Raw genomic sequence first — 144,179 nt, 5'->3', positions numbered from 1 at the left:
TGCAGTGGTAGCTAAATTGGAGCCCTGCTGCAAAAAAAAGGGACAGAGCAAAAAAGGAAGCAGCAAAGTGGAGAAAATGCACAGTGAAGGCAGGATGCTGGTGAAAGAACAGAGTAGTCAGCATTACGTGCACTGGCACCAAACAGCACAGCAGTGTGTCCCACCCACTGAAACCAGAGGGTTGCAGCACCTCCAGATGCCAGTGCATGCTAAAGTGGCAGCTACAGCCCATGGGCAAAACCTACAGGGTCAGGTATCCTACAAAAAGGACCTTGAGGTTCAAAAAGTGGGTAGAAACTCACACAACCACTTCTTACAACTCCCAATTCACAGTCTGGAACAATGCCTCGTGTCCACTTGTGTTTGTCCTCTACAAGTGAGCTTGGTCCCTGCCCCAAGGACAGCCTGAGGATGCCCAAGATGATGCAGATTCTCTGGGACACCACCTCAAATAATCACAATGGAAACACAAAGGTGCAGCTCATTTGAACAGAATTCCATACAGACAGTACTTGAAACTCCCCTCTGGCAATTGCTCCGGTTATTTACTTCAAAAGAGAAAAATCTCTGAGAATGCACAAGTCAGATCTGAGATGTTTCAAGAAAGAGTGATGATCATATCATGACCAATGAGATATAAAACCAATACAGTTAAATGGATAGCTGCTGCTTTTTTAAAAATTATTATTACTCCCTTTTTATTATAACCTTGTTTTCAATTTTAGGTGCTGTTAAATTCATTCTTATTGTGCATTAATTTATTTGAAATTTAAGAATAATTTATCAGAGGTATATTTATCTGACTTAACATAAGATTATCATAACAGCGTAAGATTTCCTATCCAATGATGACTAAAAATACTGTGATTATCACTTTGCTGTAAGTATAGTACCATTTAATTTGAAAGCTGGAATTACCTAGGAGAAATGACTGCAGCTTGAAGACATCAATAAACTCCCAGAAATAAAACATAAGATATAAGAGGCCAATAAAATAATGATGTTCAAACTTTTCTTATTACTGACTGGGATGATGATGATGATGAAGCCTGTGCTGGCCATTGCAGAATGCCTTCATCAGGAAGAAAGTTGTCCACAAGGACAGCTAAAATTTTATGGACTATGAGTTTAAATTAGCACACTCAGTTCACTCAATCTCACCAATCATTTAAAAATCCCAGTTCAGGTTCAGCTGATGCCTTCAGATGAAATCAGAACAAATTTTGGCAGCAGTGGCAATCTGAGGCAGAATAAAAAAAGGGTAAAATCCAAAGATGCAGAGAGCTTGTTTCAGAGCATGTGCAATGCTAACCTGGGATGGGAGGGTGTGCAACATTTTGTTTTAAGATAATGGGAGGCTGGACAAGACTAGCAAAATCTTGACTGCAAGCATTGGATGATAAGAATATTCCCCATACCAGAAAAAGATGTTTTAAAAGTTTATTAAAAGCTATCAAGAAACTGTTTTGTCGGCCTGTGTTCAGCACATTTCCAAAATGTTAGATGCTTTTGAGGAAGAAAGGTGAAGGTTCTTTCTTGTCTTCCTGCTTTTTCTTTGAGGAAAGTTCTTCTTCTTTCTAATCTTCATGACAAAGATGTCCTATATTTGTTTTTTATTCAGTTTTCCTCTTTGCCATGTTCTTCTCTCAGCAAAATATGACATTTTGAAGTTTTCTGGGCTGGAGAAGTAAAATTGCTTTTTGCCAGTGATTCTTCATCTAAAGAAATTTCTCAGCTTTTTGACAAACAAAACTATTGCGCACTATCCAGGACAAACCATGTTTCCCAACAGAAGTAAGCCAAAGCTGTAAGATTAAATAATTTGGTATCTTGCTTTTGTTGAGGATGTCACCTGTATGCTTTCTGTGGCTTCCTGATGGATGGACAGAAACACAGGCAAGGAGGCAAGAAAGCAGCTTTAAAGTTCATATTGTGTTAATATGAATGGGGGTGGTTCACCAGAAGAGTGCTCTCATTGTGAGGGATTTTGCACTCTAAGGCACAGGATGACTTCCAAGAAAGATTTTCTTTCCTATCTTGTATACATTATACCTGGGATATTTGTGGTGTATTGTGTGAGATGTGGGGAAAAAATGAGAATGGAAACTTTCCCATTGAAGATAATAGGAATTTTGACTGGGGCTTAGATTCTGGCCAGAGGATTTATAGTTTGGTATTTATCTAGGAGTCAGAGAATCTGGATTCAGCTCCTCAGTGGAATATTGATTTCTGGATAGATGTTAGTATGTCACTTAAAACCTAATTTTTAAGGCAGCTGGTTCTCAATAAGTTTAAATAGCCCTGCCACTTCCTTCAGGTCCCAAAGAGAGAATTTACAATCTTGGAAAATTTAGCCATTAATCTCTGCCCTCTACTGCTGTATCTTTCTCAACTCTTCTGAATCCCACACTTTAAGTGGTCCATCTCTTCAAATTATAGTTTGGGGTTTTTTTGGTATTGGACCTTATTAGGATGCAAGAACAGTATTAAACATTTTTCCAGCACCTGACTCTATCAGGCCCAGGCTTTGTGCTATTAGACCTAAAAGCAACACAAATAGAAAATAATGACATAGTTTGTATTGAATTTTATTCAGGCCAGTGAACAAAGCAGCTGTCACATACTTAGGGTAAGTGCAGAAGTGAGTGAGTGTAACTGCTAAAAATGAAGATGCAATACCCAAAAGAGAGTCCTGCAGCAAAATCAGAGGTGAGAACAAAGACAGTCCAAGGAACTTTCCCAGACACTAATCAAACAGGAATGCACATATCTATGTCTGTGTGGGTGTACTGGGTTTGCATGGCAAGCTTTTGGTAGCAGAGGATCTACAGAGGTGGTTTCTGTGAGAATCTGCCAGAAGCTTCCCCCCATGTCTGACAGAGCCAATGCCAGCTGGCTCCCAGAGTGACCTGCCACTGAGCAAGCTGTGGGGATAAAATGCCAAAGAAAAAATAATAAATGCTGAACAGCAGCCAGAGGAGAGGAGTGAGAATATGGGCCAGGAACAGCCCCACAGACACCAAGGTCAGGGCAGAAGGAGGGGCAGGAGGTGCTCCAAGCACCAGAGCTGAGATCCCTCTGCAGCCCCTGGTGCAGCCCATGGGGAGGCAGCTGTGCCCCTGCAGCCCATGGAGGTCCATGGTGGAGCAGAGATCCACCTGCAGCCACTGGAGGATCCCATGCCTGAGCAGGGGGATGCCTGAAGGAGGCTGTGACCCCATGGGAAGTTCATACTGAAGCAGGGACCCACACTGAGCAGTTCATGAAGAACTGTGTCCCATGGGAAAGACTCAAGTTGGAAAAGTTTGTGGAGGATTTCCTCCCATGAGAAGGACCCCACACTGGAGCAGGGGAAGGGTGTGAGGAATCCTGTCCTTGAAGAGAAAGGAGTGGCAGAGACATGATGATGAAGAAGAGTGTGATGAACTGGCTGCAGCCCCCATTCCCCATCTCCCTGTGCCACTCTGGGGGAGGAAGTAGAGAAATCAGGAGTGAAGTTGACCCTGGGAAGGAGGGAGAGATACAGAGAAGGTTTTTAAAGCTCTTTTTTCTCATTATCCTTCTCTTTTACTAACTAAATTAAACTAATTGTCCCATGTCCAGTCTATTTTGGATGCAATGCTAGTTGAGGAGTCATCTTCCTGTCCATATCTTTAACAGTGATTCTATGAATGGACAGGATTTTAGAAGATGGGATCCAATCATAGACAGGGATTGTAACCAGTAGTAACCAGCCAAGTTCTAAACCAGCTGCCACTGCTCTGGGAGTGCTGATACTTTGTTCCACAATTTACACCTATGTTCTGATCATGGGAGGGCCAAAGTGGGCTGGGCTATGATCAGATAGTCCAGCTGATACTGATACTGATACTGATACTGATACTGACTGATACTGATACTGATACTGTCCTTCCTACTCCAGGTGCAGCCCTCTGCACTCTTCTATCAGCCCCTGTCAGCCACTCAGCTCTTCACATACCTACAAGGACAGTGTAAGGTGCCCTTTCCTTTGACTACATCCTTTAAATGCTACTGCTGTATAAATGTCACCAGTTCCAGTGCTGCCCACAGTACTACCCACTGCAGAGCCTTGTGCTGCTTTTTTACTCTGTGGCTCTTTTCCTTTTTTTCTGCTCTCCTGGCTCTGGACCAATTCCTTCTTTAAAATTCCTTTTGAAAGGTTCAGCTTGAGAACACTTCATTTAAGTACTGACAGTAGGTTCATACTTTCAGAAGTTCTGCTGCAGAGCACAGGAACTCACCAACTTCCCTTGATGAAATGCCTCATAGGTTTTTTTTAATGACTCAAGGAAAAAAACTGTCTTGGCTCCTTTCCTCTCTCCTCAATGATTCAGCCACCCAAACACGTAGCAAGATGTGTGAAAAGCCATTCTGTAAACAAAATTATTTAAGCAAAATGAATCCTATTGCATTGGTTTTGTACAAGTCCTATGTCAATCCTGTTGGACAGGTTGAATTTAACCCTGGCTTAAGTTTGCATAAATTAAGACAATTCTTATTTGCTATTTGAGATGCTGTCACAAATTCTTCTTCCAGTACATGAACTTCCATTCTTCCAAAATGTTACCCCTGAATGTGCAACGTGGTCTGGCACACAGCATTTATCACCAACAGAAAATCTTTCAGAGAAAGATGGACAGGAGCTGGAGGGAGGCAAGCATCTGTTCAAACTATTCAAGGATTAAATTGATTGCCTCTAAATTAATTGGGCCAGAGAAAGAAGATAACAGGTTGGCAACTGAACACTGCTCAGAGGGATGTAAATTTCATAAAAAGGTTGGAGTACAGCGCAAGATAATTTATAACAGTGAGGCAACCTATTCCATTGGGCTACAGAATTGAAAGAGCTGAAGAAAAAAGTCTGCAAACATAATGCAGGGAATTCTTGGTCGCTCAGAAAGGTTGATAATAAAATAAAGGATCCAGCACCTCTTTCTGGTAAAGAAAACACATGTATTCTTATAACTTTCTCTCTAAAAAATCCTTATTTGCAAATATTGCTAGCATGGGTCTAAGTCAAAGCTGCGTGAGGAAGGGTGGGAAGGATTTTGGATGTATTTTTTGACATCTCTTTTCAGGGGATGATTGATTCATGTCTGGTGTCGTACCCAGTATGACTCAGCTGTAAGGAGCAAAAACCATTCTGTGATAATTTCCTGTAAGTTTTTCCTTCTCTTATCCCTTTAAGTAGCAGCATAAAGTAACTCAATATAAAATCAAAGCAAAGGTACCACATCCTTGTTGCAGAGTGTATTTAGGCTGGTAATTCTTGTTCCACTCCAACAGGAAGATCTCTCCTGTTTCACATTCCCATATATAAAATTTAAAACTAGCCCCAGCATCTGGCTGACTGATTGCAATGTCATCTCCTCTGGGAGGAGTTTCTCCTGGTGAAAAGGAGTGTGGTGGGTTGACCCTGACTGTACACCAGGTGCCCATCAAAGCTACTGTCACTGCCCTCCTCAGCTGGACAGGGGAGAGAAAATACAGTGAAAGGTTCGTGGGCTGAGATAAGGACAGACAACAACAAATCTTGAAAACACCTTTCCCCCATCCCTTCCTCCTTCCCATGCTTAACTTTAATCCCTATTCTCTACCTCGTCCCTGACAGCAGTGCAGGGACTGCAAATGGGGGCTCTGGTCAGTTCATCACACCTTGTTTTTGCCACTGCTTCCTCCTCATGGGGAAAAGTCCTTCCCCTGCTCCAATGTGGGTCCCTCCCATTGGCAACAGTCCTCCACAAACTTCCCCAATGTGAGTCCTGCCCATTGGCTGCAGCTCTTCACAAACTGCTCCAGCATGGGTCCCTTCATGGGCTGCACTCCTTCAGGAACAGGCTGCTCCAGCATGGATCCCCCATAGTATCACAAGTCCTGCCAGCAAACCTGCTCCAGTGCGAGCTTCTCTCTCCTAAGTCCCACAGGTCCTGCCAGGACCCTGCTCCAGTGTGGGCTTCCCATGGAGTCATACCTTCCTTTGGGCATCCCCCTGCTCTGGAATGGGATCCTCCATGGGCTGCAGGTGGATATCTGTTCCACCATGGGCTGCACCAGGGACTGCAGGGGAATCTCAGCTCCAGTGCCTGGAGCATGTCCTGCCCCTCCTTCTGCACTGACCTTGGTGTCTGCAGGGCTGTTCCTCTCACATGTTCTCACTCCTCTCCTTTGGCTGTTTCTGACTCTTTCTCTGGCCACAATCACTCCTGCACAATGTGTTTTTCCCCTCTTCTTGAATACAGTATCCCAGAAGCACTACCACTGTTTCCCTTGGGCTTGTCCTTGGCCAGCAGTTGGCCTCTCTTGGAGCCTGCTGACATTGGCTCTGTTGCATGTGGGGGAAGCTTCCAGCAGCTTCTCAGAGAAGCCACCCCTGTAGATCCCCTGCTACCAAAAGCTTGCCAAGCAAACCCACTACAAGGGACCAATGTGAGAAATCTGATTTGGAATAATTCAAAGTTTCAGGAATGGAGACAGTTGCTGTTTCTGGGGTTGTTCCTCTCTCAAAAGGTAGGTAAGTGTACCAGAATATTGGCATGAGTCAATGGCCTCTACACTGGATGGCTAGAGAAGCTTGCACTGCTGACTGTTCATTAACAGTAATGGAGGGCCCTTTCATCAGTGATTGCAGATTTTTTGCTAGAGGGAGAAGCAATTAAAGTTCTTTAAAATTGCCTATTCCTGAAGTATTTTTCATTATAAAGGACTGCAGAGGGAATTACAAATCTTATTTTTTCACCATGCGAGCACAAAATGAAACAGTTCCTTAATGCATTAATGTGATACTTGCAAATAAATGTGAGATAAGTTTTGGGACAAAACCAATGTTGTTTGAAAATCTGTGACACTATAATGAGCACATTAATAAAAAAACAATAATTTGGTTCAAATACCAGAGATAGGCCAACATGATTTTTATTCCTATTTCTTTTTCCTTCTTCCACCCTCTAGGGAATAGTTTATCCATTATAAAATGGGGGTTTGCCATGACCAGGTGTTATTAAGTAAAAATCCCTCATGTCTGATTATGTTTTACTCATCAAGGTATTACATAAAAGGTTGATAGTGCAAATACTGCTCTAACCTTCCTGAAAGGGAGGAGATGGTGTACTATCCATAATTAAAGGGTTGGTGGTTGCTTAGACCTAGAAACATTACAGGATACATTCAGTCTCCCTAAAATACACTGATACATTCAAGAAACCTGATATTCAAGGTGTAAGTGGGATTGCAAACACATTTTTCTTCTCTGCATTGTCTGTCCCTCAGCTCTGTAAATTCACCCCAGAGCCAGAGATGCTCAGTGGTTAGGAGACACTGCAAATCAGTCTCTGAAACTCTGATAGAGGTTTCAAAGCTACTTTTCTACCAGGTTATAGAGCTATTCAATGTAAGAGAGCATGGGCTAAACTACTTTATTTTTAGGGTAGTATAGACTGATTTTGCTTTAAATCTTCTCTGTTCTCTAGGTAAGAACACTGCTTCCCACCTGTGCTTGGGCCCAGCCTGGCTCTCAGAATGATCCAGTTCATCAGTTCCTGTTGAATTTAGCAATGGCTACTGGGGCACAACTCTGGCATCAGCACAATTTTTAATTCAGTCTTAGGAGGAAACTTCAAATAGTAGCAGCATGCCTTCAGCTGGCTATTCAAAAATCAGTGACCATTAACAGTACTGATTGCATGAGAAGGTGTTTTTAAAAGGTTTGCTAATCGCTCCCTGTTCCTGAAACTCGGATCACTGCAGGTCCCCTCACTGATGCCACTTTGCCAGCAGCCAGCAGCTGCTGACAGACATGAGTTGCTGAAGATGAACTGAAATACCTCTTGCTTTTTCGCAGTACAGTACTCCTTACCCAGAGATTTTCATTTGTCTTCAACACCTGTCTGTGTTTTCTTTGTCTGAAGTCAGGTAATAAATTATTAATGTAACTTCAGATGCAAAATGCAGTGCCCACCCAACACGGTTTGACAGAGACTGGACAGTTTGATGGTTGCCTCAAGTTATGCCTAAGGGTTTTGTCCACCCTCTGAAAAGCAAAGTGATAGGGATAGCTTACCCAGGAAAGCTGCAAGTCAGCAGGCACACAGGCCCATGAAAACACAGAGCAAAGCAGAGTTAGCCCTGTGCTGTGCTGGAGTTAGCATCTCCCCACAACAGTTTATCATCCTCATAAGTCCGAGTTTTAGTAACACAGGCTTGCCAACAATACCAGCTTCATAGTCAGCATGGACCAACTGAGGGAGTCTGCTTGCAGCCTCTGGCTTGCTGACATTCTTTGGAAGGGGCCAAGGAGCTTCTGAACCTGTCAGAGGTCCATCTGCCTCCAGCAGATCTATCTCCAGATTTACAAGAACAAAAAAAAAGAAGCCAACAACTTGATCTCACTAAAGAATTACAGAGAAGCAGAAATGGAAGAAAGAAACTCCCTCTTCCTCAATATTTGCCAATGTGGACTGTGTCTCTCCTAAATGTTACCCAAAGTCTCCTATGAAGTGCCAGTGATCCTCTTAAGACAAGTCAGTGAAACTGAGCTTTGCACTTAATGGAAAAGCCATTTTGACTGAACAAGTGCATTTCCATTAAAAAAAAATCTATTACAGAAATTGATTGCAATGCTTATACTGGGGCATATGAGAAGAGGAGACAGAGAATCTAAGCCATTCATCATTTCTTTACAGATGCATGCTCCCCAGAGGCTTAATTGTGGTTTGATTATATGCAGTAGTAGCTCATTTACACTAGCCCTGGCAGAAGGCAGTGATGACTAGCAATGCTTTAACAAAATGTCACACACAGCTTTTCCTTCAAACCATGCTAGGGCCTGCTGAAGTCAGGGTGATGAAGTTCACCTTACCTATATCTAGATTTCCAGCCAGATGTCTTTTACATCATGTTTCCTCAAGCCTCTTTTGGTCATCAGCTCTAGCTCGAGATGCGTGGCTCCAGCTGGCAGGACCCATTCCTGTCTGTGGCATACAGAGGCACTGTCCTGTGACCAGCCAGACGTGGTCAACGTGTTCCTTAGTCAAATGTGTTCCACTCAGTCTTTGCATTGGCTCAGTGGGTTCTGGCTGAGAGGTCAGCAATGCATTCTGGTGAGGTTAAACAGTTTTGGAGACTTCAGTCCTGAAAGTACATATTGCATCACAGTATGTCACCCTTGAAATAAGCAGTGTCCTGTAGTCAAGCCACAGGAAGACATTTCCTCTTTGTTACACTCCCCGCAATAGTATAAAATACACTGCTAGTTTCTACATGTTATATTTTTCCTGAACTTTCACTTTTCTTTTGGTTTTTTCTCATATCACTTCACCTGCTCATCTTTCTCTCTTTTCATCTACATTTTTCAGTCTTATCTTCCTTGCCATCCTGTATTCTATTTTTCCTTTTTACTGCTTTTATATAATGTCATTATTTATTGGTTTTTATCAACAAATCATCTCTTCAATACACCTCTTACACTTATACTTTCCAAAAACTTTGGAAGAGAAAATAAATTCCATTCTGCTGCTTCTGCAAAACATCTGTTTAGTGTGTTAATACACGTTGTATTTCTAAATAGTGTAATACATGAGTGTAAAAACAAAAGAAAAAAATTTACATTCAGACTATTTTCACGTAAATGTAAAATCTTTCCGAAGACTACACACATTTATAGGATAATAAATTATTACCCTGTATCACTTCTATCACTTAACTTCTATTTCCTTAGTCATGTTCACACTTTCCTCAATTATTTTTGTGATACAGCTCAGCTCAGTCACTCAAAGCTCTCAGAAATCACGCCCACCATGTTTAGTCTCTATCCTGCATAAGGAACAGGAATTCAACGGAAGAAGCAGCCTCAAAAATTGCTTTTCAATCTTCAGAACCATGCATATCAGCCCTAAATACAACCAATAGAAGTCCATCTGGCATGTTAATTGCTGCTTACCTCTTATCTGTGCTTGCAAACCAGCTGCAAGACCATAGAATTTGGAAATATGTTTCATCTACAGTGGGGTTAAAAGCAATGCTTAGGTTTCTGTATGCAGTATAGAATGCAGGACAAGATTGCTCCTGGCTAATTAAAGCTAGGGACTGGGACATTAGGATGCTGGGGAGCTCTCCACATCCTACACTGCAAAAGACCCCTAAGCAAATTTCAGGAAGGTGTGTGAACAAGTCAGCAGAGCTCTTCTGCTTCTGGGAGAAATGCACACACTGGGTTTTTCCATGAAGATACAGGAGCTCACTCAGTGCCAGCTCAGGTCTCTCTAACCAGCCCTCAGGCTCTTTCCTTTGCACTAATGTGAAGACAGGCTGAGAGAGCTGGAGCTGTTCAGCCTGGAGATGAGAAAGCTCTGGGGAGGCATTCTAGGAGCCTTCCAGCCAGTTCCTAAAGGGTCCTACAACAAAGCTGGAGAGGAACTTTTTACAAGGGTGTGTAGTGATAGTTCAAGGGTGAATGGCTTTTAACTGAAAGAGGGCAGGGTTAGATTAGATTAGATGTGAGGAAGAAATTCTTTACCAGGAAGGCAGTGAGGCATAGGAACGGGTTACCCAGAGAAGCTGTGAATGCTCCATCTCTGGAATTGCTCAAGGCCAAGATGGACAGGGCTTGGAGCAACCTGTGGAAGGTGTCCCTGTCCATGGCAGGGGGTTGTAACTAGATGATCTTTAAGGTCCCTTCCAACCCTAACAATTCTATGTTTTTATATGTAGCAGAAGTAGCATTGTGGCACAGCGGTGATTTCATACGTCCCTCATTCAGTCTGGCAGCCACAACCTTGGCTTCTTCTGAAAACTTTCCAGAGCAATAAATAAAAGGGTTTTTGCTTGCAATCCCCGCTGCTGTACTCTGGGACTTCCAGCAGCAGATGGCCCTTCCACATCTTCAGAGTTACTTGGTGGACCTTTGATCTTTCTGTAGTTGCTTCAATAAGCCAGCTGAGTCTGAATCAGAAAAAAATCTAAGGCTCATGAAGAAGTTTAATCCCTCCTAATAACCCAATCTTATGACATTTACAATCCTCCTGTTGTTTTTATATTCATTAACAAGGTAGAAATCTTCTGCAACTTCATAACTGCTTGCAAGGCTTTTCTAGGAGCATCAGAACCATTTTCCAAGTGCTGCAAAGGACCAGAATTTGAAGCGTGCTGGAGCTACTCTTCTCTCCCATGCCTGCAATGTGTGTTCCTGGGCGCTGGTGTAATTGGTGTGGTTCCACAAAACCATTGCTGACTTTTCTCAGACTGCTGCCTCCCACTGAGCTAGTCCTCTATTCCACAGAGGAAACATTGAGCTGTTTTTGAAGATAGTCATCTTTGAGTCAGTGAAAACAGCCTAAAACATGCATGCAGCACCTGTTTACCTCCCTTGCTTGCCAAATAAACAAGTGGTGGAAGACTTCTGGAGGGTATGCAGGATTATTCCTGCATACAAGGAACATTCCTTAGTACAAGGGCACGGTAACAACAGGGAATGAAACTGTTGACTGGCTCTTCTGATTTGACTGCCCTTCCACATTGTTATCTCAGTACAAAGGTCTTGGAATCACAAATTTAAATGCACTCGATTATTCATTTTTATAGAGAGTAATTAAATGTTCCTTTCCAACTCATCATGAAGGCCTTCAGTCCAAGGCATGTACATCTGTATCACTCAAAGCATTTGGCTATTGCATAAAAAGCTTTGCAATGTGAGCTGCATATACTTGCCAGCTTTCCCTGTCTCCCATCAGCATTGTTTAAAAGGGAAACTTTAGGGGGATAGTGCTCCCCTCAGAGCTGCTGAAGCACACAGATTCATCCAGTTAGTCGAGCAAAGGTAGAGCATTTACATAAACTATTCTCTGTCAGGACTGTGGTCTAGAAATTCCCACAGATGTTTCTCACTTTAGTACAGTGCAAAGTGCAATTCCTTTTGTCTGATTTTGTGCATATTCCTACAGTTGTCCACCCTGAAAAGAAAGTCACCTCCGCAGATGGGCTTACCAGGGGTTTCATGATTTGCTTTGACAACATTGACAACAAAGGGAGATGACTGATTTATTTTTCTATGTCTGCCATTGTATGAAGTGAAAATAGCCCATAAGTGGCTTCCCTTTCCTTTGCCACAGCTCCCACATTGCCAGCCTTCATTGAACACACCTCAAATGTCTTTTCCTTGTGATTATCCCAGTCTTCTGCACCCCCTTGTTCCATGGAACATCCCTTTCATGTCCTGAACTGTGGAGAAAGCTGAAGATATACATGCTGTGTCAGCTGGGAGGTTTTCTCACACTGCTTCTACTACATGGGCAATGTCACTTAAGAGCAGGAATGATGTTTACCTTGAAAAGGGTGGGCACTTGCAATCTACTTTTACTAACGATGGACTAAAGGAAATCACATATCTGAAATTCTGCTCAAATATTAATGTCTGATCTGTGTATTTTTCCATTTTTCTACAAATTGAATGTTACATTTCACAAGGGAAAAATCAGGATGCATTGATCAGAGAACTGTTAACACCAGAGACTTATTAATAGTAACTACAGTACAAAAGCAGCTGTTTCCAGCTTTTATACAGCATTACATTTACTTGATGCAGATAAAGAGAAATTACTCATGAGGCAATGGAAAGAAAGGTGTAGGAGGGTGAATCATGTTGGAAGAATAGGAAAAAATTAAAGTGGGGGCAAATTTTTTTAAGCATGCTGTGTCATCCCCAGTAAAAAGTAATTTGCTATATCAGTGGAATGTTATTAACTCCTGCTTGGTTGGGCATAATGCATGGTGGAGGAGGGAATATTTCAGTCAAAATGAATGACAGTAATTTTGGGGGAAAGAGAATGACTCTCATTGCTTTTTTTTTTCTAGAAGGAAAGTCATTGGCATCTTCACATCTAATTCTGATTTGCAGGCAATTAGTGCACAGTTGCACAACTGGAGCCAAACTGTTGCTATTAGCAGGGCACAGCACAATTGTCTAAGGCTGAAAATAAGTGTACACAAAAAAGATTTCAGGTTTTCTTGAGGACAGGGTGACAAACATTTAGTGAAAACATGGTTTATCTGTTAAAATTGCAGTTAATTTTAGGTATGTTTCTTCTTTTGCTCCAATGACCTCCATCATATTATCGAGATTACTCTTTGAAACAGGACTAAGGAATGCTCTGGAGCAATCTCTACTTCATGGATAATAGGCTATGTCAAATTAGAATTAACTAATCACTATAATATGCATATTACACAGGATTGACTGTCACATTGGATTTTTATGCAAGTTTATAACAAGAAACACTGCATGTGCCACTCTGACTGCTTTTTTTCAGGATGACATCTTCTATTTCCTCTGCCAAGGGAGACCTTTTATTCCATAAGCAGAGATTGGAAAACAAAGATAGTCATGTCAAAGTCAGACAAAAAAATACATTTAATATTGTGCCATAGAAGCCAAAATTAAGGGCTTAACCCAGACACAAAAAGTGACATGACTTACAGGCACACTCTAATTTTCATGTGCAGTTTGTTTCCCCTTTGTGCTGCCAATATCTCTGCCACTTCCTGGCGTCCAAAGAGCTGTTCCCAGCAGAGGGCAATGATCTGGGCTGTCAGGGCTCCTTCATATTAACTCCTCCACCATTCCTCACTGAAACCTTTTCTAGCAGCCAGTCTGAGTCCATCTACAAAATGAGGTGGCATGTTGCAAAATTTATTATCATCCCATGAAACCTTTCACTATTTCTTTTCCATTTGTGGGGCACAAAACAGTCATGTGGCATATCTAAGGGGGGAAAAAATCCCCAATTGTCCTGTTTTCTCAGTGTTAAGCAGTTTTGGGGTACATAACCCATGCCTATGTTGCAATTCAGGAATGTAAAACAGGCAGGGCACCCCAGGCCCATTTCCCTTGGCACCAGGCTGGATCTCCAAGAGCAGTGCTGAGGGAAGCCCCAGCCTGGGTGCCTCCATCACAAGGCCAGAACTACGTTCCTGCATCTTGTTTCCCCTCCTGAATTCCCCTCCTGCTCAGAGCAGTAATTCCGCAGCAGATCACGTCACCATTTCATTGCAGCAATCCAAAGGACATCCAAATCCTCTGCACAAATATTGGGAGGAGCTTATTGGGGAAAATATTACTCACAAACTCTTTACACTGTCCAGCATGTGCCCTTCATTCTCTTCACTTACACTACAGAGATCAGTATGCCCAGCTCACTCCAACTCTCTGACCTGCTGCCAAGTCATCTGCTTCTTTGAGTTTTTCTCTGCTCTTACTCTTCTCCCACTGCCTCTAGGGTTGTCTCAAAGTGCCACATCCATCCCAGGCTGTGCTTTGCGACACAGATGGAATCTTTGCTCTGCCAGGAACACGTGCTGCCTGTGAGGAAGTTGTTCTCAATTTAGGCTCAAGATTGTGACTCCTAAGATTCTGCCACTGACTGCCCCTTGAAAGCACCACAGACCTCACTGTACTTCACCATGCCTTCTGACAGGTCTGGAGAGATTTGCTGAGGTGTCAATACCAAGTATGCAGTATTTCATGCAGGATAACACTGAAGATATTTTATGCACAAATACCTTTGCAATGACAAGAAGGTTTCAGTGAGGAGAAAGGTGTAGGCAGTACTGGAAGGAGTGGGTCTGATCAGCTTCTTGTTTCTCCCTGCTGCAGTGAATATCACACTTGAGAGTGAGACCAAAAGACTCCAGCTGGAAGGGATCTAAAGAGGAGGAACAGGAAATGATTAATTACTTTAGTTAAAAGAAACAATATTACTTGGCCACAAGCCCCCAGGTAATAAAGAATTACTTTTTCTTAGCTAATGAGAAATTACACCTCTACAATATCTGAACAAAAATGCAGTCCACTGAAAGTAATTCTTCAAGAAAGGATGTCAGAAAAGACTAGGAAATACACAAAACATTTGCACACCACTGCAAAAGGGCAGTTTTGCTGTGAAATCATTAGAACTGGACTTAGAGTAATCCAAACTCATCCCAGAAATGGTCATGGAAGGTGCTTTATGTATCCAATGTAGCTTTTTCAGTGGCAAGACAGGGCTTTATTATTACTTTTAAAATTTTTTTGTTTGTTTGTTTTTATTTGTTTTGCTTTGTTTTGTTTTTAATAACTAGCTATTATTCCAAGACCTATCTATAGCTACATTTATTAAATGTAGGATGGGAGGATCCAAATCTGTGTTATTTTTGAAAGACTTCAAGGGGCACTTCACTCCATAAAGGCAGTGTAACCAAGTTTCCCACCTGCATCACAAAGTGGTATAAGAATCAGGTCCACACAAAACAAGCAAATTAGGAGCACTTTCTCTAAACAATAGCCCTTTTCTTGAAGAACCTGATGATGCCTTGAAATGATGAGAGAAAATTCTGGCAGTGATAAACTTCGAATTTTAAGGGTCTAGAAAACAAGAGGAAAAAAAAAAAGGAAGAAATAAAAAAGAAATTAGGAAAAATAAAGAGGGAATGCTTATAACAGCCTTTGTGGGTTTTTAGGAGAACTCTGTTCTTTTGCAAAGTGGTAGAGGGCAGACTGGGGAACTTGTGCATGTGTACCAGGGCCTTGCCCTGACTGCATGCCAGGTGCCCACCAAAGCTGCTCTATCACTCCCCTCAGCTGGCCAGGGGAGAGAAAATACAGCAAAAGGCTCATGAGTTGAGATAAGGGCAAGGAGAGATCACTCACCAGTTACCATCCTGGGCAAAACAGGCTTGCCTTGAGGAAAATAGTTTAATTTATTGCAAATCAAATCAGAGTGGGATAATGAGAAATAAGAACAAAACTGAAAACACATGTTCCTCCCTTCTTGGGCTCTGCTTCAGTGGTGATTTCTCTGCCTCATCTCCCACAGTGGCACAGGGGGATGGGGAATGGTGGCTGCAGTCAGCTCATCACACACTGTCTTTGCTGCTCCTTCCTCCTCACACTCCTCAGGACTCCTCACACTCTTTTATCCCTCCAGAAGGCTCTCTGCAGTTTTGGGAGTGGATATTTCGTATTCCTTCTCAGGATCTTGCAATGGCTGGCACACGTCATGGCACCCTGTGTCTTTTTTCCTGTATTCAGATCACAGATCACTGACACATTCAGAGATGACAGGTCAGAATTCATGCAGATAAGAGCTCATATTTAAAATATTTAAAATTCCCTTATGTAAACATTAATTTTATTAAGATCTATTAAAAAACCCCTCCCAAATATTGAGAGCAAATGGGAAACATTCACAATTTACTAGATACTTCAATTATAATTTGACTTGAGACTCGATTTTTTTGAAAATTTTCCTACTATAAAATTATCTGTGGAGTATGAACACCATTTTTAAAGTTCTACACTGTATCATTACCCATCTTCCCTAGAGTTCTCTTTTTGAGATACCTACTGTTAATACCTGCATTTTTACAGGATACTTCACACCTCTAAATTCCAGATAATTTAATCCAGTATTCCTAAATCCTTATTTTCCCAATGGATTTCCCAAAACACCAAAACTTGCTACTTTATGCCTCAAGGATAACCAAGAGCTTCTCCAGACTGGCAGATGACCTCTGAACCTAGCAAATTTAAGCCAAATATTGCTCTTTTAGAGTCTCTAGTTCCATTTTTTATGTTTCTTTATATTTTAGTAGTTAGATTTGGATGTCAGGGACCCAAACCACCTCACACTGGATCTTTAACATTGAGTAGTTTTTATTTCCAGGGCTACTTTTTCTCCCTTTCCTTCTCCTCCACAATTTGTCCCTAGTTTTCCTTTTCTTCTCCCACCCCCAACATCTCTGTCTTTGCCTGACTCCTCTCAGAGTAGGGCATTCAACTGCATTAACACACAATCTTCTTTTTCTTCTGCATCATTACTGAAGGAGTTACTTGACAACAGTAATTACAAAGATCCCTGGTTTGCCACCTCACTCTGCCAAAAATATTACCCTTAGTGCTAACCTTATATGTTCTTAATTTCATTGTCAGTCCCAGGAGAGCTTGTATTCAGGCTCATCTGAATTCTTTCTGAGTGTGAGTTTTTCAACCACTGCAGTTCCTGCTCACTGCTTAAGGAAATGATGTGTTCTAATCCAAAAGCATAATAAACTAGATCAACTGCTTTGCTTTCAGTGACTGTCTTAGCTATTCCATGAAAAAAAATCTGGCAAGATTTATTCTATATAGACATAGTAATTTCTTTTCCTCATGCTTCTGAAGACCAAATCCTTTTCACCAGTAGGCTGGTTATCTATCTCTCTGCTAAGCTGGAAAAACTCCATAAAAGTAAATAACATTATGCCTGCTTCATACTAGGCTTTTTATCAGAGTTTATTTCTCTTCTTTAGAGGCACGGAGTTCTGGATACTGACCTTAACTAAAATTTTCAAAAAGATCATATAGACTTTTTCTTGGTTTGGAGCTGCCTGCTCATTTTGAGACTTCTTGGATCCCATTTGAAATCGCACAGACACCTTTGTTTGTTAGACACCCAGAAGTATTAGCAAATTTAAAACCACTAACATTTCTCCATTCCCACTGTCCATGAAATGCAAGAGATAGTTTCTCTATCTTGCAGGCATATTATGAGGAAAAATATGTCACTGTAACCTAAGATCTCAGATACTGTGAGCAAATAAGGAGAACAGCAAATAATGAAGCAAATACAGGTAAACAGCTCCATAGACATGAACTAATTCTTTCTTCCTTCTCCTTACATTATTGAAAAGTTCTACACTTCAGCTGTGGTTATATTACTTGTACTAACAGATAAATAGCATTTTTTATCCTTCTTTACTTTGTCCTTCACAGACTCAGGATGAGTTGTTGTCCCAGGGGAAATCACTGAAATGAGGAACGTGAGCAAGATCAGGTTTCTGCAATACAAAGCTGACCCGAAACATGAAATACACTTTGGTGCCATGTAGGTCATGTAGAAGGGTAAAATGTATCCAGTAATAGATGTGATTGTTAGTTTATACTCAATGGGATCAGAAGTTGATATCATATCTGGTGCTTTTTCTTCCATTTCAACCAGCCATCACAGGTCTTCTGAATTCTCCTCCTCAATTGTGAATGGCTCTTAGACTTCAAAACTACAAAGAAGTCTTCCAAACTCAAATCAAATCAAATACAGTGTGTCCCCTGTGTAAGTATGTTCCTCCATGAAGAATAAATCTAATGAATCACACAGATCTCTGCTTAATGATGCTTAGAGCCTCTTGTTTCCTTTTCTTCTGTAGCAAAACTCCCCATCCATCTCCCAGGAACTGAAGGGCTAAAAGCTGGAGCAAGCTGTGGTTGCTTGCAAGGGTTGGGAGTGCTGCTGCTGGAGCAGCAGCTCCATGAGTAAGTGTGATAATCAGAGGAGCTGACAGCTCCACAGGGTTCATTTGAATGCATTTCCCCAAGTCACAGTTTTGAGAAAACTTTAAAGAGTATCTTTGACAACATTTTCAAGGTGATATCTATGCCCTCTGCCAGACTAGTGAATAGCTCTGAATGTGTCAAAGTCATTAAAAGGTGATATGACAGGCAAAGATCCTAATATGCAACTACATAATTCGCTGCCTTGGCATATCAGGCTAAAAATCTCAAATTTCCCAGAACAAAATATTACCAAGGAGAAAACAGTGAGATCCGTATGCAATCTGCTTTGCAGGGAGAGAACAGAAACTTGACATGTTTTTCTACCAAAGAGAAAATGAAGTGATAATTCAGGTATGATTGTTTCACACCTCCTTGAGGAGTGGCTGAAAAGGATTCCCTCTGTGATAGAGAAATGCCATAAAAAGGCACAAAGATTGTAGACTAAATCCAGGTCTATAAGACTGGAAACAAAACGCTGTTTTTAAGAGGTGAGGAGCAACTTAAAACGAGCAACTGATGCAGCAATCAGAGTAGATGAGGTGCTGAGGAGGTGAAGTCCCCAAATAAGCTTTGAAACAATAATAAGTACTGTTACAAAGATACTTTTCTGGTAGCAGTATTGCCAAGTGACACTGCCCCAGGCTGTCTCCCACCAGCATCTTCACATGCACCCCAAAGATCTCCTGGCCTGGACCTTCAGAGCTCACTGCCTTGTCAGCTTGAAAATGTTTTAGCTGTTGGAGCTGAGACCAATGAGATAAATGCAAGACCTGACACTGTTTAACATTTTCATCAATGAACTAGGAGTACATATAAAATCCCTTCATATGTTTTGTAGAGCTGATGATGTAAAAAAGAGTGGAGAGAAAAATAGTACCAGAGACCGAACATTATTAAGAGCTGGCTGGTGTTGAGGAAATTATTTCATCGAAATAAGTGAAAATTCATATTCCTGGGGAAAAGAAATCCAGTATTTATGTATCAAGGGATTTTATCAACAGTAAAATAAGGGTTATCTTGGGCAGTGAGCACACACTGGAGAACTGTCAGGAAAGAGTAGAAAAAGATGACGAAAGATTATTTTTCAGTGACAGAATTGAGTTGAATTAGTTTTCAAAGATAATCAGTTATGTCATTCAAATGCGGGAATACTTTTACGGGAGAAAACACAGTGTTCTATGTCTTGAATCGGGCTCTAATCTGGTGGGGAATAAAACCAAAAAATTCAACAAGATGTCTAGAAGCAAAAAGGAAATCTAAATTGGAAACTACAGACAAAATTCTAGCCGTGAGAGAGACTAAACTGAGCAAAACACCAGAGAAAATGTTGGATTTTCAGCCTCTTCATGTTGCATAATGACCTGATGACTTTTTGGGTCAGGGCTGAGATTCCGCATGCAAAGTAACTGTCTGTAATGCATTTGACTCAGGTTTGGTGATCTCCTGATGCTCTTTTTTCATTTGTAAAATCTATGAATATATGTAAATATTGACTTTGCACTTCCACAGCTGTTCCATTTTTTTGTTTCAGTTTCTAGCCAAATTGAGAAGGAATATAAAATCTTTTGCTTAGCCTAACTAGAATCAGTCCATGTTTTATTAATACATATCCATTTTTGTTCCAACAGCTGGAAGAGGAGAGGAAGCTGAAGAAGGCCTAACTCCCAGACTTATACTCCTGGGCTATACATGTTTTCATATTTTTTTTCCAAATGCCAGTTAAGCACTGTGAAGTATGAAGTGAAACCAGCAATGTAGAAGTATTTTTTGTGTATTTATACAGCATTTTGCAAAATATATTCTGCTAGTTTCTTCTTCTGTTGCCTGTGAGGCTTTTCAGCAGCATGTCATTATCCCAAATGGCATGATTTCTTGTAGATATTTGTCTCTATATATATTATAGGTCCAATAAAAATCGATTGAATAGGAAAAAAAATTAAATTCTCAGATTTGTGAGCTTTAGGCAATGCAGTTATTACAGGAAAGTTGGAACTCATTTACCTTTATCAGGGTCTAATTAAAACACCATTTAAAAGGCACATGATAACTGCAGTGTTCAGTGAAGCTGCAGGAGATTCACAAGATCAGAAGGAGCAAAGAAAGTTCAGCTCAAAAGAGAAATATATTTCCAATGAACAATTAACCACCCTTAATCAGGATCTGCTGGCAGAAAGAGGTATTGGACTGGGTAACAACTCCCAAGCCTGGAGAAGAGAAGGCTCCAGGGAGACCTCATAGCACCTTCCAGTACCTAAGGGGGACCCATAGGTTGAGGACAAACTTTTTTTAGCAGGGTCAAGTGATAGAACAAGGGGGGATGGCTTTAACCAGAAACAGGACACTGTTCACTATGAGGGTGGTGAGGCACTGGTGGCACAGGCTGCCCAGAGAGGCTGTGGATCCAGTATCTTGGGAGCAGAGCTGTGAAGATCTTGTTGGAGGCACTTGATGATGTAGGGAAAAGCGTAAAGGTGTTTGTGGCTTGCCAGGAGCAACCTCATGGAAAGCCAGCCTTTGAGAACCTGGTGGGTGCATTTACACAGGTATTACTCATAGATAACTGCAAAATAAATGAAAATTAAACTCACCCCAAGGTAATAAATTTACCTTCCTCAAAATTAATAGCCAGGAAGACCATAAATATTTATGAGAAAGGAGGAAGAAAATATTTTTAAAAGTCAGAAGTCATAATTTGTTCCTTTGTGTGTTGAATAGACACTACAACTGACTGTGAAATTTAGTCTTTTCTATCATTAAATCTCACCTTTCAGCTTCAGAGTCTTATCCTCATGTCTCTCCAGAACAGAAAGACCAAGAAATGAGACATTACAAAGTCTACATTTTAAAGTGTTTCAGCATTTGGCCAGTACATCAGGGTCTGGAATGTCCTGCAATGTGCGAAAGGAGAAATTCTTTAAATTAAAATGTTTTGAAGCCTGTGTCATATAAAGATGGTACCTACTTCTTCATCTACCCATAGCCAGAAACAAATAGATACCTTCTTCTATTATCTCCATTCAGTGCAATACAATAAGAATGAAAATTCTGAGACTCATAGCTGGGTTATAAAGAGCAACAGAGCCATTGGAATGGGATATTTGAGAGAAGCAAGCATGAGGTGACGGCTCCTCAAGATGCTCTGGCAGCAAGATCTGTTTCCTAATGCATGTATGTGTGCCTGCCATGCTATTTTGGCACGGAAGGAAGAGGAAATGGCAGGACAAGAGCTGTAGGTGTTTGTCCAACAGAGCTGAGGGCTGTGCACGGAGCCCTTTTTGTTGCATGGCACTGGTTTCGCTGCACAAGCTGAAGCATTCTTAGAAATCTCAAATCAGTTAATCCCAGCTCCTCACATGGCTGCAGGGAGTAGGAATTATTCATTAATTCAGCAAAGGAAGAGTGAAACTACACTTGTAGATGATATAGAAAAAGAGACAGAGAGGTTTGAGATGCACACTGTTCTTTGCTAGTTATAAATCCTCCAGATTCCTAATGGCAGTCACCCCATATTAGTAACAGAGTTTAGGAAAAAATTAGGAGAATCTTAACAAAAGTTTCTATGATGTAATTTTCTAATAAAAGAGCCAAACCAAAATAAACAAACAAACCAAAACAACAACCAAAACAAAAACCAAACCAAAATAAACAAACAAAACCTACAAACAACTGAAGATAAAAATAAATGCTAGGGAGAGGTGCTTCATAATGCAGAGAAATGACATTTGCTCATGACATGGATCAGTCAAAAATAAAATCCTGTTTTGTGCCAAACTTTGATGGAGGTAATTGAACATGAGATGACAATACCCTCATAACTTCTTATATATATATACTATAGGGGAGCATGTGTTGCATGGGTAAGGCAGCAGCTAATAAATACCTGTAACTTTCAGCAAATATTGCCCAAAGTGAACCACCCATATCCATATCTGTGTTCTGTGCAGAGCACTGAACATCTGCCATAACTCCCTGATGTCCCTTCCTAAGTATGAATTATATAAACCAAGATTCTCTGAAGTAGCTATCAGACATGGGAATCTCACCTGCATGCCTGACTTGAGATATTGCAAAAAAATAACTTGTATTGCAGACAGTTCAGGGTAACTGCCCCTCCATTTCTAATCTTTTGATAGGAATACATTGTATTATTGCTCTTTGAAGTGTCATCCTTCAGCAGCAAAGAGGGGAAAGAAGAATGAAAACGGGAAAACAGGTATCAGTTATTCTCACCTGCTTAACTACCATGGTGAGCTAAACCCTTGCTGATGCTGATACAAATCTGACTGGTTTCCTCAAAGCACAGCACCCTGGAGATTATTTTACAGAGACGCTTCTGAGGCAATTCACAGTGAGCTAGAGCTGTCTGAAAGTCAGAACACTGCAGACTTTATGGCAGGTACTTTCTTGAGGGAAACAGATTTATTTGCTATGTTTGCTTGTCAAGCCCAGCACCCTGTCTTCAGTGCTAGTAAGAACTTTACTTTCTGTTTGATATCAGAATACTGTGATGCTTTATGCATTTCTCTCTTTTGATTCATACTTTTTTTGTTGAACATCACTACTGCTTTTGCCATATCACTTCAGCTAACTCTAAAATAACATGGAAAGGGAGAGATAAACCATACAGTCCCAACAAAAAAAAAATTAAATCCCCCCAATTTCTCCCACAAATACAGAGATGTGAGAGTAAGGGCTGAAAAATGGCAGCCAACAATCACTGCAAAGCCAGAAGTTACACAATTTAAAGTAAAGTCTCCAGGCAAGCCAGAGACTTGTTTGCTGCCACAGGGTAGCTGACCTCACTGCAGGACAAACTGCACATTTCTTCCCCTAAGCCCCAAAAGAAACAAACTACACTGGGAAAATAATGTTGTTGCAGCAATTTTTGCTGGCATTGCAGTGTCTGTAAGGGATCATTTGTCATTGAATTGAACAACATGACTGTTGTAGGAGAATTGTGATGCCAGCCTGGCCTCTGGCAGTCACAAGATCCATAGCCCTGATCTATATAAAAAGAGAGCATTATAATTTAGGACATTGAGAAGGGTCACTCTGCTCCATTTTAATTAGAAATGTAGCACTTACGATTTAACAAAGGAAAAAAGTTCTCTTACAAAATATTTGACAAGCTTCTTATGAACTCTAGCTTTGCCTCCAGAAGAAGATGCCAACCTTTACAGGACAAAACCACAGAAACTGTGATAACAACTGGCACTGCATGTGACAGTGCTAGGCAAGGCATGTTACTGAAATAAAATGTAACATGGCAGAAATGTGATTGCAAAGAGGAGAGATGATCAGCTGAGCTGGCTGAATCTGATGGAAACAGAAACTGTCTGATGAATAGAGGGGGAAGGAAATATCTGGAAGAACAAAGCTTGACTGGTGCAGACTTTTGAGAACAAAGCACACCCTCAGTGAGGCTGTAGAAGATAGGCAGGACTGATGATGAGTCCCAAAGTCACATATAAAGGCCTGAGGAAAGAGCTGAGGCCACTGCTTGCTGCTGGTGGTTTTCCCAACAGTGGATCAGGTCTTGTTAGCTACCATCTCCCTGGGTTGTTCCCATGCACATGGACTATATCCAGAAGGGTCCCCCAGCTTCCAGCCTGGATCTTCATCTCAGCTTTTTCAGCTGCATTTCTGCTCAGACATGGTCCTCACCAGTGCTGCTCTCATCCCACCACCACAGCCCAAATGGTGTGTTTGCCCCAAGAGAGCCAAGGCCCACCCTGGCCAGGTCCTTGAACTGCGGGACTGGAGACTGGAGGGCACCTCTGGATATTTGAGATACAGCCCGAGTGCCCCGAGTGAGCAACCTCTGGAGCTTACCTGAGGGTCTGTGCTGCAGTCACAAGACCATGGCTATTTTAAGGAGATTTTATCGAGGGCAGACCTGAGAGGCTTCTTTCATGGAGTTGAATTGAATTGAATATATCTCATTTTGTTTCTTGGATAACTCCACTGGACAGAGGCACATTTGCTTATTAGAATCATTGTCAACTGAATCCTTGAACTTCCCATATTCTCACCTTTTAAAATCAGCTGTGACACCTGGGTTCAATAAAACAAGCAGAAATTTGAGATTCACAAGAAATATAATTCAGATATGCACTTATGATATACAGATGTTTTGAATGAACAAGTCAGAGCATAAACAACAGCTCACAGCACGATGATGAGCAGCATGACTTTGTCTAAAATTGAGAGCCAGGGACAGGGCTAGCCTTGCATTCTGAGCCAGGAAAGATCATTGGATGCAAGGCATAGCAGTGACTTCCACAAAAACGGCTTAGGTAGGAAGAGAATAGGTAATTTTAATAAACATGTATATGAAATGGATTTATTTTTGCATATAAAAAGATCCTTTCAACCAAGCAATTTAAATAGAAATATAGAACTTAAAATGGCAGAGAATTCACTAAAAAATAGAAAAGTAAGGAATCCCCCAGTGACAGATAGGGTGAAACATCAGGTTGGGAAGACACAAAATTATCCATGGACTGATGAGACTCAGGAGAGAGAGCACTCAGATGTAATAACCCTGCAGAGGTAGCATATGCACCATGGATTCTAACAGAAACTTGAAACAGCAGAGTTGCCAAGTGAGGGGAAAGCAAGGAGATGAATCTGATTCAACTATCCATGCAAATAGTCTCAGCAAAGTTTTGGAGATTAAAGTAGTACCTATGTTTAAAAGCTGTGTACTCTGTGAAGGGTAGCTTGTAAGGCTGACCAGGTAAAAGAGTTAAGTTCCCATTGACAGACTTATTCCTGTATATAGTTGGGTCATATTTAGTAATAATAAGTTTGCTGAGCCTTAGGCTGACACCCTCTGGAGCCTACCCAGCAGTAGGAACAAATGGATTCTCTACCTTGTGGGCAAGAATTGCTCCAATAATTTATTATTCAATATGAATCCATTAACAGTAACAATGTCATCAGCTTTGGAGGAGATGCTGTAGCACAAATTATGCTGAAAGACTAACAAATCCTCACAATGATTTAACTAACCTTGGGGAAGTATGAAATAAGACCACTGGGCTTGGTTTCCCAGGACTTTGGTCTCTGGGCTGGCAACTGAAACCAAGAAAAAAAATGTTGTGTTCTACAAAGAGATTATATTAGATATGAAGATGGTCCAAAAAATCAATAAACTCTGAAACTTCCAATGGCATTTATATGTCAACATTTAGAGGGCTGGATACATTAAAGGTTATTTAAATTTTGGAAAGTTGCTGAAAACAAAAATATAGAACAATCAATTCTCCCTAAGTATCTAAGATACAAATGGAAATGCCTCCAAAATAAAACTTTGTTTCTGAGTGCATTTGTAACAACAAAACTCAAAGGACTTCACTGGCTTCAGTAGTTTGAGTTCACTCATCCAAAGTCAAATAAATCCATCAGGTCAAGAGACAAATACTGTACAGCATAAATTGTCCAGAGACATCATGAAAAACACCTCACAAAATGCCACATCCACAAATTCTAAGAAGCAATTGAGCTGTTTAAAAACCACTAAAGAAACTATTACCTTAGGAAAAGGAGTGCTGGGGGGGCACATGTACCTTTTACCTGCAGGATGACAGAAAGCCCAAAGCTCAGCAGTACGAGGCAATGCTGCTGAGCCCCAGAGAAACCAGTTTTTCCAGGAAATACGAGGTGGGGGGTGTGTTGGAGCTGCCAAAGCTGGTAGAAGGAAGGGAGTGAAGTTGCCACAGCTCCATGTTCAGCACACAGTGAGGCTGAGCACATAATCCTGATAAGCACATGAACATGTGTATACACACCTCAAGCAGGTGTGAGCCAGGTAAGGGAAGAGGCCAATAAGAAGTGGATCCAACAAGGTGGGATAAGGCTTTTTATCATGCCAATGTTCTCTCTTACACAACTGGCTCAAGTGTGGAAACTGCCCTACCATTGAATCACAAAGTGCAGAAAGGATCCCCTTGCTTTCCAAACTCCTTTTCAAAGAGAGGAGCCCAGGCACAGCTGGATTCAGTCCTATTTTAGTGAGAAGGCAAGAGAGACTGCACTGGTCAGGCACAGGGCATGGACAGACTGACACCTGTATTGACCATTCCCCGCTCACATGGGATTGACTGGACCCTTTTATCTCTACATTCACAGAATCTTAAAATTCCATTTTTCCCAATACACTTTGATTCATCACTTCTCCCACTTTTGGTTGCTACTCCAAATTTCCATTACAAGTCCTGTACATGCCCAAAATACACTTCCCATAGGTCCTACAGGGTGTTCCCTTGCCCCTTTAAGCAGTAACGCTCTCAGTTTTAGTACCTGAGAGATGCTCCCCAGTCAACCTCTTTGATGATTTTCTAACCTGGACCATGGACTGATTGCTGTGCTGTGAAAACCCTAGAAGAAACCAGGTTAGGGCTCCATTTCTCTGATGAGGATATTTTGGTTCCCTCATTTCTTTGCATTGACAGAGATTGGTCTTTAGGCACATCAGTGGCCCCTCTTCCCTTTCTTCTGTGCTACAAGACAAGCTCCTAATCATTTGGTGCAACCTGTGAAACTTGCTCTTTTGAAACCAACTCTTATTCTGTAAGACAAGAAAACAAGGTGAATTTATTTGAAGTGGGGTTCATCCACTCACAGTTGAGCCTCTGTGCTTCTTTGTGTTATGTTGCAAAGCACCCAGATGAGTGCTTTGTGACATAACCTTGCAGATTCTTTTTCTGTAATTTGAGAGGCACCTCCTTTTGGATGCAGAGAAACTTTTGCTCAACTCAATCTGAATGTCTACTTAGATGCTGCTTTCTACACCCCAGCCACTGCCTGCCTGGAGTGAATCTATGGAACTGTAAATTGGGATCAATTTGTAATTGTTAATAAAAACATTTTAAGAAAAAACAAATTAAACCAAGAGTAAAAAAAAAAATACTGCTATCAGATGCTACTCATCCAAGCATTCTAGAACTTGGAGATGAAACCACTGAGCTACTAATATTGAGTACAAACTAATATTTAGACCAGTCTCAGTATATACATCCAAGCATTTAGTCAGCTCACAGACCTACATTACACTAATCAGAAGAACTGTGTAGGAGTCTGGAGGATAACTCGGCTAACTGTGGGCAAGATTCAGACTTCTCATGTCATGTAGGTCCAGGATGACCAAAACATCTGTGGATAACACACAAAATCATGGAGAAGGTTCTCTTCCCTTCCTGAAACCCCACCAAAATGTTGCAATCGTTTCTCCCATGGACAGCATGTGAAAAATGAACTTCAACTGGTGTTGAAGCTGTATTGATTGTTTTCTGCTAGAGAACACTTTGTCACTTGAGAAATCAGAATTATTAATTTGAGAAATCAGCAGCAGAAATACTGATTAATCCTTACAGAACCAAATAAATTAGAGCAGAAGAATGGGACGTCTGACAATACATTCCTATACACTCATAATACATTCCTGCAATTACAGAATGGTAGTGAGTGATGTATACAGCTTCTCTAGTCCTTCATCAGGAAATATTTTAATATATAATTAATAAAATAATCACTTTTCTATTGTGTCCCTCTTGCCTTTTACTCTCCCTGAGATGAACTGAGTGCAATCTCTTAGGTTGTCCATCAACTAATCTCATTCCTCACTTCTAGTCAAGAGTTTTCCAAGTTAACACTTTTCCTTCTCTGTCAACATGTTGAGACAGCACTCCATCCTTACAGATAAGGCCAAGTCCACAGCAAATCTATAGGCTTGTCCCATTTTAAAATGGCTGGATTTTTCTTTGTGGTTTTCTAAACAAGAACTGGAATTTCAGTGGGAACACCTGCATCTCTTTTTACATTTAAAAATTAACTTCCTACAGCACCTCTAAAAAGATGCAGAAGCCTAACTTTAACTGTGCCCTCATGAAAACCCTTGGAGTGAGGGTGGAATTTTTCATGACTGCCTATGTGACATTAAAATGAGATTTGTTATCAATGAAAAATCAGTTCTAGAGCTTGTACGTGAGTCTCACGTCAGTCTCCATTCCTTGGACAACTTCAAAGGTAAATTCTGCAGTAGGACAGGCTATTTCTTCTAGTGATCCAGTAGTGGAAACAGGCAGGATAACACTGAGTTTGCAGGGTAATTTGTAGTTTTATTGATACAGAAGATTAAAGTTTTACAGAACATCAGGCAAACCCATCCTCTTATTTGCCCAATACTTGAGGATGAACAGTTACAGACAAGAAAATTATCCAGTTACCTGTAGTGCAGCTAATGATTAAATTACATTAAACTGTTAACAATATTATATTGTAAAATATAAGTTCATATACAGTATATAAATACAAAGGCTTTCTGCTCCCTGTCAGGAACATAAGCTAATCACACATTTTGCAGTTTAATTTAGCTTGTGCTAAAGTACATTTCCGTCTTAAATATATACCTTAATGTAAACCATACCTATGAAATCTCTCAGTTTCATTCCCCGCCTCTTAACTTGCAACTAATATTACAGCACTTTAAAAGTTGAATGTACACTCTTATTCAGAAGAGGTTTCTGTCAGAATTTCCTCTCTCTTAAATCTTTGGCAATGCTTTACAGGACACTCTCATTAGTCAGACTTAGTTTTTTACCACATGACATTTTAATCTTATCCAAAGCAGGACACTCTGGTTCCTGACTCCTTCTGTCTGAAAGAGCAGGCCATGCAAATGTATGAGTGTTAAAATTATAAAAATCCTACACTGTAGGAGAAAATTGACATTGTGCAAAATACATTAATAAACATTTTAAAGATTCAAAAGATATAACATTGTTAGACTTGGCTACACTGGCCAACTGCATAAAAGCACTACTTCATACCTGGTCAGTCGGTGGCCATTCACTGCTCTGGAAACCTGTGCCTTGACAGGCTGCACTGCAGTCAGAGCAGGAAGATGTGCATGGCTTTGTATTTGGGCCAGCCTTTCCAAGGTCTGATGGCTAAGATCAGAACCCTCAAACCCATCAAGTATCTGAACAAGTTATGTGAGTTTCACAAGGATATGTTACATTCACTGGGTATCAGGGTCACCTCTGTAGGCTGTAAGTATCCAGCTCAGCAAATATTCATTGATAGAAGCATGGCAGTATTCACTTGCACCTGACAAAATCACCACCAAACTCTGAACTGGACCAGTCCTTCTGCACCCTGGTAGAAGCACCTTCTCAGAGCTGCTCACCAGGACACAACTGAAGTAGAACAGATATGAATGGACTTCAAAGCCCTTTATTCTCCCAGTACACAAGTAGAAAGATGAAAAACCAAGAGGAAAAGTAACTTGCATTTAAATCCTCTCAGTCCTACTAAAGATGTTTCTTGCAGAAGTATTTCATGTCAAGTAAAATATGCCGCACAGAAATATATTCTATAGGTGTATGGGTCAGGTAAGTAACAGATTCACTATGAAACAGACGGAAACACTGAGATTTAATGTCTTTTAAAACAGCTTAAAGACTAAAAATCCTTCAAGATGAAAAGCTGAAGTTACCTTTTTCTTCTCTACTAACTACCTGCATTTGCTCTGCTGTGGCACTTCCATAAGAAAGGTTAATCTGTGGTATCACACAGGCAGACTCATCCCTTCCAAGTGCCTGCCAAGTATCTGATTTTGTCCATGCTAAAATCAAAATTAGAGGATTACTCAGAACTATTGCTTGAACAAATACATGCAGTTTAAACTACATGCTGTAACAAATCCCTATCAGAAATGCCCTCATCCACATGGAGATAAAAGTGCACATTACAGTCACCAGCTGGAAGATGACAGTGGAAATATTCTTCAGAGAAAATATAAATATAGATATATTTAGTAGTATATTACTCTAGCACTGTAATGCCAAATGGTAGATTACTAAATGGTAAATTTCTGAGGAATATACTGAAGGCAGGCAAAATATTACATATATTTCTATCTTAATTTGTATGACTACAGTGGAGAGGTTTTGGCATAACATATTTCTTGGGGGAATGTTATGATTAAAAATATTCTGTAGAAAAAATTGTTTCTTCATAACAGGAATGAGTATGATAAATAGTTATGTTATTGCACAAACGATAGGGTTTTTAGAAAATAAGACCAAAAATAGTGCTTCAACATTTGGAGTGAAAGTCATCTATGAAGTGTGAGACAGAAAGTCAAATATGAACCCTGAAAATCAGGATTTTTCATAGGAACTCAGCCAGCAGGCTTGCTAAACAAAACTAACTTCCAGCCAGATACCAACTTATGAACTTACTATTTTTTTTTCCAAAAAAGACAAAAGAAGCAAAAATACGTAAAGAGCATGTTAGATACTACTTAAGGCAGAACATAAAAATGCAAAAATAATTATTATATGTTCCAATAGAAATATAGATACGTAGTCTACAGACTTCAAGCCACAGGCAATAAAAAATACAGCATTTCATACTTTTGTATAGTTGAAATAAAGGATAAAGAAATTGTGTAAAAAATGGGTCAGGGTAACAGTTACCAAAATGTACAAAAATAAACTGCTTATCATGTGTGATGTTGAATGTTTTTGCATGAAAGTAATATTGCTTTGATAAACAAAACAAAATCTTGTAACTTTTCATTCAAAGTCCAGAAGAGATATATAATTACTTTCTAAAAAAATAATGTATTTTCACATGTATATCCTACATCTTACAAACTGTACCTCTTTACACAGTACCAGTAGTTGAAAGCAGGTCCTGAGTCAAGAATTTCTTGTTAAGGATTGAAATAGTTCACAGTGCCTGGTTAATTACTTTAACCCAACCACCAAATCTGTAGCATTTACATCTTCAGGAAAGCTCCCTGTTGCATTAGCAAGAACTGTGGATGCTGGATAAATGATTTCTTCAACCGTTACGTATGTCCCTGTTAAAAATCCAACAAATCCAACCACAGCTATAAAAACATCTTTAAATATTGTCAATAAACTTAGGTTTTCCTTGTAGAAAGTGAGGATTTCAACCAGAGGTGGCAGAATCAGTCCCAGAGTGCTGCTGCTGACGGCTCCGACGAAAGAAATCACCAAGTCTAGGCGAGGGATCAGAACTGCTACAGCACCTAAAGCACAACAGGAGAAATGGTGGCTTCAGATTCAATGTCCTCATGAGAAACAGAACTGTAACAAACACATCATCAAGTGGTTCAGGCTTTTTACAAAGTTCCATCATTCTGTATTTTTCCAGCTCCTACGTAGCACTATATAGTGTGTGTATGTGAACTATAGATTAATGCACATATTTGTCAGTAACCCACATCTTCATGCTCATCTGAGAGACCCAGCTTCAATTCTGAATTTCTGCATGAGCTGGCAGAGCATCAAGTTAAAGTATTCTTGTACTTACAGGGTAAAGAGATTTGGCCTGCAAATCACAGAGAAATGAATGATATGAAATTGCAAGGAAATGTTTTAGTTTTTGGTTGTCAATAGATTTTTAGGATGAAGGAAAAAAAGCTGAGGAAGAGTAGAAGGGGCTGTTGCATGCTGCTCAGGAGACAGGAGGCAAAAATATATTACTGTCTATTAATTTGTATAATTAATAATCTAAAAATCACATAAAATTATTCAAAGTGAACAAACCTGTGTGGCTTGGCAGTCACACAGTCATTTAAGTGACTTTTACCTACACACTTGAACAATCTTGGTTTGTACAACTGCTTTCAGTCTGTAAAACGTCGCTGTAATAGTTGCCTAGTTAACTAAATGAGAACTTGAGGAGTCTGAACACAAGGCCCAGTAATCCTTTTAAGCTTGGCCAGTGTCACCTCCTGAAACTACAACAGTTACAGAAACAGAATCCTTCATGTTGGACCAGAAACACTTCTGGTTTTAACTGCTTTGGCTGGCAAGGTCCCCTAGTATTAACTCAGATATATCAGCTGTGTCATGTTTTCAGTCCTGGATGAGAAAACAGCTTTCAAAAGCCTCTATATGACCCCTGTATGTGGCAGAAATGTCTTTTTTCCCTTCCATGAATATACTGCCTTTTAACTATCAGACATTAGTGTAAAGAGCATCAGACTGTTTGCATCCTTCCACCACATCTCATCAAGACAAAGAAGCAATCATAAAGAAAAGGGAAGTGGAAAAGAGGTGTAAATGCCACCAGCATTAATACCATGCATTAACACACACAAAAATACCATGTAATATGTTTTGGTTTTTCCCTAACTCCCTTCTTCACTCTGAAGCCAAAATAAAAGCATGTTTGGTTTTAGAGCAATTTCACTGACCATATGTTATTCAGTGTTTATGTTAATGAACAAATGGAACAGGCAGGAAGGAGATCTCCACAAAATATGTGAGGATGAAAACCAAAAGGTGTGTATTAGCTTTATAATGCATAACCATGAAGTTGTGCTTTCTATTTGTAGAGTGTCTTTGCTGTGGGCTGAATGGCACCAGCTGCATCAATTCTGACACACTGTGATTATGAAAGGCAGCATACTCAAATGATGTTCCTGTTGATGCTCTCCATTGAGGATAACTTTGGGAAAACTGCACTGGAAAATACACTCAAAATTCACTTAAGGAACGTAAGAGTTGTCCACTGCTGCCTGGCAACTTTGCTACACATCTTAATGAAACTTGTACCTATAGAGTTCTCACATAAAAAGGAGCTAAGACTAAAATGTATAAAACTGCAGAGGGAGAGTGGATTCACTAGCTCATCCTATTTGAAAGGAACATATCATGCACAGATCTACCGGAAAAAAAAATCTATTAACTTGTTCCTGCTTGAGATGACTGTAGTTTATTAACACTTTGGGATTCTACAGAGATATGAGAGGCACTGTTTAGTCAAAGAAAAACTGGGCAGAGACAGAAGTGGAAACCTTAAAAACACCCTGGCACTCAAAAATAGGTAAGACAGTTTTTTTTATCCCACCGTTAGGATGGACCTACTCAATGCCAAACAGTTTCTTCCATTACATGATGTGACATTTGAAGACTGGAAATGTCACATGTTTATGCATTATCCAGGACAAAGCTGAATGAAAGGCAAAAGGAATTATGCCAAAGTTCATAAAAGTCACTAAATACCCACCACTGTAACTTCTGCAGCCATAAATGTTCAAGCCACAAGAGTACGCACCATAAACGTACAAACAATACAAGATGAGCACTCAGACCAGATTGCTATGTGTGATACTTACACAGCCATACAGAGTCCAAAAGTAACTGAAAAGTGCAGCTGAAGTGTATTGCAGTGTCTGGTAAAACTCCCAGCTAATGACTATGTTGAATGTGTTGTTCTAAAGTAAAAGAGAGGGCTGCACACTTTATTATCTTGCCAATTCAATAGATGTAGTGGGTGTATTCATTAAATATAGATTTTCAACTTCTATAATAGACCTCTTTCAGTTCCACATGTGTCCAGAGTTTAGAAGGCACTCATTAATTTATAGTTCGTAGTTTTGATTCCAACACTTATTAAAATAATGAGACTATGTTTCATATTTTTTAATTGGAAAAAAATCCAACTCTAGTTTGTAATTGCTTCAAGTTACAGAAAAACAAAATGCAGTGTGTTGATTTGAATCTCATCAAACGTTTGTCTGACTCATACAAATTTGTATGAATCTGGATATTGCTGTGGGAGGAAGTTTAGAAAAGTGTTTCAAGGTTTTAATTAGTGTCTTATTTATTCCCTAACAAGCCAAGAGAAATACAATGCATGTTTATTACCTACCAAAGAATGTATTCAAGAGTTAAGAAAGGGCTCCTTTTTCCAGAAGCAAATAAGGGGCATTCCTACAGTAGGAAGCCTGATTTTCCCAGCCATTTGTAGGTTTCAAAAATACAATGTAAAGAAGAAATTCTGATCCTTCATCAGCAGTTATGAAACCTTCTGGTTTGGAAGCTCAGCTGAAGAAGTAAGTTCTGTATTAGTAATAAGAGACTTTTTTTTGGTCAACAGTTAAATTGTCTTTAGGCTTGAATAACAGAGTGTGGGCCATATGAACAAAACATTCTGCAGAGATAACAAAAGGTATAATCATATTGCTTCTAAAACTCTGCAGTCTAATCTCAAAAACTACAACTCATGGTTTCTCCAGCCTCTCTCAGCTATGTGGTTCCACATTTGGGTCAGCTGAGACTTTTTAAGGGGAGGAATGCTATAGTGCAATGTTTAGATTCTCTTAAGGGACATAACACCCCAGTGGGATGATACTCTTAATTTTATTATCTTTATTTTGTAGTACTGCTTCTTTTACAACTTTTTGTTACAGAATCAGTGTATTAGTTGCCAAACTTGCTTCTTGGGAGACAATTCCAGTGAGATTGCTGGGGAGGAACAAAGTTTTGCCATTTCCACCCAACCTAAATGCATTATACCTGCTGATGAAGTCAAATAGGTGATTACCATATTCCAATACTTCCACCAGTAATCAAATATTGAGCTCCCTTACTTATATCAGAAAGTAATGCATATGCCATGCTAAATCTGTAAACAGGATGGGCACAGCTGTAATCAAGATCCATGGATGTAAGTAAAGATTGAATATAACTTTGGTCCTATCCATAGATAGTTCAAAAGCAAAGCATATTATGACTTCATCAGGACACTTTAATCCCAGAATTCACTTAAAAAGCCTTTATTCCCATACTTCTAGTAGGACTTAATTAATTTATAAGCATCTTTAGGACCCCAGAAACCAATTTTGAAATTTAAAATGCTAATAATAATAATTTCGACTGTATTTTCCTTTTCCTCAATAATAAAGCTATTTAATACTTCTTCACTAAAATTATTAAAAGAAATTATTTTTCTGATAATACCAGATTTTAGATTTTATCTAGGTATTCAAACATAATTCTGACAAAGAAAACCAGGTTAGTGGTATTCAAATGTTGCATCTGAAAAAAAGAAGTAGTACATACACTACCAGATCAGTAGTATGGCACAAAAAAAATTGTCCTAACAGTAGGTTTTATAAATAGGCATAGTCAAAAAGACTGGGGGCTTCTTAAGTACAAAAAATGTTGGCTATTACTAGGGAGTGGTAAGTTCATACAATTGAAAAGTAAAGTAATTGTCTCAAGTGATATACAACCAGTTCTCTTCAAAGGGAAGTGACAGCGTTGGGGAGGCCCCTGACCTGCAGGAAGCCAGCATACACCAAACTTTCTATTTGTACCACTTTTCCGGGACCAGAGAGCAGACTACAACACTGATGGGTGTCTGACATCCATATGACCTCCAAAAAACACAAAACAAAATTGTATTCTTAGCATACAGATGTCTATGATATGGTAAGGAAAGGATCCCTTCCATGAGTTAAAATTGCCAAGAATTCTGCCTGTAGGTAAAACAGCAATTCAAAATTTCAGCCTGAATGCTCTCTCCTATCTAATATCCCAGGCTGCCCCCTCTGTCCATCTTCCTTTACTGCAGTAGTGCTCAGCCACTCAATCTAGCATCCTTTTCTTCCCTCCCCCTACTGCAGTGCTTCCTGGATCCCCTTCCTTAATGCAGTACCTGCATATTTCCTTCCAACTCCCTCCTCCTTTTCTGCAACATTTCCCTCCACATTGCCCAAGGTTTTTTTCCTTTATCTTTTGTGAGAATGGAAGAACATTTCTCTGATATGGACTGCCCCAGAAGGCTCAGCCAGTTTGGCTGCAAGGAGCATACACGTGCAGGCTGGACAACTGGCAAGTCAAGATAACATCATCTTCTCAAGTCCTACATCACAATTAAAACTATTCACCTTTTAAAAATAAATGTCAAAGTCTAACAAATTCTAATGTTTCCATGAGAAGTTGCTCATGTAAATTAATAAAAAAGAATGCCTTCCACAGCAGACACCAAACTGTTTTGATACATGTGTACAAAGGAATATGAGATCAAGTAAAAACTGTTATCTATCTGCAGATAAACCTATGCAAATAATAACTTAAGAACATTTGTAAATAATTTACATGTTGATACCTGCAGTTTAAAAAAAGGATTTTAGTTAAAATTCTGGCATAATTTTACTTTATTTTTTGTTAAAAATGATAATTAACATAGGGTTTTAGGTGGTGTTTGTCTCAGCAGTTGAGACATTAAGACTTTAAGATACATATAGAAGGTAATTTCTTAAAAATATATTTAGATTGTCTTCACAAAAAGTAATTTTCTTAATCCAATTTTCTAAAAGGCATACTTTTAAATTTGCTCAATCTCAAAACCAAAACTAAATGGGAAAAGGAACAAAGCAGAAGACATGTTGCAGTTATATATGAGGTCACAAATTCTACTTGCACATTGGAGAGAAAGAGGGACAGCTTGCACACAGGACAACCACACACATCATCTAGTTTGGCTTTGTTCCCTTTGGAATGAAAAACTCCTTCATCATTATCTTCCTGCAACACACAGTATGAGAGACAGAAACATAAAGTACTTCACATCACTTGCCCTCACACTACACCACCACATTTTTGATTGCTTTGTCCTGTGCTAGTAGGAAAGACCAGACTCACACAGGAGAAGATGGTTTCAATATCCTAATCCTTCACAAGGAGAGGTGATAAAGGACACTGCCCTGACACACAGCAGGGAATGGGCAGATCCATTCCTTCCCCAGAGCCCCCCACTCTTCTCAAACATGTAAATAAATTCAGGTTTTACAGCACTTTGCATCCAAGATGTCAAAACTGTTATCAGAAGGGTTTTTATTATTTTTATTCCTTAAGCAGAAAGACACATGAAGAATGACACCAGACCAAAGAGCAATTTAACAGCAGCATTGAGTCCAGTCTTCTTACCAGGCTACTTAAAATACCTACAGCCAGGGCAAAGGACTGGCACACACCACTGCTATGAGACACCTGTTCAAAGGCAGCATTCCCCCCTTGCTCCACTAATAAAATCACTCCCCTTAAGCTGTCTGTGCTCTATATAACCCCAAAATTCAGGCAGCGCAGTTAGTTCAGATTTCAGCTTCCACAACCTGCACCCATTTTAAGCAAAATCCAGTGTCACAATAATCCAGTGCAGAAGGAGGCTGTGTGAGCAGGTGTGGCTTCACAGGGACAGGGATGAAGCAGCAGTGACACAGCTACAATGCAATTGTTCCCCCTATTCTCCTCCTTGGGACCACCCAGACTGACTTCTCTCTCTGAGCCAAATGCCCAAGTGGCAGTCAGTGGTAGCTTGGCCTCTTCATCCTGTTCTGCCTGTCCCCATCAGATCTTCAGAATTAATGTATTTTTACTAAGCACCCCCCTTAGATGGCAACACACCAAGAAAACCAGACTGTGAGAGGCCAAGGAACATCCTCATGCTGTAGTTTGTCCAGAGCTGCAGTACCAAGTGGTCTTCACAAAACCAGCAAGCAGACATGCTTGGCACAGCACACACCAGATTAGGTGTACATGTATTTGACCATTTAGTTAAGTACAATCCATGTGGTCAGAAATGGCACCTGTTTCAGGCTGTCAGATCTGAAGCATTTTATTTATTAATTTGTCTCTGCAGTAAATTTATTTGAGCTTTGCTGCTGATACTTTATCATAAAAATTTTTTTTAAGACATGCTCCAGTGATATAATGAGCCAGCTGTTAACATGCATTTCTGGATTCAAGGAATGAATGTAAAGCATACAGCAAAACTCAGAAATACTAAGCGCCAAATGGATGATCCTAGACCATAAAAGTACTGGCACTTCCCACTGGCAGTCTCCTGATTCTACAGGCTCACCAGAAATGAGTCCACAATTGAACTTTTGTCCTCTTTGTCTCACTCTCTCAAAATAATTTGTGGCTCTGAGACAGCTGAAAGGTTTTGAACCACGCAAGCAAAATTAATGTTTGCTTATCCAAGGACAAGACTGTTTTTGCTACAGAGAGCAGAGGTGAAGAAAAGAGTCAGGAGGAGTGGCTAAGCCTTGAAGAGCCAGGCATACTGCTTCCAATGATGCTAAAGAATGGTACTTTCCAATATTCACCATCATCACTCCATACTCCCCAATCTTTCTCTTGGATGCACTGTATATATCAAGCTATCCCACAGGAAAGTAAGCAGGGATACATGGCTGCTACTTAGCAGTTTCATAACAAAAGCAATAATAAATTCAAATAATTTTGTATTAAAATTTTATATTAAAAAGTTTGTCTTGCCATTACCCTTGAAAATAAAATTTTCATTATATGCCTTTTGATTACTACATAAAGCAAGAAATAATGTGGTGAAGATGAAATTGAACATACTTAATCTCAAGCTAATATACTTTGCTCCATAAACACATAAATATGAAGGAGAAACATCAACAAAGACACCTTTAGGAATAGTAAAAATTACTTATCTTTATCCTTCAGGCTTCTTTTCCTGTTTCATAATAAAATTTTACATTTCTTTAATAAAGATAATTGAAGAAACAGATGATTAAGATGACAAGAAGCATCTGTTATTTTGGAATCCTTTTGTAGTAATAGAGTCCATCAGGGTGCCATAAATTGTAACAATCATGTCAGGTAAATTATCTTCTCTAATCACCATCTAAGGACTAAACAATATATTAAGTAATAGAGTAAGTTAGCCCTCTCTCCTCTCATCAAGTATTAAAAAAATCAACATAACAAGGAGATTATGCTCTAAATAGCCTTTAAGAAACTTCTAAGTCTCTAACCCATGTTTTTGGGGAGCAGGGATTGTTTATACGTGCTACAGCTTCCACCAGCAGGAACACATTAATTTGCAGAATTTCCAAAGAAGGAAGTGTGCCAGACCAGTTTGATTAATCAGAGAATTCATCACAGAGCTCTGTACCAAGAAAAACCACAAAGAGGAGATTTAAGCGAGGACATACCATAAAAGAGAAATTTAGAAAAATCACATGGAGAAGTCTGGATGTTCAGAAAATTCTACTAAACAGACACATTTAAGGGATGTTACAGGCAATAAGAACAGCTTTTACAACCACACTGACAACAAAAGGCTGGAAGTAGGAAAGTGAGCCTGCTCCTGGATGGAGTGTGGGATTTAGGGAGAGCACACCCAGCAAAGGCTGAGGTATCCAGTGCTGCCTTGGCCTCAGTCAGCCTCCCAGTCCCTGGTGTCAGCGCAAGAACTGAATAAGAAGAATTTCCTTTGGGAGATGAAGATTGAATCAGGGATTATTTGAGACAACTCAAACCACAACAATATACGGAACATGAAGAGTTGAATTTAAGAATGTTGAAGAGAACTGGCCAATGTCCTTCTAACACTACTCTGTATTGTCTTTTACAAGTCATAGAATCTGGGGGAAATCCCTGGTGACAAGGGAAATTAAATGTTGTCAAGAAAGGCCAAAAGAATAACAGAGGGAAATACAGGCATATTTACTTTGGTCCTTGGAAAAATCATGGAGCAAAGTCATCTTGGAGCATATTGCAGGGCTCATGAAGGAGAAAAGGGTATCTGGGAACAGAAAATTAATGGATTTATGTAGGAGAAATCATGTCTGACCATCCTGATAGCCTTCTTTGATACAATGTGTGGATTTATGGATGAGGAGAGCAGTAGATGTTATTTACCTCAATTTGAGGTCTTTGACACTGTCTGCCACAATATTCTTGTGTCTGAATGGAGGGAAAACAGAGAAGCAAAGAACCTTAATGGATCAAACAATAGCTGTTAATGGGTTGTGCTCTACCTGGAGGCTGGCAGAAATCCTGCAGCTAGCAGGGAAAGTAAAAACTTCCTGTAACTTATAAAAACACTAAATGATCACTTAAGCTGACATAAATTATGTTCTTTAAACCTAGAAAATAATAATGCGCTCACCATAACACTAATATCTAAATATGTCCCTCTATCACAAAGTACCAGTGTTGAAAGTGAGCTAACATCACATTTAAGTGATTAATTTACATTAATTTACATCATTAATTTTTAATCCTGATTCAAAACTGGATCAAATTTGATATTTTAACAGTGATATTTCAGAGTACTTTTATGAAAATGGCTTAAAAACATATTAATTCCTGCTTATTGATAACTTCAGATTACACATCATATTATTTAAGTAACAGCAGTGCTAAGTACTTTACTACACAAAATGGTTTATTTCACAGAGAAATTTTAGCCATTTTCAAATCAGAAGCCACACTCTGATTTCACACAATATTAAAAGTTTTTCATAAAAAGCAAATACGTGGATTCTCATGTTGTTTTTAAGTATCTGAATTGGCCTAATTATTTTGGGCTGTGAAAAACAGAGGTATTGGGTATGATTAGTAGCTATAGCATGTGGCATGTACTCTATTATTACTGACATGGTAATAAATAACTTGCGAACTTGCTGCAACGTATCAAAAGTAAATTAAAAAATAATTCCCTTAGAAAGATAACAATCACTAACAACCAGACTGCAGTGGGATGACCAGTGCATTTCCAAAACAATGCTTTGCAACAGCTGGTGTCAGAGGCACGGGCTAGTTAAAGCCTGCTGTGGTGATTAATGATATAGAAACAAGAAGCTGCCAAGAGCCTTGGCTTCCTGGGGAGGATCATGTGGTTGAGGTTCAGCTCCTTGTGTTGACAGTACTGAATTATGGCCTGCAGTCCAAATCCATCAAAAAATGCAGTCATCTGCAGATGTTTTTTTAGTCTTAATTTGTGGGTATTTCACCTCACAAAATCAAGTTCAAAGAGAGCAGCTTGCTTCATCACATGGGTGAACTCATCTCCAGCTCAGCACAGGGAAATTCAGGCACAGCTCCTGTCCTCTCCCAGCATCCCATCAGCCGAGCAGGGATCACACTTTGCCACTGTCTGGGAACACTCACTGCATGCCAGGCACACCCAAGGGAAGAGGCTCCCTCCTAGGCATTCTTTCTTAGTTTTTTGTGACCCAAGTAGAACAATACCCAACAAAAATACATGATTGCATATCAGAAGCCTGTACCAACTCATATTATCCTGTATCTGTAATTTTCAAAGAGCTCACCATCATCTTTTCACCTTGATGGGAAAAGAGAAAAAATGACCTAGTGCTTACAGCAGTTACACAGGAATAGGGGAACTCAGGTTGGACATGTTCCTCAAAGGACTGAGGCTTAAGTCCCAAATACTGGGTTTTCACCTGCAAAATTACCATTCAATTATTTTTTTCTAAATAAGGAACTGGGCTTGTCTTGTGTGAGCAGAAACTTTTTTTCTGGTTATCTTCAAATGCTTTGCATTCTATTTTAGGGGTGGGTTTTTTTTTTTCCCCATACCAGCTCTATCTTTGGTAATGCTTTTAAGTGGAGAGTGAAATGATTATATGTGAATATATTTTATAAAGCAGTGTGAACTCCTGCAGAATAAAAGGCAATACTAAATATCAAGCATAAGATACTACTTTGTAATAATGTAATTTTTTAACTAGCAGACATTACAGCCACCATATCAACTAATAAAGCCAACCAAAAAAAACAATCACAGTGTGTAATACTACCTCCATACTTTGATACAAATACTGGCCTTAATTAAAATTTATTGGAACATTCTTGTGGAAATTATTATGTATATTTGCTGTCTGTGGTCCTCATATTACTAAAAATTATTTGCAATTAGTTGCAAACCAGTTTAAAAAAATTACTTGTAAACTAGCAAAGAAAAAAGGTAAATTCCAGTATGTTTGAACTTCATCAAACCCCTAACTTTTTACTGTCCAAAAAATTCCTATAATGATTTCATTGTTAGCTCTGGACCACACTGTTATTCATAATGTAATATCCAAATCTAGAGTAATTTTGTAAAACAAAATTCACCTTGAAGGTTAAGTATAGGCAAGATCTTACATTACTTTGGTGTTCCCAAAACACTGATCTGAATGTTGGAGCAATATTTTACTCTCAACCTAAAGAGACCTGAACCTAAACCACTTTATTCATTGCTAAGAGCTTTGTAAATATTGATTTAAGGATGTGATTATAACCATGGAGTTAGAATATTGATCTACCCATTTTCAATGTAAGAATCAATTTAGAAAACAAGTGAAACACAAAACTGCCACGAGTTTTTTCAATTAGAAGAGATAATACTGCTGTTTATAAATCAGATGAGCAAGAATTTAATTAGTTTCCCTCTGGGAAAAAAATTGATGAAAGAAACAAGAAAAGGGAACAATGAAAATACTCACAAGAGAATGGTATCATCAAATGGTATCAGAATGGACTGGGAGGATTTCCAACATAAATAAAAGGACAAAAAACTATAGTAGATCTGCATTTAAGTAAAAGGGGGCTTATGATAAGATAGCTAAGTACTGACTCTTGGTTTCTGGGCATAAACAAAACCTGATGGCTGGATCATCTTGAATGTAAACACCAAGTCACAGAAAGCAACTCTATTTTATGGGTTAGGCATAGCTAAACACCATGGAGAATCTGGAGAACTGTTAACATGGTCAGACAACACAGCAGGTCAAAATTTTGCTATCAGTGTCATGAACGAATATCCATACCTGGTGGTAATGCTCTGTATTTGTTTTAATGCAAGTTTAGTGTTATACCCCATGGACGGAAATACTCAGCATGTTTACTGGGTAATTATACTTAATTAGCAAAATAATTTTTAATAGTTTAATTTTATAAAATGTGGCTATGTATTTGCATGCATTACATAATATTGATTACAGTTCATTATAAAAATAATACTTCAGATACTGTATGAAAAACCAAAAGGTAAAGGAAGAAATTCTGTATTTAACAGCACCAAATGTTGACAGATTAGGAAGAGGTCTGAGATCCCTTCCCAAAGACCTTGAAGGATCTACTACAAACTAAATGAAAAACAGTTTTTGTGCTAAGGAACATTCTGATTTTATCCCCTGCCTTTGTTATCACAAGGTATTTCATACACTGTCAAGAAAAGGGATTCTTTTTTGATAACACAAATCACTCAATAATTACAGTGTAAAAAAGAAAGTCCTTCAACAAGAAGAAAGAGAAAATGACAAGGTTTTATCCATCCCTCCTTTTCATGGCATGAGTTTACAACTATATCCTACAAGCAGGTCATACAGCCATTTCTAAGCATCCTCCTCTTTGGAGTGAGTTGCTGTATTTCAGTAAGCCAGGGAAAGGAAAAACACATAAAAAACCAAAATAAAGCAATAATGCCAAAACCATAATACTACAAGGATTTAATTAATTTAAATGTGCTATAAATTTTTCCTTATTTTTGCTCTAACACTTTAAAGCTGCCTTTATTCTGACAAGCAATCTTTGAAGTACTAGCTCTGCAGTCTGGTGCAGTCATTATAATCAATCCACAGAGGACTTAATTCTCATATAGTTCCATTGGTTCCTCAAGACTAGGAGTTTGCTGCTTATTACACATGGTAAGGGTGGATGAAACAAAACAAAGATTAAAAAATTGCTAATTTTGACCGAATGCAGTTCAGAAAGCACAACAAGCTGCTACCACTCATAAACCTCTTTCCAATCCTTTAAAAACAAGGCAAAAATTTGAAAACCTTTGTGAGATCAGCAACAAATCATGAGTAACACTCAGGCATCATTAATATTCTAGCTTTTATGCTTATTTGAAGCACTAGCAAAGAAAATGCCTGGAGTGACTAATTCCAGCTATGAAGTAATTTTTAAGAGACAATTGAAAGCAAAGCAATGTTTCACCCTTATTGAAAAGAAAAAGAGGCACTAGGATGCAGATATACAAACCAGCACAAAAGTTATACTTTGATGGCCCTGAGTTTTTGATTTATTTCTGATTTCAATATGCAGTGGAAACCTCTCAAACATTTTCAAGGAATACTTTCGCTACTTGGCAATTTTCAAAACGCTTACTTGCAACCTGCTTATCATTTGTGGTATCTTGAAAAACCCCGTACATTTGGCTCTCTGCAAAGCAATCTATCTATGCTTGAGGAAAAATGCATTTCCTCATCAATAAACTAGGAAAGTATTTTGAAAATAAGTTGTAACCCAACTTTGCAGCAGTGTTCTGCCAGATCTCATTTTAACAGACTTACAATCAATTTTTGATTTTCTTTTTCACTCAGTGAACATTAAATGTGGTATTTATCTATTCAAATTTTAAATGCTCTCTCATCCTAATCTAGAAATGCAAATGGGTAAGATCAGTTTTCTCATCTTTTACATGAGCTTATACGTTTTGTGTGATGTTGACTGCACTTCCCCTGCCTCCCCTGAGGAAGCAAAGGTTGCTCTTCAACAAGTGCTGCTACAGAAACGTAATCAGTCTTCCTGTCACTCTTAAATTTACATAAAATCCTACCTAAACGCCCTCTGTCAGTTGAGTGATCTCCAGAATGCCATAAACATAGCACACAGAAGTACGTGTCAGTTCTCCAGTGAATTCTCCACATGGACAGAGTCCTTAGCAAGGAATTCACAGTTTGTCACTAGAGCCAGTATCTTGCTGGTCTACTTAGAGGCATTAAAATAATTACCACAAGAAAATCAAAACAAAATGTCTGCAATGTGTAAATGTAAAATGGACCTGGAAATGTTTAGATGAATTATTTCCTTCTTGCTCAGCAGTCAAATCTTTCTGTGTGCTGCATTTGTGGCTAAAACATGAAGGTGTGCACATCATTGCTTTAAACAGGTCCCTGATCAGTTAGCTGAACTAGTTGGACCATTTTCTTCTACCAGCTTATTATAAGCACAGCATTTCCAAAGAGAAATGGAATCCCATAGGCCACGGCTGAGCCAGGGTTCTTGTCTGGTTTTCTTGTTTGAGTTACGAAGTCATACTCTAAGGGAGAAATAGCTTCTGTGTCTAAGTTGCAAAGACTGGTAACAACCTGATTGGTAACAACCTCTCTTAGCATTTTGCTCCATATTTTACATATGTTCCTGAAGGGAATTTGACAATAACTTTCATCTTCCTTTTCCCATAGAATTACCTAGCTCCCCAATCATATTCCCTCCTTTGCTCAGTAGAATGTTTGATAGGTCTTAATTGTAGCGTGTATCTGAGAATGGCTTGGAATTGTATCTAAATGACTTTCAAAAGTATTCTAAGATTTTAAGTCTCCCCATTAAGTACTCAGACTTCACTGTCAATCAGTCAGAGGAATATCATTGAGCAAATAGTGCTTAGCTGGTTTTGCTCAACATTTTTGTATCTATTCTTCCGCAAAGCTGCACCACTCCCTAACTAAATATTTACTGAGCTGGCTCCTCTGGAGAGGACAGTGTTCAGCATCTCCCAACTTACTAATGAGCCTGCTTATCTTTACTGGCAACATAAATACCCTGTCTGCAAAGAGCAAAATCAATAAAGGTATTAACTGACTATCCCATTCTTCTTTTAAGCCACAGCCACAGGGAAGACCACTTGACCAAACACACATCACTCTGGGCTCATTGATACCACTAAAGATACAGACAGAGCTTTATAAGAAAGGGAAAACAATTTGTGCTAAACAATAAAATAAGGCAGTTGTATGAACATTTGCCTATATATAATGCCTTTCCTTAACCCATACTTGTAAGAAATAAAGATCAATTCAGCAACACAACCATGGGACAGAGTAAAGATTACAAGATATGACTGCCTGAGACAGAGTTCTAATGCCTAAAATTCCCGAGATTTTATTGAGTAAATTCTTCAGACTTCATTTTCTGCTATGCAGAGAAATATAAAGAAATAAATATAAACTTCAGAACTGTATGTTTTCTTTAATGAAATGGCTCACATAAGTAAGCTTATTTATTCAATGCTGTAAACCAGAGAAGTCATCCCCTGGGTAATGGACCCATTTGTTCTTTTGCTCTAAAGTGGCTTCCACAAAAAGATAGGCACATTCTGTGAAAATCTGTTTTGAGCTACAGAATCACAAAATATGTCAAGTTGGAAAGGATCCATATGGATCACCAAGTCCCAACTTCCTGCTCTTCATAGAAGCCATCAAATCTGGTTTTCAAATGTTAGGGAGACTTCATTTCCCTTGGCTATCAGACACTGCCTGCATAACACTTTCAGAAGTTTGTTTTCTCTTTGCTGACTCACCCCTGCCCTGAAAGTAGCTCAGTTTCATTTTTATGTTACTAATTCACTGTTGATTAGAGTTTATCCTGGGCTGTGTAGGCTAGGATTAAGCTAGAAAAGCAAGAGATCAGGAAGAGTAAATGATTTTTAAAGAATTTATGAAGTGCAAGCTGCAACCTACCACTGAAAGGACAATGAAATACCAATACGTTGAGAATTAGAAACAATGCAAACCCATACCCAACCTACAGGAGGGCTTTGGCTATGACAAAAGCAATAATTTCAGCTGGCTGCTCCAGTAAGAGACTACTAAAAGATCATTATGCAAATTATGCTACAACTGTGATAGCCTTATCTTTAGAAAACAGTTCTTTTATTCTTTCATAGGTTTTACCTCTGTTGTTATGGTCATTTTATACTTAATTCTAGTTCAAACATGTTAGTTCAATTTGCATCAAAACCTTTCCATCAGAAAACTGAAGTTTTTTCCTCTTTAACTTAATACCAAAATCAGTTCAGCACAACTTATTCCTGAGCTTTGTGCTTTAGCTCTGCTAAACACCACAAAAAAAGTTTTGTCGCAGAATATATGTCTTTAATATTTGCTACAATGTTTTCCTTAATTGATGACGACATTGACGAAGGGATTGAACACATACTCAGGAAGTCTACAGATGACACCAAGCTGAGCAGTACAGCTGATGCTCCTGAAGGATGGGATGCCATCCAGAGGGACCTGGAAAAGCTCAAGAAATGGGTCCATGGGAATCTCAGGAGGTCTTGTTAAGGGTGCTGCACCTGGCTTGGGGCAATCTCTGGTACCAACACAGGCTGGGGGATGAACAGATCAGAGCAGCCCTGCTGAGAAGGACTTGGGAATGCTGGTGGGTGAGAAGCTGGACATGGCCCAGCCATGGGCACTCCCAGCCCAGAAAGCCACACGTGTCCTGGGCTGCATCCAAAGCAGCGTGGGCAGCAGGGCCAGGGAGGGGAATCTGCCCTCTGCTCTGCTCTGCTGAGACCCCACCTGCAGTGCTGTGTCCAGCTCTGGAACCTCCAACACAAGAAGGATGTGAGCCTATTTGAACAAGTCTAAGAAAAGGCCACAGAGATGATCAGAAGGATGGAACACCTCTCCTACGATGAAAAGCCAAGACACTGGTGAGAGAGTTGGGGTTATTCAGCCTGGAGAAGAAAAGGCTCTGAGGCGACCTTCTAGCACCTTCCAGTACCTAAAAGGGGCTTACAAAAGAGCTGGAGAGGGACTTTTCACAATGGCATGTAATGAACAAGGACAAGAACAAGGAGTAATGGTTTTAAATGGAATGAGTGTGGGCTTACATTAGATGCCAAGAATAAATTCTTTAATGTGAGACTGGCACAGGTTCCACCCCTGGAGTGTTCAAGGCCAGGCTGGATGGGGCTCTGAGCAACCTGTTCTAGTGGAAGGTGTCCCTGCCCATGGCAGGGGATTGAAACTAGATGGTCTTTAAGGTCCCTTCCAACCCAAACCATTCAAGTGTGTGTACCCAGATGGACGCCATCAAGAGCACTGGATCATATAGTCCTACTGCAGTTTAAATGGCTTCCTGAGAGAAACATGGCACACTTTTTGATCTCAACAGACACTTTCATTACTGGCAGGCTCGTCACTTTCAATTCAATGAGTGTCAAACAGTTACAAAGCTGCATCAGGATGAGTAGTTGAAAACAGCACATCAGCTGATTCAGTTGTTGCCATACTAATGCTCTTCTGAAAACCCTGAATTAGCTACACTAAAAGAAATGGAGATGGAAAGAGGTAAAACAAAAGGAAAAGTAATGATTCTCAAGGAAGGAAAATGCCAGAGTGATGATAAATGTAATAAGGTAAGATACTGTGACGGTAAATATTTGGACATCTACAATATAGCTGTGGAAAGAGTTTATTATGATAAATGCCAAAAAAAAACCTTTCAATTTTATTTCACACAGGTCTATTTCCTTACAGAAAATTTCTCATGCCTTCAGTGAACAAAAATCTCACTTTTAACTTCAGACAATTTTTTTGTAACTAGGTATCAACAGAGAAACATGGAAATACTGTGAGTAGGACATAATTTTAATTTTAATTCTACCATGTAATAAAATTGACGCAGAATTGTGTTATTTTGCATAGGTTCCTTTATACCTGGAAGTCTCTGCCATGCAGAATTTATAATCAAATAAAAAGCTACATATAAGAGGCAGTAGTTGCACATCAAGACAAAAATGGCTACCTACTTCAACATGAACTGTTTTTATAGTACAAGTCTAAGAAAATATAGTGTCAGAAATAAAAAGGCAGCCTACTCTACATTACTGTTCAACTGCCTGTAAAACTGTACACTAAAAATGAAGCCTTTCAAAAATGATATTGAAAAGGATCCAAAATTATTTCATCTCTCCATTCAAGAAAACAAAATTCAATTTAAAGAAAGGCTTTTCCTGTATAATAATATTGTTTAAAATTGTATAAAATAGAAACTTCTGAAATCTAGTGATGTTGCTGGAAACCCATACTTTTAGAAAACATCTACTTCAATAGAGAGGAGCAGCCTGCAATGCTTGACAAGCTACAATCAACTTTGTAGCACTGCTTAGTTGAGGCTTGACTATGCAATGTGTGATGTAGCAGCTGCAGAACTCTCACAGTCAAACACTCTCCAAATAAACACACTTCTTACATCCTAAGTGTTGACACAGTAACTCTTTATAAAACTAGTGGAATAGAACTTGGAAGTTCTGGTCATCTTTCAAGCTTTTACCATGTTAAAGACAGAAAAAAAGGTAAAGCTCAACGAGGTTGTTTAATTTTCTTCCAAAATCCAATTCAATATTTAGGTATCAGCTTGAGAATTACTTTAGGGATGAGACTGATCCTGCTTTTTCTGTTCCCTTATAGATCACACTAAATTTCAACTCAAGTAACTATCTAGTCTGTACCTTAAAGAAGTCTGTCTAAGCACAACTGCCAATAGCCCTAATGCTGTCACACACATCCAACAGAGAAGTCTTTCTGCACATTAAGAGACACAATTCGTTTGTTTTCTCAACAGGTTCATATTCAAAAGTTATAAAAGCTTTGTAGTTGTTTTTATCAAATACTTGCACCTATTTCAAATAAACAAATAAAAATAATTCAAATAAACTTAGAGGCCGTGGCCCTTCATAATCATGTATATTCATTATGCTCTATGGATGTTCTGTAATTAACCAAATACTTTATGGTACTGGATATTAAATAGTCTAAACCTTACCTAGTTTCATGTTACCACATTACTGTGCAGATTGGAATATTTATGGTTGAACTTATTCAGTTTTGCTAACCAAAAACCCCAGAGTGTGGAACAAAATCAAAAGCATTAGAGTATGACCTTAGAACACAGCAGTTTGCACTGATAATTGTTTTAACGGATCATTTAAATAAAAAAAATTGAAATTCTAGGAACTTCCAAAGAAATTAGATTAAAGTTACTTCACAGTTGGCCCAGATGTGTCCTCAACTGCAGAAAGACTGAAATCAGTGCAAAACAATTTTATCCAACTGATTTGCTGTGGCCAAATTTTTCCAACACAGGTCTTCAAAAATAGTCAGTATTAAACCTCCCCAATATTGTATCTGGGTGTTATAGCATCTAAATGATCTGACTTCTTTCCTCACAGCCTGACCACCTGCAGTTGTATAGGACAAACTAATGAGATAAGCCTTGCTGGCATGCTGCACCAAAGTATCAGGCTGTAAAATCTGAACATCCCTATGTTTTCATACAGTCAAAGCTAAATACTCCATAGGCACCTCATCAAACCCTAAATTGCTTCCTATGGATAAACTGAAATTAAAGATGACTTACATGTATCAGCACAAGGATAATTCACGACAAGTGTCTGAATGACAGCATTTAACATAAGTGTCAGACACACAGCAACGTGACTTGAAGAACAAAAATAAATCCTCCAAGATCTGCAATATCCAAGGATAGCAAGAGAAAAGCACTAGAAAAAAACCTGTCTCATACACATCTAAACTTTCTCAATTGTATGTTTAATATTTGAAATTTTTATATTCGGCCTACTTATGGAGATCAAATTCAAAGGTATATTTTCCCAATTCTAGAGAGTTGAATCTTTGGCTGAGTAGACAAATGAAGGAACTGGAACACTTCATTCAGCAGTAATGAAGTCAAAACTTGAAATGCTGAAGTAGAGAGATAGTGAACATTTAAACAACGGAGTTAATTAACATGCAGATCAGACAGGTGATGAGAACATTATGAAAAGTGATTAGTCTGCACTGTGAGAAAAGAAAATGTAGAAATACAGTTAGATTTTCTGGAGGATGATGTTTCAAAAATTCAGTGACTAAAATCCTGACAGAATTGGGCAGGAAATGAAAAATAAAGCTTGATAAGCCTATTTATTTTGGCTTATAAGCATTTGCTTAAAATGAAAGAATATTGCTTCTTACTCCAATAGACTTTTGTGATTTTGACTTGGGTTAAGGTATTAGTCCCATTCCATGAAAGGTATTTCAATAAATATGCAATACTGTTATAGGAAGACACACCCCACCTTCCTATGTTAGCTGTAACAGGGACAGATGAAAGGACTCCAAACTGCAGAAGTTCAAAATAAAGTAAGGAATGCATTATGCATCCTCATTGTATAGATGAATGTTAAAGGGCCTGCTCTTGAAATCATAATATGAACAAACTCATGCTTTTCACTGCCTTTGTGATCTATTTGTGAGAGTGGGAGCTCTTATGTTAAATCTTTAATGTAAGTGCTTTTCACAAATCTTTGACAACCAGTAGAGTATGTAGGCAATATATATATTTGTATATATAGAATATCATTTGCTCTTTTGATAGCAGGAAGGGCAAGACTGTACAGACAATCTTGGTTTCATGATTTCATAATGTCAAAGCTTCATAGCAAAACTACAGAATACAAAATAACACAATTTGAGACCAGACTTGAATACAAAACTGCATGCTGCATTTTGAATGTGCTTGACTGTTTTCAAATAATACCAAATTTTCCAGGTCAAAATCCATGCAATTTTTCAGCATTCACACGAGCATATTGACAAAAATGTATTTAATCAACAGGAATAAAAGGCTGGAAGAAACACTAAGAAAAATCATGATTCCTAAGTTTTATTTGAGGGCGATTTGGTAAATGCTCATTTTCTAGCTGCAGGATTTGATTAAAATGTAAAACACTGAAGTGTAGCATATTTATCATTTTCCTTCCCCTATGCTTCAATCAAAAAAAACTAAAATCTCATGCCCCATTTCCAACTTGAGTAAGCATCTATACTGACAGCTCCCATCATCACACTACTCACACAAGCTTTAAATACCTTCTTTATCAAGCTTAGAAAGTTTAGTCCTTCACAGGTATTTGCACTAAGTTCTGTTTTCCATAGGTACCTTAAAAAGACAGTGCCATGGGCTATCATGGATTTCCTTCCCATCTGAGTATAAGAATGAAGTTTCCACCACATGTTCCAATGTTAATGGAAGCCTCCCGAATAACTCAATTTAAATCAATGCCGTGATAATTAAAACGCAAATGATACAGTTCTGGGATTTTCTCTCAACAGGAATGTGATGGCTACTAAATACTAAATCTATTTCTGTTTATTATTAAGTTTTTTTACCAAAGCAACTCAAGAAACATCTCTGCTTTTAGAAGCACTATAGTTAGTAAGAACTGGCATAGATACATATCACCTGTTTCTCTCTCATCCCTTTATTTGCTCATTTCATCTACCAAGACGCAGAACTTCACAGAATCAGTTTTTTAGCTCCTCTGGAATAGGATAAGGTAGGAAAATTATTTTGTTTTGATTATAGTTTATTTTTTTTTTTTTGTGCAGGAAAGATCTGTCTATGATTATTTCAATGTCCAAGGTATCCTTTATCAGCTAAAGTAGATATGCTTAGAAATCATGATTGATTATGTGTAAGAAATCCCTGGGAAGGTTTTCAGTTTCATTTATTGGTTTAAAAAGCCTGAATTAAAAAATGCAGTAATGATGCCATAGATCTCAGAACATAATATGTTTCTTGCAGCATAATAATTCCTAACTTGAGTGAAATGAAAGATCTCACAAATAATCTCTAATAAATGTCTTTTCTAACTTGTTTATGGCATAAGTGAGGCCAATGAAGACTTTTGCAACATTAAAAAAAATCACAGTATGAAATACTACAGAACCATTTGGAGAACAAGGGTTTTCAATGAACAGTTTCACAGAATTGCTGAAAATCTCTCTCCAGAGAACTTCTATTGATAATTCATTCTGCTCCTAAAACTCACAATACAGCTCTGCTTCAGCACACTATGGGACACCTCACTTCCGTGGTTTCTTCTCCTCTTTGTGTTCCTACAAATTGAGCAATCAGATGTAAATCATCACCATTCCTCAATTTTTGCATCACGTTTTGTTCTCCTAACTACTAAGTAATGTACTGTAAATTATTTTGGCTTAAAGAAATTTGTTGCTGCTATTTTCTGAGAGCAGGCTAATTTGCAAACCCAATAGTATTTTAGAAATCTTTTATCTATTGTAAAAGTGATGTTTACCTAACTCATGTTTGCAAGGTGCTCTACAATCATAATGCATGTGAAGTACCAGCATCAATTTTCCGCACTGGAATTGCCTTTGGAAAATTGCAATTGTAATGTAATTTCATCACAGTATTGCAAAAGTAGAGAGAACTCAGTAATCTGTGACTGAGGCACTTCAACCCTCACCATTTTAACAAGACCGACTATCCTCTTTGTTGTTTGTCATGACCATCTGTCAAAACCCAGTAACTGTCAAAAGAATTAAAATCCAGACACTTTACCAGAAAAGAGAAAATAGCAGTATTGACTCTTCATGCAATGAAAAGCAGACCACATTAAGATCTAGTTACACCACTAGAAAATGAAAGGAGTTTTCATATGCCTGAGAGTACATTCCTGTACCAAGTTTAAGTGGGCTGAATTTGGAAGACTGATTCACTCACAAGAAGCACCTCGATACACCATTTGCGTCACCATCAGATATTTCATGAAATATGCTTATGTAAACAAAACAACCTTGAGCATGTTTTAGGTGTATTTTTAAAATGAAATGTTTGCATATTTTTCTATCTGCAGTCATGTATTTCAGTTTGGTACTTATTATCTTGTTTCTCCAACTTTCTGCTGTAACCACTGCTTTGCCTGTGTGAGAGGTCACATCCCTCAAAGTGGATTTGAAATTGCATTTGTCCCCTCCAAAGGATGCTGATGGCAGAGATGCTCCTAATTTTAGCATAACAGGGAAGTATCTAGTGTTGAACTGGATGAGTCTGGTCTTATGATTTAAGCTAGATAGGGTAGATCTGTGTGACTCAGAAAAAATTAAGCTAAAACGCTATGGAGTTCTAACATATACCGAAACAGCAAATTTTAAAAGTTTTTATGTATGCAATTTTGAGTCTTTTCTGAGAGATAACAAGCAACTCATCAGGAAGCTGTAACATTCTCTGGTAGCAAAATATTCCTAGTTCACTCTTGCAACAGCATCTCTACTGCCTACATAAATAGCAACTAATGGATTCAGCTCCAGAACTCATTTTGCCTATGGAGGTCTCAAGGCAACAAGAACCAGCAGTTAAAGGAAAAATATGCTATGGAAAGGGCAAAGCATTACCCTCTTTAAGAGGCTGGGAGAAAGAGAAAGAGCAGCCTAGAGCAGACCAGTGCTATGGAGCTCCAGATCTTATGGCACAGGAACATACAAGCAGTGTGTATCCACTCTTCACTGGCAGGAACCACTCAGAAACTACAAGCACTTGTAAAGCATGATAGACATGAGTCCAACACCTGCAAGCACTCTGTGAAAGCTAAATCCTTTTATTATCTCTGCTGTTCAGTCATGTATTGATTTTGAAAACATTTCCAAATTACTGCAAAGCTGAAGGATCAAATCTATCTAGTTAGCTATGGGTGGATGCTCCAAATTTGCTGAATAACCTCACACTGGTAATGCTCCTCACTGACAGGTATCAGGAACTAAACTGTGAAAACAATATTCAAACATCTACTGGCTGTCAGAAATGTCAATCACCACTTGCAATCATCACTTTTCTTCAGTTACATTTGTTGTGTGGCTCAGCACTTCAGCAAAAGAGATAAATGTCTAGATCTAGGCTATATTAATTGCAGGCTTTCATTCCTTAAAATGCTGTCATCTTACAAACCTGGGCAATAAATAAGGAGAATTTATCATTTAGTCACATTCTACCATATATACCTAACTATTTGACTGGCCATAAATTTAAAAACCTTTTATGTTTATATGAGGAGTTTTAAGGAACTGGCTATCTTGTGTCCTACACCTCTTTCACTAATAACGATGCTTTAAGGGCTTCTACGTCGCTCTATCTATCAAATGTTCCACGGAGTTGTGACTCATAATCTTATACAGGAAATACTGGGATTTTAAAATGTACTGCTTTTTCAACTAAATCTCATATTTACTCTTCTGAACATATCCTCTTCTTTATTTCAAATGTCTCCAAGAGTTAAGCTGAATTTTTTAAAGTATTGCATTAGCTTTAAGAACAAGGAGAACTGAGATCTAAAGAAAATTTGCTCTTAAAATGCTTAAATGCATTTTAAAATTGTATTTTTAAACTCAAAGGATCTATACCTGCATAGCTCATGAACATACTGGTTGGTGCATATTTGACTAAGAGCCACAAAGATGACTCAAAGATTGAGTATTATTCATGAGAGAGCTGAGAGAGCAGGGACTCTTCACCCTGGAGAAGAGATGTCTCAGGAAGACCTTGTCATTGTGTACACTTACCTCATGGGAGTAAGCAAAGAATACAGACTCAGAATCTTCACAGTGCTGCCCAGTCAGAGGACAAGAGGCAGCAGGCACAAACTGAAATACAAGAATTTCTTCCTGAACATGAGAAACAACGTCACTGTGACAGTGGTCAACACCAGAGCTAGTCACTCAGAGGGGCTGTGTAGTCTCCATCCTTGGAGGTACTCAAAAGCCACCTGAGCAAGACAACAGGGCTCACAAGATCCTCTGGGGTACCTTCCTTCCTACCTCTACTGTCCTATGACTCTAGATTTGCTTTCATGTCTTCATGAAAAGAATGTTTTGTTGTTTATTTGTATAATGGAACTGCTTATATACAGGTACTATTTATCTAATTTTTTCCAGTTGTTTTTTTTCTTTTTTTGTTGTTATTGAAGTAATGCCTGGAAAGGTGAATTAAGTAACACACGTACTGTATACATAAATAGATATATGAACAATTCAAAGGTTCAGTATTTTTCAAAAGTAAAAGAAACCCATATCAGTCTCAAATAAAAATAAAAATATGTTTTTATGTGGTTTTATTTGCAGCTGATAAACTGTATAAATAAATAAAATTTGACCACATAAAGGACATAGAGTTGCACAGACAGATTAGAAGAACATGACTAATTTAAATGGCAATACTGAACATAAAGTACGACAGAATAAAGGTTGACTTCATAAAGTCTAAACTGAATAAGTACTTGCATGAACTTGGTAATAAAAGCATTTACCTTTTTCAGTGGGACATTATAGCTAATGAAGGTTTAAGGGACTGCATATTTTCAGTAATCTGATTTTTGTATACTTATAAACAGTGAAACAATTTAATCCATTAATGTAATGGATTTTACACCACACAAGAAGAACTAGAAGACTTTCCAAGCTTGTATGACTGTAAATTATGTGCAATTCTCAAAGACAGGCACTGTGAATACCAGCATTTTTAACAACACAGAAGTCTGTATTTTACACTGTCCTAGATATCTGTGTCTAATTATCTCAATACTGAGATTCTTTGTAAATGACCAAAGAGTGTTTCTTTTTCTCTAGAGCCTGAACCTTCCAAGGTCATTAACTGCATTATGAGAACCCCACACAAAACCAAAGTATTTGCAATGAGTCACATATGTGTTAAATGGCACCAGTTCTCCAGAACTCTGAAGTACCTAATGATTAGGACATCTCTTGAGAGCACTTGGACAAGCAAGTAGGTGGCAAGAATATAAGATGGTAACAAAGGAACATCTAATTATCCTAGTATGTATATGCATCACAAGCTCAGTGGCCATCCTCTACAGAGAAGATAAGGCACAATGCAGACAGTATAAGTACCATGTTTTACAGCTCTACAAGACAAAAACATACACACTAGCATTGCTATTTCAGGCAGAAAAGATGCTGTTGATGTAGAACAAGGAAAACAGAAGTAACTCTTTGTCCACATTGAAAACAACAGAAAAAAAAAAGAAAATTAGATATAATGTTGATGAAGCCTCAAATTTAACATCTGGTTTCTAACAGTAGAATGTAATATTCAGTTCTTCCATGAATACATCATATCCCAAGAGCACATGGTAATATGAGGACATGGGAGGACATTTTACAAGTTGGGAACTGACAGAATGAAGGTTTCTTATCCAAGCAAAGGGAAGATTCTGTTGCTACAAAAAGTTGGTACAGAACTGTGTTGTAAATAGAGTATGTAGTCTTTAAAATATCTGATCTACTTCAAGTAAACTTTTCCAACAGTTTTGCATGCAATTTGTCAGCTTCCACAGCAATATTTTAAAATGCAACTTAATTAAACATATAAGCCATTAAATATTATTTTGCTGGAATCAGAAAAAGTCCACAGCTTTATACACTCTCAGAGAGCAGGGTCTCTGGATTTGTCTGGACCTGTATTAGCCTGAGCTGATTTTAGCTTGTTTTAACTGTGAGACCAACTCTTCAGCCATCAAACAGTCAAACTGACTTAGTTCTGAGATTAAGGTACCTCTTAATAATCTATCAAGTTCATGTACCCACTGAGCAACCTTCTATTTTGTACAGCAAATTCACATTGCATAGAGCTTTTCTATCATAATTAACTTGGGCTATGAGCGTTAGTGTCATTGTAACTGGACTACTAACAACTGCATTGTACTTGAATTATACTCATATAATATTAGGCTTTATTAATAAAACCTTGCATCTGTGTATTGTGTTCTGTCTTAGCCCATAGCAAAATTCTGTCTAAAAAAACCCCAAACAACAAACTTAGGAAAAGTTGTAATTGAGATTTTAGCCAAACATATGTATTCTTATGTGCTCTGTTCCTGTATCATAATAAAGATGTTGATCATAGAACTTCAGTCTTAATACACTGTTTATACTTAATACACTGTTTCTTTAACAAAGTTACAATACTGCCATTTTCAGAAGAAACCATCAGATTATTTGATACTCATCCCCAGCATTTTGTCATTTGTACTAATCCACTTCCACACCTTCTCTCGTAGCTGTTAAACACTTTTCCTCCTGACACACCATCTCACCTACACTATGTCTCTTCTCCCTTCACAACCATGAATGTCTTTCACTTCTCTAAAGCAAGGATTAATCTTTTCCCATTCATTTTCAGGAAACTGCTACAGATCCCAGATTTGTTCACACATTTTATCCCTCAGGATCTATAAAAACCACACATTTGAAGGCTCAGTCCCAAACACTTACTCAGTTCACTGGTTTGGGATTGGGTCAATGGCTAGGAAGATTCTCCTTTTTTTTTTTTTTTTTTTTTTACTAAACCTCTAATTAAAATTTTCAGTTATTTAAGGGGTTTTTTACTACGTATTGATTTATCAGCATTTATAGAACAGAAAAATCCCTACAATTACATTATAGTTTTCAGCTTTCTCACATGAAGGTCACTGGAATAAAATGGAAATGGATAAATAATTGCAATTTGATCCATAAGACATAATTACTACCTGATTATATAGCAGGGTAATTAAACTAGACTTAATTGAGATGCTGCAGCACATCGCCACTCCCAGCAATGTGCAGTGTTAGCCTGGTCTTGACTAGGGTCTCTGTCTTCTTTCTGTGCTGTGAAGGCACTGTCTTTAACAGGACTCTGCATTTTATATTGAAATATACTTTTTACAAAAAAAAAAAAAATCTCCTTATCATTTAAAAAATATTCTCCCATGTCCTGGACTGTAGGAGTACCCCACCACTTACAGACAAACTTCAGGAGAGAGCAAATCCCCACACTACAAAGATGGAGATGCGAACAATACTGTGGAGGACCATAACGGTTGGGAGTCATCCCCTAGAAATACACGGAGTGTCTTTAGTACAACACTGCAGCAGTGCTTGACGTTTCAAAATCCAGGTTGAAAACCACCATGCATACCCCATGAAAATCCTGGAATGGATGGGACTTGATGGCTCTGATAACAGAAAGACTCTCCTTTAAAGGCTTTGGAAAGGAAATCCAATCACATTCCCAACATGAACAATTGAAAAATCAAGTGCCCGTTAAAGGAAAAAGTTTTGCTTGGTTTTGAATTCTCTGCTGCCTCTTAGAAGGATGAGAAGCTATTGCCTGTATCTGTAAAACAAGTTATTGGAAAAGATCATAGAAGTTTACTCACCATTTACACTGCTGTAGAATATTTGTTTCCTACTTATGGAAATCTCAGATCCTGACTGCTACACTTCTAAATGAGATATACAGTTGAAAATTAAAGGTCCGAATTTGTTTGTTCCCAAAAGCATAAGTACAACATTGAAACAGACTGTGCAATTTGTCTCTTAATTTCCAAATAAACATAGGAGACAATGCAATTAAAATTTGGAATGTAGAAGCACACACAAAAATCAATTTTTGTTCAGAACAACAAAAGATTTGAACCTGTAAAGAAAGAAGCTAAATCCATCTGAGATAATCAGTGCATTGACCGGCTTAGCACATAAACTAATAACAGCTGTATCAAACTGCTCTAGTCTCTTCATCTGTGTGAATGTTGTTGATTGGAACTTCCTTGGGATCAGAAAGAATCATTTCCAGCACCATTAGCACTCTCTCATTCCTGGAGGCAATGGTCTCCAGGAAAATATGATGGTACCGTCTTTCTCCTGCCAAACATTCAGCTGTTGGGCCCTACTTTCTGTAACCTTTCCCTGCAAAACATGACTATCCTGCACGAGGTCCAGGACCTCCCATATTCCCAGTGGATAGTTTTAACCTTTGCCATCATCCCTCCTCACTGAGTTAGAGGTCAGGCAGACACATCACCTACTCTGCAGCTCTCTGCAGTGGTGCTGCAGCCAACCCCAGCACCCAGCACTGGAGAACAAATAGTATCTCACTCCTTTGCATCATAGTTTGAACCATTACAGTTCACAATGATTAAAAAAGCTGTGATGAAAACCAAATTGCAACCTTCTGAAAAGGCTATGGAATTATGAAACTAAGGGAACTAGAACTATATACTCAATTACCCAATACTGTTATTTTAAAAAGCTGCCGTTTAAGAAACTGAATTCTAAATCACAAGCTGTAGTAAATTACTTCATTGTACATAGTAGATCAATTTAAGGTCAAACTAAATTACATTTTAAATAACTCACTGGTCTTTGAACAAGTCACAAGATTCTGGTGCAACTTTGGGGTTCAAAAAGTAACTAACTAGATAATGAAATTATTAACTTCAAAAAGTTCATGTTCATCTATAAATAAAAGCTTAAATATTCTAATCAATTCCTTTGCTCCAAAATTTAAACAGTACACCATGCTCAAACGTACTCCAATGCAGGAGTAAATCAGCACTTGATTTGACAGAACTTCTATCAAAATGGAGAAAAGCAAAAAATATTTAAGTTTTGTTTTGTAAACCTACTGGTACTAAGGTTGGAGGAATTGTTCAGATATAAAAGCTGAAAATTATGTCCGGTTTTATAAATTCTTATGCTCTCAAAATGTGTTATTATTACCAATAATTCTGTAAATATTTCTGCAAGTGAAACACTTATAAATATTAGCAGTCTTTCTCCTTCAAAATTACTTTTTCCTATGCTTTATTTTAACAGTATTTATGACAGAGTATTTTCAAAAACACTGATTTTTTATATTAGGAAACTGAAATTTTACCTTAGGAAACTATTTCATTCTTGTGAAACTCCCATTTTCCATGGTTCTATGCACATGAAAGAAATTAAATATTTAATACTGCTGCACAGTGTAGGGATTCCAAACAAATTAACTTCGTGATGAGAAAATGGCAAAAGAAACCTGGGAATTTAGTAATAAAAAGAGACCTTGAAAGGACATGCAAGCACAATCTCTCTCAGGCCCTCTCAACACATACAAGTAGCCAGTTGAAATTTTAAATAGCCCAGACAATACTGAAGATCACAGCATGAGTTCCAAATAGAGGACAACAGAAGTATAAAAGTTTTTTTTAAAAGAGCAGGTGTTTTCAACAATAGATAATTCTTATCTTTTCATTTCCTGTGGTCCAGTGAATTGCATCAAAACCCAGGTAATACTTTCCTAATGTTCAGTATCCCATGCAGGATTTATGCTTTCACAAACAAAGAAGAGTGAAGTGATTCTTGAAGCGATTACTGACACCTTGTGCATTATCCAACTCTCTAAAATATGCATATCCCTCTTTGGTAATACTGTCAACCACTGGTTTCTATAAAGTCTCTTCAAGATCCTCTAATTTCATAGTTACCTGAAGTGCATCAGTGAGAAACACAGTACCATGGCTTTCCTGATTCAGCCAAGGAATTGACACCAGCAAGGGATGTATTTTATGGATTCTCTCCATAAGCATAAGTATCAGGACTCTGTCACTTGCAGATTTTTTAAAGTCAATTTTAGAATTTCACTTTATATACCACCTTTGCAGAAGCTCTGTCACCAGCCACTGGCTTGCAGCAGAGCTGCACTCTGAACTGTGAAGACTAAAGAAGCAGAACATAAACTTCTCAGCCAATTTTGCTCAAAATATTTCCTGCATCATCTACATGCCCAATAGCTAGGAATTTCTCAATGAACTGACTAAGCTATAACCCCTTCAGTTAGTAAAATACAGTACTAACTTATTTGTGCCAGTATTTTACTATTTACAATTTTTTCTTTAACTTAGACTATCTAGTCCAGTACCCACTGCCCAATATCCATCCATGCTGTACCATTTTCAAGTACAAGAAATTTGTGGAAGGAGAGAGGTATGCTAAACTGCTTTTGGTTGAAAAAAAGAAAAGCCATGGGTCATTCCTTCAGATGACAGTGACAAAACTGAAATTACATGGGGTTTTGTTCATTACTTCAAATATGTTTGATGTCTTTACTCCCTAATATCTAACTTCAATTTTTTTCTCTTTTATACATACATAATATTAGTACACACACCATCAAAATTCTCCAGTGTCAGATAAAAATATTGTTAGAGGCATCTAGCAAGTGGTTTTCTTGAAATTTATTGATATAAACACAACAGATATTTTAAACAGATCACAGGAAAGTAGTGTGCAGGTAGGAGAAATACATTTACTGGAAGAGAAATGCAGAAAGTGCCTTGGGGCTTTAGTGCCTGAAAAGCTGCTGTGCGACTCACCACCACTGAGGGAAAAAGGCTAACTAGGATTTTGGCTATTATACATGGCTTTTTGATCCCAGCTATTATTTTGGTCATTTCTAGTCTTACTCCATACATTGTAGCCTATAGTATAAGGAATGCTCACCTACTCTCTACTGCTGTGAGAGACTCAATGAACCTGACTTTATACCAGAATGGTCAGGGTCTGCCTCATAAATTTTCTCTGTAATGTTTTGTGGTCTGCATAATAAAAACACAGGCATATATCTGAATATACATAACAGTCCACTTTGTTGCATAATGCATTTTGCAATGTTTTTTCTGTGATATTATTAGAAAAAATTATTTTGATTGTCAACTTGTGGGATAACTTTATAGCTGTACATAAACCAGCAGGCAGCTTTATGGAAATGCTAAGCCTTTCCAAAACACAGAACAGCAAATATTAATGACATCCTACATCAAAACTCCTTCTCCAGTCTTCTCTACATCTTCAAAGGAGGTTCAGTATGTCTGGTGTTTGCAAACACAAGACACAGAAAACCAGCTTTAGATGAACTATTCTGAAAGTAACCATATCAGTTTTTCTAGGATCTTCATTTGCAAAGTGTAGCTCTTCCAAGTGACAGAGCTGAATAAATAAGTTACAAAAAAAGTTAGCCATAACTTCTCTTTGTTCCCTTTTATCTAAGAACGAACCTTCAATAACAAGTAGAAATAAACCTTGACTGCCTAAGGACTTGATATTATGTCCCATGTGCTGGCAAGTGAAAGGGGCAATATTCAGCACTGAGAATTGATTTTGAACTTGCTCCATGAACTTGCGCTACATTCATAGCTTTTAAATTTAAGTTGGAAAATCAAGAACCACAGGACCCAAGATCCTTTTGAGAAAACTTCTCATGGTTTTTATTATACACAGTCCTTTGTTCCAAACTAGTTGAAGACTGATTATCTCTTGTGAATTTAAAATGTTACCCTGCACTTTGGTAACTGAATCAGTAATACTGTATTCTTGCCTTATATTTTGCTATCAAGCACTTTTTTATATTCAGTCATAGCCATTATTTCTATTGTGCTTATCCCCTGTAATTTTATGTAATATAGAATGACAGTTATTTGAGCTAAAACAATTGCTCACAATAATATGTGTGTTTATTTTTATTGTGATTATTGTCATTCCAGCTCCCTCGCGGCAAGAGCAGAGCAAGAGTTATGCATATGCACCATTTAGTAACTAAGTTGTTCTTTTCCTTGGGGTTCAACCAACTACTGATGAAAAAACAAAACACAACAGCTATGCATAGAATGAAAAAGTAAATGAAAATAATAAGTCATCTTCTTACTCCCCTGATAATTGCCAATGAAAATTGTAAGAGTAACATGGGAAAATAGCTACTGTATTATTTATTTTTGCATGGAACGATCAGATATATTTTTTTTTCTTTTAGCAATGAATGGCTTTTAAAGACATATATAAAGAATTGTATGAATACTAACAATCTTTTATACCAGGTATAAAAAAAATTACCTTAAACACGAAGTATTGGAAAATGCCTCCTAAGATCAGTCTTTCTAGCTTATGAAAGAGTACACCAACTGCAAGTTTATTATGGCCTGCTTATACTAATAGGTGGAATAAAATATGTGCAGGACAGGATCCCTAAAACTAGCAGACAAAAGAATGACACCTAAAAGCTCCAGCTTGATAAAGGCAAGACAGAAAAAAGCAAATTTTAAATACCCAGATAAAAGAGCAAGGATAGTAACTTGCTGGATTCATCTTTACAATCAAGATGGATATGCCTAACACTTCAGGTAATCTTCTCTGCTTTGAAGTAGACACCACCAGAGCTACATGGGACAGTAGTTCCTTTCAGCAATTAAAAAAAGATATAAAGTAGTTTCTAAAACAGTGACACATGGAAACTGTACCTGGGATAACCCAAAACATAAAGGATTCTGGTTACTTTTCTCCTACTGAATAAATGTTAACACTGCCAAATAATTCATAGTTTCTCCTAATTCCACAGCAGACTCTCATATCCTCAAAAGGCAGGTTAATTTATTACTACTCCACAGTTTATTTGGCACAAAGACGAATAGGAATTATATCTTAGATATCCAGCTCAACAGAGCCACAAAAATGAATAATTTTCGTTTTCATTCATGATACTTTAACCTTTCCTTAACCCCAGCCAGCTATCTTGCAATTTTTTTCTAGCTCATTAAACATTATTTTGACTTGAATTTTTTAAAAATTAGCTAACTGAACAGACAGGACTTTAATTAATGCAATGAAGTCCAAAATTACTACCTCTTTTTTCTAAAAGTGATAAATCTAGAATCTGTGCTTCTGTAATCAAAAGTTATTCATGTCTCTGATCTGCATGCTAATTCTACTGGACACTTCCACAAAGTAAGTAACTTCTAAATGGCCACCTTGAAACAGGATCAAAATATTAAATCACAATCCACATACACTTAAAATGTACATTTAACTGAACCGTAAATTCTTCTAGCCTAGTCTATATGCTTAAGTACCAGGTCTTAAAATTAAACTCCTGCCATATTCTCAGTGGTGTACTTTGCAGCAAGCATTTGCAATAATTTTGCCTTCCAGCAAGAAATATAGTGTGTAGCTATGAAATAGGGATAATTAAAGTAAACATAAACCACATAATTGCAAAAACCACATAAAAGCTTCCTTCACCACATAGACTTTAGATCTGGAATACATTGTGTCAAGTTGATTACTTGTCACATAATAGTAATGGCTCATTTGATGCATTTATACTAATAATCCTCTGGCTTCTTGTCTGATATCACAGATGAATTATGTCCAATAATTAAAATATAAAATAAAGGGAAAGGCATAGAAATAAAAATGGAAAATAAATGCAGTAAAGTTATAAAATATAAAGTTTATGGTTACTGAATAAGTAGTGGATAAACACAGAACACAAGAGTGAGAGGCTTTACAAAAAGAGCAGAATTGGGAGGTTGAAATCTGAAAGGTCACAGAAGATGTAACCAGCAAGATCATGGTGAGGCACCAGTGAGGGGAATAAAAAAGCAGTAAGAACAAAAATATGGCATCTGATCTTATTCCAGCAAAGACAAAGACACTTGTGGGGGGAAACGTTGATTGAATAATTGTAAACACATAATTCCTTTGGAGATCTGACTTTGAATGAAGGAGTCTTCAGCAAGGAGGTTCACACCAGTTTAGTAGGACAGCAACATGATCCAAGGTATCTTTTACTGAAGGAAGAACTTCAGCTGAGATAACCTTACCACAACACCACATGTTCAATAAGAACATCATTCAACCTCAAAGAACAAGACATAGAATTTTTGACATCACAACATTATTGTGACAACAGAACAGATTTATCAGTGAGCATTACTGCAAGTCAAAACACAGTATGTTCCATTTCTTGCTGAAGGAAAAAATACACAAAATAGTTGAACAGAGAACAGGGGGGTTGTGCTGATCAGTGAAGCCAATCTGCTCTTTTCTGACTGAATGCTAGAGCTAGCATGATGAAGAATATGGAATTATGTGCTGTGGTGGGATAAAGAAAACCAAAGATAAGAGAGAATATATTCTACATTTGTAAGCAGTAAGATGTTAATTTTATGATATGCCTCACATATCATAAAAGTATATTGTTAAAGTATTCCTCTTTCTCTCCCCATCCCCTAAACTCTAGAAAACAGCTTTTCTGTTTGTGCCTGACATTGCAAGTCAGCTCTAGGAAAACTTCCAGGTTAAAAAAAAATCTAGATAGAATAAGGTTTGCAGGATACAACAGGAAGGAACAAACTACTGAATCTTTGAAGATGAGGTTGAAAACAAAAGGATTTAAAAGTGAATGGGATGCCATCATTTGTGCTACAGGTTCCTTAGACTTTCTGCAGCAGTAAATTAACGTTGCTCATAATCACAACTTCTACACTGAGGGACCTTATCAAGTGAAAACGTACAGATTAAACAACACTACTCAACTCAGATTAACCAACTAAGCAAAGCACATGTTATTACTTTTGGTATGTCCACGAACTCAAAATACTTTTCAATTCTGTGTTGGAAGGAAGACATATGCCAATGTCCTGGAAAAAAATGGGGAGATTTTTAAAATGCCAAGCACTGTTATCTATTTCCTCTTACCTGTGCACTAAGAAAGTGATGTTTTTCCATCTGCTGAATCCTTTACTTTCGCCTGAGGAAACTCTGGATCTTAAAAGAAATTTCAAGTCTATGAAGCACTGAATAGATGTAAAATGCATAAGGGGTACATACAAAAATAGCTGCTCCACTCAATAAGCATGACAGAAAATCACTGGCTCGTGTATGACATTTAAGAAGAAACCTGATAAATGACCTTCTCTTCTAAGTCAGTTCATGCATAGAAATATCATGGGCTAAAATAATGGAGAAACACAAATTTATGAATTATTGAAATATTACAAATAAAGTTCACTTTCTATGAGCTAGAGAATATATAAATTTTTTGCTATTTGGACAAAGAATTTTCACATCACCACTTCACTATATTTGTAAGCACACAGATGGAAAATAGAGAGTGGAACTAAAAAATAAAAGCAGGCTTGATTAGTTTTAAAATTATTGTTAGAAAGGGAAAATGGGATTTAACTGCAGCCAACTGAGCATGATATTCAGCATCCCCTCTCACTCCTCCTGAGAAGAATGCATCATACCAAATGCTGGATATATTTCTCACCTATATTCCTTCAAACATGCCAAAGAAGGGAGTAAGCACTTCTGTGGTCCAGTTCAACTTGTCCAGTAGCAAATATGTAAACCAGATCAGACAAATTGTGCCATTCCAAGCACCTGCTCCTCTCTCTTGCTTCCAGAGAGTCTAGCCTGGATAACCACTGCAGCTGTACAGGTGCAGACAACAGAGTTCTCCATGCTAAGTAAAACGAGCGTTAACGCTTGAAGCACTTTGCAATTTATGCCAGTGATGACCTCAGATCTCCAGAGCAGCGACTGACAGGTCAGTTTACACTGTTAATAGGATTAGGAATCTTCTACTTGCACTTCACCATAAGTGAATACAATTTACAAAGGAGTCTTCAAAAATGAATTATAAAATGTTTTTAAAAAATATTAATAATTAAAAAGTTAATGCAAATAATTTAAGAATTATTGCTCCAGAATATGATCAAGTGCTTCAGAATACATGAATTGATTGCTAAACTACTTGTTCTTCATTTGTTTTGTAAATTATGGAACAAATGTTGCAGAACAAAAATCAAGCAAATTTCATGTCAAGCCTTAAATTACTTTTTAATATTCTAATTACAAATCTTTCAAATTTGTCCATTTTTCACCTCAATCACAAATCACAGAATCACAGTCCCAGAATGAGTAAGGCTGGAAAGGACCACAGTGGGTCATCTGATCTAACCTCCCTGCTCAAGCAGGGCCATCCCAGAGCACATGGCGCAGGATTGTGTCCAGACAGTTCTTGAATATATTGATTGCCCAATATTCAAACTCATACTTTTCTTTCTTTCCCACAAAATATTTTTGGAAAAGAACTGTACTCCAAAATCTGAAGCACAAAATCGAAATTCATTCAGAAACCTAACTAACACCTGAACAGAAGAAATCCAACATACACCAAAGTAATTAAAAAAAACCCCAAAGAGATAAAGAGGACTTGTTTTAGCTTTTCAGGAATTTACTTTACAACCTGAACTTTCTGTATACAGCTTTTAAAATATAAATATTTACAATGATGAATACTAACATTAGACCATTCTGCTAGTCTTTACGGCTTTATTTGGAAAATGTATTCACACCTTAATGTCTCTAGAACAATGAGCAGTAAGAAACACTTCTGTGGTTTATTCAAATAAACCATAACATTTAACCATTAATCATAAACCACAGACATCTGGTATCCATATATTAAAGTTGGGTAAAAAAAGATTTTAATGTTTGCACTGTTAAAAAGAATGTTAAGTTACTGTACGTCCATAAATTGATGCCTACACCAATGGCAACTCATAAGATAAGACAATTCATAATGGCATATAAATAGGAAGGACTCATAACCCTGAAATTACGAGCTTAATTCTTCTTGCAAAGATACTCAAAAAGGTTGAAAAAATCTGATTTCATATATCTATTTGTCATGCCCAAGCATACGCCAAAAAACCACCCAATGATCATCTCTCAATGATCCTCAACTTAAAACCACAGTACAGGATCTTCTACTTGGAAGCAAGAATTATGCTCACAGCATCCCATATCCAAAAAAGCCCCAGATAAAACCCCAATACAACAGTGGGGAAAAATGAACTGAATTAATCAAATATTTCATTTTATTCCTTTGACAATTCATAAACAATTATTTTGTGTTAAAGACCACTTTGATGGACCTGTAAGCAGTCCACACAAATATTTTATATTCCATCTGGAATTTTCCTAAATCACTAATTTAACTATTCCACTTTTCTGTCATTAATATTACTCTCTGCAATTAACAAATTCTTATTTAAAAAAAATCTATGTCTAATAACTGATACACAAGCCTCTTCTATATAAATGATTATTAGTTTATCCTAAGAGTATGCATTATTAGACCTTAAAACTCCTGTTACCTCTTCTGCAGCTACTCTAAGCAAGTATTTTTTTGGCACAATGTCAATAAACAGTGTAAGACATCTGGTAAACATAATTTTATCTTGTGTCTAATTGTTCAGCATGAAGAACTGTTCTTTCTTAAAACCAGGTACAGTTCAAGTAGGGAAATATTTAGAAAACGTAACTGATAAGCTCAAGTGAATAATGCATTTATTCTCTTCTTGGTAAAATTACACACTAAGCTCAGACTTAATGGCAAGCAGCTCAGTAACAGCTCCGTTCATACTCAGCTGGATCAGCCCTTCAATTAAATTTCTTTCATTTCAAGGTAATAATCAAAACAGCTGACAATTCAAGTGATATCTCCACATCCACATGCAAATGCAGTATTTCTTAATTTACCTTTTAACAGGAAAACCGTGGCTGCAGGAACACAGCCCTAAATTAAGCTATTAAAAGAATAATATTCTAAACTTCTTGTGTGGATGAAAGATACTATTACTGCTCAACTCCAGTTTTCTCCATTATACTTGCTGATATTCTTCAGTAGCTACCATTTCACAAAAAAAATTTCTTTCCCTACTATCTTTAATAAATCAAACATAACTTTTTCTTTAAAAATGAAAGTAATGCTAGAATTGTTCCTTTCTATTTTATTCCCTTACTTCATGGATTTGCTGCCACCTTTTCAGATAAAATATTTTCTCAATACTACTTTTTTTTCCCCATACTTCTTTCAACACATCCAGCAAGCAGATTTAATTTCAGTGTCATTCAGTAAGAAGACATGAGGAGGCTTTGCTACACAGTGAGATATTTACATTTTCATTCTAGAGGAAACTTATATTGTTTGATATTGTTTAAGTTTTATTTGTTTAATAAACAGTTTTTTCCACCTTTCTCCAAAGAAGTATTTTTTATTGTCTTGCCCCATCCTAAATTTTTTACCACAATTCCTACTGTGAGGCATCAGAAGTGAATACGTCTGATGCCATTTAGCATCAACACTGACTAAATCTTAGCAGATCATCTCTCAATCTCTAAGTTCCCAGCACACTTTGAAGATTTTAATACAGGACGAATTAATTGCTTAAGCTGAACAAAACCTCTCCAAATTTTCCGCTCCCAGAATCACCATGATCTCAGTACTAAGTAAGCAAGAGAGAGTAAAGAACAATCATGATGAAAGCGCAGTTTACTTCAAGAAATGGGCATAAGAGAACTGATTTGCATAAAAAGGGGTTTTTTCTTGCTCTTCGACACAAGCTGACCTCTGGAAAGATAAAACTTACAGCTATCTACATAAAAATATTAAATGATCTTTTAACAATTCATCCAGGATGCTTCAGAAGCAAACTAAAAAGCTTCACACTTTAACAGTTAATCCCAATATGCTGGACATACAATCCCATCATGTAACAGGCTTGGCTAAGAGCTGAACCTGGGTTGACCATATGATGCTTTTATCCCCAATCGTCTCATTCTGTTTATGTTGAATAATAAGTTTTGCACCTTTAAGACATGTTCCGGAGAGTGGAAGAGGAGGAGAGAAGAAGCAGCAGTTTTTTTTCAAACACTGTACTCACTCCTCCACATTCCTGCTCCTGGACTGTTGTTGTCTGCAGATAGACAGCGAGACAGAGCTCTCTTTTGCTTTTAGTTAATTTTAGCTAGCTGAAGCAAAGAAGTTCCCTTGACTTTTGTTTTTTTCCCTTTTCTTTGACCTCTTGAAACCTGCTCTAAACTAAACACCCAGAATAGCACCAGCAGCTGCATCTGTGGCCCACCGGGCCTGGCCTGGCCTGCGACATCTCCAGCACCAGAGGGACTGATCAGAGACTGAGTGAGCTGAGCCGCAACCCGGGGATGGGACTTTCTCAGTTTGTCATCTCTTTTAGAGTAGCAAGCAAAGATTTTATTGTTCGATATTGTTTAAGTTTTATTGTTTAATAAACAGTTTTTTCCACCTTTCTCCAAAGAAGTATTTTCTCCCAGGCCAGTTAGGGGGAGGGGCCGATTAGATCTGCTTTCCTACCGGAGCTCCTTTAGAAGATTCTCTCCCAAATTTGCTCTAAACCTAAACAAATATATCTACTGGCGCCCAACGTAGGGCTCGAAAAGGTGGAAAAAAGCTCTATTGATTGTGTGTTGGTTGTGCTCGCTCTTTAGTGAGTTAAAGCAGTCAGTAGCCATGCTGCTTAAATTACTAATGTCTCTTAGAGTAGAAGCCTTCATGTACCTCTGAGCTCTAGACCTTTTTGAGGTTTCAATACCTTTCTGGTCACTAAGATTATTGTCCATAACACGTAATTTTTACAGTAGAAGGGTACGGATTAGAACAGCTGTTGTGTTGGCCTTGGTGATAATGATTTATAAAGCGTTTACAAAGATACTGGCGTCTGTTTACGATATTTATGGTTTATAGTTTCTTGATCCTACCCTGCATCCCAATTCCAGCAGTATGCTTTGAGAATTTATTAGTAATGGCACCCAGTCTGTTAGAGGAGGAGCCGGGAATAAGGCTTTCCAGCCTTCCTTTCCTCTCTCCTTCGGATCTGTTATGTCACTTTTTGAGAATGTCCAGTTTCCCCTGAATGTTAAAGAGACCATCTTTCTGGTATTTAATCTGGTAAGCTTCCTCTATATGGTCTGCAGCTTCTCTAGAATGAGGGCTGAGATATCCAGAGGAGTTAGTGAGACCCCTGACCCAGAAGCAGATGCAGGCGTGAAAAATCCTGAGTGGTGTGGAGAATAAGAAAATATAAGCCAAACCCTGAAATAATTTTCTGATCCTGTAGACTGAGATTTTCCACAGGAACAAATTCAGAACCCAGCTGAGGTGGGGAAATACCTAAAAGAGAAGTGCCATGACGATTCTAAAGAGAAAAGGCTCACTGCAATAAGCTGGGCCCTGGCCTATGCATATCGCACTCTGTTAGATACTGTAGGGCAGCAGACAGAGGCAGGGGGCAGGGAGATAAAGCAGCAGCTACCACAGTCACCCCAGGCTCGAAGCCAGCAGCTAAACCAGATAGTGAGCCTAAGCCACTGGCAGTTGCTGCAGGAAAAAAGCACAAAAGCAAAACCAATCAGCCAGTGACTGATGATGATGATCCAAGAAAAAGACCCTCAACACCAACTGATACAAAAGCCAAAGTTAACACAACTAACACAGCATCAGAAGCCAATATTGAGTCTCATTCCCTGAACCACCTTCGTGGCCTAAAAAAAGATTACACCCGACGACCTGATGATTCCATAATTAGTTAGTTAGTCCGTCTCTGAGATGCTGCAGGCGAGGCTACAATTCTGGATGGCACTGAAGCGAAGCATTTGAGATCCCTGTCACAAGACCGAAGAATGATAAGGGGGGCTAATCCACACAGCCTCTGAGCACAAGTCCTAAGAAGTGTAGCACAAAAATACCTGTGCACAAACGATCTCTATCTGCAGCAAACACAGTAGAAAACCATAGAACAAGAGATTCAACACTTAAAAGAAATAGCAGTAGCAGAGATTGTCTTCTCAGATGATATAAACACTGTAAATCCAGACTTAGTACCATGCACATCTGTGATGTAGAGAAAACTTGTACAACTTGAGCCATGAGAATATGCTTCTGCTTTAGCAATAATGAAGCGAGATGATAGTGAAAAGACTGTGCTTGATATGGCAAAGAAGCTCCAAGCATTTGCAGATGCTGTATATAGCCCAACACATGCCAGAATTGCAGCGGTAGAAACACGTCTGCAAAAATTAGAAAACAAGATGGAGGAGGGTCACAAGAAACTGAGAGAAGAGATTAAAGAGAGCTTTCTCCAAATCTCAGCAGTACAGATCAGAAGTTCTAGTATCCAAGGCAGACGTTCCCCAGATGGCGAGAGAAGGTACACCCCACGAGCTGAGCTGTGGTTCTACCTGCGTGATTGTAGAGAAAACATAGAGAGATAGCACAGAAAACCTACTGCTGCTCTGGTACAACGGGTGCATAAACTGAAGACTCAGAGAAGTTCCAAAAGAGAAGCAGCTCCAGTAGCCAGTAACCAAACTGTCACATATGATGATAATAACAATATTTTTGATCCCCTTAAAAGACCCTCCAAAGCATATGCCCAGGGAAAGAAGGATAATCAGGCTTAGAGGAGCCCTGCCTCTAGCCAGGTAGAGGCTAGAGAAACCCGTGTTTTTTAGACTGTGTAGATTCATTGGCCTGGCACATCTGAACCACAATACTACAAAGCTTTAGTTGACACTAGTGCGCAATGTACATTAATCCCATCGAGACATGTAAAGACAGAGTCTATTTCTATTGCTAGTGTGACAGGGGGATCACAAGATTTTACTTTAGTAGAAGCTGAAGTGAGCCTGACTAGAAATGAGTAGAAGAAACACCCTATTGTGACTGGCCCAGAGGCCCCATGCATTTTAAGCATAAACTTCCTCCGAAGTGAGTATTTCAAAGACCCAAAGAGACTCAGATAGGTGTTTAGAATAGCTGCTGTAGAGACACAAGGTGTCAAGCAGTTGAACAGCTTGCCTAGACTGTCAGAAAACCTATCTGCAGTAAGTCTCCTGAAAGTAGAAGAGCAACAAGTACCAATTGCCACCCAACAATGCACTGCCAACAGTATCGAACAAATCGAGATGGAGTGATCCCCATCCACAAAATGATCCGTGAGCTAGAAAGCAATAAATTAGTCAGCAAGACCCACTCACCCTTCAACAGCCCCATTTAGCCTGTGCGTAAATCTGAAAGAAAATTTAGATTGACAGTAGACTATCATGCATTGAATGAAGTGACTCCACCACTGAGCACTGCTGTGCCAGACATGCTAGAACTCCAGTACGAGCTTGAGTCCAAAGCAGCGAAGTAGTATGCCACTATAGACATTGCCAATGCATTTTTCTCCATTCCTCTAGCAGCAGAATGCAAGCCTCAGTTTGCCTTCACCTAAAGAAGCACGCAGTACACCTGGAACCGACTGCCCCAGGGGTGGAAGCACAGCCCCACTATCTGCCATAGACTAATCCAAGCTGCACTAAAGAGTGAAGCTCCAGAACATCTGCAATATATTGATGACATCATTGTGTAAGACAAGACAGCAGCAGAAGTGTTCAAAAAAGAAAAGAAAATAATCCAGATTCTCCTAAAAGCTGGCTTCGCCATCAAGAAGAGCAAAGTCAAGAGACCTGCTCAAGAGATCCAGTTTTTAAGAGTGAAGTGGCAAGACAGACAGCATCAGATCCCCACCGATGTCATCAACAAAATCACAGCAATGTCTCCACCATCCATCAAAAAAGAAACACAAGCTTTCCTAAGCGCCATAAGTTTTTAGAAGATGCACATTCCTGACTACAGTCAGATTGTAAGCCCTCTCTACCTAGTCACCCGTAAAAAGAACACTTTCCACTGAAGCCCTGAGCAGCAACAAGCCTTTGCAAGAGCAGGAGATTGCTCATGCAGTAGCCCTTAGCCCAGTCAAGACAAGACCAGAAGTGAAGAACGTACTCTACTCTGCAGCCGAGAACCATAGCTTGTCCTAGAGCCTTTAGCAGAAAGTGCATGGGGAGACTCAAGGCCGACCACTAAGATTTTAGAGTTGAAGCTACAGAAAGTCTGAAGCCAACTATACTCCAACAGAAAAAGAAATCTTATCTGCCTATGAAAGAGTCCAAGCTGCCTCAGAAGTAATAAGCACTGAAGCACAACTCCTCTTATCACCCCAACTACCAGTACTGAAGTAGATATTCAAAAGTTCCCTCCATGCACCATGCCACCAATACTACATAGAGCAAACAGATTGCTCTTATCACACAGCGCGCCCATATTAGAAAACTGAATCACCCTAAGATTCTAGAAATAATTACAAACTATCCAGAAAGCAAAAACTTTAGTCTCGCTAATGAAAGAGAACAAGAAGTGACACGAGCTAAAGAAGCTCCACCATACAACCGACTGCCAGCAGAAGATACACAATACACTCTTTTTACTGATAGTTCTTGTCGCATTGTAAGAACAAACCAGAAGTAGAAAGCAGCCGTATAGAGCCCCACACAACAAGTCACAGAAGCCACTGAAAGAGAAAGTAGATCAAACCAACTTGCTGAACTCAAAGCTGTTCAACTGGCCCAAGACATTGCTGAGAAAGAGAAGTAGCCAAAGCTCTATCTTTATACTGATTCATAAATAGTAGCCAATGCTCTGTAGAAATAGCTAAAGAAGTAGAAAAAAAGCTAACTAGCAGCATAAAAGAAAACCAATTTGAGCTGCTGATGAGTAGAAAGACGTTGCTACCAAAGTAGAAAAGCTGCCTGTGAAAGTCCTCCATGTAGATGCTCATATTCCCAAGAGTAGAGCTAATGAAAAGCACCAAAACAATGAGCAAGTAGATCAAGCTGCAAAAATAGAAGTGTCAAAGATAGACTTAAATTAGCAACATAAAAAAGAGTTATTCCTAGCTCAATGAGCCCATGATGCCTCAAGCCATCAGAGCAAAAATACCACATATAAATAAGCACGAGACCAAAGAGTGAATTTAACCATGAACAGTATTTCTCAAGTCATCCATAACTGTAAGACATATGCTGCCATCAAACAAGCCAAACGAGTAAAGCCCCTAGAGTATAGTAAGCAGTAGTCCAAGTAAAAGTACGAAGAAGCCTAGCAGATTGACTACATCACACTGCCCCAAACACGCCAGGGCAAGCGCTACGTGCTGACCATAGTGAAAGCCACCACTAGATAGGTAGAAACCTACCCTGTGTCTCATGCTACAGCCCAGAACACCATCCTAAGCCTTGAAAAGCAAGTTCTGTAAAAACATAATGCCCCTAAAAAAATGAAGTCAAACAACAAAACTCATTTCAAAAACAGCCTTATCAACACCTAAGCTAAAAAACATAACATTAAGTAAATATACCATATCCCCTACCATACACCAGCTGCAAACAAAGTAAAAAAATACAACAAACTGTTAAAAACCACATTAAAAGCATTAAGTAAAAAATCTCAAAAACTGAAAGCAACATCTAACAAAAGCCACCTAATTAGTTAACACCCAAAGCTCTACTAACCAAATAAGCCCTGCCCAATCTGAGCCTTTGCATAGAGTAAATAAAACAAAGTCCCAGTAGTGCATATCAAAAGTTTGTTAAAAAAGACAGTTTAAATTAATTCTACCTCAAATACAAACAAACCCATTCGTAAAGTTGTTTTTGCTCAAAAACCAAGTTACACATATTAAATAATGCAAAAAAAAAAGAACACAATATGTACCTCAAAAAAATCTAACTGTTAAATAAAACCTATATATAAATATCACTGTTTGCTAAATGTTGTTACCATTGTCTGTGTATAGTTGTATAATAAATGTATTATGTATGTGTTTATAGAGTTAAAATTTATATTAGTTATAGTAGTAAGCGAATGATATAAAAGTAAAATGCCTTAAATTGACTATATAATGCTTTTATTCCCAATCGTCTCATTCTATTTATGTTAAATAATAAATTTTACACCTTTAAAAGTGTTCCAAAGAATGAAAAAAAGAAGAAAAAAAAAGCAGCGATTTTTTTTCAAACACTGTACTCACTCCTTCACATTCCTACTCCTAAACTATTGTTGTCTGCAAATAAACAAACAGCAAAACAAAACTCTCTTTTGCTTTTAGTTAATTTTAGCCAGCTAAAAAAAAAAGGTTCCCTAAACTTTTGGTTTTTTCCCTTTTCCTTAAACCTCTTAAAACCTGCTCTAAACTAAACACCCAGAAAAGCACCAGCAGCTGCATCTATATCCCACTGGGCCGGGCCTAGCCTGCAACATTTCCAACACCAAAAAAACTAATCAGAGACTGAGTAAACTAAAACACAACCCAGAAAAAAACTTTCTCAGTTTGTCATCTCTTTTAAAGTAGCAAAAAATTTTATTGTTTAATATTGTTTAAGTTTTATTGTTTAATAAACAGTTTTTTCCACCTTTCTCCAAAAAAGTATTTTCTCCCAAACCAATTAAGGGGAGGGGCTGATTAAATCTGCTTTCCTACTAAAGCTTCTTTAAAAAATTCTCTCCCAAGTTTACTCTAAACCTAAACAAATACAGTGATCTTTTAACAATTCATCCAGGATGCTTCAGAAGCAAACTAAAAAAGCTTCACACTTTAACAGTTAATCCCAATGTGCTGGACATACAATCCCATCATGTAACAGGCTTGGCTAAGAGCTGAACCTTGGGCATGATGCCCAGTCTTCACCCAGGTAGATGTCGCAAACACAGATTCTAACTATATTTATGACATGTGTTTTAAATATGTAAAATCAGGGTAAATACTTTCAACTTTTTCAAAATTCCACCCTGACAAATATTTCAAAGCACTGAGGTTATCTGACATTCAAATACCAAAAATACCAAGGCAGTACCCACACAAAATTGCACCTGCATATCTCTTCTAGCATTTTCCAAATCCCATGAGGACTCTTGTCCTATTCCTTCTATTTTCCTGTGTTCCTAATTTCTAACTTAGCCCACCACAGTGATGCTTAGTCCAACTTTCAATCCTATTTCTGCCTAGCTAGCTAGACATCCAGCTCCCACCTGCTTTCAACATCCACCAAACCTGGGCTCCAGCTCTAGGCTGGACTTTCAGCACAAGCTTAGCTCACCGCTCCACTCAGTGCACCAGGTGCTCACCTAGTTTATAAAAGAATGGTTTATGTCAGGATTTATGAAGTATGGCGGGATCTTCCAGCTTGCTACACCATCTACAGTGAAATCCAAGCAAAGATGAAGAGATGCTTGTCTCTCTCAAAAAAACCAGAAAAAAGCTGAAGAAGAACAGGGAAATCTAAAAATGCAGAAGATTCCTGTGATCATTCTCCTGCAATGCTAAGTGTCCAAAAGTGAGCAAGTAAGTAATGAAAAGCCCTAAGCAACCCAGATGGCTCTTGGGTGTGTGTTACATCCCCAGTCAGTTGCCAAATCCTTACTTAAAACAAACCTTATCAGACAAGAAAAAAATGACAATAAAATAGACTCCTGGTCTGCTTCTTCCAAAAACAGTCTCTCATATACTCCAACAATAAAACAATGACATAACTTTTGAGTAATGCAAAAGCCCCAAGAATTAGTAATAAGTGATTTTTCATGTCTTGTCTTAAAAAGCTAATGTGCTACTAGCACCGCAGCTGAAGTTCCTCTTCTCAAAGAGCTACTTTCAAGCAAGCAGATTTCCTTTAATCAGTGTATGACCTCTGAATGGTCCAGACATTACAACATACTCTGTCACTGATATCAAAACCATTTAATTTCTAAAATTCAATTTAAAAGGTTTTGGATTTTTACTTTCTATTAAAGAAACACTTTCTGAATCATTTTAGGAACAATGTTCTGCAGTCAGACAAAGTGCAGCTAAGTGAAAAGTGACGCTATTTAAATTAATTCTGTTTAAAACCAGTGCTTCAATGAAAAATGAAGATGAATGTAAGCATGGGAGCTTACACAATTGTTGGTGAAAAAGTATTACAGCTACTGCATGCATACAAGTTGTAGAAACCACTTGGGAAAAACCTGAAATGCCATTAGGTTAATACAACACATCACACAACAGCTTGGCAAATATCAAACCTTTAAGAGCAAATTTTTAATGTTACTTTTTTGTGCCTTGCAGCAAACAATTTAATATCCTCAAATATGCCAGTAAGACCCATAACACTTCAGCAGCTCCATTTCAGAGATTCATATCACAGGTAAGTTGCAATGGCATACACTAGGTACAATTTTACTATACACATTTTTTTCAAAGACATAAAGGCAGAGCATTCTAATGCTACATCTTTGTATATATAGCTGTATCTTTTGTATATATGTATCTTTACATATATATAGCTAATTTCCTTTCTTTTTCTACTTTCTTGGACACTGTCTCTCAGTTTTCCCTTTTCAGACTACCCAGAAATTACAAAACTTAATGATAAAATTAAGGAAAAAACCTATGGCTGAATATTATGAAGTAATTTAAATTTTTCCCAAGTCAATTAGGGAAGTGTGTCTTTAAGCCTGTTCACCACTGGCTATTCTCATCAGACACATACATGGAACTATCTTTCACCTATAAATCCTTGAAGCCTTTGGCTGTAAGCAACAGTTTGGATATACAAGACTTTTAGCTTTTCAAATCTATAGTGATATCATTACCAGGGCAGATGATAAGGAGCACATAAAGAGCAACAGAGATTGAGAAGAAGTCAAAGGTGTCATGACAGCAAGGTGTGGTTAGGACTGGAGATCTAACTGGTGACCTTTTAGTGTCCTGGAGAGATACTAAGAAGTGTTTTGAACCTTGAAGCTTTTTGATCTAGATGTCTCTCAAGTATTACAAGAGGTATTCATCTGTCCTCAATCTTAAAATCTTAATGCCTTGATCACCTGAAATAGAACACAGGCCATATGATGCTTCAGGAGACATGTACTTCATCATTCAAGAAAAATTTGGGTTTTCTTTTTATTTTGTTAGTTTCACAAAGCAGATGTATTTTCAGAGCTTCAAGTTATTAGATTAATGGTATTTCCCTTTGCTTACTCTAGTAATTAAATTGCACTGGCATTAAACTGTTTTTCTCAACAGACTTGACCTTAAGAAGGTCTCACTGGATGTCAAAGTCTTCTTTTACAACAATCCTTAGGTGTCATCCAGTACATTAGCTACTGTATTCATCAAGGGAATGGAGACAATAAACTTAATATCTTCTCTTTCATCAGTACTTTCCCCTAAACCACAAAGTTTAGCTTTTTTTTTTTTTGCTTATTTATCAGTTTTGATTGCTTTTAAGATATTAACAGCTTATTTCAATACAATTGGTCAAGTCAAGAAGCCAGCTTTGTATTAGAAACAATTTTTTAATAATGTCTTTGAGAAAAGGTCGCTATGTTATTGAGCACTTTGGCTGGGAGCTGTAAAGGCAAAGCTGAACTTCCCCCACAGTTCATTATCTTCAGGAGTATTGATTCCTGGATGAGACCACACTCACCATTCAATGTCAGCTCTGCTGACTCCTACTAGCACATCTCAAGCAGCTGTGAGAAAGCAGGGACACAGCAGGAGGGAAGATTAGGGGACAAGCAAGAAAAACAACAAGAGTAACAGGGAGTGAAGGTAGAGATGCCTGCCTCCAAAAACTACTTTGGAGCATTATTCTAAAATAAGTGGCACTTCATGAACTCCATGACCAGGCATCCATGTTTGCCAATGCTACTTTTTGGCTACAGACCCAGCATATCTTAAGGCTTAATCCTCAGATCAACAAAACAGAAACGATTTCTCCATGACAAGCATGTACTGAAGATCACATAGATAAATGCTGACAAATCTCAGCAATGTGCATCTCACTTAAAAAATTTTATTTGAGAAAGGTTTATTTTCCAGTTGGCAGCTTTAGGGTATTACCAGCAAAATATATTGTTGTCAAATAATCAGTCAAACCTACTAAAACAAATGCGGTTAAAATACAAATACAACATTAGCTTCATTTGTTCATAAAAGTCAAAATGTCAGGTTTCCTAGCCTCCAGAAAACTAAACAACAAAACATATATTTAAATAAGCAGGTCCAAAAAATGTAATAGCAAGTTTTTTAATGGATGTTCTGCACGTACTTACAGGTTGAGCAGACTAATAGTGCTCTCACCACAAGCTCACTGAGTAACTTCCACTTCTGCCTCACTCTGGAGGTGACAACTGGAGTCAGAATCTCTGCAGGGACGTAGAACTGAATCGAGTATGTCACAAAAATCCCAAAGGAGTACAGAATTTTTACAGACTGATACAACCTGTTGAAAACATATACAGTCATGTAAGTTGCAAAATCTTCATAAAAAATTCGTTTGATAACGGCCCTAAGGAGATAAATATATATATATATGATTTTTTTTTTCTCAGTAAACATTAATATATTTTAACTGCCTAAGAAATTGCAGAAGATAAGCCAACTAGAGTAAATCTTCCAAGAAAGGGCAGACATCCTTACCACTGTTACTTGTGGCTGAGTAAACAAATGATAAAGAGCTATCCATGCCTCCAACAGGTTTAAATTTACATATATTTTTAATTCGTGCTGTATTAATTACAAGCATTTCTCATTACTTGCAACGAACTAACAGAAATTGAGTCTTTGTATGATTTTCTTTGTATGGACATTATAAAAATCTTGGGTGAGAGCTTGGTTCATTGCTTCAGTCCTTAAAAAGATGTTCATCTGAAGCAAAGCCAACATCCTTATTGATGACATGGATGAGGTGATTGAGTCCTTCATTAGCAAATTTACAGACAACGCTAAGCTGGGAGCATGTGTTGATCTGTTGGAAGGTAGGAGGGCTCTGCAGACAGACCTGGAATGGGTCTGTCCAATAGGATGAAGTTTAATAAATCCAAGTGCTGAGTCCTGCATTTTGGCCACAATAACCCCCTCCAGCGTTACAGGCTGGGGACAGCGTGGCTGGACAGTGCCCAGGCAGAAAGGGACCTGGAGGCACTGGTGACAGCCAGCTGACCATGAGCCAGCAGAGGGCCCTGGTGGCCAAGAAGGCCAAGGGCATCCTGGCCTGTCTCAGGAACAGTGTGGCCAGCAGGAGCAGGGAGGTCACCCTTCCCCTGTACCCAGCACCTTCAGTGCTGTGTCCAGTTCTGGGCCCTCAGTTTGGGAAGGACCTTGAGACACTCGAGCACATCCAGAGGAGGCAACAAGGCTGGGGAGGGGCTGGGAACACAAACCCTGTGAGGAACAACTGAGGGAGCTGGGGGTGTTTAGCCTGGAGAAAAGGAGGCTCAGGGGTGACCTTATCACTCTCTACAACTCCCTGTGGAGTTGTAGAGAGTTGATAAGGTGGCTGTAGCCAGGTGGGGTTGGTCTCTTTCACCAGGCAGCAACTGACAGAACCAGAGGAAACAGTCTCAAACTGTGTCAAGGGAAATATGGATTGGATATTAGGAAAAAGTGCTTTATAGAAAGGGTGATAAAGTTCTGGAATGGTCGGCCTTGGGAGGTGGTAAAGTCACAATCCCTGGATGTGTTTAAGAAAAGACTGGATGTGGCACTCAGTGCCATGGTTTAGTTGAGGTGTTTGGGCATGAGTTGGACTCAGTGATCTTGAAGGTCTCTTCCAGCCTAGTGATTCTGTGAATGCATAAGTAAGAAAATAAAAAGAAAAAATAGGACCTTGATCTCTGTATCTCTCAAAGCCTGGCAGGGGTCACTTCAACATTCTCTCTTTGAGTATCACAGTCTGTATCTGCATTAGTAAATAAAATCTAGCCAGGACTGCTTTTGGCCCTTTATCCTGTGGCCAAATGGCACGGCGAAACTTTTATCTGTACAACTCAGCTCTTTTCCACCATACTTTCTATAATTCTATTCCTCTATATGAGGAAGAAAAGAAAAATAAGCTTCAACTAAAATTACATTTTGACTAATAGGTTTGAAATTATCTGTATCAAAGGTTTGGCCATCACTGTACACAGGTCAAGTTATCTCCAAAGGCACATTCAAATGGACAGAAATGTTATTGCATCAATTTACAGGCTGACATAATGGTGTAGCTAGTTTAGAAGCTGCTGCTTTTGTGACACACATCTTTTTGACTGCTGAGTAGCTTTTAGAAATTTAGAGGGAAAAACAGTTCTGCAAGACTGTCCTTATTCCAGAAGATATAGATTAGATTTTAGATTAAGATATAGATAGATTTTAGCTGGTTAAATTTTAGCTGACCAGATACCCAGAATTCACCTCTACTCCTCAGGCTTCAGACTACCCCAAGCCTTTACAAAAGTAATTTCTAAAATATATTCAAAAACAGGATTGGTAAGCATCTCCATTACACTATTTTTTCTACAGCTCTATGACAATTATAACTTTCCAATTTAAAAAAAAATTATATTACTAACTTGATTTTACTAGTAATTTAATATTATATTCCAATCAGAAAAAGATGACTCCTTAGGCTACCACTTAATAAAAATCTAAATCATTCATATGTGCTAAACCGCTTTTCAATTCATCATTTTAGATTTCATTATACCCATCTGAAGAGTAGAAACATCGGCAAGCAGTGCAACAAAATTTGCAGAACAACACAGCTGGACCAAACAGAGCAATAATTATGTGAAGCTTTCACTTGAACTAAGCTGCATGTGTAGTCTTGTCAAACTTCAATACACCAATGTTTGTATGTATGGTCATTAACTTTTGGGATCCACAGTAAGGGAACTGTTGCACAAAGACTCACTTATATCTTAACAAAGAAGTGGTGGTGGAAAGAACCTTCGTATTTGGCCTCAAGAAGACAAGAACCCAAACAAGAACAAAGAAGAAATTTTTGACAATGAGGATAGCGAAGCTGTGGATGCCCCATCTCTGGAAGTGCTCATGGCCAGGTTGGATGGAGTTTGGAGCAACCTGGTCTTATAACAGATTTCTCTGCTCATGGCACAGGGATCACAACAGATGATCTTTAAAGGTCCTCTCCAACTGAAACCATTTTATGAAAAAACAAGACCCAAACCAAGGACTCTAATAAATACTAAAGCAGAATTTTCTGTAATTTACATCTGCAAATACTGAAAACTACTCTTTAAGTCAAATTTCAACATATTCTAAGTAATACATTATGCTGAATGACAATTTGTACTCCCAAACACCATCTAAATAGAACAGCATCAAGCCATTTATCCAAAAGCACCAATCTAGCAGGATATTTTAAATACAAGTAGTCCTCTATTTAATTTAAGCTTAAGAACTTAACTAGTCTAGGGCCTGTGTATGCCTTCCAGTCAATTCAGTGAGAACATCAAATAAAACTCAGAAAACAGCAGAATTTTAATTTCATTTTCTTTATCAGGAAAAGCTTATTTTTAAGACAGAGATTGTCCAGCTGGAATTAAACACACAAGCCAAGTCTCACTGCTTAGATACACTCCAGGTCTTTCACCTGTCTTCTTATGAAAAAATTCCTCTGCTCCTTACAATTTCTCTGGTTCAAACTGGCAACTTACTGGCTTTTTATGTGAGGACCAAATAGCAAAATAGTGTCCTGTGGTTCACTGGAAATTTGTTTTGCTAGCCCAGTTAATTGCAACCATTTGTCCCTCAGTACTGTATCAGGTAGAGCCACAGTCCTGCACAGCAACAGCATCATACATCACAATCCCTGAGCGCACCACCAAACTGCTTCTCCTAATTTTGTTTGGTGCTCTGGGGTACTCTCCAGGGTAAGACAAAAACAGATGACTTTGTTAACTGTGGATATGTGCCCTAAGTAGCTTTGAGGTTATTATGCTTATGATGCCAATTTCCAACCCTATAGAGCACCAGTTTCCATCTCTTTTATTATCTGTTTCCTTGCATTAGGCCTGCAAAGCCATCAGCACAAATATCATCATCATCACATCTGCACTGTAGCCAAGAGCTATTTGAAAACTCCTATGTGAACAGCTCTGTTAGACAGCAGGGATGCAGAATAAAGTTCATTCTGTTGCTTGCATGAGCACAATAAAAAACAACAGTGGGTAGCAACCTTAGCTTATTCCACATTCCTCTCACTCCGTGTTTTTTATTAACACCTCTCTTAAGGCACAAATAAACCCAAAGCTACCATTTAAAACAAGCTTTTCACTAATCTTATAAACAACAAGGGCTGCCATGGTTTATTAGAAATAGAAGTGTTTTTCCTTTCAGCTGCATCACACAGAATAGACACAGTAAACATTTGCAGATTTCTGGCTTTTTTTTTTTTAATGTCAGAGAATCACAGAATGGTTTGGTTGAAAGGAACCTCAAAGATCATCCAGTTCCAACTCTCCTGCCATGGGTAGTACCTTTCACTAGCTCAGGTTACTCAGAACCCCATTCAGCTTGGTCTTTAACACTTCCAGGAATGGGGAGTCCACAACCTCTCTGGGCAACCTGTTCCAGTGCCTCACTACTCTCACACTACAGAATTTTTTCTTAATTTGTAATTGAAACCTGCCCTCCTTTAACTTAAGGGCATAGGGAAGGGAAGGGAAGGGAAGGGAAGGGAAGGGAAGGGAAGGGAAGGGAAGGGAAGGGAAGGGAAGGGAAGGGAAGGGAAGGGAAGGGAAGGGAAGGGAAGGGAAGGGAAGGGAAGGGAAGGGAAGGGAAGGGAAGGGAAGGGAAGGGAAGGGAAGGGAAGGGAAGGGAAGGGAAGGGAAGGGAAGGGAAGGGAAGGGAAGGGAAGGGAAGGGAAGGACCAAATCTCAGTTGTTACAACAGCAATATAAGAACAAAGCAAGCAAACAAGCAGTAAGAAAGAGATGAAGGTTCTAGCAATGAAAAATCATTCATCCTTCAAGACACATTTTTATACTCTCATGTATTAAACATTGGAATCAGTCTGGCAATTAAACAAAACTTCTTAAGAATATTAAAAATGCATAGTTCATATTGACCCCAAGGAATGAAAAGGAAGAAAAGAAAGTGAAAAAGTAACACTTAAAGATTGAGAACATTCTTTACATGTGTTCTCTTTTTCAAAAAATAAAAAAGTCAGCATTCATTTCATCTAAGCAGGGGGTTTTTTGCCAGTAATTTGAGATTTCACTACTTTAATAAACTACTACAATAGACATTGAAGTAGATGCAAGTATATAACCTGTAAAACATTACTTGATCAGAATGAAAACATTAAAATACTTTTTAGCTTTAGCACTTATGCCCTACTGATATACCTAATTTTAGGCCTATTAGACAAAAGTATTAAAAAAATAAATTACATTAGAGAATAGTTAGAGTATATCCATGCACAGACAGATAAAAAACTAACTATACAGCAGTTGAAATCATCTTCAGTGCATATTCAGCATGTGACGTGCATCCCTCATAACATTAAAAAAAATTAGCTAAATAAAAAATTGTAGTATCCTCGAGACACTAGCAAACATAAGCTTCATTCTCCTGATAGGAAGTCATCATATACACTATCCATGGACTTGCACTTGAACTACAAACCTATCCATCTTTGATGTCTTCTATTCCATTTGGCCACTTGCTAAACTCAGTGATTACACTAAAAAAAGGGCACCATATTACCAGGATATCCAAGGTAAAAGGCACTAATTTCAAAACTGTGTGACAGCTTCTCGCAAACTGTGTATTCCCTCCCTCAACAGTTCTGGAACTAGCTCCTTCTAGAGATTAAATGATTTATAGTATCATTGATCAGCATTTATAACATCATTGATCACCCTCCCTATGCAAGTCCTATTAATATGGAAGAAATGACTGGCGAGGACCACAGCTCTATTGTGGATACATTAAAAGTCTGAGCACCCTGAGGGCACTGAGGCATGGGACAACCTTTCCAACATTTCTGACTTCTAGGTTACTGCTTTTCAATCACAGATGCACTTACCACTTATCCTGTGGCAGGTTTAAAGTTATGCTGCCTTTGACTTCATCCCCAAAGCGCATATACCCCAGGGTGGCCAGTGAGATGTACAGTGCCATGACTATTGCCATCCCAATGTTCAGTGCCTGGGGGAAACGTGTGCTGTCCTTCATTCTGTTTTCCAATGGCAGCACCTGGAAATACAGGGAGAATCAATCACATCTGATGTTCTCAGAGTAAAACTACTTGTCTCCCCTCTTTCAATGCCAACTTCCAAAATTCAGATTATTTTATAAGTAAGTAAGATTATTCTACAATAATGTTTTACGGCCCAGATGGTCACAATGTCTTCTGTACCCAATAGAAAAACTTGGATATTGAAAAGCACATATTTTGGTTGGGAAAAAGCATCAGTGTGGAATCATAAAGCAATATTTATAGGTTAGAAAAACTGCCAAGAGAAACTTATGGCATGGAGATGAAAATACATAAGCAATGAGAGAGTAACATGACATTTTTTTTGGCAACAAAATTTTTCAGAATCCAAGGAAATTTCTCCAATTCCTGTAACGTATGACTGCACTGTCAGCCTCCATCACAGACAAACCTACTGACACACAAGCTCAGCCTCAGCACACAGCCTCAGCCCTCCCAGCAAAGAATCTGGAGTCCACTGTCACAGACAACTTTTATAAAAAATCCTTTCCTTAGGATTTTTCCTCCTGAGAAGCTGAGTGGCCTCAGGAACAAAATGTAAACAATGGTTATCTGCTGCTGTGGAATGCAACAGGTGGATCTGTGATTGGTCTCACTGAGTTGTTTGTAATTAATGGCCAATCACAGCCCAGCTGGCTCAGGTTCTCTGTCCAAGCCACAAACCCTTGTTATCATTCTTTTCTATTCTTAGCTTAGCTAGCCTTCTGATGAAACCTTTTCTTCTATTCTTTTAGTATAGTTTTAATGTAATATATATCATAAAATAATAAATCAAGCCTTCTGAAACATGGAGTCAACGTTCTCGTCTCTTCCCTCATTCAAGAACCCCTGTGATCGCCGTCACAGTCCATGACTACCAGAATGCAGTCCCATGCTCTTTTTCATCTCTCTAACAGAAGCAGGGCCAGGTACACCAAGCCCTGCTTTTCCTAACCATTGAGCCTCACTTAGTCAAGCCATCTCACTGGGCCTGCCATCACTTCAAAGTGAAGACACAGGCATTTCAACTGTTACTGCATGGAGTTTGCTGGGAATTGCCTTTTACTTTTACTACTCTACAGCATTCAGAAAAATACTCTCATTAAGTTCCAATTTAAGTTTTTAGACACACAGACAAAATTTCCAGGCAAGACAGTAAAACCCAGTGACAAGCTCACATACTGCTCTTCCTACCTTCCATTTCATCAGCAAAACAGATCATTAAAACATCAGCTGATGGTACATGGATACTCCTAGACAAGCACACTTTCCCCACCTCTTTCAGGAGAGCTATAAAGTCATCTCAAATACTGAATATGGGATATAGTCCAAGATTAAGACACATAATACTGTATGTCTACATCTAAGTAAAACATCCAAGCTCTGTTGATGCCTTAGGATTTTAGCTTTTCTATTTTTCATATATCTGTAATCCTGCAATTCTTTAGAGTATATCTCTAAACTCCATATAGGGTGCTAGCTACTGTTTTCCTATTTTGGTCAGACAAAGCAATTCCTCTCTAGGCCTCGGAATCAAGGACATCTTACTGTCTCAGCCCCAAGAGATGTAAACAAAAGTGATTTGGGGGGCAGCAAACTTGGGGTAAAATGACTTCATTACCTGAAGTCGTAATTGGAAGATTAATCCCCCATATGCAAATGGATCATACTTATAAAAGTATGGAAATCCATGACCCATCATCCATTTTTGGATGTAGCCCCTGTGGGGGGCTTCATCTGCCCTAAAACTACCTGAAGGCCCTTTAATAAATATAACCACTTTTTATTTCTTAATTTTTTCTGGTCTTTGTTTTTAGGTAGTCCCAAAAAGGCATCACTAGGATGAAATTAGGTAATGAAGATCTAGGCAATACAGACAGTGGAATAAAGTTCACAGTTCAGCTTATCTTTCAGTAGAGATGCAGGTTATATTTGATGATGGCACAGTTAATTAAAGAAGCTTGTCATCCCTGGTTAGCACTTATGTCATATCTAATACAGAAAAACAGTCCCAGTGCAATAAGGTTGCCCTGTAAAAGCTAGTGTTCATCATACAAAATTGCTTTTCAATTGACTGAATATTTATTATTTAAGCAATATGAGTTATGGAAAAAACAGATTTCATCCACTAATTAACTAACAAATTGATATATCTGAATTTCTGGCATATTATTTTCCATATGGTAATTACTCCTTTCCTCCTAATCACCCACTGAAATTTACTTCCTTACTTGTAGTAGCATAACACCACTGCCAGTCTATAGCACATGGCCCTATTTCTCCTATATTTCAAATCCCAAAAAGTAATTTTACACTTGGGAACCGAGATGTCCCTAAAAAGGTACACATTTAGAGTGATTTTTATTCCTATTCAATTAAATCAGTATTTTTTATTCCTATTCAATTAAAATGCATTATACATGTTAACTTCTCTATATATTTCAGAGCCTCCACTGCTGATGTTGTTCCACCAGAAAAGAACCCGAACTTAGACTGTAACTTGATCTGGTGGGGAATGCAGAATTTAAACAAAGGAGAGTTTCAGAAATTAAATCAATTTTTAAATGAGTGTCGAGCAGCAGGAAGAATGCAAAAAGAGACATGGTCCGTAACGGACTCCAACCAGGATATCTGCCTTTTAAATCTTTTTATATTTTAACAAAGTTCTTTCCACGGGCAGACAAGATTATCATAGAATTGTTTCTCTGAAAATTAGTTCATAAATTAAGTAAAGGACTAGTGCCACACACTATGCTCAGTGTTCTTGATTCCAAAGGAAGCAATGAAATTTTCTTTTTAAATTTATAACTATGCAGACATTTTTTATCTTTAGCATTTAAACCCAAACAGTTTAGCATTTAAACCAGAAGATCAGTGTTTCTTCAAGAAAACAAAAGCATAAAAAAAAATTAAAACCATTAGGGGACAATGCTCTTAAGCATACACACTCTGCTTTCTAACTATCCACAAAACCAAGTTTACTCATAAAATGCAATTATATAATATATATATATATAAAATATATATAATTTCCTGTATACTTATGAGTAAATCAGAATAAAACATATCCATTTAAACTCATGTTCTCATATCATCATCCCCTCTTTAACGTTATGACTTTCATTTTTGGTGAGTGTAAGGAAATGAGACACTAAAAGAAATCCAGGATAATAAGACTGGTGGTGAGAGACACATTAACATATGTAGACCTTGAAATTATATTTAAAAACACTAATTCCTCCCAGCTTATCCTTGAGTTAGTATCAGGACTACATGTGCCTCCAGGCTGAACAGATGAGAATGCTAATGCAGCCTTTTCTGAATCACTCAGTCCAGGTGAAAGTGTCCCTGCCCAGCTCAGAACGAGCCTTCCCAGGTTCAAGTACCCTCTCTGAGCAGCAGCAATCTCAAGACAGTCATCACTGCAGGAGATGCTTCCCTCAGTAAAACTGTTCCCCAAAGAAATCATGCAAAGAACTTGAGCCAGGTTTTAGAGAGTATCCAATATCACCCACTCCAGACAAGCTAAAAACTTCTGTAACTGATGGGATTAGCATGACACTGAGTAACAACCAATTACATGTATTTTACCAAAATCACCCGGCTCTCTAAGCTGTTGAAGCCCATCAGGATCCAAAAGATCATTGGAGCATCCACAAGGAGACAGAGGCTGCCAGGAGATATGATGTGAGCCAGTGCTTGTTCTGACACTGAGTCACTGGTGGCAGCTACTGGATAGATCTTCACTGTAAAATTTCTTTCCAGTCCCTGCACAGCTCCTCTTGCAATGACTTCAGAAAACCTAACATTTCATCTGAATGCAAGAGACAAGGTTCTTCTCACAAATGCGTTTTAGTTCTGGTTTTACTGCTTCCTTCCTGGAACCAGGAAGTGAGATAAGATTCAGTTTCAAATATACATTTTTAATCTTTTTATTTAATGACTCTCTTCTGTGCTTCTGATTTCTATGCTGTGCTTCCTTCAAGCTCTCTCCCCTTCACTTCACACTAGTCCCTGTCATAGCCTTAAACACCTACGAAATCAGATATTTTAGACTAAGCTTATTCTTTTCATAATTTCTCAATTTCCATTCTTTTTTTCCTCCTCACTGAGTAAACTCTCTATCTAATTTTTCTCTGTCAGCTGCTTCACAGAGTTTTTCCTACAATTTTTGAGACATTTGCACACATCACTAGTATTGTACTCCTTGAAACTTAATACTAGATTCTTTTAGTTACAATCAACCTTTGGCTTCTTAAAATTGCAAAACAAGCACAGTACATCTTGCTTTCATCCACCAAATAAATTCAAAACTAGCCATAATTAACTGGCAAAGAATCGTAACTGAATGTTTGAAATAACCTGGCTAATCTGATATCATCCATTATGCAAAGTGCTTTCCCCTTCATTTCAAGCTGCTTGAAGTAGGTATAAATATTCCCAGTAATACCATTGCCTCCTCATCCCTTGCCTTGAATATCCTGCTACACTCACAGTCTTCCTGCAAATAAGCTGCAGGGGATTGCCTGATTTTAATCAGAAATCTCTACTGTACTTTTCATATAACTGCACTAAAAAAAAAACCCCACAAGAGAATTTGACCTGCAGACAATCAGATAAACTTTTATTTAATTTTCATAGCCACTGAAAGCTAACCTTGGAATGGATAGCTTAAGAGCAGATGTGCTTAATGTTTAAATACATAAAGTCACCTTTCTATTTCTCAGGAAATCCCACTAAAATGGCCATCCTTTATCCCCTGCACTTTTAAAGTAAGTATATCAGGTAGACAGCTATATAGAAGTTTTGACTGGCTTAAGCTAGAGACAACTCAAGAATTTTGGAAAATTAAAACCAATATATTTATCAATTTACTCCGGGAAAAAAAAGTCCCTAATCATGCTCTACAGCAGCAAAATAAAGCCCTGTTCAAAGCAAAAAAATCTGATATCAAAGGTACTCAAGATATGTAAACCTAAATTCTACTACCTAACCTCCAAAGACAAATATTAAATCCTCAGCAGACAAATGCAGTGCAAGCCTGGCCCATTCCTTTTTTGTCTGCAAAAGGTACCAATGAATTCATCTGCTCACTGAAAGGTGGATTTACAACCACACAGCCTATGGGGGAGCTGCAGACAAAGTACAGTTACCTCAAGTAAAATATTAGTAACAACATACATCATTATTATATTACCATGTTTGCTTTTCTGTCCTAGTGCATCTCCTCTTGCACTGCACAGAAAAAGGTCATGCAATATTTTGAGCAACAGGCTTCTATTCCATCACTTTTAGGTACACTTTTAAAGCTCACTCTCTTTACTAAGCTACAGAACATCACTATTTAGAACACGTACATTAAACAATCCAATTTTCCTTAACAGATCCCTCATGACTGCAAACAAAAGGGCAGCTACTATTACCCAAGGAAAAATGCAAGCCAAATGGTGACTGTACATCAATTTTTATAGTAAAAGTTTTATATGAAATAAATAAATCCAGAAGACAAGTTCTTACTACAGAACACAGTGCCTTCTGAAACCTGCTGAGCAATGCCAATCACTCCAAAAACCAATCTCCTCAGACTCCAGTAAAGCCCCTTTCAACTTGTTTCACCAGGAAAAAGAATTACTCACCTACACAAAAAAACCAAACCCAATCTACTGCCCTATTCTGATGGCCTTGATTTAACAATGCTTGAAGGAATTGTGTAAATCTTACCTAGCTTGCCGTCCAAACTTTGCATTCTCCAGGGGTTCATTTTTGTATTTTATTATATTAAAGAATTTATTTATCACTTTATTATTACATTTATTTAATCTTTACCTTGCTCTGAAATTTAACAGAAGTTCTGCAAGTTTGTGTATTATCGTGTCCTATGTGACTTTGTGAACCAAATCCAAAAAATTTCTCTCCAATGAAAACTGAAAATGATAAAGCAGCATTTTAGTTCAGCCATCAATATTTTAAAATATTTTTAAATATCTGTCCTGTCAAAATCACTGAAGTGTTATATGCTTTGCTGGCCTTTACATTAGTATGTGGTTTTATCCAGCAAAAGATAAATGCTAATAGAAAATTACGTTTCTAATTTATCAGACAGTTCCAGCCCCCAGCCACTTGGACTGCAGCCTACAGACTATACAGCACTATGGTCTAACACGTTCTGCATAAATTATGCTACTCTCAAAATTTCCACAAGGTAAGTGATAAAAGAAAAACCTACTTAGAAATGCAAGTGTTGCTGAAGGGTATATTCCAATCTACTGCAATAATACATAAAGATGTAGTATATGATTGTGTATTTCTGTACTCTTTCTGGCTCAGGAGGTAAAAATGAAATTTCCCAAAGCTGTAATGGCACTTAAATTTTTATGCCAGCCAATGATCAAACCCACATTGAATTTAAGTCCCCTCAAAATAAGTGATAATGATTACTAAGTTCTCACCTATCCCTACCTGTTCCTTTGTAAGAGAAAAAATTTACAAGCTTCAATCTGTTTCAATGCAAATGGTTTAAAATAAAACGTCTTCCCAAAAGGTCTTTTGTCTTTTATGTGAAATGCTCCTTCACCCATACGTTGCTTTAGTTTCTAAGGGGACACAGAACAAAGTATACACATATTGCAAGGTCCTGCATGGGGCTGTGCAAATTTCATTACTGCAGAAGTGAAAAAATAAATTACAATGGTTTCCACTGAGGATTAATGAGTATGACAGGAAATAAATGGGATTAGATACCTACAAAATTTTATAACTTTAAATATAGAAATTTCTCTGCCCTGGGATAAGGAGCCTTGAAAATACAGACATATACACTCCTGGATCAACAGTTAAAAAACAACAGGACCCTAACACAGAAAGTGTTTTGCATGTCACATCTTACATTTTACAAGGCCATCATTGAAAGAAATAACCACCCAATTCTGAAAAGAAACCCCAACCAATCCAAACAGAAGGAAGAGAAGACACTGACAATTTTACTTTCCTTAGAACAGTTCCATACAATTCAGCTTGCCCTGAGAGCATGCCACCTTGACAGCTGCACGACTCATCACCTTTCCCATGACACACTCACACAGCTCAAGCATAACACAAAGAATACACCAAGACAAGTTGAAGGACACACACCACATCACTTCCTGCTATAATCTTCTCACTCCAAATATCTTCCCCATTACAATATTTTCCCTTTCCACCTCTCCCATTTCTTTTAGGATTCTTTCTTCTGCTGCTCCTGAGAAATCAGTATAATTTTTCAAGCACAATGTTTATTAGGGAGCCATTACTGATGCCTGCAGAAGTGTTCAGCAGTACATTACTACGGCTCTCAACTCTGGGAGAACATGTATAAATAAAAAATTTTAGGTTTAGGAAAGGTATTCTTCAGTGAACATTCAAGAACATTATTGAGTTAAAAATTCTTTTGACAAAATGATAGATTTATTAATACCTAGTATTTTCAGCCATATAATAAAATAACTTTTTTCCAGCTGCTGTCTCCATCATCCCTTATTCAATAAATGTAAATGATTCATGATTTACAACAGATTTAACTTAAAAAATAAACATGTTGGCAAAATATTTAAGAGGCAAACTAGAACTTAAACTTTATTTATTGTTACATATATACACAAGCATGTGCACACACTGCAATGCTACTTTCATCAATGAAAAGCCTGCACAGAGCCTATTATAGATGGTAAAGTTAAGATGCTGCTGATTAAATGACAGACATGAAAGTCTAAAACCAAGGATGCAAGTATTTGTTCTAGCTAGCTGCACTCTCCAGGAAAAGTTATTAACATTTCTGCATCTTCAGGGTTATATTCAAGATCTTTCTCACATCATGAAGACTTACAATTAAATACAATTTGGAGAATTCCATACACTGCAGGTAAGTGCTCACTCAGAACATAACAGAAAGGAAATCTTTTCCAACTGTCACAACTAAGTTCAAAAAAGCTGCAGTTTAGAGGACTTACAGAATGATGGGCCAGGGGAACAAAAAATCTGGCTCCAAAAAAGCAAAATAATTTGGGTGAATATTCCTGCCTGAAATTATTTAACTATGTTTCTTAGTTATACATAACATCAGCATAAGTAGTATGTGCATCACTCTGCCTCTACAGCATGTATAATTAAGGCAAACACATCTTCCATCTAAGACAGGGTCACATCTAAAAGGAAAATTAGCTTTTGTACCTCACTGAAGCTGGGTCTCAGACCCCAAAATCCACCTGCCGTAAGCTGGCAAGGCAGAGCACAACAACTTGGCACTCTGTCACTTGCTCTTTGTCCCCTTCTTCAAAGTCATCAAGTTTCAGGCAAGTAAGCAGTAAACTTAAAATGCCTTTGTTCTACGATTGCGTAAATGCATGTGTATCTTAGGTTTTCTAAAGAAAAAGAAACATTTGAATGCTGCAAGCATGTGTGTGGGATGCTGCTGAAAGAATGTTATCCTAGGGACTGTTTGTGTTATTAAGAATTGCCTTTAAAATAAGAAGTAATAAAAGTAGCTTATGTAAAAAACAATGGTTCTCCAGGGTGAAAGCAAGTTTCTCCATTCTCAGGAAGTGCAGATTACTGGTAAGGAATATTTAACTTGATAAAGAGGTGATATCAAGTTGTCTGATACTTCATCAACATTCATCTGAATTGGGCAGATGCATATTTTTAACAGTTTCTGATACAACATCTTTTTATCTGCTGCACCTAACAACTTTCTCTGTTTCTAATACATTTGCTCATCGTTTCCTGATTTTGCACAGTAGCTACAACACACTTCTTGCTGACACATCTGAAGTCCACATTTACCATGTACGTTTAGTAGTAGGTCATGTCCACAAGTCATCAAACCCAGTCCAAATACAAAGACATGCTTGTCCAAACACAAAAAGATCCTCAGAGAATTCTCACCTTTCACATTTTGAGGATACAAGCCTTTGCATCATCAAAAAGAACACCAATGGAATTGATATACCTTGGTCCAAAGAGCTGATGCCTCAAGTAGATTTAGATGATGTCAGGTTACCTGTTAAATGTCTGCTTCTGATAAATACAGTCTGGTCTTAAGGACAAGGGAAGCATGCCACTGGGTTTCTTTTTTTTTTTTTTTAAGGACAATACTAATCTGTCAAAAGAGTTTTTGACAATGAGAGGCTTTTATCTCAAAGCCACAGGCCTAACAAGCTCATCTGCATTACTTTCCAAATCCAAATAATGACATTTTAAAATGATAATCCACTTAGTTTTCTCTTTTTAAATCTTCTGGAATTGGTTAGCTGCTGCCTAATGTGATTCCAGAGCCTGTCTTCTGGTATACAAATACTACCCTATCTTCGGCTGCAAAGCTGTGATATCCAAGTTCAAAAGCAGTTTGAATAGACATCTTCAAGTAACAGGCCAAAATATAAGAAGTCTTATTTTCCAAACCTGAAATTAATGTTGGAAAGTAATGTTTTTCTCTTCACTAAGCTAATCAGTCTGCAGCACTCAACAGGAGGGAAAAAATCACACTCAATTGTAAAAACTGCAGTTAATTTAGCATATTTATATGTAATGGAGAAGGAAAATTATATTCCTTGTTTAAATATTATGATTCTATTGCATCCTTCTTCCTCCTGAAGCTTATTATAAAGTATCACTTTCACATTTGGATTTGTTTTTTTATATCTAGAACAAGAAACCCAAGCAGACTTTTGACACAAAATATTTATTAAGTGTAACTGCTATTACATAAACAACATTATGCAAAGCTGTTACCTGCACATGGTAATGCTGCAGACAGAGCCAAGCCTGAAGGCGCTGGTTTACACCCCTCTAAAAAGGGCGTTCAACACTCTTAATTTCATTTTGGACAAACTCAGTCTGAAGTTACTTTTAATTCAGTAACAAAATCTCACATTAATTTTAAAATCAGGCCTACTCATCTCTGGAATATGAAAGAAGCATTCTAACATGGTTCTTACAAAATAATGTTTCATGTTCTGTGAAAGACATCTTCACTCCACTACATCACCCACAGCTCCTGTATTCAAGGAGTAGCATTGGTTCTCACTTCTGTTCTGTGGCCTGAACACCAGCCCCATGCTTTGCCAGGCAGCATCATCTGGCACAGGGAACCCACAGCCAGAAAGAACCAAACTACAGAGGCAAAGCAGCAGCTGCCAAATCTCCCAGCCCCAGCACAGCCCTGTACTCAAAAAGGTTCACTGAGGGCTGAACATACATTTTCTCCACTTTGAAATCAACATTCTGTCCCTGAGCCAAAATCTTCATTGGAAGGTTTAAACAAAACCAAATATCTTATGTGGTTTGTTGCATCTGAGAGGAACAGTGGATTTTTCTTTACAAAGAAGCTGTGGGTCTGCTACTAGATAAAACTAGCACTGGGAGATAAAAGAAACAATGGGAAGGATTCCACTGATTGATGAATGGAAAAAGATATTTGCTTTTACAAATAAACTTTAGGTTTGCTGATAAATGAAATTAGACATTGAGAGATGAAAGAAACAGTGGGGAAGAAAAACCTCTAAATTCCATATCAATTAAAAATTAAAAGGGAGGGTTATTCATTAGAGGGAAATCTTTAGTATCAGGCCTATCGGGGAGTCTGTACCTCTCAAGTACCTCAGCCAATGGGGAAAGAGAAAAGGGAAATGTGTCCGGGAAATTAGGATAAAAAGGAGGCTGCACCCTCCAAAAATTTGAGAGATCCCAGAATGCCCCATGGTCTCTTCCTTTATTCGAATAAAGCCAGAAAGGACTCCTCTGTCTCCTTTTTGGACACAAACCTCTGGTGTTTGTGGATTAATTTTCTTAACACATCCACTTAGGAGTACTGCATTTCTGTTGCCACTGCTGTTCCACAAACTGAACTGATGTCACCAGTCAGTAGGATTTTCACAAGGTCACCCAGATCATGTTAAAGTCTAAACTTGCAAGTGATGAAATCCCAAAGCAACCCTCAACACTATGAATGGTAACCCTGAGACTGACAGTACTGAGCTCTCATCTGCTGTTTGCTATCTCGGGGTCACTGGGTGCCCCTGCTGTCAACTTCTCCTGTTCCCACACAGTAATGATCCCCACCCAGCTGTCAAGACAGCCACCATTTGCAGCAGCAACCTTAGACCAATCTGGAGTAAGCCCATTTTTACAGACATCTCTAAGTGGCAGCAACTAAATGAACAGCACAAGCAATTGACTGCAGCACTTCTTACTCCTGTTACAAGCATCACTCAGAGTATAGCATGAATTAACATTAATCAGCTCTTCAATAGCACTAACCTTATTCCTGCTACAGCAATTGCAACAAAAAACAACTTGCCTAGACTTTAGCAAATTACCAAAATTGCTCAAACCTGCCATCAAGTAAGAGTCTAGATGGATCACAGGCAAGTATGAACAGCTCAATTCATCACATTAATATCATCAATTCATCATATTAATTGTTTTTATTTTAATGAAATATGTCTCAAAATAGTTTTATAATACTGGCTGATTAAATGTTTAAACTAGCTCTTAGTACCACTCAAGTGCTACTTTCTAGGCACTACCTTGGTTTCTTTGAGATCCTGTATTTCAAATATAAATAGTCCACATTTTCGTTATTACAGACTAAAGTCAGTAAAATTGAGGTTCTTCAAGTATATTTATTTAGGGATTGACTATAGCCAAAGCAACAATATTCCAAAATCCATACTGCTAATTTTCTTACAACACTATGACAGCTAATCAGTCCTAAGCTAACTATAGATTTTAACCAAAACCCATGTTCATACACTCATCATCTGTGAGGCAAACATGATCTCTCAAGATCAAGAGGAAAGTGCTAGTAGGAATCTGCTGAATCATTGCAGCTCTCTGAAACATGTTCCATTTAGTGCATTGGTCCTCTGCTTTATTAGTGTCACTAATTTTTATTAGTTACTAATGAACTATAGTAATATTTTAAGTGATGACAAGTGCTAAACCAAAAGAAAAAAAAATTAAGATATATGTATTTTGGATCAATGGGATGAAAAAAAAACCCAAGCAAACACACTGAGGGCAGTTTTCCTCTCTTGTCAGGTTCTGCTTAAGATGACTTCACCAGCCCAAAACCTCAGAATTTCATTGTCCCTTTACATAACACCAGTAATCTGGCAGCTCTCAAGATGAGAATTGGCATAACACACATTCAGATGCAAGGAAAAGGAAAAATGGGACCTCATAACATACCATAACTGGTATGCCAACTTATTGTATAAAATTAAGCAATCAAAATCAACTTTTCTGAGAATTAAGACCTTAAGGCGTCTGTTTATAATGCCACGTTCAGACAGCTTCACAGTAATATTAGATATTTGCAAGACATTCCAGAACAGAACCTAAAATCAAGTCTCTAAAAACAAGACCAAGATTACATAAATCCATTTTATGTGCCTGCAGTCAGACAAGAGTAGACTAAGGAGCCAATTGAATTAAATGGAGCTTTTTTTTTTCCTTACCAGAACAACTCAACCATGTGGACCTAGGAAGGACAGTAAGACAGGGGGTAACAAAGTTACCACACACCAGCTACACAACAGGTTTATGATGGCAACTTCCTGAGCTATAATAACTAGTTATCAATTAAATAATTCACCAAGAATTACATGAAATACTAATTATATAAAGAGGAAATGTCTTGTCTTGCTTTCCTTCACTTATCTTTTTTTTATTTCATGCTTCAACAACTTTGTTTAGTTCTGATTATTCAAATATATGAAATAATCTTTTCTTCAGATCTTCTCTATAGTGAATGCAAATACAGCATAAGCATGCACAGCAAACATGCTGCATGCCCAAAATATTCCTGAGAGGCAGGGACATCTTAATATCATGCTGTATATAATGAACAGACATTAAGCTATAGATTTTCACTTTCATTTCAGTTTATAAAGGTAGCCATGTTATATTAATGGTTTTTTGTAATGTAAGCACACACACAAAGTGTATTGAACTGTAATACACATAAACATTTAATTAGTTTGTAAAAACGAATAAAAAGGTGAAAACTTAACCATGCTTTCAATTTGCTTTGAAGAGGAAGTAAATTATGACCAAGTAAAAAAGAGAGACAGCCTATGCAGAAAAACATGCAATACATACATAACACTAATATCTAATAATATAAAGTAGCATTTTTACATTTTAAAGGTACACATAGAATAAACCCTACATCATTAAGCTCTTGAATAAAAGAGACATAAAAAATTCATGTTCTTAAAGATGTCCTTAGTAACAACCAGGGAGTCAAACAAGCAAATGCTCTGGGAAGTTCTTTAAGAGGTTTACATCAGAAGTCAATGCTGCCACTACTGATGTAAACTTAAGGAGCTGTCTAATTTGGCATCCAATGTGCCAGAAAATAATTACAACAAACCAATTCCCTACCTATAATTCAATAAACTACTGCTACCAAATGATAAGCCTTCACCACCTTCCCGAGGCTTACAGAGCTCTCACTTGGGATTCCCTGGCTACAAATACCTGTGTGCTATGCAGTACATGAGCAAACCTGATAAAACTGGGGCATGCATCAGATCAGATCTACTGTGCATGACACACACAGCAAGTGTAGTCTGTCCCAGGCAGACTATATAACCAAAAAGTAACAAGCTTAGTGTAGTCCAGTCTGATTCTCCGAGCCTGGGGAGGTTTTTTTTGCCCAAGACCTGTAGGTATCAAATAATCTCAGACAAACAGCTGATTTCCTATAACAAAATTTCCACATGACAAAAGATGTTCAGATACACACAGATTTATGGTAGGTAAACCTCTGGATCAATCAGTTCATATGTGAGAAACAGTGGAAAATACGTTACAAAAGTATGTTTTCAAACTAAGTTAAAAGGTTTTCCTATTCAGCTATTCTGACAACACAGCAGCAAGGTAAAATAATCTGGTTAAAGTCAGAATTGACAAATCTAAAAAAGAAAAGAGACTACATGAAAATCTTCTGTGTTATATGAGTGACAGACAATCATTTCAGATTAACTGCATGCTGCTTTGGAGTTGTTTTCGTTTGGGTTTGTTCGGAGTTTTTTGGGGGGACGGAGTAGGGACAGAAGGAGGGGTTGGTTGGCTGTTTTTTAATTTTAAACATACACTTTAAGCATAACACTCACTTAAATATGTAAATATAGAACAAATAAAGTATATACACTAATTTCCCCAACAATTTATGACCTACCATTCCAAGAGGCCTCTTTAGCTACCTTTTAAAATATATCACATGGAACAAAAGTGGTTAACTAATGAGAGGAAAGCTAATGTCTTTGCAAATAATTTGATGGATGAAAGGATGGGTGCTAACATCTTTGAAATGGGTCTTAATGTCTCTACTGGCTTTGGGCAGCAGGTTCATTACAGAGCCCCAACAGTCTGACTCCTGAAACAGCCAAGTGGGCCTGCACACCTGAACTTCTGAACTTTGGGGTAAAACACTAGGTTCAAGGGGGGAATATGTGGTAGGCAGTTCAGGAAGGCTGTACCCTCCAAGTACCTCAGCAATGGGGAAAGGAAGAGGGCAACATGCAGAAGGGAGTTTGGGATAAAAGGAGGCTGCGCCCTCTGAAACCTCGAGAGAGAAAACCCCGCAGGTGTGTGTGCCCCAGAGGACTCTCTGCCTTTGTTTAAATAAAGTTGCAGGACTCCTCTGTCTCCTTTTTGGACATAAACCTCAGGTGTTTGTGGATTTTCCTGACATTAACTATTTGGGACTAAATGCATTTTTGCAATTTGGGACAGGGCTAAGCATCCAAGCCATGGGGATGTTGTGTCCACAACTTTCACCTTATTTGACCAGACAAATTAATCCTTTTCACATTAACACAGGAGATTAGTGCTTCACAAAACCTAAAAAATAACAACAGGAGTGAAACTGCCTGTATCCCCAGCACAAAACCAGTGATTTTGAAGAGACAGTGAAAAGCACTCACCACACCAATTCCTTCAAAAGCAAATACTGCAGTCCCAAAAAACAGTGGGTATTTCTTCCAGCCAACCACAGGTGGCAGTTTTCGAGGATCTGCTAGATCCTGAAGAGAACAAAGCAAAACAGTGTATTACCTCTTCCTACAATTTTGACTGATGCATTATGTTATACAAAAGAAAACTCAGTACATGTTGACAGTGGTGTACATGTTGCTATTAACAATCCCTGATTTTCCTCCCAAACCTAGTCCTCTATACACATTTATAGCCACCTTTCCACATGGAAACTTGCAGATGTATTTATTCTAAATTCCATCACTGTCACTAGAAATTTTCACATTTAAAGTAACACATTGGTGTGCATAAGGGAGCATCTATTAAAACAGAAGGGAAAGCGCACATCTCAAGTCTTATCTTCTGCAAACTTCTTAGTGTACTGCTCTTTCTAACCTGCTTTCATACTGCACAGATATTCTTTAAAACCATAAGGGACACTAAAAGAACATCTCTTTAACACAAGACAAAGTTCTGCAGAATGATTAATTACTATTACTATTAATTATCCAATTTTTTTCATAATTTCTCCTGCCTCCTTGCCCAGTCCATATTCTCATTGCCTCTCTTCCCATGCTCCACTTCCCACTCATGAAAATAAAATATTTTTATTATCTTAAATTAAGATGCCTCAAATAAAGTTAGTGTTGCCTTTCAGAAATTGTCAGTCAGTATATATCTATCAGAAACCAACTGCCACATTCATCAAACATAACTTGCCACACTGAAAAGAACAGATAATAAACTTTTTTATACTCACTCTAACAATATACTGGTAAATAATCACCAGGCTGACAGCCATGGACAGATTGGCAAGCAATGAAAGCAAGGACAGGCTCTTAAGGTCACGAATGAAGACCAGGAGGACCAGGAATGGCAGGAAGCACAGCATGTATATTCGTAAATCAGTATTCCTTTTCTCAGAGGAGCTGCCAGTGGCACTAACGTTCATGGGAGCAATCTTACTTTCCAAGAATCCTTCATGGACCTTTATTGAAACAAACAAAACCAACACGTTAAACAGTGGTAGAAGTGAGTATATGGTCACATTGCTGTTTTCCTACAGGGAAGTTTGTCTCTCTGCTCCACCTGGTGAGGGACAAGAATTCTGAGATCCCTGTACATGTACTCAGTGCAGAGGGGAAGACAAGGCACTTCCAGCAAGTGTTTCATACTTAAGGCAAATGATGAAATGAGGGCTTGAAAGCATCATTATCCCACCACTGAGGAAATTCACACATGCAGTTTAGATCAGAGTCCTTTCAGAAAGGGAGTTTGGTAAACTGGAAGCAAGCCAGACAGATCTGGGTCTAAATCTTAAAAGTTTGAATTTTCCTGGGGAGAGTAAGTGGGTTAGATAAAAAAATGCTATTGCACTTGAGTTCAGTGCCTAACAACCTTATGCCTTCATCATACGCATCACAGCAGCATACATACAAAATAATGTTAGAATAAGAGCATGCCTGTCTTTCCTTTAATTCAAATGAATTTTTTTCACTCTTCACTTTTTTATTAATGAATATTAACTCAACTTTAAAAACCATGACAGAATTGAGAGTTCTGTATCTAATAAACTGATACAAATTAATGCCTATAAATTAAAAGTAGTACACAATGTGAAAGTGCATTAGGGTTTTTTTTGTACATAACATTATAATAGCTGCATGTAGTGCAAACCAGAAGATTGAGTTTGGAACTATTTATGACTCTCACTGCTTCTTTTCGGAAAAACTCAGCGTGGCTGCAACTGCCAAAAATGTGTTTTGTGGAAATTTACACAGCCATCTGTGCTGTGCACACCACAATCAAAACATTCAGAGCTGCTGGTTATTCTGCTTGCTGCAAAACAAGAACCGTTTTATTTGTTTTAGATCTCCTCATGCTGTTTCCCTTAGGTATCCTTTTCTTCTCTACCATTGCATTCAGCATCTTACAAATGAGCCTATGACTGTACTTAATCTACTCATGCTGCATAAAGCCTTTGGCTTGATGGCTACAAAAATATACCTAGACAGTGAAAAAAAAATCCTAATCTCCCACAGAGACAAACAAAAATGCTAAACTGATATATAACTGAAATAACTTGCTTGATTTCCATTGTTTCGAACAATCCACAAATTCAGAAAGAGTGAATTAACTTAAAACTATTCTTTCTGTAACCAAAAGCACTGTACTTTTTTTTCCACAATGAAAAAGGAAAAGCTAAATGATATAATTCTGCAATTGCATGCTTTCCAGAAATCTCAATTACATGAAAACATCACTGGTCATTATGGAAACACTGATGGTTTCTACCTTGCAAGAATCTATAGTGTCACTTGCAAGACATTTAACATCTGGTAGTTTTCATTAAGATACCATTTTTAGAAAGCTACAAAGAAGTTCTAATTACACTTAGAATTTAATTCACACAGCTACAATAACTTGACTTTGCCAAGCTGTAAGTCAAACACTTAACCAAATTATTTCCCTAATGCCACATGAAGTAATGCTCTCTGTGGAAGCTTCCTGCTTTCCCACTACACTTAAAACAGAAATGCAGAACAAGCACTTTAGGTCTTTCACTTTAACAGGTCTTGTGTGTTTACTTGCTTGCATGCACTTGCAGGTAGCCAGAGCTGCTCTGCACACAAGGACATGTAAAAGAGCTTCTAAGAATCACAAAGTGATTTGAGCACAGAAACTCTCTGCTACAATAAATATTTAGCCCAGCATGTCTTCAGTTTATACAAATATCTGTAGCCTGATGAGCTATTAGAAAAAAAATAAATAAAACATTCATTCCTTAAAAAACCCAAACCAAACAAAAACTAGCAGGCAAGATACAGTTCAGGTTCTAAAATACATTTTTACAATACCACAGTATAAACCAGCTTCTACTCAAATAATTTCAAGTATCCAAACACTTCAGTCTTCTCTTACAGACAGAGGCATTCCCGTAGTACATATAAACCCCATTAGAAAGTGCCTGAAGTCAGAAATATTTTTTTCCTATTACCACCACAAATTCCATTCAACTGGAGTTTACTGGCTAATACTGTTGGAAAATGCAGTACACAATACCCTATAAAATCGTATCCAAATTTTGGCCCTGATGATGGGTGTGATAAGATCACATCTCCACATGTGTGTAATTATAAAGGCTACAAAATAGCCTTTATAATTATCTGCCTTTTACATTCACAAGAGTACTGAGGGAAGCACAGAGAAAGAACATACTACAGCTACACACAAACTCTCCACAACCTTCATCAGGTGAATGGATACTGATGCACAATCAGCAAAACACAGCTGACTAAAATGCTCAGACAGTGCCTCCCTAGCCCTACCTTCCCACCTCCCATTTGCAGTTTCAGAATGAGTTATATTCCTGCAATAAATCACAACACTATAACCTGCTTTACAATACAATAAGTGTGGTAACCGTTCTCCCTACATTGTTCCCTGCTCCAGAATTCTCTGGAGAAGGGAATGGAGGCCAAACAGATTCTCAAAAACTTCATGACTTGCAGAAGCCTGTAGCAGGTCCTGTTCCTTGAAATATAGTTTAAAAAAAGAAGTCAGGGCATCAAAGACATTCTAGCTGTAAGGGGAGAAAAAATAAAAAATATACAAATGATGAAATTCCTGACCTGCTCAGTACAGATTACTATTCTGCTTTAACCAGATTTGCAGTCACAGCTGTCTTTAGCCTGAGATAGGAACGGCACCTACCTGTATTTTTTACAACTTTCCCTTGTCCTCCCATTTGACCTCACCAAGCACAAAACTTGACTTTATTTTCTAAACTCTTTGCAGTCCTGGCTGCTCCTAAGTCCTCCAAAAGCCACTTCTCCAAGTTGAAAAAGCCCAGTTTCTGCAGCCCTCAAAGGACAGGTGCTTCAGCCCCAATCATTTCAGCAGTCTCCCCTAAACTCACTTCAGTCTGTCAATGGCATTCCCGTATTGAGGGTATCAACACTCAGCAGATATGGTCTAACAAATGGGTAGTAAGGATGACAATCACTTCTCTCCATCTACCAGCAATTCTTCTGCTCATACAACCCAGGGTGCTGCTGCTTTCAGGGCACATTGCTGGCTCTTGATCATGACCACTATCCTCTGAATCTGATGACACAAACAGCTTTATTTCCCCCTCTTTAGCTAGTTGTCCGTTCATCCATCCGTCCAAAATCTAACAACCTTTCTTGGATACAAGGATATTTATTGACAGTGACAGCATGGAAAAACTTGCTAAATTCAAAGTGGCATCTAGTGCTTTCTCATCATGTACAAATTCAGATTCATGGACACAGTTATACTGATAAAAATGCACAGGAGGACACAGTTTATTCCCTTTTGTGGATATATATATACACCTTTAAATCAACTTTGTATCAAGAGAGCAGCTTTAACAACATCAGTCAGAGCAGTACCACTTATGGGCTTAGGCAAGACCAGAGAAAATATCCTGCAAAGTTGGATTTTGAGATGTGACAAAAATGGGATCCTATATATTAACTCAGAAGAGGCACACCAGATAAGACCCAGCAAGGGTTAATCTTGTGCAAGAACTAAACAAACAGGCAAGAGTTACTGACAGGTAGAAGAAAGCTGAGTTGGAAAGTAAAATGCAAAAGTTATAGAAAGTAAGGATCACTACTCTCTCTCTTGAAACAATGGCTGTGGGAGATCTGACAGCAGAGTAGCAAAGGAAAACTCTAATGAAGATGAGATTATAATGACTTTTTCAGGCTAACATCATCATGACTTTGAAGTGTTTTCCTAAATTTTGCTTCGAAAAATTTATCAGACAACACTTAAAACTGTTCCAAAAGTACCAACATACAAAACAGCAGGAAGAATTTTGGATTTTTAAACATTTTCATGTGCTGTTTAGTTCTGTGTAAATCTACTGCTGACTGTGTTAGGATGGACTATGATGCACTTTCTATCTAATCTAGTCTCCTAAATATTAGAATTAATATTACCTCAGATTTCTATTGTGGACAATAATCACTTTCAATCCTCTGCTGCTCTCTGCTAGTGCACTACTGCATATGGCAGTCATGCTGAGCCAAGAGCAGCCAACACTCCATGTAACTGCCTTTGTCCTGAACAAAGCAACATGACCTGGTGTCAAACATTTCCCCAAACCACATGAGGAAATATTATGGTTTTAGAAAGGAAGCACATAGACATTGAAGTCACTTAGCATAGTGATGCCCCCAGACAAAAGATTTCATCAGGAGTTACTTCAGTTACTCAAGCATTAATTTACCATGCTGGTGTGATGTCTGAAAAAGTTTTTTTCACTCATTTACACAACCCAAGCATAGCATTCAGCTGAATACAAGAATATCAAACATTGTGCAAATCTAGATATCAAGTTCCTTCTCCACTCAGAAAACTAATGCACAATTAGAGGCTGAAAAAAAATCAGTTGAAAAAACAAAACACTTCCTTCTTAAAGGAACTATCTCAGAAGCAAGAAATAATTCCATGTCCTTAAGTCTCTTCAACTGAGACCACTGTTTCCTTGCCTGTATCCCAAACCACACTCTTTCTGTCATGCAATTTTATGGACTTTTCAACATCTAGTGACCTCAAAACAGCAGTCCTTGAACTCACTGGTTGCTCCTAATTTCTTCCTTACTTAGCTCAGAGCAACAGCCAGTTCAACACACAAGGCCGGATCTGGGATAAAATCAGTATGTTATCAGAGAGATAAAGACTATATTATAACACTGCAATTTTGCATGAACAGGCCAAATAAATGTTTCACAGCTCATTTAGTTTTGGCACTTCCCTGAAACTTAATACTGTACTTTGCAGCATTTTTAACACATCCAGTTTTGTGACTAAGCACAATTCCCAAAGTTTTGTGAGCTTTTTCCCTAAAAATTTGGGAAAAAAAAATCAGAATTCCACTACATAGTATGCTACTGATGGGTCATCTTCAGGGTGCTAAAGATTTTTAAAAAGGCTCACAAAAAGCAAGAACGTGTTTTCATTTCTTAGCTTTATCAGCAAACAATGAAAGAGGACACTTTTGCAGAGAACTCAGCAAACATGCAAAAGAAAGGAATAAATTTTCCTTCACTAAAAAGGGTGGTCAGGCATTGGAAGAAGTTGTCCAGGAAAGTCTTGGAATCACCACCCTTTTAAGTGTTCAAGAAATGTGTGGATGTGGCAATTGGGAGCATGGTTTATTGATGAACATGGCAGTATTGGTTAATCTTAATAAAAATCTCTGCAAAAATCAACCTTCACAATTCCATGACTCTAAGAAATGCCAGGACTCTTTACACAGGGTCCTCTGGTGTCCAAGCAGGAAATGCAAAGCAACTACGGCATGAAAGGGGACCATGTTTTTTTGAGCACAGCTTCTTTTTTCTATCCCTGTGTGTTCTTTCCCTAGCCTTGCTGTAGTTAGCCCTCAAGATTTTCATTCCAGCTTTACTGTTCTTCTCCAGTCTGAAACACTTTCACCCATAAGTCTCATATTACATCCTGACAGAGTCAACCAGAACTTTTGTCACCAATCTAAGTTTCTTTGTTGCTCCTGGAAAATATTTTTCCTTAGGAAAAGCTTGACTTGCTATTCAACATAACTGAAGATAGGATCTTGCATCACAGTGTCTGGGAAACCGTAACGTAACGCAGAAAAATCTCAGTATAAGTTTCCACCAGTTTCAATGGGTTTAATTTGCACACACCAACGTGCAAATATGATCAGCAAAGTACAGATTATAATGCAGATGTATCAGTCACGGTGTGCTATCAGTAATATTTTTACTATGCTTTTCCTTTATTTCAGTTCTCCCCTTCCTGACCCCCCACTCCCTCTGTCGACCTTCCCCATCCTTTCACTACCCCAAATCATTAGAGACTTAGGCTGTACCAATTTTTGTTCTTTGGTGCCCTCTACGGGACTGATTTCTGCAATAGAAATTTGCCAGGAAGAAACAAACCAGAGTTCTCCCTCAGAGAAGAGCAAGCAAAGGGCAGTCCAAATCAAGTACATTTGGAAGTGGAACTGCTGAATTGCTAATGACTTTAATCCACCCATCCATAGGGTCCATGTTGTAGGTCTCTGCAGCTACTGCTTCTGCAGCAGCTGCCTTCCTGTAAGAGCTTTCAATGAGCTTTCAAAAACTTTCCTGAAAAACATTTTAGGATTTTTTTTTCCCCAATCTATAAAAGCCAAGGTCAGCAAGTGTTCAATCTCATCTTTTGCCTAAGACCACATCATATACATAACCAGCTGATCAGGTAAGCATTTGATAAGAAAGGCTTTAATTTAAACTTGCATTACAAGGCATGCATTAAAGAACTCATTTCAGAAGGCCAGCAAAATGACATCAGATAGTATTCTTAGCTTTAGAGACAGATTCTGAAGGTAGGATGTGTAGTTTTAAAGGCTGGTATTTTTTTTTCCCTCACAACATACAAATGACAGAGTACACAGCTTCCAAATACACAAATTTGCCTAATTCTGATAGATCTTCATCCACAGAACTTGGAACACTTCTTAAACACTATATAAATACTCATCCACAAGGGGATGAAAAACCCAAACTATCTTCCATGTGCTAACTGCCCAAGGGGACAGCCTTCTTCCCAATTAAATTAAGATAAGCTATGCCAAGCCACCTGTTACCTACCTTATGGGTAGAGTAAGAATCCATATGGACAATTAATGCTCAGCAACCTACCACACCTTATTCCTCACTTCACTACTCACAGGAGCATAGACAGAATCAGAGAGTCACAGAAACGTTTGGGTTGGAAGATCCCCAAGATCACCAAGTCCAACCTTTGACCAATCATCACCTTGTCAACTACACCATGGCACTGTGTGCCTCATCCAGTTATTTCTTGAACACCTCCAGGACTTCACCACCTCTCCACATAGTCTGTTCCAATGCTTAACAAACCCTCCCATGAAGAAATTCTTCCTGATGTCCAACCTGGACCGTCCCTGGCACAAGTTCAGACTATGTCCTTTCATCCTGTCACTGGCTGCCTGAGAGAAAACAACATCCCCCACCCGGCTACAGCCTCCTGTCAGGCAGTTACTGTGAGTGATGAGGTCATTCCTGAGCCTCCTTTTCTCCATGTTTAACACCCCCAGCTCCCTCAGTCACTCCTCATATCACTTCCTCTCTAGTCTCTTCCCCAGCTTCACTGCCCTTGCCAGGACTCACTCCAGCATCTCAATGTCTTTCTTGAAGTGAGGGGCCCGGACCTGGACACAGAACTCAAGGTGCCTCCTCACCAGTGCATGTATAGATACAGGCCCAATGAGATTCAGACTCATTAAACTTTATGACATCTGATTAACCATAGTTCCCTGAGCAGAAAACACAGCAGAGCACATTGGTAGTGTCCTGGAATTATGAAAAGAAGGGAGAGCACCACCAGCTCAACGCGTCTGTGTTTGAGCATCCATCCTGTGCTGGCTGACCCTCCATGGACCACGTGCTCAGACACACAAACTGCTGACTGCAACTGCCAAGTGTGCCCCGAGGAAGGACCAACACCTACCAGGACCCCATCAAGAGAATCCCCCTATGAGAAAGAGCTTGGAAGGACTGGAGAGCAAGAGACAAAGCAGGTAAATGAAAGCAGAAGTGTCACAAAAGTGCCAGGCATGGTTTTGTTTGCTTTTGTCAGTGATGGATGGCAGCAGGGAAGAAAAGGGGTAGCTGGGTTTTATTCAAAGGTTTGGGGTTGCTTGCAATGTGTAAAGTTGTTTGTGGTTGTGGGGATCCATTTGCATTTGTTTAGTTGACTTCAGCAACTTCAGGCATAAAACTTGAAAGAAAGAGATGTGACCAAATGCAAAGCATTCATAGAAGAGCAAGAACAATTTTAAGATTATATCATGTCTCCCCTCTATTAGATCGAGGGGAGACAGGACAAAAATATTCAAAAATATAAAAGATGTCCACAAATAGAAAAGAATAAATTACTTATAGCTAGAACATGAAAAAAAAAGAACTTACAATATCAGTAAGAATCTGAGGCTTCTATAAAGAAGCAGCTGTCTAACAGATAAAGAAAGCATTGGAACTGACTACTGAGGAAGCTGTAGAAATGTCAATGTCAGGCATTTTTTGGAACAAAAATCAGGATTCATTTAGATACAGTGGATTCTGTGAATAGAAGGGACTAAACAAGAACCTAAAAAAACAATTCCAGTTATGTGAAAAGGACAAAATATGCCCAGGAGTTTGGAGAGAAAAAAGGAAGTCAGCAGAAAGCCTAGAAAAAAAAATATTTCTGGGACAACTGGCTCCTACACCATTTTATGCCTTATTTTCCATCATTTCCACAATTGATTTTTAAACTCAACAAAAAAGTCAGAAGGAAATATACACTTTCACAAGAGCTGAATTTAGTTCACCTTGCCCACTGCCCCTTTTAACCAAAAGCTTTATAGGAAATAAAAGTGAGGGAAAATGAATCTAAACCCATAACTGCTTTCATATGGCAGCATTACTCACTTGTTTCACATTTTCTGCCAAGAACACAACATAAACGCCACAAAATCCCAGCTGTGTTATCACTAGGAAAAAGTCCACAATATACCTGAGGAAGAAAAAACAAACATACATTATACTTAAGAGCCAAACAATTATCCCATTGCTACCTAATATGCAATTACTGCTCCTTTTTAGAGTAGTCAAAATGCTAGACTCAAATGCCACAGTAATCTCACAAGCAGTGCAGTGCAGGTTCCTCCCCTGTCAAAACAGGGTGGTGATCATTGAAAGAACACTGTGGCTCAGACTGATTTTGAAAAAAGTGATACACAATGGTGGCGTGAAGACAGACTGCAATGAAACTCTGCTAGGAGCAGAGACCTGCCCCAGAGAATGGATTTGCTGCAGCACAGAGTCTCTGGAGACCCCATTGCCCATTTGAGGCTTGTAATTCTTTGGTGCAATAGAAAATTATTTATCAGGATATTAAGAAATCTATCAGAATTATATATCAGAACAAACCAATTTTCCCTCTAATTGAGCACTACTTCATCCCTATGAAGTCATCACAACATACCTTAAACACTAGCTCACTAGCAAGATGCTGCATCCTTGAAAGTAACAGGAATTTTAAAAATTCTTCCACAAGTGAGGTAAAAACCATTTTAAATTAACGCTGAGCAATGTGTCTGTTTCAGATTCACAATTTCACTACTGTGTAGTCATACCATAAACTCTACAAACAGCAACAGATGGCACAGAAAAAATAATGTGGTTTTTTGGTAAAAGAGAGATAAAATATTTAACAGACACAACAAGCCATTTATATCTTCATGTCATTATTGCAAAAACAGTAAGTATTTCTCCATTATTTGTATGTTGTATTTAAACAGGAACCAAAGAATTGTTCTGCTTTGTCTCAGAATACATACATCAAAGTAATTAACATTTGCAGGGTAAACCTGCAATGCAGAGAAGTGTTGGGAAAAGAGAATGAAAACTTAAACTACTTCATTGCATTAGACAACACAGAATGCATTTCTGGTTATAACACATGTCTTCCTATATTACTAAACAGAATTCATTTTTTTCAGAGCTCTTGTAGAACTGAAAATTGATGTACCTAATAAAGTCAGACATCCTCCCAAATCACCACTGGCAGCAGGAAATACCAAATAACACTGCATAAGAGCATTTTTAAGGAAGGTAAAATCTTAGTAAAATAGACATCTCCTAATCATTCCAAGTGCAGCCATTAACTTCTAAAAATTAATTTACTTAAATTCTAGGTCAAACTTACCGGCCCCAAGAAGCTCGTTTCTGAAGAGCAGACAGGGGCCCCACTTCCATGGCACAGCTGACTGTATCACTATATCCCAGGGAGGACTTCTTCATCCTGAAATCAAAAAGTGAAGAAAACACAGAGTTACCAGAAACTATGATGACCCAGAACCCTACTTTGAAAATGCTGTTGGTCTTCCATGATTATACCAGGTTGTCACCTGTGGCAACACTCTGCTGCTGAATTTCAGAGGTATGGTTTGGGCTTCTTTACCCCAGCAAGGGCTATTTAGCACTCTGCAAGCATGTGAAACACAGTGCTGCTTCCCCCCAGTTCAACAGTACTAAATGAGTTTCTTACAAAATAAGGGTTTTTTTTGATAAACTACTCCAAAATCATATTTTTGTTATATGAGCTTAAGAAATTAATCTCAAATCTAAAATTACAAAGAACTTAAACAGAATTCAACTCTTGATGCACAAGCAGTAAATCACAATTGATTGGATGATCTTATTTCAGTCATCAACTTTAAAGACCATTCAAAACTACACAGGAAAAATTCAGGAATGACAGGGTCTGTTCACAGTACAATATCATATTAATCTGGTAAAATAGATTTTCCAGCTACAGGGACATTAATAGTTTTGTGATTCTACTCAGTTCAAAAGTTCATTGCACTCTGCAACATGAGACCCTCCCACTGCTTCTCTTTAACACTTGACAGTACAATAAAAATATTTAATGAAAGTCACTATTAATCAAAATTCTCTGTCAGTCAAACCTGAGTAACTGCTTGCCCACAGTACTGCACACGTCACTTGGAGGAATATTCAATACTTATCTGCTCAATAGCATCACTTTAACACATTCCTGCAGCACTACATATTCAAAGAATCAAGTTGCCACAATTCAGAGACAGAGCTCACATATAATCATGAAAGACATTAACAGTATTTCTTACTTTATCTTTTACTCCTATAAAATACTTATAAACTGGTTATTCATAGATTATTTACATTTTTCAAAGCTATGAAGACTCAGAAGCTCTATGAATATAAAGAAGGACTTAAAATAAGCATTTAAAACTGCCAAGAGAAAGACCTAATTATTTGCCAGCAGGGAAGAAGGTACTGGGGAAAACAAGTTAAACCAACCTCATTTTGTGTTTGAGCAGAGAACACATATGTTTTTTCAATGCGTTGCACAAAGCACAGCTATCATTACTAGGTACACACTAAGAATTTGAGAAGATTCTAAACTGACAGAAGAAACTGCTACAGTACCAGAGTATTTGTAGACCAAAAATCACAAAAAGAAAAGAGGAATTAAAAAAATTACTTCAAACTCAGCAACTGAATGAATAGTTCCACATTTACCTCTGACATAGAGAGTGGCTGCAACGTACCAAGATGTGCATACAGTGAACAGATATAACTCCTATGAACACAAGGCTGATTGGTCCAACCTGGTATGGGGAAAAAAAAGGGATGACACAGGAAATACAGAAATTTTCATGGAAGTATGCTGGAGAAAAATCTTTACAAGAAAAAATTTGACATTGTAGCAAACAAAGTAATAATTAAAAATTTTTCACTGTCAGGAGGATGCTGCTGCTCATGTTTCATGGCATCCCTTATTTTCAGTTCACTACTTAAGAGAAGGCTATTCAGGGGTGATCAAGCCCTAAGTACCAAATGAGTACTTCCCTCCTTTAACTGTTTCACTTGCCAAAAAGTTTTTCAAGAAAGAAGACTGCATAGACTGCACAATTCAGCAGTTTGAACCACTTGAATTGCAATGACAGCAAAAGTTACAAGCTCCAGACAACTATGAAATTAAATCATTTGCTTCAGAATAAATGCTTGACCACAAGTTTTCACAGAAGGAACTTGCCTTACACCCATGTAATTTTCACTCTCAAACTGAACAACCTGTACTATGGAATTACAGGATTATTTAGTCATAAGGTGAAAATTTCATTTGATTAAATTTACCCTGCCCTAGGAAATGCATTGTGTGTTACCAGGTATAAACAACCTTGGCTATACCCTATTTTTGCAGAAAAACTAGATTGATTTAACAAACTGATGTTTCATCCTATGACATACAATCTGTCTCTAGAGAAGTCTGTACAAAGATAAGACAGCCCCATAGAAACAATTCCCATGAGACATCACAGGAGTCTGAGTAAATGAAAATATTTCTTTTTTTCTGATAAACTTTTTGTTTGGACCAGAAAAATACTTTGGCTAAGCAAAAATGCAACTCATGCAATGAAGTCTTCAGGGTGAAGCAGTAACTTCCTATAAAACAAAAAAATCTTCATCTTCAGTACTGATTTCCCCAAATTATAGAGAAGAAATGACACAACTCTGTCAATATGGCAGTGACAAATAAGAAGCATTGAGAATTTCGTTTTTTCAGGACATATATCCGAAAATCTTTCTAGATGACTTTTCTAGTCTATGAAAAAAGAATTCTTACCACAATGCCAGCGTTTTTTATTGCAAGCGGAAGACCAAGAAGTCCAGTTCCGATGTTTCCCTTGAGGAGGTGAGTCAGTGTTTGTATAAACCTGAGGATAAAACGTCACATTAGAAGTACACACTGATGGGGTAGAGGGCAAAAACACAACCTCACCTTTTCTCTATAATAAAATTATAAATTTCAAGTTTCAACTTAAAATTTACAGTGGTCCAGCTATTTTAAAGAAGTGCAACACATTCAAATAATATTTTTATTCATCCTTACACATGAGCACCCTCAAATAGAACACTCAAATAGAAGTTTGATCTTCAGTTCCTTACTCCAGCTTGTGAGATGTTAATTTCACAGCCATTTCATAGTTCTTTTCATAGTTCTAATCACTTTACAAATAGGAGCCTTGAAATATTTTACAGCAAGTACATTGTTAGCTTCAAAAGAAGTGAGAACCTACTCAAAATGGGCTGTTTTTTGGGAGAATTATGCAAAGTCCTTATGTATAACCACAAAACTGTTCTGCAGGTCCAAGAAGACCCTTTCAGAGTTCAGAAAACTGCTCATAAGAAACAAGACAGAGGCAAGAAATCTAAACAAGCTTAAGATTAACACATACGTAATGCCTTCTTCATTATCAAGCTGGTAGTGCGTCTTAACTGGCAGGAAAGTATTTTCATGCTCTTCATCTGAGATGCCATCTGAGTCTTCTTCATCAATTAAAGGCTTCATTACTTCCATGCCTGTACAACAGAGGTAACACTACGTTAGCATTAGAAACAAGTTTACAGTTCAGAAGTAAGACATGATTCAAACTTCCCATACAATGAGGTTCTAACATGTTCCTAAATACAAAGATTATTTAATCAGATATATAGAGCACAAGTTTGCACAGGATAGTCTCTCTCTTTAAAGTGACACACCATCTCATTACTATTATTATTATTATTGCCAAACACTACAGTTTTTCATTAAGAAAAGAAAATTTCTATCATGAAAATGTCACTAGTTTAAATCACTTTGCAAGCTAATGCAACATAAAGCAAAACAGAAAAGTCATCCATTATTACAAAAGGGTGAGATTCATCTTAAACGCTGGTAGCTACTTCAGAATTAAACAATAAGTTTGCCCTCAGAGAGGCAAGACAGATACCACAGAAAGTATCTCCATTCATTGAAGAAAGAACCAAAATACAGGAATCAGGTTGCATGCTTTGAAAGCTGCAATTTCCTGAACCTTTTAAACTGGCATAAAATTCCAGCTAAGTAACAGCACCAAGTAACAGCAAGCAGTCAGTAGTGAACAAAATTGCCTTTCAGGCAAAACTAACATCTTATGCCAGTTTAATGTTGAGGAAATTATAACCATTTTAAATTACTACAGTTAAGCAAAGCAAATCCTGCCAAGAGCAAAAAGATTATTTACCCTACACTTGCCTACCACAGTATCCATTCATAAAATATGTTGAATAAGTCTCAAGTTCCCTGTAATGTTAACATTTTGTATTAAAAAAAACCAAACAAACAAACCACACTACAGTAACATTTATGTTGCAAAGCAGGCATTGTGTGTCAGGGTTTTGGTGGTAATGGGGCTACCAGAGTGGCTTCAGTGAGAAGCTGCAGGAAGCATCTCCCATGTTAACAGAGGCAATGCCAGCTGCTTCCAGGACAGATCTGCTGTGGGACATGTCCAAGCCCATGAGCAATGGTGGCAGCACCTCTGCAATAATAGAGTTAAGAAGGGAAAAAAAAATCTGCCAAGTAGCTACAGCTGGAGAGTGGACTGAGAATATGTGAGAGGAACAGTCCTGCAGCACAGAAGGAGGGGCAGGAGGTGCTCCAGGCACCAAAGGTGAGATCCCCCTGCAGGCCATGGTGCAGGAGCAGAGATCCACCTGCAGCTCCTGAAGGACCCCACAGTGGAGCAGGTGGATGTCCAAAGAAGGCTGTGACCTCAAGGGAAGCCCACTGGAGCAGACTTCCTGGCAGAGGACCTGTGGGCCCATGGAGAGAAGAGTCTAAGTCTGGAGCAGGTTTGCTGGCATGTTTGTGACCCCATGGGGACCCACACTGGAGCATTTTCCAGAAGACTTTCTCCCATGGGAGAGGAACATGGAAACATGTTCCACACTGGAACATGGAAAGAGTGTGAGGAGTTTTCCCACCAAAGAGAAAGAAGCAGAAGAAACAATGTGGTGAACTGACCACAGTCCCTATGCCCCATCTCCCTGCACCACTGGAGGGGAGGAAGTAGAGAAATTCTGACTGAAGTTGAACCTGGGAAGAATGGAGAGATGGGTAGAAGGTTTTTTAAGATTTATTCTTATTTCTCATTACCCTGCTCTTATTTGACTAATAAGAATTCAGCTAATTCAGTCTGTTTTGCCCATGGTGAGTAAATGGCGAACGATCTCTCCCTGTCTTTTTCTCAACCCACACACAAGCATTTTGTTATATTTTCTCCAGCTAAGGAGGGGAGCGATAGAGTATAGCTTTTGTGGACACGCAGAATCCAGCCAGGGTCAACCCACCACAGCCATTAAACAAATCATTAAGGTTTTTATGAAGTCTTGGAGATGTCTAACCCACCAGCAGAGCCCTGAAGCCAATGCTAAACAACTTCTAAAGAAAAACTGTAGAACAACTGTAAAAATCCCACAAAGCAGAAAGCAGCTTATCCAAGTCATTAACATTAAATCATATAGCTCAAACTCTCCTGAAAACACCAAAGGGTTGTCAAAATTTCATGTCTGAAAAGCTGAAAGCCAGTAATGAAAGCACTTGACAGAAGCAAAGATGTCCAGTCAAGAGCAAAAATCAGAGGTCAGAGACTCAACCAGAAAGTACACTGTAAAGCAAATTTATACTCAGCGATATTCTAATTATACAAGTCAGGGTGGACTTCACCACATTTCTGTACGTGGCACATAGTCTATGAATTGATCAAAAGACGGATCACCAGAGTTCCCTCCCTCTGCTCCCACAGCATTGTGCTGACTAGTTCTTGAGGATGCCACCACCATCCTCCCCTTCAGCTCTGAGTCCCTGCTGGGCATATTTGATGCTCACAAAGACCTGCATACTCTGGAGTAAAAGTTTGCCTCCTCAGGGATCAGAGGGAGCAGGAAGTTTCACCCAGTGAGCAATTGATTAGGCTGATTTTCATTCTTTAAAGTATTGATTCTAAACTAACAATCTGAAGGAACAAGCCAAACTACAAGCATGCAAGTCTGTGATCACATGAAATTCAACAACATATAAAAGAAATAATACTTAAATTAATTTTCCAGTTTTATCTCCATCACATTTTGTAGGATACTCTTCATAATGCTAAACAATAATGACAAGAAGCAGCAAGTCAGGCTCTTATTTAGCAGTAGCACAGGACCAGCATGACCCACAGGACCAACAGCTTTGGTGAGTATCAGCAACTGCTCAATCAAGGGAGAAAAGTAAAATTTTCTTCTTTCATTGCAACCTGAGACTGGAACGTCTGGCATATACATACATTTACACTGTTTACCATGTAGCTAGATGACACACAGAAGACTTGAACTTTATTTAGACATCCCATTTTACTTTCTCTCACAACTTCCTGACCCATCTTATGATCACAAAGGTAGTCCTTAAAGAATAGATTTAGATATACTCAAGCACTCCCCTCATCTTTCAAGTAATTAAATTTTTCCTAACACAAGCTATTTTTCTTCTGAAAAGTCACATCCCCATGCTTAAAGCCATCTAGTCATCTCAGGGTTATTGTTATCACTGTCCCACTGCCCCATTCACCCACCTTCTCAGAAATGGCTTGAATTAGAGCCAAGAATATCCATTTCCAATATGCACACTAAGGCTTGGAGTTCGCTGTTCCTATTCTAATGTAACAATGCATTTGAGAATAAGTTCCATTAGAAGTTTTAAAACACAGGCTACAGCAACATCATCAACTCACATTGTCATAACTATACAGGTTATGACTTAGTACAGTTTCCTCTGCAATACTGCATTATATAAAACATTCCAAGAATGCTATCTGGTCTCTATCCTAGTCATAAAAATGCTCTTGAATTGCTTCTTTTCCTCATCACTCCTCATTCATCCCATGACTGCTGTACAGCTTTGGCCTAAAAATGTGAACCCATTAACAGTAATGGTACTAAGACATTAATGGGAGGTGTGGATCAAGCAACTTTCTAAGCACTGGTTTTCATTTGATAACAGATCTCTGTTGGAATAGTGTGGCTGTGTCCCACAGTCCATACCCACAGCGACATCCAGGTTTGTGTAACATCCACACTGAATGGGTCCAAACTTGTAGTCTAAAGCACATGACAAAAAAAGCTTTAGCTTTCCATACTTGGATCTAGCTTGAAATTAATTATTCTGGAACATCCACAGTCATTGCCAGAAAACTGGCACTGAATACCCCCACATTTACTTTGATTCCTTCCTACAAAGGCCCAATATGTGCAATTTAAACACAATCTCAAACTGCAGCACAAGCACAGCATATGCATGTCATACCTGAATCAGAGATGAAGGTGTCTTGCTGCTCTCACAAAGCACATGGTACAGAGCACACCTCAGCCAACATTAGATCCATGCTCCACCAAACTGTCCTGGCTGCACCCAAACACACTATGAATAATCCAACCCAGTGATCAGCCACAGAAACTACTGAAAATTTTGCATTATCATCATTCAGCACAACTAAAAATAAGGAAATTCATTTCTGCACACCCTTTTGTTTTCACTTAGACGAAGAACCAGACAATTTTCAGCCCTGTCCTTCCATCACCCAATATGAATTTCTTTCCTCCTTGCTCCACCACAAAAATCTTTTCAGATCAAATGCTGTCTTCTGATTGTCTTTAACAGTTAATTAAACTGACATTGTTTCTGCTTTCTTCTGTGAACATCCATGCAAGCAGGGTGCCAAAAAGCTCTGCATCTACTGCTATCAACCAAGGCAACACAAATTGCATTTCATCTTCTCCCAGCCTTATCACAGCAATGTTGAAACTAATTCCTTAAGCCACTGGAGAGATAAATCTCTGATTCATTACAGCTGCACATCACACTATAATCATACATAAATGTCAACACTGTATCCTCAAAGACACAAATTTCAATCATTGATCAGCCGACAGTAACACAGAGAGATTAAATCCATAGAGTTAAAATTGTAACAACTTTGTGTCTTCACAATTTTGTGTCTTCACACGTACTTTTCTATCCCCTAGAATTTGCCAGCATCTTGCCAACACTTATGGACATACTGCCAAAGAAACCTTTGAACTATTACTAAATTTACTTAATTCTCAAGCTTTTCGAGCACACTGAAGAAATCCTCTAGTTCAAAAGTTCACCAAAGAAATTAATTTTCACCAAGAACTTTAGTTAGTTTTTCTATATTACTCAAGCAATTAACACTTCCAAATTTAACTGAACCACTCAGCACCATAGGAGATAAAACTGATCTCCATCATTTTCATTTTATGGAAGAAACAGTGACAAAAGAATAAAGGAGTTTGCCAGGCAGGCATAGCAAGCTAAAGGAGATATTAAAAATAAAAGCCAAGTTCGATTCTCTAATGTTCCTTTGGAGAAGGTCACGCCCCAGACAAATTCATGTCTAAAACCCCTTTCCCAAATCCAATTTAGCAATATGGTCTGGTTTTCATTTGCTTGGGGGTTTTGTCCCTTCAGGCTTTTGAAGTCAGTGTCAGCAAATGGAATGAAGTGGATTTGACATACAAGCATGTAAAGATCTGGGGGACAGGATATAGCATAACTTTGTTTGCATCAGCTGGTTTTACTCATTTATGGGAGAGGAAACACACAGGTCTTGTTGGAGCAACACTTCACACGTATATTAAGTGCTCAGCAAAAAGCAGTGGGCAGAGGAGGTCCTGCACACACTTCACTGCTCAGTCAGCTTCTACACAAGAACATGCCCACAGGGCCAGAAACTGCCCAAGATTCACAAACTGTGAACTGTGTTTATTAAACAGAGGGTGACCCAGTGTCTCTGTAATTGCGATAAAGACTCAATTTAACAAGCAGCTATTTTGACTAGGCCAGCATGCTCCATAAAAGAGAAAATCAGCACCACATCATCTTTACACTAGCCTAAAATGCAGGTTTATGCTAATATTTTCCCACAGGCTATGAAAAGTCATATTCATGATCCTGGGGACATACCCAGACCTTCTGTCACCAACCAGGGCTGGCTGCTCTTATGGGACAAAGTTAGTGACTGAATTATGAACAAGCAGACACATTCAAGGAGTCTTCACTGCAGTGTTAACACAGAATAAGCATTTATATCTGGCAGCAGCCACACCTGTGACAACAGGAGAGGCTCAGTGTTCCCAGCAAGTGCATTCAGTTGCCAGATGATCCATGTACTACCTCTGCTCTGCAGAGAGGCTTTTCAATCCAACACTCAGAACCAGGGCTCTCAAGACAAATTTAATTACAAAGGAAACATTGTGACTAATTATTTTCAAAGTAACGCTCAGTTACTCCCTCAACCACAGAAGGAAATAGCTGCTTAGATATTTAGGTACTTTAGCCTACAAATAACCCTCCCAGCACTTCTCCAGAGGACATCTCACTGCACAGTACAGCTTTGTCCACAAAGCACACATGATCAGCTAAGTCACATGTTTCCACCACCTCCAAAGAAATTACAGAGCAAGACAAAGCAACTATGAATGGTACTGCTAGAGGCATGCTGGCCCAGACGGATAAACCTTGGTAAATTTTCCTAGCTCAAGGGGGAAGTAGCAGATAACACCATTAAACCATAGACAAGCCAGCTGCCTTTTTATTTTCCACTACAGCTACTCCTGTTGAATATAAGAGAGATAAAAATAAACAAACAAAATGCTCAAAATAAAATATATTATTCAGTTTGAAAACTGAAAAGGAAAATCTCATCTGGTTTAAAAATTACTATTAAATACTAATAATTACATTTTCCAAAACAGTAAAAGTGAGCATCAGCTTTTGTTGTGTTTGTTTGTCAAGAACTCTAAGCTATGCCTCATGCAGTTATTTGCATCCCTTTTTATTTCTCTTTGGAAAATAAATCTCGGATCATTTATTTCTCTCCATTACAGACCATAACTTAATAAAGTAGATTTATTCAGCTTTGTGGTAGACTGTATTAATCTTGAGAACGGCTATTTCTAAGCAAATGTTGAAAGTCAATAAGGCCTCACAATAAGCAGGAGGAAGTGTTTGCTTTTGCATCCTAACTGTTAGATCCAGAAGGCTCATAAAATGGGCACACTTGCAGTTATTAAACCAAAGTGCACACAGGTCTGCATAGCTATTGCACACTTACTGAGGAGCAATTTTACCCCAACCCACAATGGATCATTTATTCAGACAGACACTAGTCTTAAATAATCCACTAACCTGTCTAGACCAAGCCACACATTTCTACAATTAACACACTCTTAAGTGACAACACATTGGCAAGACTTCAGCTTTATTAAGTATTAAATAGCACTGAACCATGCAAAAGATTTTGGAATTCTTATCAGGTGTGGAATTGCATTTTTAAATCGTTAATAACACAGAAAATCCAGCTTCTAGGGCTTCTGACAGGAAAAACTGTCTTATGTGTGAACTTCTGGGGGAAAAAATAAGAAAAAAGCTCTAAAATTTCTTTCAGCAACCGTTCCTCCAAAGTGAAAATCTCTCGATGCAAGATGGATCAGCCTGGGGACAACAAAATTTGAAGCATGTCTTCCAAGTCCTATCATTGCCATGGGACAGGACAAAATCTGCAGATTAATCCTCAGATTCCCAGCAGGGGAACAAGGATGTCTGGGGGACTGAAGCATCTCTCTAATGAAGAAAGGCTGAGGGAGCTGGGCTCATTCAGCCTCAAGAAGCAGCAGCTTAGAGGAGACCTCACCAATATATGTAAGTATTTAAAGAGGGGTGCCGGCAGGATGGAGCCAGGCTCTGCTCAGTGGTGCCAACCACTAGGACACGAGGCAGTGGGCAGAAACTGATGCACAGGAAGATCCCTCTGAACACGAGGAAGAACTTCTTTACAGTGTGGGTGACCGTGCACTGGAACAGGTAACCCAGAGAGGCTGTGGATTGTCCCTCTCTGGAAATACTCACAACCCATTTGGATGCAATCCTGTGCCATGAGCTCTAGAATGGCCCTGCTCGAGCAGGGAGGTCGGACCACATGAACCCACTGTGGTCCCTTCCAACCGGACCCACTCTGTGATTCTGAAAACACAGCTCTGAGATGAGATCTTCCACGTGTCTAGCCCAGCCACAACTATACTTTATAACTAAACCTACTACGAGCTAACTTGTCCACCCATGGGCAGAAAAACTAAGAGATGAACATCTAGGTGTCCTCCATCAATTAGATTTAAAGGTGGTAAGAGTAATATACTGTAAATGTAATAAATACAATACCGCTAACACATAAACACACATATGCCCCGAGAAACCCCAACCCAGCCTTGCAGGGCAGATAAATGCATCACCGATGCAAAGAGAACGTATTTCCATGAACTTCTACGGAAGCCGTGACTTCACCAAGAAACCGAGCGCCAGCCAGGTGCGACTGACGCCCTGGGGAGCGGCCCCTGCCGTCCCGCAGAGCCCCTGAGGGCTGCGCTGCCCTCAGCCCGCCCGGCCCCGGTCCCGGTCCCGGTCCCGGTCCCGGTCCCGGTCCCGGTCCCGGTCCCGGCAACTCAGCCCTCGCCGCCGCGGCCCCAGCGAGGCGGAGACACCGCAGCGCAGCACCCACCCCCACTCCAGGTGGGATGGTTCATCCCGCCCGCCTCGGCGCGCCGAGCGCCGCAGCGCATCCCCGGTGGGCCGAACCATCTCTCCTGAAGCGGAGGGGGGTAAGGACCGGCCGGCCGGTCCCGCCGCTCAAGCCCCCTCCTCCCCGCCCCGCAGCCAGCCGCCCCCCCGCCGCCGCCGGGCAGCACGGCTCGGGTCGCCTCACCCAGCTCCTCCCTGCCCGCGCCGGCCATCGCCCCACCGGGCTCCGCTCGCCCTTCCGCCGATGTGGAGCCGGCCGGCGCGGCGCATGCGCCCGGCGGGAGCGAACCATCGAGGGCGGCGGGCGGGCAGGCGGGCCCTGCGCGGGCTGAGGGAGGCGGTGCCGCTCCCGGTGCGGGGCCGCCGTCTGCCTCGGCGTCGTGCCCCGCCGCAGCACCAGCCCATGGAGTCGCGAAGTGTCTCAACTTGGGAGGGGCCCATCAGGATCTTCAAAGCCCTGCTCCATGTAGGAGCACCTGAAGCCAAAGCGTATGACTAAGAGCAGTGTCCAGACGCTCCCTAACCATGACATCATTGCCATCCTTAGGGATGCTCTTTGGCTTTGCTGCGGCCCAGCTGTGCTGGCCCCATATAGCGGTGCCCCTGGCAGGGCTGGAGAGCCCGGCTTTGGATGGGGCGCTGCAAGCTTCGAGCCATAATTAATCGGCAAAGACGGCAAACAGGGATGAGTGTGAAGAGTTCAGCAGAGCTGGGCATCTGGAACTCTAGGAGATTAACCACTAACCTCCCCACCTTAACCTGTTTTGCTAGTTGCTTTCCAGTATTTCTTCTTTCCTGCCACTATTTCTTCAGCAGAACTACCTATATCTATGGCTGATTTGACTAAAGTAATAACGTTTCCATCTGCTGGAATTTGTATTTCCTACAACAACTTCGGGTTTTTTTGTTTTTTTTTTTTTTTATGGAGAATATAGGATAAAGTAATTTGATTTTTTTTTTCTACACAAGAGAAATGCGAAATGCAGTCTTCTGAAGCTTCTCATAAACTTCAGTCATCTTTAGACATACATCATTAATTAATTTATCTACTATGAAGAATTTCCAGTGGGGAAAGCATCCATTTTCAATTGTCAAATTTATGTGTATTCCAAATACTCCTCCAAAGTTTCATTAAAAAAATGAGCCATGTGCATGAGCTATTATCATCAAATTTATTTTAGAAAAGGGCTCCCAGTAGGTTATCCATGACTGCAGGTTATTGATTTAAGGAACTGACTCACTAATTACAATATTTGTGTCAAGCATTTATGCAATATTCTACTTTGTTTATAACAATGCCAAACTTTGTTCAAGAAAATATAAAATTACCAGATCTTTAAAGTTGTATTGAGTTGAGTGTTCATTCTTTCTACCTTGTCGTTGCATCTCAGGACTTGACTCACTAAATCCTGTGTAGACATTGAAGAGATGTTAAGGACATGATACATGTTTATTTCACATCCTACCCAATGGAAAACTTTGTTTCTACTACTTGCTGCTACTTCCATAAAAATTATTTTTTCTGGGAGCAGGTTTGTTGTGTGCTTCGAGAGATTTTTCTAATATGCTCCAAAAGTTATATCTAGCATGTGAGTAACCAATGAATATTCAAAAACACATGGGAGATACTGTAATGTAATAGAAATTAGTGATTTTGTAATCTGCATTTTGTTTCTCTTTGGTAAGAATAGAAGGATTTGCTTTAATGTTTGCATCTGGTTAAATTCTAGGCATCCATCCATCAAAGCAAAATGACTTTATGATGAGAATATTGCAGACACCAAACACTTGTTTACCATAGGCTTCCTTTTCTGAATAGCATTTACAGCATCTCTCTTAGAAATCATGAATTCAACTCATGTTGTTTGTGTCATTTCAGATCAAGGCCAGATGGAGTACAATACCCAGCTTCTTCCATTTTTAATTTTTTTAATTAAAAGCTAACCCCAAAATCTTTAAGGGCCATTTTCAGTAATTTTTTTTTTTTGTCTGCTTAAATCCCCCTTGTTAGAATAGATGTTCTGCTAGGTCTATCTGAACCCAAATTATACTCTAGCTAAATTTCCACACTTTTTTAGGGAAAAAAATACAAGGACCAATTAAATATACAGAAATACTGTTTCAATATACAATCCAACTACACAGATGCCTGTGGGCTTTAGCTTTGGGGCTGCTCGAGTCTTGAGGGACTTTCATTTCTTCATGGAATCTTCCTTTTGTGATGCTATATATTTGGCTTCCAGACCCTCCATTGGCAGTGAATTCCATAATTTGCTCATGCATGGTACAAAAAAATATGCCTTTTTAGCCTGCTATGTGATAATCTCTAGTCTTGCAGCATAAAAATAATTATTGCATTTACCTTGTCTAAGTCATTCTTGACAGATCGCTGCCGTACTCTCTCCTGTCTCTTTTCCAGGCTGAAGAGTCCTAATTTATTTAAATCTCCCTTCATAGAGATGCCATTCCATCTTTCCTTAATTCCTGTTCCATTCTTCTGTGAGTTCTGGATCCCCCATGTTCAGCTGCAGTTGAGGACGCCAGAACTGCAGCCATACAAAGGCACTAAAACCCTTCTGCCTACGTCTGAGGGGTTTTCTCTCCTGCTTTTTGTAATAATTTGTGTTTTAACTTTTACTCAGGTAGTACCTTGCAAGGTGATTACTCTGCATGATATTTTAATGAGCCATTGGTAGGCCTCAATTATGTTGCCATCCAACTGCCTGTAGACTATAATTCTATCTGATTGGCAAATGATTGACATTCCTCTAAGATTTATATCACTGCTTTATATCTAAGAGCACATTTCAAAATCACCTTGAATATCAATCAATATGGCATCTACATTTCATGAGATCTTGGACAGCAAATTGCTCACCTCTGTATCAAAAAGCAATACCTCCTGTTAATTTACCCTGAACATCATGGGATCAAACTGAAAGAGGGATGTTTAAGCTACATATACAGAAGAAATTCTTTACTGGCAGGGTGATAAGGCACTGGAACAGACTGCCCAGAGAAACTGGATGCCCCATCCTTGGTAGCATTCAGTGAGAGTTGGGATGGGGTTTTTGAGCACTCTGGTCCAATGAATGACTTCCTGCACATGGCAGGGGGGTTCACAGAATCATAGAATATTCTGTGATGGAAGGGACCGGTCAGGATCATCAAGTCCAGCTCCTGGCTCTGCACAGGACACCCCAAGAGTCACACCAGGTGCCTGAGAGCATTATCCAAATGCTCCTTGAACTCTCTCAGGCTGGTGCTGTGACCACTTCCCTGGTAAACCTGTTTCAGTGCCCAACCACCCTCTGGGTGAAGAACCTTTTCGTAATACCCAACCTAAACCTCCCTTGACTCAGCATCATGCCAGGTTGGAACTTTGAGGTCCCTTCCAACCCAAACCATTCTATGAGTCTGTGATTATGCAACCTGAAAACATGTATATATTTCTTTATCTCTTTTCATTTCCTTAGTTACAAGTGTGTGCTTCCTTTCACAGCAGTTCCTTATGATCCGTATGCTGGTCTGTAACAGCCCATTCCCAGGGGTTCTTATTTTCCTTCTTTTTCTTGGTACAAAAATTGAGCACTGAAAATCTTAAACTGTGGTTAAAAACTCAGTGTTGTAATGCTGCTTTAAAGAATTGCAGTTGACAGAAGGAGACTCAAGCTTTTAGAAGGACTTGGTTTGATGTATATCAAATGGGGAACTCTTTTGTAATATCTTGATATGAAGTTTCATGCGATTCTCCCCTTCTTTGCCGTGAAAAAATTTTGGAAGGAGGTCCAGATTTTGATTTCCATTGTATTTCCTAGAATCACAGAATGGATGAGATTAGAAGGGATCTTTGAAAATTATTTGGTCCCACCACCCTGGCAAAGCATGGCCATGTGTATCTATCCAGGCAGCTTTTAAATATTTTCACAAAGGAGACTCTACAGTGCCTCTGGAGAGCCTGTGCCAGTGCCTGGTGACCCTCACATCAGAAAAGTGTTTCCTGATATTCAGAGAAAATCTCCTGTGTTTCAGTTTGTGCCCATCGCCTCTGGTCCTGGTACTAAATGCTAGTTAAGAGAGCCTGGCTCCATCCTCTTTGCAACTTTCCTTCAGTTATTTGTAGACACTGATGGGATCTGTCTGAGCCTTCTCTTCTCCCAGCTGAACAGTCCCAGCTCTTTCAGTCTTTTCTCATGGAAGAGATGCTCCACTCACTTCATTCTTGTGGCCCTTGGTTGGACTCTCTACAGTCAGTGTACTTCTCTCTTGCTCTGAGGAGCCCAGCACTGACAACAGCACTGCAGGTGAGGCCACACTGGTGCTGAGCAGAGGGAAAGACTGGTCACTCCCCTTGCCAGTACTTTGTGTCAGTACTTTGCCCAGTACAGCCCAGGATGCCACCGGCCTCCTTTGCATTGAGAATTCCCTGCTGTCTCCCATTCAGCCTGGTGTCCACCCGGGTGCCCACTCCCCTCTTGCCAAGCTGCTTTCCAGCTGGGTGGCCCCCAGCATCCCCTGGTGCCTGTAGTTGTTCAGGAGGTGTGTCGCTGAAGACAGCAGGCATGTTGTCAGTGTCACCACTTAAGAGCACAGATCATAAAAGGCCCATTGTGTTCAACAAATATGCTTCAAACTCCAAAACTGCTGCTCAGAAGTTTGATTGCTACAGCTGTAACACAGAAATGTTGAATGGCCCCCACAGGAATCCATAAAACATAGCTGTTTAGTAACAAAATGTTAAAAGCTTGGGGTGTGTTGACTCTCCCTAAGCTTTGATGAAGAATAAATATGATTATAAAAGATACTGCAGCTGTCAAAAGTGCTGGTGGTGGTTCATACTTCAAATAGAAATTATCAGCACATTTAAAATACCAGAAACATTTGAGAAAGCCGACAGGATTTTTCCCAACATGAATCATTATCATGTCAGTAAAGTAAAATATTTTATCTGTCACTTAATGAAAATAAAATATCTTTATTTGCATATAGATCTGCATGTGCTGGGACTTATCATTCAAGCATTGCCAACATCAAGGTTTGCTTTTGTTGTTTAATTTGGTGGGCTGCCAGTGTCAACTTTCTTTCAGTACATTTCAAAGTCAAAGTACAGTATCCCTTCAGTAAGTAGGTCACTTGGGAAAATGTCACAAATGTTCAGATACTTGTGAATCTTTGTCTGCTCTTATTTATCTATAAATAAAAAAACAGATGTACTGCATGGTAAACATACCAAGTTGCACTAAAGGAGATCATATGATAATTTTGGGCAGTGCCTCAGATTCACAACTTTTCCATATTGTCCTCCTAACTTCACCAGTCCTACAATCTGAAAAATAGTGCTTGAATTCTGAGGGTGTCCAAGAAATACAATTCTCCATATGCTCTTAAGCATCTGCATAGACATACTCTGATGCTTGTGAAATTCGGTAGATGTCTGTAGTTCTGCTCATGACCAGAGACACTGTCAAGTCTTGACATCTCACTCCAGCTTATGGTCAGCTGTGTCTTGTCCTGGAGTATTCTCAAATGAAAGGATCAGGGAGGTCTTAGTCATGGCCCTGTTCTGGACTTCTAGTCAGATTTCTCCAAGACTATATCCCAGAACTGTCAGGGAACAGGCCTCTTCAATCAGCTCCCAAAAAGCACTGTGGGCAAGAATGTATAAAATCTGTCTTCCTCCATTTCCACAGTCCCCCCACAGTATTCCAGCAGGCTTTACACCTTCAAACAGCTCATGTATCCTCATGTAACATTTCTAGGGCATTTAGTATACCCACAAGAACTGAAAACAGATGACAGGAGAGGGGAGAAGAACTTTGATGGTGTAAGACAAACCATTCCTGTTTTAAAAATTCTACCATTCATAGTTTTTCACAGCTGGATATAATCCATTGGCATAGGTCTTTTGGCGCCCATAGCTGTAATATCACAAAAAGTCATGGCCCACCAGCAGAGCCCTGAGGTAGCTGTCAGCCACCCTCCCACTCCTATGATTCACATCTGCTTTGGAAACTAGTACAGCCCATGGCACAAAGCATTACTCCCAAGTCCGCTCTAATTCAGGAGAAAACTCCAGAGAACTACAGCTCAGAGCACTGAAAATCCACATTGCAGCATGCACTGCCGGGACTTCTTTCATGTGTCTTGGGAGGATTCTCCCTCTACCAGCTGCAAGGCTTGTACAGCCCTTGTATTCCTATGAAGCAGTTCAAAGAGGAGTGTGAAGAGGAGGATGATCATCTGCCTGCTTGAGCTTCCTGAGGTAAAAGAAGTTGTAGGACACCATAAAACCATGGCCAGTTAGTGATTTCAATTTCAATTTCAATTTACTTCAGAGGATGAATCACATCCAATTAAAAAAAAAAGACGCCTCCTGGAAAGGGTTAGAAAGCATGAGATGTTAGAAAATCTATGATCATTCAGACAATTGAGCACTGGAGTAAGGACATCTGTAGGATTTTCCTAGGATCAGTTTCTTACTCTGAAATTTGCACCTGCTGTATACATACAAGTACCTACATTGGTAATAATTTATTCAGTAAACATGGTAATCAAGCTCTTTCTCATCTGCTCTGAGCTTTATTTAATGTCTGTGAAAACAAAAGTGTACCATTTGGCATTTATCTTAGAAACTCAGGTCAGCCACTCATATTCAGGAAGCATTTAGAAGCTGTCCTTTCATCCACAGGAGCCACCCTGTAGAGCAGCATAAAATCAATGACACACACTCTCTTTATAGCCAGACCCAATGTGAGTAGTTTAGAAAATAATTGATGGCCTGTTTCTGTTTGTATAATGTATTCAATGTGCAAGTGAGCAATCGTCCATCTGGACAGCTGCACTTTGGCTGCTGTGCTTGAGAGCAGCGCCATTTCCCCCCCTGCATGCAGCCTCCTGCCCACTGGAGCTGCATAAGCATGGTTTCAGGTTCTGCCCCTCTTCTGAGCTGCTCTGCTTCACATGTTGGAGGTAATGCTCAGCCCACTGTGGTGGGTTGACCTTTGCTGTCCACCAGATGCCCACCAAAGCCACTTTATCACTCCCCTCCTCACCTGGACATGGGAGAGGAAATATGATGAGAGGTCTGTGAGTTGAGATAAGGACAGGAAGAGATCACTCAATTTTTACCATCACATGTTAAACAGACTCAACTTTGGGAAATTAATTTAATTTATGCAAATGAAACAGAGCAGGATAATGAGAAATAAGAAAAAAAAATCTAAGACCACCTTTCTCCCAGCCTTCATTTTTTCCTGCACTCAGCTCCCAGGATGAGGGTAAAGGAGAGGAGTAAAAAATTCACTTACTTCCATTCATGGAGTGTCAGTGTCACAAATTATCAGCCATTGTTTCATCTTTCTGTTTAAACACAATGAATAGTGTCTTCCATTCATGGAGAAGTTCTGCTACACTGTAATTAGAAGCCAATCTTAATACAACCTGAAAAAACAGTTTTCTCCTTAAAGATCTAACTCTTTGTTAACTGCCATGTTTGCTTTTGAATTGTCAGTTGCATAAAACTCCATCCTAAACCCCATAAATAAAGCATTTACCAGAACTAAAGGATGCATTGACAACGTTGTCTTTTTCTGGAGTACTGACTTTGAATGGTATTTATCAATACAGTGAACACCTCCCCTTCTATACAGAGGTTCATTCTGCTCATTATTTCACAAAGACATTTTCAAAATAATCAGCATATCCATCTTTTACAAGTGCTGCACATTTAGACTGAGGTAAATAATAATTTATATTAATTTAATGTTGAGTATTATATTTGGATGTGGACTTCTAACAATAGAATGGGTACTGGTACCCATTTACAGCTACATCTCTGTATGTAGCATAAAAAGAAATTACACCATTAACTTTATCCCTTTTTCCCTTTTTGCTAACCCTTTTCATTATTCCTTCTTTCTCCTTTCTCAGCTGAAAAATCTGAGATAAGCATGATGTCAACAGCAAAAATAGCAAAGCATTTAACAGTTAAATAAAGGTGTGACTACAAAGAGGGACTGAGGGGACAAAGAGCTGCTTCATGGAAGCCATGGCTGCTCATAGTAAGATCTCTTCTTCTGGTAAGAGTGTATTCTGCATTCTGCATCAAAGGATTAGATATAGTCTGGAAATAATTAATATATGTATATGTGTGTGTGTGTGTGTGTGTTTGTGTGTGTGTGTGTGTGTGTGTGTGTGTGTGTGTGTGTGTGTTTGTGTGTGTGTGTGTATATATATATATGTTTGGAAATCCACCAATTTGCATCACCAAATTATATTTTAAATAGGAAAATTTTGGTGGAGACTACTATTGATTAGCAAAGGGCAAGCATGACTTCAAAATTCAAAAGGTGATATCCTGATGCATGTGTACCAGTCCTGGTTTGTGGGTAACTGCATATCCCAGAAAATAGGCATATAGACTGACTATACCAGTAAGCTTGTTAGATGGTGAGTAAAATCAATGTTCTGTGATAATCTATATTAAATTACAATCCAAAACCTGGTATGATTCAGAACTGAGCTTGCACTTTCCTAGGCACAACTGGCACACCTACTATTCCCAACAAGGCTGGATGTGGCAATCTCATTTTGGAGGGTGGTAAACCTTAAGTATATGGGATCCGACCTCATGCTCAAAAAAAAAGGATCATGCCCTGTTTTGGTTACAAGTACAGAATTTGTTCTGTGGTGTAGATGCATTGAAGAGGGGGTCAACAAGCACCTCGTTCCTGATGGAGCCAAGAAGTTGCAGAATCTCCCTTGTCTGTAGCTGGAACAAGAGCAGAGCATGGGCAAGGGGGAGAGAGAAAGCAGATGTTTGCTGTGCAAGGTGCTTCTTTCCTGTGTAAAGCAATGTTGTGAATCAGCCATGTCTGGTGTAGCCAATGGGCACAGAAATGAATGCCAGAATCTTCTGAGTCCAGTTCTCCCTGCCACTCTCAATAAAAATGCCTGCAATGTCCTTTTTCAGTCACAGCTTGCTCCACAGCACCATAGCCAGTGATGAAAATGAGACATAGTTATTTTTTCCTTGGCTTATTCAGACAAATTAAGACAGTATGAAAACAGAAATATTAACTGCTGACATTTACCAGCTGGTTCTGGTGGCACTGCAGTGGGATGCTTGAAGGAAAGTTTAGATGTGATTTCTGCTCAGTTCACTCAGTCTGAGTCAACTTCCCCTCTGTACACTACAGCACTATAATTAGTACCAGTTCAATTGCATTTCACAAATTAAAGTGTTGTGTAAATTGTTCCCATATTCAGCACAACACTTCTACTCTTAAGGGATAATCCAGGCCAAGGAACATCCTGAGACTCCATGGAGAAAGACTATCACTTCTTGCAGAGTGGAGAGGAGAGAAGCAAATGAGCAATGTCTCTTTATGTATCTGTATTCTAGGTATGTGGTAGTTTGTCAAATTTTAGCCAGAAGTAGGATTGAAACTAGATGATCTTTAAGTCTCTTTCAGCCCAAACCACTCTATGATTCTAACATTTTGCTAATGAAAGGCTGTTAATGTAGGAAAGAGGAGGCAGAAGCAGAGGAGCAGACCAAATATTGCTGGGATAGAAAACTATCCTGGACAAATCCTCCCTTCACTGTATAATAAAGCTGGTTTAAGAATCTGGAAGGAAAGAGAAAGTATATCTGAATGCCTAGTCAAAGAGTACATGGGCTTAAAATGCTATTTAGTCCTCCATGAAGATTTTAAAACTCTGTGCTGAGGACACAGAAGGTTTTTTAACAGAGGCTGATGCTCCTGTGTTAGCAGCACAGTGGGTCATGTAACAGAAGTGTCTGCCTCATCCTTCCTAGATATCACAGGTACAACAGGGGACAGCAGCTCCTTTGGGACATCTCCATATATCCTTAATCAGGCTCTAACCTCTACAGCATTATTTGAGTTTGGAGCTCCAGGGTCAGACAAGGCACTTACTCCTTTTGGGGGTGCAGACATACCTGTCTGAATTTGGGCAGCAGCAAGTAATGAATGGCACTGAACAGCAGGGGTGGAAGGGGTGATCTCAGGGATGCCAACCCTTACTCTTAATACTGGACTGCACCTGGGCACTGTTAAAATATCTGGAGTGGAGGACTACACTGTACATGTCAGGGATTAAACTTTGGAAGCTCAAATTTATGTATGCCAGAATATGCTCCTACTTCTCCAAAGCAAAATCCACCTTCTCCATGTAGCATATTTAAAGCACAATTTCAGCAACAGGTATGCAAGATCCATTACCAATCTTTTCAGTGTGAAAAAGTTAAAGTACCTCCTCACACAGGGAAAAGTGCTTAGTGCTTGGGGCTTTTTTTGATAAATAGTCAGTTTTATGGTATTTTTGGTGGACCAAATGGGTACAGAAGTTAAAAGCATCGGTAAGACTCAGCCTGAGGCTAATATTAGAATATTAAATTATTGGAAGATCTGAGCCAAGATTTGAGATCTGTGCTTGCTTTTTCTCATGGTAAACATTATTAAAACTTCTTAAAGGAGAAATAGTGACAATATTGACTAAGTTTTAATTTTGACAACAGGAGTTAATGTCTTTCTCTTTTGTAAAAGAGAGGGTTTTTTTAATGGAAGCTTTCCACATTTGGCCATCATTTAGATCATCTTTTGTAGGGAGAAGATGAATGACTATTTCACTGGAAGATGGTCTGAAGTTGTTAGTGATGCTGTCCTGTTTTCTTGAGGATAAAGCAAGACAAATTTTCAAAATAAAAAAGAAAGTAGCAAGGGAAGCAGCAAGGATGGAAAATACAGTGTCAGGGAGCAGCAGGAGCAGGTGAGACATAAGGTACAGGTGACAGTGAGGGACAGGACAGTGCCCCCCTGACATGGCCTCATCTCACAGCAGAAGAGCTGAGCAGGGCCAGCAAGTCAGCAGGGCAGGATCCACAAAAAGCCAAGGGCAAGGCCCTGAGCATGATGAGGCCACGTCAGAGCTGCCCTTGAGCATAGGCAGCCAGACTCCAACAAGGACTTGGTGTATAGTTCTGATTTTGGTGTTCTTATTTGTTCTTTCTTTGAACAATGCTAGTATAATTCAATCAGCTGCTCTGTGCACAGACCAACTCTGTCAGCAGCATTACTAAACACACTTTCTTGGCTAAAGGAGGAAAAAAGGTAAGAAAATAATAAAATATACAAAAAAGGTACAAGAGAGGGGGAAAAGGCAAAAGAAGCACCAGATCTAATATTAAGATGCTGCCAAAGCTGGTAAAGGTGGAGATGAGGGATCTTTTGGTTCCCTCTGTCTGTCTCAGGAAAGTTATTCTAACTCCCAAGATAGGATGTGCCAGTGCACTCATACTGGATTGCACTCCACATCCCTCCAGGATGTTACAGAAGTCATTTGTCACAAGTCCAAATTTTACTGTTTCTGTCACTATATTAAAAGCTTCAGCAAAGGGTCTAGGGTTAAACTGAGTTTTTTCCTACTTTCTTCATCTGAGCTCTTAATTTCTTACCTTACGAGCTTAGTCCTCTGGTTACTCAAACCACACCCTTTTTGGCTAATATTAGTATGTCTCTTTGTTTCAAATTATTCCATTTCTTAATATTTTACTTTGTCAAAATATTTTAGCTTCTACAAATAGTTTTATGTAACTGGCTGGATCAGATTCCTGTTATCCTGGCTAAAGTTAAATATAAGAAGCCAAACAAAGCATTGAAAAATTGTGACTTTTTCTTATTAAAAAATGTATCCACAAATTGCTGGAAGACACTTCCGTATTGTGTAGTATTATGATGGCACCGTCTTATTATTAACACAGTATTAATCTCCACTGGGAAAGACATGAAATTCCATTATATGCCATTTCAATAGGGAAAAAAAAGAGAAGCTGAGGAAGAACAGAAATACAGAGAAAAAAAAATCAGCTTGCCTAAAGCTACACAGAAATTCTGCAACATTGGAAGGACTTGAATTCCATCTTCCTAACACATAGGTTAATACCACTCCTGCCCAATAAAAGCCTTTGGCAATTTTATTTGTAACAGACCACACGTAGTTCAGTTAATGTGGACAGTGTTCATTTCCATCAGCACTGCAGATTAAAGAGGAGAATTTCCTATGGCAAAGCCATTTAGAGGCAGAGAATTAATACAGTTATTTTAAAGCATCCCACTCCTCAACAGTTCATCACCACTGCTATCAATTAATTTTAAAAATTGCAGTTCAGTGAATAACCTCCCTGTGTACACTGGTCAAAGTGGTCCCAGATGTGTTAGTGTGCAGCTCCAGGGTGGCATGTCACAGCCGGCAGTGGCAGCTGATAGGAGCTCCCTAAGTGCAGCCCCAGCTCATGCTCCCAGTTCCTAACCAGCTCTTGCCTCCCATCTAGTGGCTGCATCCATGCACCAAACAGTTTATTCAGATTTTTTTTTTTTTTATTAAGGTACTGAACAAGTAAGAACCTTGTCTGCAGTAGAATAATGTTAGAAATTAACCCACATTCTCAGACTTTTTCTAAGTAACTTTGCATAACTTTTCAGAGTAACTTCAGTAAACTCAGTTACTCAAATATTGTTAGTTTCTTCAAAAGTCACTATAGGATCTTCAGAGCTGAGATTGAAAAAAATAAATCTGAACATGGAATTCTTCTATTACCTCCATGAATTTGATCCCTGTAAGGAAGCTGTGCTCACAAACCTTTCACTGCTTATGTTAAAACAGAAAGCTTACTTCTCATCTCCAACAGCAAGGTTAAAATCTTGCATGGAAAACTACGGAACAGCAGCCTGTAAGGAAAAAGAATAAGGGGACTGAAAGAAGAAGAAGAAAATCCTAAAAGTGAGTGCAGACTCTTGACTTTGCATCCTACAACAACCACAGAATTTGGAAGTCTCTTTCAAAGATCATCTGGTCCAGTCTCTCATGGGACATTGAGCCTCCACGAGATTAGGACCCTGTCCAGTCATGTCTTGAAAACCTCTGGTGAACAAGGAATTCCCTCCCTCCGACCATGAGCCAAACCCCTCCTGTTTTGCACAAGCCATCTCCAGAGGAGGCAGAGTCTGTAGCTACGTCACGTGAACAAAGAGCTGAAGTCACTGAAGCTGCTGCAAGGAGGTGGCAGGAAAGATGCCAAACAGCAGAGCTTGGCTCCTCACTGCTCCCAAAAAGCAAATGTGTGTCCTCAAGGAAGGCAGCAGCTAAAAATGCCACTCAGCATCTGTAGTGTACAGAGTGCTGTATGAGGGGAAGGGAGGGCAAAGCAGAGATGTTGCTAGGGGGCAGGACCAGCCTTGGTGCAGCTGACAGCAAATAATGAACTCATCCACTTGGGATTGTTACTTTTATAGGACATCTATAAATATTAATCATCCATCTTTTTGGTGAATGTAGCAGGCAGAATACAAAACAGGGAATTATCCTGGCATGAGATATGGAGTGAGAATATGCTGGCATGTATTGCTAGTCAATAGGTATTCGGAGTATTTTAGTGGGAAATGTCTCCTTTTGAGTTTATTTCAATATAGAGCCTATCTGTTTCTGGATTGTATTCAGCATCTAAGCACAGCTCAGAACTGATAAAGTCTGAGATACTTTGTTTTACCAGCATGTACTTCTACTAGCAGTAACAGTAAATTAAACAAAGCCTGGGCACAGTCTTTAGACACAGCAAGTGATTGTTTAAACTGTTTAATTGTTAGGAGAGAGCCTGGGGTATTTTTATGCTCAAAGCTTCCTAAACAACTCCCAGGCATAATTTAGGATTTGGCATATGCCATGCATCATTCTCAATTAAATTGTCTCCCTATTTTGAAGGGGAAAAGGGCTTGAAAGTTGGCCCCTGTACAAAAAAAGTAATTTAATACTAGAGGCATTGCCTTTGGCTGCATCCATGCTGCTAGGAAATAAAAGCAGCAGACTAAAAGTTTAAACAATGTTCCCCTAAATATATAAGCGCTAGAGTTTCAGGAGTTTCTATAAACAGCTCCCCCTCATCATGGGCTGCATGATGTTTTAGTTTTTTCTTTCTTTCTTTCTTTCTTTCTTTCTTTCTTTCTTTCTTTCTTTCTTTCTTTCTTTCTTTCTTTCTTTCTTTCTTTCTTTCTTTCTTTCTTTCTTTCTTTCTTTCTTTCTTTCTTTCTTTCTTTCTTTCTTTCTTTCTTTCTTTCTTTCTTTCTTTCTTTTTCAGGAAGAAGCTCACAGAGTTCGAAAGATCTACCAGTATTTGGAGCAGTTGTTTATAAAAATCCTCTGCTTTCCTAAGAATGCAAGGAAATACTGAAATTTAAATGTAGAATTACTTTCTTACTTATCTTGCTGTTCTTTAAATAAAAGACAAAAATTCCCCGGCGGTGTCTATTCTTGAGTAAAGAATTGTGCTCTGGATCTTTATGGAATAGTGGTATAGGGAAGCATTTCCTTGATGAAGTCAACAAATTATAGAATCGTAGAATGGTTTGGGTTGAACGGGACCTTAAAGAACACGCAGTTCCAATCGCCCTCTCGTGGTCAGGGTCATCTTCCAATAGACCAGGTTGCTCAGAGCCCAATCCAGCCTGGGCATTAATTAGATCAAATAGTTAAGTAGTTAATTAACTTATTTGCACAATTTTTAAACAAATATTAACAAATATTAACTAATAAGCTCAATTTAGTTAATTTCAGTTCCAATGAGCTCTAACTAATAACTCTGAGAACGTGTCCAGCATTTTTAACCAGGCTGTATACATCATGAAGTCTATGCAGAAAGAAAAAAAATGTGTTTTACCAAGAGAATTACAGGAGTTACCAGTGTGCCATTGGTATGTAAAGAATTAATATTGAGTGATTATAAGTGAATGCATAAAAGGTTGGAAATTTGCAGAGTTCTCTAACTATTGGCCCTTAAATGCACCAGGTAGGCTGATTTTAAAAGTACTATCTGAAGTACAAGCAACCTGAAAGAAACAAAAGTACTGCCTGAAAATGATGTGCTAAAATTTCTAAAACTCCCCAAGGAATTACCTAATTAAATTTAATTCCAAAAATCAGCCCTTTTTTCACTTTTGAAATCTCACTTGAGCTATTTCTGCTTTACAAGTTAAATAGCAGCTTTGCAAATGGATTGGACTGATTCTCAGTCTCTTTTACAGCCCTTATTCTCTTCTACATCCAAGATGATATAAAGGAGCTTCACCATAGGCAGTCTTATCCAAAGTCAGACAAAGATAATGGTAACCTTCCCATAACTTAAATAATTTTAGTGTGAGGCCCTATATAGTGACAGATCTCAAAGCCTGAAGTACTAATATGGATGGATGTATCAATTAATAAAGAATCCTATATTTATTTAAACACACCCATTTTTGTAAATACATGCAGAAATAATACTTTGAGCCCGTTAATTTAGCAATGATTTCCTGCATTGAAACTAATGAGATCCCACTGGAATAAATATTGTCATAGATGATCCAAGGCAGAAGCATAGTCAAGCAAGATTAGGGAAGTAACACACTATGATCATAAATGCTAACCATATTTGTTTAATAAATGATGCTTCAGGCAGAGTCCCCAAGCAAAATATCCTTAAAACCTAAAGGTTCTTGAACCCTTTTTCCACTATTCTTGAACCTTGTTTCCACTACTGAACAACGGGTGTGCAAATCTGTAAATCTGTAGTAGGCAATGGCCACAGCTAGGTCACAGAAGATGTTGCTAAAAAAAAAAATAAAGTATGCTAAAAATCATCATAATATACTTTCATTTTTCCACTGAAATAAGCTATTTTTCTAGAAACAGCATTCTTCTAGACATCATACTACAGTGATGGCTGTGGTATGACTGGTGCTGTGCCTGAGATAGAGTTTGAAATCTCCCTGGCAACAAAGTAGTCCCAGTTGTGTCTTTGTCTCAGGTAGTAGTTTGGTTTTGAGATCAATTGCAAAATAAGAGATACTTGCAGACTTCAGCCAATAAAGGTCTTTAGTGTGATGTCTGTGCAAAGATAGCATACAGTTATCAAGTTATTTTGCACATGTCAAGCCCATTGAGTTTGTATCCAAAGCATATAACTTGCTACATTTTGAGGCCTGTCTAAATGATACCCAACTTTCTAGTGATGATCATGGCTTTGTGTGTGTACATAATGTGTACAGTAGTGCAAATATCGATAATTCCACAGAGGAGAAAATATATCACTGTATTACATTCTAATAATCTTTATAGCTGCTTCTATTAGCAGCCAAAGTCTTTTTAACTCCTTTTATCACTATGAAGATATTATGACCTTAGTCTTTGTCTTGGGTGCATACTTAATTAATTCACGTCACACTCTTGGGAATCACTGGTGATGTGGACACAGGAGACCATTTTGTTTTTCTGGTGCAAACAGCGAGATGCATATAGGTCCACAGAGGGTAGTTTGGGAAGCAGGTGTTAGAGATGGGCTGTTATTTGTTTGTATCAAAACACAGTTCTCATCTGTGCTGCTTGCAGTTGTGTTGTGGCCAACACAAGGTTGAAGAGTGTGCGAAGAGCTGTGTACATGCCCTTCTCCATGCCTTTCTTTTGGTTGAAAAAGTTAATAACTACTTCAGGTATGCACAGATCCTGCAAAGAATGTCTCTGTACAGGAACTATACATCTCTAAGTCTTGAGCTGCGCCTTTTCAAACTCAGGAGAGTTGGAGCAGGAGAAATGAGTAGGAAAGTAACAGCACTAGTCAGTGTAACCCTTCTAAGTATTCTGCACATCATAAAGATGCCTTTGTAACATCCACACATAACCATCCTGATAATTTTAAGCAATCCTGAAAAAAACAAAATTTTCAGGCCTTGCGTGATCTTGAAATTAGTTTCCATTCAGCAATGAGTTGTCAATAATAAATATGCCAATAGTTGTATCCATTCTTGGGCTTGTAAGACTTGGTTGGTTTACCATTTCATAATCAACACAAGTGTCTTTATCTATTCCAGCTGGTTTCATAAGAGGGGAGAATTTCTAAGCAGGGAGAAAAAAGCCTGAATATTCCTAGATAGGGAGCACATGTCTAAATGCTATTTAGATACAGCAGGACAGGATGGTAACAGAACATGTTTTAAGTAAGCCAATAGTACTTCCAAAGCGTGTATTTGAATACTTTTCTGGAAGAAAACTAGTTAGAGGTTCCAATGGCATCTGCATAAGTGATATTTGCTTAGATAAATGTTTGCCTTTATTTAAAGGGTGGGTTGTTTTTTTTTTTTTTTGTTTTCAATTGCTTATATTAATGTTCAGCCAAAGCTAGGCCATTTTCTTTGATAATATTTCAATGAGTCTAACCCTACAGGATGAAGACATAACTAAACAATAAATGGGACTCTTCTCTCTTAGCTGCTATGGCTGCTTATTAAGGTTGTGTTCCTTGAGGAGTTCCTGGTTAAGACAGTCCCAATGAAATACTGGCATGGCTCCCATTAGATAATTAAACTCTAAAAATTACACCAAAATGGCAAATGTCTAATGTGGAAGAAAACTGCTGGTAACAATATTGCTCTGTGGTGCCATTTGGTGAGAGCAGTGAGTGCCCTACTCTGTCATCAGTGATCTGGTGTAATTACAATGGGATCATAAGCATCAAGGGAAGTTTATCTCAAAGTACTAATGTGGTGCAGGTGAACAAAACTGTTCCCAAGTCAATAAATAACGTTTTTTTTCTTCCCCTGATTCTTTTATATTTTTTTTACAAGGACAGGGGATCAGCCAGCCATTTGGGCCACCTGCAGTCATGAGATGGATTTGTCATTTAATGCCATTTGCAAACTTATTGAGCTCAGTCATAATCTAGTGAGATTTCTTCCCCTGCTGCCTCTCCTGGAGGATTGTCCCAGTCTGCTGAGTGGGAAGAGTTACATCTACATGCAAGTCTGTATTTCTTTGGTCAGCATTCTCCTGAACTCAGAGTGCAGGTAAGTCAGCATGGCCACTCCTGAGACACAGAACTCAGGAAGAAGCAGGCAGGTAGCTAACACTCAGCAACAACCCCAGGCCATTTACACATGCTTCTTATTTTTAAAAAAGTGCTTTAAAAGACTTCATCAACCAAGATAATCTTTCTCCATGGGAGGGCATGGGCGCATTGTACAACAATGAAAGCGTCGTCAGCTCCTTCGGGAATTGAAGAGGATCCCCCTCTTTTTCCAAGGATCATATCTCTTAAGTAATCTTTTCAAAAATATGATCTCTTAATCAATGAAAGGAACTGATCCCTTAAATCAATAAAACCAGTGGAAATAGACAAAGTAACATTATCCACAGTAACAGAACAGCACCATTTCAATTTCACAATCAAGTGTGCTGAAAAAAATGCCTTGTTTTTCATTAAGAAAAAATGGGGGGTTATAAACAACCAAAAAAAGGTTGAGGAATCTACTTTTAAATTAAAATAGGTCCTCTACAAATGCAAAGACATTTAGTGTCTTAGTATGTGTGTGTGTGCAGTTTGAAACATGTGGAGAAATATTTCCCTGGTATATCTTCCTAGAGATGAATGAATATTTCCCTGGTACCCTTCCTAGAGATGAATGACAAAATGTCCAGTTCTACTCTAAACAGTGAGAACTGTCATTACAAATTAAGTGGGCCAATTAAATCCTGGATTTAAAACAGATTTTGTTATTTAATGCTTTGTGAACTGGTCTTTCACCAGCAGAAGGTCTGCAGTAGATAGGTCACAACAACCTAGGCTCTTGCTCCTTTACTGTGACAGACTGGAGCTGAAGGGCACACAGGGGACAAGCTGTAGAGCACTGATGACAGAGGGGTCATGCTGTGGCCATGCTATTCAGTCCTCTGTATTATGTTCTAAAACCTTGTAAGTCAGATATAGTCCAAATATTCATTAAAAAATAGGTGAGAAGCTATTTGGACAGAAATAATTTTTAAAATACAGTCTTCCAGGCTAACATGGAATGGAAACTAAGTTCTTATACAGCTTTTGTATTTAAGTTCTGTTTGGTTCTAGCTTCCTTTCTGGAAGCACATTTCTTACAACACTGGCCACAGAATTATTTGTCTCTTTGTGCCCGGGGACAATGCAGTTTTCACTGACTACTTTTTAATTTCTGTTTATTTGCACAAAATGTTTCCCCCCATGTGATAAGCTGTGTTATTTTGCTGCACAGTCCTAAACCTGAAACATTTTCAATGGAGTTCCCTTGGGGACAGAGGAATGGAGCCTTAGGATCACTAATTGTGTTTCTAAATATGTCTCACAGTAGCCTAGCAGGCTGTAAAGAATTCCAATCTCTATAAGGAAGAACTGGACAAAAATAAAATCTTATTGACAAAAGACAACACATGGCTAATACAGATGAATGGTGGAAATCTGCCAATAATGGCAATGTCATTTCCTTCTCAGCTGTTCTTGGGGGCAATGCTCAAATTATTTTTCTCATTGACCCCTTTCAGAAAAAAAAATCCTTTCCTACCCACTATTTATTGACCATATTTAGAATGGGACAGAATGAAATTATATTGACATAGGTTAGCCTGTAGGGTTTAATTAACACTGCTGAGAAGTCTGATGCCCAGAAGACACAGCTGCTTTCAAACGGCATGAGCTGGTAGAGCCAAAGCCAGGAAGAGAGCCCAAGTGCCAGTGATGAGTTCTGCATCTGTGAGAGCAGGGCTGCTGGAGGCCTCCAGGAGTTAATCTGTAGTGTTAGCATGTGCTCCTTGCCAGAACATATCACATGGCCCACAGCCTTGTGGAGTAATACTTCGAGTTAGAATCGAAGTGAAAAGAGGCAGGCAGGGAATATTGGTGAAGGGCTCTTTTGTGTTCCACAGGGAACAAGGGAAGGGCTCCAGCCGGCGTCATTGTACATCAAGTATGCAATGCTCATGAGAATCATCTGTTCTCATCCTTCCTACTGCTCTGTTATCCAACCCCTCACTACATCCTCTGCTCTGTTATCCAACCCCTCACTACAGTTCAAGTAACCCACCCAATTTAAGGATTTGATTGCCAGCAAAAGATGCATGAACTGATAACTCTGTGATACAGAGAAGTGTGTAGCAGGTTATACTGTTCCCTTCTGAAGATTCCTGGTGGTCAGATCTTAATTCGAAGTGCTTTTCAGGAGAAGTCCAATAAGGACTGAGAAGTGCTTTTGGATAGCAAAAAGAAGAGCTGCTTGCTCCCTGCCTTCCAGAGATACCTTTTTACCTTTACATGTTCTTTTGTCACTTTATTTGCTCTCATTTTAGAGAGTACAAGAGAGATGTAACACGGCCCTTCTCTAGAGAGGAGGTACTGGAATGAAGTATACATGCCCTATTAAATTTCTGTTAAAACTTTTGCCAATTATATTAATGCTAATTGCTGGAAAACACACAGAATAAAAACTTTTTTCTTCTTAGACCCTGATCACGAGTGTGTATATCATGTCCAACCTAACAGTAACATACAGCCAGGTAAAATTGCTCAAACCCGTCCCATGGAGTTCACTGGTTCGGTCTCAAAAACATAATTCAGCAGCATAAGAGGCACCTGAGCCAGTTCTGAACAAGGGAGCTGAGGCACCAAAAACTGCTTGACAGCCCTGTTTGAGCCTGCAGCAGTCAAAGAAAGTGTGGGACAGCAGTGAGAAGGGACAGCAGTGTGCATAAGGAAATGGAAAAAGGCTGGAGAAGCCTGGCCAGCAATCAGCATCCCTTGTGAGCTGCCCAAAAAGTGTCCTCAAGCACAAGCTAAATTGTTTGTCCAAGTTCCATTTATGCATGTGTACTAGTGTGCTACTGTGGGGGGAGCTTTGGGGGCATAAATGCCCTTTCTGAAAGAGTAATATGGCTACTAAAAGGAAATTACAAACTAATCACAGAAAAGAACTGTAAAAGGCTTTTAAGCAAACTGTAAAAGCTGTATAATGTTCATACACACAGCTGGTCTGTGCTGCTGCATCACCACCACAGTACACACAAAATCCATCACTCCTGACACTGCACAGGAAACATCCCCTCCCTATCCTAACTGGCAACAGAGCATGATCCTATGTGACCAATTCCCCTTCTGTAGGAGGGGTTCACACTATTTGCAGGCATTTTTTCTGTGTAGAGATTGGTCAATTTTGCAGTAGCCACTCCCTGAAGGAGTTTCTGGGCTGGCCAGATTGTGCACCCAGGATATTAGTC

The 144,179-nt window shown here is 38.7% G+C and overlaps 1 protein-coding gene across 1 annotated transcript; it reads right to left on the bottom strand.

The window, feature by feature from the left end:
* Window positions 1-28,455: 28,455 nt before the first annotated feature.
* On the bottom strand, window positions 28,456-123,354 carry SLC36A4 (solute carrier family 36 member 4). The gene is given in 12 exon segments (XM_036392095.1): window positions 28,456-31,421; window positions 80,065-80,234; window positions 85,827-85,996; window positions 100,967-101,065; window positions 101,776-102,003; window positions 110,507-110,591; window positions 111,786-111,881; window positions 113,144-113,232; window positions 114,252-114,342; window positions 114,865-114,988; window positions 123,247-123,330; window positions 123,333-123,354. Coding segments are annotated over 12 exon segments (1,566 nt in total). The 3' UTR covers window positions 28,456-31,113.
* Window positions 123,355-144,179: the final 20,825 nt, after the last annotated feature.

The sequence above is a fragment of the Molothrus ater genome, chromosome 2 (genome assembly GCF_012460135.2).
Source record: "Molothrus ater isolate BHLD 08-10-18 breed brown headed cowbird chromosome 2, BPBGC_Mater_1.1, whole genome shotgun sequence".
NCBI lineage: Eukaryota > Metazoa > Chordata > Aves > Passeriformes > Icteridae > Molothrus > Molothrus ater.
This window is presented reverse-complemented; position numbering and strand designations above follow the sequence as displayed.